The sequence below is a fragment of the Cyprinodon tularosa genome, unplaced genomic scaffold, assembly GCF_016077235.1.
Source record: "Cyprinodon tularosa strain WSP-4 unplaced genomic scaffold, ASM1607723v1 ctg108, whole genome shotgun sequence".
Classification (NCBI taxonomy): domain Eukaryota; kingdom Metazoa; phylum Chordata; class Actinopteri; order Cyprinodontiformes; family Cyprinodontidae; genus Cyprinodon; species Cyprinodon tularosa.
The window spans coordinates 12,474-156,652 of NW_024037871.1; the positions used below are offsets into that span (position 1 = coordinate 12,474).

At 37.6% G+C, this 144,179-nt stretch overlaps 6 protein-coding genes across 8 annotated transcripts in view; 5 read left to right on the forward strand and 1 right to left on the reverse strand.

Moving 5' to 3' along the window:
- The first annotated feature begins 11,429 nt into the window (after nucleotides 1-11,429).
- LOC119787056 (phospholipid-transporting ATPase ABCA1-like) lies at nucleotides 11,430-48,815 on the forward strand. Of its 2 annotated transcripts, none has more exons than XM_038290689.1 (49): nucleotides 11,430-11,632; nucleotides 15,128-15,236; nucleotides 17,464-17,557; nucleotides 18,489-18,630; nucleotides 18,772-18,890; nucleotides 22,175-22,296; nucleotides 24,135-24,326; nucleotides 25,418-25,507; nucleotides 32,528-32,771; nucleotides 32,877-33,016; nucleotides 33,100-33,216; nucleotides 33,891-34,085; nucleotides 35,816-36,024; nucleotides 36,115-36,291; nucleotides 36,378-36,600; nucleotides 36,750-36,971; nucleotides 37,146-37,350; nucleotides 37,430-37,543; nucleotides 37,635-37,809; nucleotides 37,940-38,071; nucleotides 38,158-38,297; nucleotides 38,390-38,527; nucleotides 38,663-38,892; nucleotides 39,135-39,207; nucleotides 39,316-39,518; nucleotides 39,655-39,706; nucleotides 39,854-39,958; nucleotides 40,170-40,318; nucleotides 40,799-40,923; nucleotides 41,223-41,321; nucleotides 41,430-41,619; nucleotides 41,726-41,820; nucleotides 41,903-41,935; nucleotides 42,039-42,144; nucleotides 42,240-42,314; nucleotides 42,991-43,160; nucleotides 43,252-43,429; nucleotides 43,800-43,915; nucleotides 44,012-44,156; nucleotides 44,254-44,377; nucleotides 44,484-44,613; nucleotides 44,741-44,924; nucleotides 45,019-45,125; nucleotides 45,223-45,364; nucleotides 45,493-45,627; nucleotides 45,741-45,844; nucleotides 45,963-46,055; nucleotides 46,362-46,605; nucleotides 46,800-48,815. In XM_038290689.1, the coding sequence occupies exons 2-49, from the start codon at nucleotides 15,171-15,173 to the stop codon at nucleotides 46,941-46,943; spliced, it is 6,807 nt and encodes a 2,268-aa protein (XP_038146617.1). In that variant the 5' UTR covers nucleotides 11,430-11,632; nucleotides 15,128-15,170; the 3' UTR covers nucleotides 46,944-48,815. The 2 variants fall into 2 exon arrangements, with proteins under 2 accessions (XP_038146617.1, XP_038146610.1); XM_038290682.1 differs by having other exon boundaries at nucleotides 11,431-11,632; nucleotides 39,854-39,967.
- Nucleotides 48,816-50,984: 2,169 nt separating this feature from the next.
- On the forward strand, nucleotides 50,985-52,244 carry spink4 (serine peptidase inhibitor, Kazal type 4). Its single transcript, XM_038290700.1, has 4 exons — nucleotides 50,985-51,129; nucleotides 51,483-51,514; nucleotides 51,593-51,705; nucleotides 52,116-52,244. The coding sequence occupies exons 1-4, from the start codon at nucleotides 51,078-51,080 to the stop codon at nucleotides 52,159-52,161; spliced, it is 243 nt and encodes an 80-aa protein (XP_038146628.1). The 5' UTR covers nucleotides 50,985-51,077; the 3' UTR covers nucleotides 52,162-52,244.
- A 5,271-nt stretch (nucleotides 52,245-57,515) lies between these two features.
- On the forward strand, nucleotides 57,516-69,411 carry stra6l (STRA6-like). The gene is made up of 18 exons (XM_038290711.1): nucleotides 57,516-57,767; nucleotides 58,063-58,144; nucleotides 59,745-59,845; nucleotides 59,998-60,128; nucleotides 60,216-60,336; nucleotides 60,450-60,495; nucleotides 60,653-60,778; nucleotides 62,787-62,860; nucleotides 64,638-64,746; nucleotides 64,872-65,025; nucleotides 65,135-65,210; nucleotides 65,352-65,433; nucleotides 66,074-66,122; nucleotides 66,364-66,481; nucleotides 66,563-66,682; nucleotides 67,661-67,824; nucleotides 68,612-68,755; nucleotides 68,832-69,411. Exons 1-18 carry the CDS (start codon nucleotides 57,742-57,744, stop codon nucleotides 69,056-69,058), a joined length of 1,950 nt encoding a protein of 649 aa, XP_038146639.1. The 5' UTR covers nucleotides 57,516-57,741; the 3' UTR covers nucleotides 69,059-69,411.
- Nucleotides 69,412-75,955: 6,544 nt separating this feature from the next.
- tdrd7a (tudor domain containing 7 a) lies at nucleotides 75,956-98,223 on the forward strand. The gene is made up of 22 exons (XM_038290721.1): nucleotides 75,956-75,983; nucleotides 78,874-79,088; nucleotides 79,277-79,421; nucleotides 80,351-80,456; nucleotides 80,629-80,721; nucleotides 83,887-83,930; nucleotides 86,828-86,877; nucleotides 87,222-87,398; nucleotides 88,582-89,229; nucleotides 90,886-91,073; nucleotides 92,038-92,230; nucleotides 93,068-93,179; nucleotides 93,294-93,505; nucleotides 93,625-93,759; nucleotides 93,881-93,964; nucleotides 94,068-94,202; nucleotides 94,738-94,848; nucleotides 95,294-95,459; nucleotides 95,532-95,680; nucleotides 97,246-97,439; nucleotides 97,537-97,697; nucleotides 97,819-98,223. The coding sequence occupies exons 2-22, from the start codon at nucleotides 78,885-78,887 to the stop codon at nucleotides 98,028-98,030; spliced, it is 3,519 nt and encodes a 1,172-aa protein (XP_038146649.1). The 5' UTR covers nucleotides 75,956-75,983; nucleotides 78,874-78,884; the 3' UTR covers nucleotides 98,031-98,223.
- An 894-nt stretch (nucleotides 98,224-99,117) lies between these two features.
- tmod1 (tropomodulin 1) lies at nucleotides 99,118-133,339 on the forward strand. 2 transcript variants are annotated; one of them, XM_038290733.1, is made up of 12 exons: nucleotides 99,118-99,435; nucleotides 112,431-112,506; nucleotides 112,868-113,004; nucleotides 120,342-120,498; nucleotides 121,224-121,340; nucleotides 124,528-124,617; nucleotides 124,991-125,121; nucleotides 127,301-127,408; nucleotides 127,509-127,652; nucleotides 127,985-128,129; nucleotides 128,758-128,857; nucleotides 131,933-133,339. In XM_038290733.1, exons 3-12 carry the CDS (start codon nucleotides 112,882-112,884, stop codon nucleotides 131,949-131,951), a joined length of 1,134 nt encoding a protein of 377 aa, XP_038146661.1. In that variant the 5' UTR covers nucleotides 99,118-99,435; nucleotides 112,431-112,506; nucleotides 112,868-112,881; the 3' UTR covers nucleotides 131,952-133,339. The 2 variants fall into 2 exon arrangements, with proteins under 2 accessions (XP_038146661.1, XP_038146669.1); XM_038290741.1 differs by lacking the exon at nucleotides 128,758-128,857 and having other exon boundaries at nucleotides 99,120-99,435.
- Nucleotides 133,340-138,089: 4,750 nt separating this feature from the next.
- cplx2l (complexin 2, like) overlaps nucleotides 138,090-144,179 on the reverse strand; it is a 24,885-nt gene continuing 18,795 nt past the window's right edge. Inside the window, exon 4 of the mRNA XM_038290754.1 lies at nucleotides 138,090-139,612. Within this exon, the coding sequence (XP_038146682.1) occupies nucleotides 139,421-139,612 (192 nt within the window). The 3' untranslated portion in view covers nucleotides 138,090-139,420. The remainder of the gene's footprint in view (nucleotides 139,613-144,179) is intronic.

Consider the following 144,179-nt stretch of genomic DNA (forward strand, 5'->3'; position numbering starts at 1 on the left):
ATCAAACATGTTAAGCTTGGGGATCTTAGTAAAAATAAATATTTCCTAAATGTCCTAAAGCTGAAATCCTTGTGGAGTGGCCTAAAGTTGGTTCCATAGTAATATTATCCCCAAATGAATTATTAATGAATTATTGCACAGTCAAAAACATAAACATACTACTCAATAACAATCAGGATATGAAAAATAAAATTGGCATTCACAAAGGTTTTCAGATGTTGCAGTTTTCTTAATATTATTCGAAATTCATCAAATCAAATTAAATTGAAATCCTTATATAATTATGCCCATGAGGGAGATAACCCACCACAATGTTCCTCTTTCAGAAACCACTTATGAGGCTTAAAGAATCAGCAGATATAAGGACAGCTCAGTGCAGGACACTGAGGTTTGAAATGAGGGGAGATACAACAGCCTAAATGTACAATATAGATAATCAGACACAGACACTCGGCTTGGCGGAAAATTCTGGAGCTCTTCCTCCTTTCAACATCCAAAGTTTGCTCTTAAAAAAACAATAAAACATCCACTCACTCTAACAGACAATTAAATTAAATGCAGCCTTTTCCGGTTTGAAATCCTCAAAAATGTGAATTCAACCACTGAAAGAAATTAATTTGAAGTGTTTATGTGCAGCAGTGCAGCCTAATGTCGAATGGATCAGATTAAAGTCAGCTCCTCCAAGTCTGAGGCCATGGCTGTCAGATGGAAAAAGGTGTAATTATCTCCTGAGGAAGACGATCAGACTATCTTGGTGTCGTGTTTACAACTGATGCTTGGGATGGTTTGGATGGCTTGGGATGCAGAGGAATATTATGTGGAAAAACCCTTAATTTATCGAGTAAATTAAGGGTATATTCCAACCTTTAACTCCAGTCATGAGATTTCATGATTGAATATATGAGCATCTTTTATGAGCTGGACTCAATCTTGGGAAAAGAATATACTAATGGGGAAACTGTCTCTTGGAATAAATTTGAAATACAGCCGCTGCTCCTCCGCATCCAAACAAGAAAGTAGTTATATTTTAGACCTTTGAGCAGAGCTTCCAACTTCACACGTTTTCCAGGCACATTCCAATTGAATTTAACCCTGTAGCAGACCCAGAGTTCAGTTTATATCCTCCATAGTCATGGGGTACGTAAGTGAGTAGATATGTAACTGTGTAGCATATTTCAGCTGCAAGGCAATTCATAGTGCTTTACATAAAAAAAAAACTCAGAACAAGTGTGCTGTAAATTCATTAACAACAAAAAAAAGGTATACAGCACACTATCAAAAATTTATAATTATTACACAAAATTAAAAAAAATAATAACCAGATACACATGATAATCATTTAAAAGATGGTCAATGTGTAATTAGATATTTTGCTTAGAGTAACTGGATTTGTTTGCGGGCTACTAATCAAATGCAGCTCTAAACAGGTGGGTCTACAGCCTTAATCTAAGCTAATTTTGAATTGATTTTGGTTGTTTGTTCCTGATTGGAGCATTAGAGTTAGTGCATAAGAACTGAAAGCTCTCTCTCCATGATTGATTGTGGTTCTGGGGATACAACGTTTACCAGTGTTCTGAAAGGTTGATAAGATGATAGTAAGTCTTTAATGTAATGTGGTGCTAAACTGCATTTTTATTTCACATTCTTTCTTAAATCTCATTTTGGTATGTATTTAATGAAAAAATACATTCCTTCTGTAGCTAAAACTTGCTTTGAACTTGGGTGATATTTCAATACCTATGCCAGTAATCGGTGGGTAAAGGGGAGCACCCTGTATAGGCTGCCAGTCCATGACAGGGCAATAGAAGGAAACGCAGATTAAACAGAGATGTTTATACTGACCTGAGAGGAGTTTAGAGTCTTCTACAGGTGCTGTTCATAAAATTAGAATATCATGAAAAAGTAGATTGATTTCAGTAATTCCATTTAAAAAGTGAAACTTGTATATTATATTCATAGATTACATACAAACTCATATATTTCAGATGTTTATTTTGTTTAATTTTGATGATTACAAATGACAACAAATGAAAATCTCAAATTCATCATATCAGAAAATTAGAATATTGTGAAAAGGTTCAAAATTGATGGCCCCTGGTGCCACACTCTAATCAGCTAATTAACTCAAACCACATGCAAAAGCCTTTAAATGGTCTTTCAGTCTAGTTCTATAGGCTACACAATCATGGGGAAGACTAGTGACTTGACAGTTGTCCAAAAGACGACCATCGACACCTTGCACAAGGAGGGCAAGACACAAAAGGTCATCGCTAAAGAGGCTGGCTGTTCACAGAGCTCAGTGTCCAAGCACATTAATAGAGAGGCGAAGGGAAGGAAAAGATGTGGTCGAAAAAAGTGTACAAGCAAGAGAGATAACCGCACCCTGGAGAGGATTGTGAAACAAAACCCATTCAAAAATGTGGGGGAGATTCACAAAGAGTGGACTGCAGCTGGAGTGAGTGCTTCAAGAACCACCACACACAGACGTATGAAAGACATGGGTTTCTGCTGTCGCATTCCTTGTGTCAAGCCACTCTTGAACCACAGACAGCGTCAGAAGCGTCTTGCCTGGGCTAAAGAGAAACAGGACTGGACTGCTGGTGAGTGGTCCAAAGTCATGTTCTCTGATGAAAGTAAATTTTGCATTTCCTTTGGAAGTCAAGGTCCCAGAGTCTGGAGGAAAAGAAGAGAGGCACTTCATCCACGTTGCTTGAAGTCCAGTGTAAAGTTTCCACAGTCAGTGATGGTTTGGGGTGCCATGTCATCTGCTGGTGTTGGTCCATTGTGTTTTCTGAGGTCCAGGGTCAACGCAGCCACATACCAGGAAGTTTTAGAGCACTTCATGCTTCCTGCAGCTGACCAACTTTTTGGAGATGCAGATTTCATTTTCCAACAGGACTTGGCACCTGCACACAGTGCCAAAGCTACCAGTACCTGGTTGAAGGACCATGGTATCCCTGTTCTTAATTGGCCAGCAAACTCTCCTGACCTTAACCCCATAGAAAATCTATGGGGTATTGTGAAGAAGAAGATGCAATACACCAGACCCAACAATTCAGAAGAGCTAAAAGCCACTATTAGAGCAACCTGGGCTATCATAACACCTGAGCAGTGCCACAGACTGATCGACTCCATGCCACGCCGCATTGCTGCAGTAATACAGGCCAAAGGAGGCCCAACTAAATACTGAGTGCTGTACATGCTCATACTTTTCATGTTCATACTTTTCAGTTGGCCAACATTTCTATAAATCCTTTGTTTTTATTGGTCTTCAGTAATATTCTAATTTTCTGATATGATGAATTTGGGATTTTCATTTGTTGTCATTTGTAATCATCAAAATTAAACAAAATAAACATCTGAAATATATGAGTTTGTATGTAATGTATGCATATAATATACAAGTTTCACTTTTTAAATGGAATTACTGAAATCAATCTACTTTTTCATGATATTCTAATTTTATGACCAGCACCTGTACCTGTCAGATGGAAAAAGCATACACTTCTACACATAGAGAATATTTCATTACTTTCAGAGCTGCAAGCGAATCCAAGTCTTTTAACATCCTGTAAGCAGCGGCATAGGAAGCGGGGGGGACAGGGGGGACATGTCCCCCCCAATATAAAAGCCAGGTGGATATGTCCCCCCCAAAAATTGTACCGCAAAATATTAGATTTTGACAATTTTTTAACTGTCGTGCTTTTATTTTGAAGGCGCAGCATAGCGTTACGTCACTGTACTCCCCCTCCCCTCTGTGAACTGTTGAGTGTTTGAGCACTCAGAGGGAAACAGCGATACAGAAAGTCAGAAACTTGTGAATGAGGTAAAATGGTCTGTCGGGAATGCTGCTATGAATATTGCTTATTTATAACGTCTTGTTGTCAGTTCACTTTCATATATAGAAACTGAATCTTTTTGGTTTAGGCATCTTAGTCTTGTAGGAAGAGGATTAGGGCCACTGAAAAAAGTTAACTGATTTTTAATTTTTTTTAGTTTAACATGGGGGGAAAAGTCAGAATTCTGACTTTTCTCAGAATTCTGACTTTTCTCAGAATTCTGACTTTAATCTCAGAATTCTGACTTTTTTCTCAGATTTCTGACTTTAATCTCAGAATTCTGACTTTTTTCTCAGAAATCTGACAGATGATTAATGTTTCTAATCAATTTACAGTTTTTTTTGGTGGTGGTGGGGGGTACTATACAGATATATAAAAACAAGAAAGTCTCACTAAAAAATAACCAGAATATATGTTTAGAGTAAAGATTGACTAGTGTTTACACAAGCACACAATTTTAAATCTGCTGAGCTTGCTGTGCAAGAAAATGTAAAATATACGTATAAAGAAATATAACAGGAAGTACTGCTAAAACAAACTAAATGTTAAATAATGTAGATATTGGTTTAAAAAATTCTTCAGATTTGGAAATTTGGAAGGAATACATAATTCTGAAATTAATCAACAAATCTGGTAAAAAAAAAAAATAATAAATAAAAAATAAAAGTTGCACTTTTTTACTTGAGGAATTTGTTGAATAACTTCATAATTATGAGTTTAACTAGTTGGAGGTAATGCTACACTTCTCTGCTTCCTGTCCTGCTCATAAAAGGTAAACATTATAAACCCACCATTAATTTTCTACACTATTTGGAAAACACAACACAAATGTAATATAACAAAAGTATGTTTAACAACAAACATGTTAGCATCAAGCCATAGCCATGTCTGTTTTAGAGCCTAGCTCTCTTGTTTAATGACCTTCTGCTCCTCCATTAATGAGGGGACCCCTCGGGCACGTAAAAAGTTGCCTAATTCTGTCATTTTCCACCAATGTGTCACTGGCTCTCTCAAACAACTCACATCTTTGTCAGTGAAGCTGAGTGCTCCACATCTCTGCCGTTATGGTGCCCATCTACATTAAGATCCAAAATTCTGAGAAAAAAAGTCAGAATTCTGAGAAAAAAAAGTCTTAATTCTGAAAATAAAAGTCAGGATTCTGACTTTTTTCCCGTATTAAACTGAAACAAAATGTAAAAATCACTTAACTTTTTTTTTTTTCCAGCGGCCCTAATCCTCTTCCGTAGTCTTGGGCTGATCACTCATCCAATATTTAACTGCTAACTTTCTCTAGACGTTTGCCACGCTAGCCAAAATGTTTTTTTTATATATTTTTTTTTATATCTCATTTCAGTACAATGCCACCACCAACTAAAAGGCTGAAACAGCAGTAGGACTTACTCAGATTTTTTTAAAAGAGAAACGTCAGTGTGAGTAACAGTCACCTAACACAACTTGTGTTGAAATTAGCCCGGTCTGGGCGTGCGTTTTACGAGGATTTTTTATTTTTTGCATGGTTTTGATTCGCCGAAATGGACAGATGTTATACCTGCCGCGCTCCTGATCGTTAGTTAACCACAGGGAGAATTAATTCTAATTCTTAGCAGCGGCGGCCGCATTGGTCGTGCAGCGGACTGCTGCACAACCACTAATTAACCAACTAATTAACTTCTGCATCTTTATTTCCTCAAATAAACTGCTGGCTCCTCTTTTTAAACTATAAACAGATTAACACAACATTGACAACTCTGTAGTTTTCTCTGTTCTGTACTGCAAATTGGAATTAAAGACGCCATTTCTACCAAAGGTCTGGACAGACTGGCCACCTGTCTAGGGTGGACCCCGCACCAGCACCTCCCGACCCCACTAAGGGACAGGGTGTACAGAAAATGGAAGGATGGATGGATTTCTACCAAAGGTTGATAATGCGTTTTTGAACCAGATGCTTCAAAGCGCCCTGTCCATAATTCTACAACACACTGTCAGCTCCCTCTGTCAGTCAACCTATATAAATTCATTTTTGACCATTATTGCAAGTTTGACAAAATAAAACATATCAAACTTTGCACTTGTGTGGCCTACTGAATTGTTTTGATTTTCTAGTGCGTATGCGGACACTAAATATGCCAAGGGCTGAAGCCCTTGAAAGACATCTCCCTTTGCTTAATAAAAGACTCCAGTTATTTTGTTTGGTGATATGCTCACATCTTATGAACAAATGCATTATGTTAATTTTAAATGCATTATTTTTACAAACACATTTATAAAGGAATAAAGTAAAAGATTAAATAGCCTTTTTTTTTAAGTAGCGTACTTAAGATATGTTTCTGTTGAATATTTACGAATCTCAGATTTCCGACATGTGTCCCCCCCAATTGTAAACATATTCCTACGCCCTTGCCTGTAAGGTATTAATCTTCTGATCCCATTATCTCTAAATGTGTTTAGGCTTGCTCATGCTGTTTCAGCCATAGCTTACTATTGTTCTCCAGCCTGTTGGAATAATGGCTCCTGACAAATCACTGCAGAAAAAAACAATGAATGTCTTGATCTTTTGAACCACTATAATAGACCGAATGGCTTTAACATATCTCACACCACCAACAATTATAAATACTGTATCATACCTACATCTTACTGTATATTTTAGTAAAGCTCTGACAATTAATTGATTTCCTAGCTGTAACTGAGCAACCCTCCTTAGCTACAATGATTATATTGTTATGATATTTGTGCCACTATCACAGTGGTGATTGTCCAAATAATAAAACAGACATATTACCAGAAGAAGCATGCTGTCAAGAATCCAAAATATAAATGTAAAATGGACTATTTTAAACAAACGTTCAAGAAAAGTGATTTGCATTTTGTTGAGTTACTGCAAAACGTTTGATGCGTAAAACAATAGTTTCGTTTTAGTAAACATACATAACATTAACATGACTGGAAATGAGGAAATGCAATAGATCTTAGAAATCTTATAATTTTAAGATGTCGGATATTTGAAAATAAGGTAGAAAATGGTGGAAGATTTTGTGAAATTCAACCAAAATTTTCTATTTTGTTCAATTGAGTTTATCTCTATAGTTCCAACTCATGACATTTCATCTCGAGGTATTTATAGATTCAGTTCAGTCAATCTAATGTGTTCATTCTCTTCATATATGAATAGATAGAGAGAACAGCAGTGGTCCCCATTTCAAACGGTGCTGTTCAGGTTGATGAGGGGAGGTATTATACAGGGAGGTATTACCATCATCTGCACATTCTTTAAGGGGTTAAGCTCCAGGTGGTTCTTAGAGCCAGTGGATCAGCCTGTATGCAGACTGTTCGGCCTTCTTGATCAGACCAATGACTGTGGTGTGGATGATGTTTGGTTGATGTTGTTTAAGTCTGATCTGAGTTCCAAAAACAGTATGGTGGTCAAAGTGATGCATGATGAAATCATAGAAATAAAGTTATCAAGATTACAATAGGTTCCAAGGATAAGGCCATCCTGTTATGTGTTGTGTCTTAGGGCTACCTCTGGCTTTAGACAGATTTTGTTTGGTTAATAAAATAGTTTTAATGTGTTGCCAATAATATAATGAGAATGTAACTTTTACATGCTGAAAAGTAGCGTTGCGCCGATGCCATTTTTTGGTCCCGATACCCGATACCTGGCTGTGCAGTATCGGCCGATACCGATACCATAATAATGTAAAAATAATTGCCGTCATGGCTTTGTCAACCTGCTGCCTACCTTTGTGAAGCAGGAAAAAATCTAATACAAAGTGAATCCAGTAGAACTTTTTATTGTCTACCAGGAGTGGGTGACAGTAGTTGAATAAACTTATGGCTCTCAAAATGGTATCGGTACCCTATTTGTTGGTACTCGCCGATACCGATACCACCATTTTAGGGCAGTATCGGGGCCCCGTCCGATACTGGTATCGGTGCAACACTACTGAAAAGAAAGAAATAAGCAACAACGTGCAGTTTTCATCTCTAAGTAAAGCAATACTTTATAACCCTTCAGATAATCTTTTTTTGGCTTGTATTCCTAATAAAAGCTTTATATTCGAACAAATCTTAAAAGGCAAATTTTTGTATGTCGCTATTTGGTTTCTAAACTGTTTAAAGGAAACACAATGAGGGGTTTTAACATTTGTTCATGTCAGGGATTCATCTTTATTATTGATTGATGTAGGCAGATCTGGGGTCTTTGATGGATTAAACGACTAATCTGTCTGATTGGGGATTGTGTTTTAATTAAGCCTCATGCTGGGAGAACTTACTGTACCACATCCACAGGGAAGAAAAGAACATTTCCAAATGAACAGTACTAATTTTGCAGTATGCTCTGTTTTATCTTTCTTCAGCTGTCAGTACCTAACATACACAAGTGCACTGATAGTTTGATAAGGTTTTTACTTTTCTTGTCTTCCAAAATACAGTTGTATTACGCAGACTAAAACATAATATTATGCAATATTGGCAAGTAGAAATTAATGTTTTTATAAACCTGACTATATTTAGTGAATTGTTTAAAATAATAATAAAATTTAACCTTCATGAAAAATAAAACAAAACAGCAGTGAGATATGTAATTCCACTCTACTGGAATATGTGCAGAGGTTACTGAACAACACTTTATTATTTATATAAAGATATCACAGTTAAAAACGACTATTTAAATGCTACTATTGAGTGGCACTAATTGTCTTTGCGTGAAAATCTGAGTTTATGACAAAATATGTAAAACATGTTTTCATAAAATTTTTAAATCTGTAATAAAATTGTATTTGATAGAGTAACCCAAATCACTTCCAGTGTGTACTTGTTGGTCTGTTAGATCTCTGATAAAGATGCTTTGATCATTTTCATGTATGTTTATGTATAAGACAATGAAATCTAACTGGAAGCCATTTAGACCCTATGTTAGTGTGTTCTGGGTACTGTTTTCTGCTTGGAAAAATTCTCTAGATGCACAGATCTTTTTAAAAATATTTTTGTTCACATATCAATCACATATATCAATGAAGAAGGAAATAAAAGGATCAGTTTTTTCAATATTTGACAAAGACTGGCCTTCTTTCATGTTGAACCATCCTGAGACAAGTCCAAGTCATTTCAGGTACTGATCCACCACGACATGAAGATTTAGAGATTGAAAATTTTGTATTTTCTTCTTTGAAAAACAACTCAAGTTAAGTCAGATTAAATTGTAAAACATCTCTAAACAGAAATGTATAAGAATTTCTGTATATGTATTATTTCATTTAGCATTTGATTCGTACAGGTCCATTCCTTTTTTGATTCATGAAAGATTTTAAGTTGACCTATTAGATTATACATTGGTAAAATGTGATAAAATACACATACTGTATATCTGTGGTTTTAATGTGACAAAATGCAGGAGAAAAAAGCTTTGAGGGTGTGAATACTTTTGTAATGCACATTACATTCTTATATGGCAGTTTTTGCTGGCACCATCCTCCTTTTAAACTACAACCTTAACTTATCCTAATCTGGAGGAAGAACCTATGATACATTTAGACCAAAGCGTACACTGTAAAGGATCCAGATACTGATATCTAGGGACATTGAGTGTTGACAGCCGCTTCTGTACACAGTTTTTACTGGACATTTGTGTCGTTCAGTTAAACAGTATAGTAAGTGTTTGTCAATATTTAACTATTACCTCTAAAGGATTTGGGACAGACTTAGTGATAAAGTAACAGCACAGTAGAGGACAGAGTGCATTTTAGGGACAGCAGGATTCAAAACAGGATAGGTGACTTATTGGAACACCATTTTTATTATTTTTAAAATGCATTAGAGAGATGAGACAGAATCGAAACATATTCCTTAAGCAGAACCTACTGCAAAAAGTTAAAGATGAAAATGAAGGGTTAGTTTCAACTGTAATACTGATAACAGTTTTTGCAGAATGGTGGAATGCTGGACTCTAAATAACAGCAGAAAATTGAGAATAAATATCCTCATATTTGTAAATAGTTTAATTATAATAATGACCTAGTTATGTGGTGTTTTGCAGAGCAGGCTGAAAAACTACTTTTGTTTTATATTTCACACACAGAATATCCCAAACTGCAAAGGTTGCAAAAAAAAAAAAAAAAATGCTGCTTGTCAGCAAAAAGCTCCTGAACTCATATTTTCTTGGTATGTCATTTCTAATCCTACCTTGTGTGCTGAGACGCAAAGTAGGATTTTGATTTCCCTTGGCTAAAGATTTTTTCAGATGATTCTACTTAAGAATCAGGTTTAAAATTTGGGGTATCATGTTTAATTATTTACTACGTGGATTTACAGTAACTTTAACCTTTACATGTTTATATGTAGTCGCGTTCCAGGTTAAGTATGAATGTCTTGACAATGAAATTATTTACTATAACATTGAGAGCAAACAAATACTAGTAAAATGCATCTTTATATCCACTCCCTTTTATTGAAATACAACAGTACTTCATACTGCAGTAAAATAAGGGAGATTTTTTTCTTCTCCTCATTAATAAAGGTTAAAAAAATGAATAGGGTATTCATTACTTATCTTCATATATCTGTAGGGATGTATAGTGTTTCTAAGAACAAAAGGATTATGTTTCTCATATGTCGGATGTAAATATTTACCGTAAACAGTACGTTGCAAAACAGGAAAATTGGAGAAAATTGTCATATGTAAATTTTTAAATTATCAAATGATAAAATGAAGTGCTTACTCCTAAGATCACCGTTTTATGTGTCTTTTCTTACATCTATACTATTTGAGAAGTACAATGCTGATACGGGTGTTGCCACAAATGCTTTACATGATCCTTTGGTTTGGGGCGACAGATTTCACACATGTACAGATAAAATAATTATTGATAATTTAAAAGAGAAATGAAATGTCACTTTAAGACATCAAGAAACTAATATTACACAATCTGAGAGTGTGTTACAGATGAAAATTAAAGTATAAACAATAGTTACAGAACAAAACTAATAATGAGTATACAAGTCATCCACATACTTAAAAAAAGAAATACTTAATCTAAAAGTATTCAAATTGGTCAAAGAAGACAGCGTTCAATAATGCAGGACAGAAAAACCTGCACCACCATCAGAACTGGAGGGATGGTTGCCTGATGGTTAGAGCAAGGCAGTGTGCTTCAGGAAAAGTCTCTGGTTCAAATCCCACAGTCTGCCACCCCAGGTTCAATTGCAAAACACCAGAATACTGCATTATGGAAGCTCACTGCTTACCAGTGGTAGAGGCTCAGTCATATTTGGTGCTGATGAGAGATTATTATTTTTCCATTAATTAGGATGCATTGATTCATAAGAACATACAAAAAATGAAAAACTAATTGATGAAAATAAAATAGAAATGCACTTATTTTTATATGATTGGCGTAATATTGTCTAATAAAGTGATTCTAAAACCATTTAAATGATTTGTAAGGCGTACTTACTTGGAGTAATTAAATCTTTGCTCCTCTGTAATTGAAAAGAAGTGTGCCTGGCCCTTTAAGAGATGTTTTGCCTCCGCACGTGCTTGCCTTATATGGGAGCAGCAACAAACTGTGACCGTTAGTTACCTCTGCTGTTCATCTGCGCTCCGCATCGAGCTGAGCTATAAAAGGCTGCCCGAGGAGAAAAAACAGTTTTCCTAGACACCCTGACAAAGAACAACAAAGAGTAGCGCGGCGTCAGGGGGACGCTGTCCGTAACCCGCTTTTCTCTTCTGTTTGGGAAAGGATTTTCAATTAATGACAATCACAACAACAAATAAGCAAAACAAGATTAAGGTGGGTGACTTTTTAAGCTTACATTACTTTTAGGTTAGCGCAAAGATTTAGAATTTTTTCCATACCGCATGTTTTTAAGCAGCCTTTGTCTTTTTTTTAACATGGTGTCCATTGTTTGTCTAAAAGTGGCGTAAATAAGTTAAAAAAACAACAACAAAAAATGTTTTTTTATGATGCAGAGGAAACAATCAGCTGTAACTGCAGTGATGCTTTAATCTGCAAAGTTTCTTTATTTTAAACCCAAACCATTTTTAATATATATTTTTTATATATATATTTATATATTACATTAATGATTTAAATCAACATTTTCTGATTTTTTTTCTTATTTCACCATTCTGTCGGACTCGACCGTCGATTAAGGATAATAAGAAAATATATCCACGTAGCATCCGGTAATAGACTATAAAAATAAAAGACTTTCTAAATACAAATCCCAGTTTATTGCCTCATAAACGAGCATAACTTGGTGGCCTATTTTCCTACATCTCACTATATTTAGACATTTAGTAAAAAGCGGCCCAATGTGTAATATAGGTTAAGAAATATATTCTAGGGCAAACTTGACGTGTATTATTTTGAAAGGTCTCGTCGTTCTTGTTGCGCTAGTTTTGTCAGACTTGATGCTGTTGGTCAACTGGATGACCGACAGTAACCTCAGCTGAACAGAACAAAAGGATGAAGGACAGAAGTCGATCTGGAGGAGGATGTTTGACCGTCTTACACAAAAATAGATGCACCTATTAAAACATGTAGAGGGACTTTAATTTATCTGTTTTCATTGGTTTAATTTTTTGACTTTTTTTTCTCCCTATAAAAATATCAGAAGAAAAAAACGTCAATGTGCTTGTTGTTGTTTTGCTTGTGTGTTTTTCCCTTTATTTAACATTTTGTCTTGACAATATCTGCTAACTGCCATATATGGTGAAATGCATGTTTTTATACCTAAAAGCAAATAAGGAGTCTATTTATATAAACCTTTTGTTTTTGCCCTAAAACCTGAAAAATCAATCATTTCTGTTGAACGAATGTCATATTTTTGGTCACTAAAACGGCTGCGGCGTTGAAGAGTGAAAAAAAAAACATCCTGTCTTTTGTGATGTAACACATGAGGAGCGATGGTAAACAAGTAAAAAAAAAAAAGATGATATTTTTCTCTGTTTTATGCCACTAGAGGCACCCTCGCTCTGCACCAATAATTGGGCTAAAGAATCCCAATTTGTCTCGATGCAACAGGAAGAATTTGAGCCTGTGTTGGCTTCATGCAAATGGATTATGCAGCCGAAAACCACTCAATGCATCAGATAGGAGTGTAATATTACAGCTAAAATGTTTAGGAGATTAGACGCTCTGCTTCATTCTCAGCAGATCCACCATTACATTCAAGCAGAAGCAAAACAACAAAGTGATGAGTTTTATCAAGAAAGGAGGAGGGATTGTTGAACATAACAAAATGTTTTTTGGCTTGCTTTGTTATTCTGTTCTTGACACAGTAGCCCTAAAACAAAGCAAAGCATATATGCATTTATAGATTATTTCTGCTGTGATTGATCGATTTAGTTTAAAAATATAGAGAATTTAGATTTATTTGTCCTCTTGCTGTGTTTGCTTCGTGTTGCTGCTGTTGGCATCAAATCAAGTGACTCACTTAGCAAAAATGATGCTCCCTGTGCCAGAGATAATGTTCTTGGGTCGCTTTGTTTGTTAGTTGATCCTTAACTTCCTGTTTGTTTTTTTATTATGACATTTTAAATAGTCCAGCAGATTCAATCAGACTTCATGGATATTTAGATTAGATTAAATTAGAATATTGTCCCAAAGGAAATTTGATTTAGGTACAGACTCTGCCTGCATTCACACATAAAAACACTGCTATAGAAATTCCATTATAAGACAATAAATAAATATATAAGGAAGCATGTAAATAAAATACATGCAAATACATAGACTTCTTGTTCTAGGGCAAATATTGATGGACATGCATTTCATATTCTATTCATGTTTACCATCAACATGTTGATATCTAAATTAGAGAGATAGTTACTAATGGATAAAAGCAATGCTTGGATATTTCTGCTTAGTAAATATTTATAAAGGCAAGATAAATGTATTTAAGAAAATTTCTTACAGATATTTTGGAATCATCACCCATAAGTTGTAGGACTAATTTCTGCTTGAAGTATACATTATTGCTGATCAATTAATCTGTAGAGTATGTTAGGTTTGAGCATCGCTCTGTCCTTGAATGTGGTCTGACTGTCCAGAGCAGCCAATCAGCTTTATTCTGTATAAAGAACATTTTGCATAACTGAGCCAGTGAACATGACATTTTATTGTTTGACTAATAATGTGCTTTAAAAAGATTTTTAATATTCTGAATGAATTTTAGTCTAGCTTGGTAAGCTTTCTTTGTAGATCTATACACATGTAATCTGTAGGAGGCATTATTTTACTGATCTAGGTGAAAGGTCAACCAATTGTTAGTGCAGATTTCTGATTCTAAGTCACAATACAATTTCATATTGAGTTTGTATTTTATAGGGAAATATTTTTGATAACTTTTATTGTTTAAAAAGGATAAAAACAGGTTTGACGAAGAATGTAATAAAAAAAGGGGAGGGAAAGATTACATAACATCAATAAATAAATCAAAGCACAAGTATTTGACTATAGCAGTTTAGTCATTTATTCTGCCAAGAATAAAAAAGGAGCAAGTAATGAACTATTGTGCTCTAGATTAGATTATCTATACTGTTGGTCTTTGAGGTGTTGACTGACTAAAACCAATGAGGTAGACAGAATCTCTTCAAATATTTCATGTGCTGAGCACCCCCCCCAACCCCCACCCCCACCCCTCCACCCACTCATCCTCCCAGATGAAGTTCTTGAACTTTGGATGGATGAGTTTACATTAAGTAGAGCTGGATTTGCAGGAGTCGGCAGCTTGTATTCCAATCAGCAGATTGGCCACATTTTGCTGAGCCCCGTTGGTATTTTGGCAGGTCTGCTTTTCAGGTCAGGAGGGTTTTGTTCAACAGGTGAATGTAATGGCTTTGTTTTCCTCTACCTGGCTCTAAAAAAAAAATCTAGGATTAATTAACCTTCCAGGGACTTCTTGGTACGTTCCACTTTGAGCCTTTTACTACCGTTCTTTCTCAACCCCTTGCCTTGCCTGTTTTTTCTCTTCTTGTTCATGACAAGCTCAAACGTTACATCGACATTTGGTTCAGTTGCGAGTCTTTGATTGGCTTCTGTTTGTGCAATTACTTTCTGTTCTGTTTTCAAATCCATTTTTCTACGTCAAAGGATCCATTTATGACCACAGATTTTTTTTAACAAGAACACAGCTATAGAGAACAGGCCTGACATATGTCTACATTTGATGAGCTATTTCTCAACAGTAAAAATGTAATGTTTATTTGCTGTCTTTGCATCTTAGTGTTTAAAGTTCCTTGTTTTTTAAAACGGTCTTTTTTGTGTGTGGCTGTTTTACAGTGAGGAGCTGGAGTCGGCTTCGTGAGGAAAGGAAGACGGCAACATGGCAGTCTCCACTCAGCTGGGTTTACTGCTATGGAAGAACTTCACCTTCAGACGAAGACAAACTGTAAGTGGTTTACTTTGGGGTATTTGAGTCTATTGAATAGTCACAAATAATGTCTATTTGATAGTTGTAATATAATAATAATATTTAGGAATTTATCAGACAGTAAAAGCATATATAAGAATCTTAGTAAATTACAACAAAATGATTGCTTATCAGAACCATATATATGACATTTCCATACACATTATTCTACATTATATTAAACATATATGACAGTTATAAAGTTTAAAGTACCTTGTTAAATATTTTTACATTTCATTACTGCCTGACAATTTGCAGGACAACTAATGTTAATTTGACAGATTTCCATGCTAAAAATATAAAATGCATGTCTTCCAACGTTCTCTTAAACACCTTAATTAAAAAGGTCAGGTTGAATTGCTGCAGAGTCTTTACCTGTTTAAAAATCAAGTTTTTATTTTTGTCTTAGTTTTGCCCATGTTAATGTTCTCTTTAAAATCAGTTTACAGGAAGTAAAGTTTGTATGATTGAGACTTTGTTCAATATTAAATGTTTCCATATAAAAAACGAAAAACAGCAAATACAATTTGGCAGCAAATCTAGCTGGCATTTTAAAATTAGTAAAAACATAAACCTATTTGTAATGGTCCAAGTTATTATATGTTTTTAATACCACTGTTTATTGGATGCCATTTAAAGATAAGTATTTAAAGACCACATAATTTTCTTCTAAATACAGTCACTTTACATACACAATCCCCTTATATAATATATAAGTTCATATATGTAAACTCAAAATATAAGAATGATAAAAAAAAACATATATTTATGTATAATTTACTTATACACCACATATATAATTCTTATTTTGTCATTGTGAAATTGTTTTATGTTGTCAGATCAAATACAAATGTGGTCACTTTCAAGTGTAAATCATAAAAGTCTTATATGAAAGAAAATATAATATATAATAATGTTTACCAATAATAATAATAATATAATATAAAACAAACTGAAAATAATTGAATGCTTATTTTTTTTTATCTTAATTCTGTTTTCTATTTTTTTCTATGTGGAAACACATAACCTGCAGATTCTTTGTAAAAAAAAAAAAAAAATTAATAAAGTAAAACAATCATACTAATTTCAGCTTATTAAACCAAGATTGTGTATTATGATGATTTTTTTTTATGTTTAATTGAAAATTAGGGACAAATGTTTTCATACACATATTGGTTTTATGTGGTACTTCCTTTATTTTCAAAAGGAACATTGCGCGATGGTGTCAAAACTAGATTTATTAAAACAACCTTACAAAAAAGACGTAAATCTTTATTAGCCCATAATAATTCTCATTGATGCATTTATAATATTATTTTATTTCTTTAATTTAATCAAGGATACAAAAACGAAGAACATCTGTTTTATTGAATATCCTTTATATTTTTGGGCAGCTGACTTGACATTTAAAATGTTTTTCTTACCAAAATGACATTATGTGCTGCTGACTCATACATTGTTCTGAAGTGACTAGCTCATATCAGTGGGAATGATGCTCTTGTCCTTTCAGAAATTCAGTAGGAAAAACGTCTGGAGATTGAGTCAGAGAAAGATTGGAGGATGACATCATCAGCTAGATCTTTTTCTCTGTTTACTATCCTGTGTCGGTTGATGCCCACATGCTCAAAGCTATGCAAATGAAATTCTGTCTGACACATTGATATAATTGCTCCTTTATATGGAGAGGAGAGCTTGAGTGCACACGATTAGGCCACTTGTCCATCAGGCAGGAGCAGCTCCTCAAAGAGGCAGCTGTGACCGCGTGACTTTCCGAACACTCTCCTTCAACAGAAGGGATACAGTTCATATTGTTGAGACAGTGGCTCTGTTCTTTATCCCTCACTGCATGTCTGCCCTGCTGTTTCAAGCCGGCAGCTGAAACTCAAAGGCCATATGGTGCAGATGGAAAAACCCATACAGATCTCCCTGTCTGCTTTGCTTAGTAACTAATACGCTTTACACACACTCTTAGTGGGATTTGTTTTTTGCTAAATAAAACGTACAAAAATAAAGTTTTTTAACACCAACAAACGCTGAAAAAAATTTGTTTTTTTTATTTGTTAAACTCTAGAAATGAAACTGAAGAATTTACAAAGTTCAAAGCACAAAAGACATGAAACAAGCAGAAGCTTATTAATTAATAAGTTGCAATCGTTTTTAACCAGGGATGTTTAAATAACACATTTCCTCATCCTTTGTTTCCTAGATCCAGCTGTTGATTGAGATTATTTGGCCGTTGTTTATCTTCTTCATCCTGATATCAGTCCGGATGTATTATCCACCCTATGAGCAACATGAATGTAAGTAATACATATTTCTCTGAAAAATGAAGGAGTATCGCTAATACCTTTAAAGATTCATCCTTATACGGATTACCTTAGGCTGTTAAGGCAGCTGTATATGTGATCTGATGTCATGTTTCCTTTTAACAGAGTGTACTATCTTTAACTATGTTAAAAATAACAATAAATATTACGGATACATTTTTGTCCATGCTTTAATGGAGGTTATTTACATTTGAAACCATTTCCTTGAATCTGTACTTAGAGGCTATTTCAAAAATTTTCTGAAAAATATAAAACTTGTGTTATCCAACATTAGTAGATCTTTTTACATGAAATATGCCTCATGATATTAAAAAAATTAAGATTGAAGGTGAGTCAGATTAAATTGTATTTGAGTTTATAAATTGCTGTATTAATAAGAAAGCATTTCATCTGAGTAAAGCATGTTAAAGCTTGGTTCTTGGAAAGATCCACTAAACATACATCTGAGTTCCTTTTTATTGATGCAAAGGGTCTATCTGCTAGGTCAACATTTGTTCACCCTATCTAGTTTTGTAACTATACCATCAGCTGCAGGAAAAGGGCAGCTGCTTTCTCAACTTTCTGCCAGGTAACAGTTCAGTGGCTGAAAGCATCCAAAATGTTTGAAATGGTTAATGAATAGCTTCTACTTTTAGGAATTAAAGCACCAGATTGCATAATTAAGCTAAATTAGTTTTCTGTAAACACTGCGTAACCTCCTTGACGCCTCCTTTGCTCATTTTTTTTTTACAGAATTTAATATGTTAATTTTGATAAACTGTTATCAAGAAAAAAAAAAACTGAGCAATGAGACGATTTGCAAGACAGAGTTGTTAACCTTTTATCTCACAGTTATTGCTTATATTTAAAGTTTTACAAGTTCTGGAATTGAGCTTAATATAACAAATGTTTGCTTGTGTTTCAGGTCACTTCCCTAACAAGGCCATGCCCTCAGCAGGCACCCTGCCCTGGGTACAGGGCATTATCTGTAACGCCAACAATCCCTGCTTTCGAAATCCGACCCCTGGGGAGAGTCCAGGGATAGTAGGAAATTTTAATGACTCCATGTAAGTAAAGTGGATAAGAGATTTTTCCTTTGTGTTGTTTGGTTTCATCAATATTTTTTTTAAATATATATTTAGAAGAGATCTTTGTGCCTTTTTGAAGAAATGTGTGTAATTGTCTTTTCCTCCTGCTTTTGTGAACAGAATCTCCCGTCTGTTTAATGACGCCAAGAAGATCCTGCTGTACACTCAGAACGATAAGAGCTATGAAGGCTACAAAGGAATGCTGAGGGCCCTTAGAAAGCTCCAAAAGAACCCTGCTCGTAAGGACTCAATCTTTAACTAGTTGCTGATTTTACCCTTTCATTATGCACCACATGTCTACTGATTTCAAATAAGTACTTTTTTACCAATGCAACCTTTACTTTTGGTAATAATTCACACAAAGCCTAAGCAATTTCGATTACTATAAATGAATTGTAAAGACTAGTGGTGATTAAAAGAAGGACTAAGTCTGGAGTTCAGCAGCAGATGTCTGAGTAAACATCACCACACTGTCAACACTGGTGGCCTGATGTTGCAGCATAAGACCAGGGGGTTGAAAGGAGGGGTGCCTCCCTTGTATGTGCTGTAAGTAAATTCAGTACGGGAAATATATTAAATGATATCCTCCACCCTGGCAGACAATGTGTAATCAAAGCATGGTTCGGATAGTTTGTTTACTAAAAAGTCCCTGTTTCCTGTTCCGGTTACACACGGTCTGGAGCGATAAGGTAAACGCCTATTCCTAGTAATCAGGTTTTTACTGGAACAAATAAGATCTGTGAGGAACTTTGCTGCACATCTAAAGCCACCTTTTTACAATTTTTAGACGTGTAAATTGATGTAAAAAAAAAAAAAAGCAAAGTCGTAACAATAAGAAAAATAAGATAAAATGATTGAATAAAGGAAAATGTGTAACAAAAAAGAAAAAGCGAATCCAAAGTCCAAAATGGATACATCTCCATTCCGTTTTTCCATTCCTGATTTTAAAATACCACAACATTATTTGTACTACAGCCTTATGGCCCTCTGTACATATCCTCTTTCCAAATGTGAATACATAAACTTTATCACATAAAACCCTAATTAGATATTTTACTGATCATATTCTGCCTTCTTTTGGAGATTTGCAGCCAAGCCTCCTTTTTTTGCTGCTGCTTTGGGCAAGAGTATGGCTTATTATAGTCACTTGTTGAAATGATTTTTTTTTTATGTTTTAAATTAGAAGTTATGTAAAAAGTAAATATGTAAAAGGTAAAAAAAAATTTAATCTCCTTTTGCTATTTTAGTGTTATACCCTGCTTCAGACAAAAAAAAGATCCCAGTTTTAGGTTTCTTCACTTTTGTAAAGTTTTTGGCTCAAAAACACTTAAAAAAAAAACAAACAGTGCCATTTCCTAATGTGCTCCAAACTCAGACACCTACCCCCTATTGTAAATTGTTATGCTCTAGTTCTTCTAAACTTTCATTCTATTGTTTTGATTTGATCATGATATTTTGGCTACCAATACTCAACAACTTAATAATGATGCAGAGATGCCAGCATCGATTATTACATCCATAAACAGTGGGGCGCTTTGCGGCGCCTCCGATCTCCATCCGCACATGCGGGTCCATTTGGAAGTGGTGAACTGTTCAGACTATGTCTGATGGTGGATATATATATATATATATATATATATATATATATATATATATATATATATATATATATATATATTCCTATGCGAGGAAAAAAAACAGTGGATTCCAAAAAATGGATATTAACTTCAAGACATTATGTTTGAATGTATTGAGTATAGAAATAAACAGCCCCATCCAAATGTACTGGCAGCCCTAAAAAAATATGTTTTAATCTCTTATTGCAATAAATTTATCTTGCACTATTTTTTACCAAATATTTTAATTGTAGATTATTAAAGCGCAGATAAGAAAATCCCACATCATTATTGCCACAGACTGTGGCTCTTCAATCAATACCTCTACAAGTTAGTATCACATTTTCTTAGGTTTATACAAATGTATAAACATTGTGCCATTATTCCTTTTTTTTCTCAGACCCTACTTTTCAAAGCTGGAGAAACAAGAGAAGTTGCAGTAAAATATAGGGGTGATTTTAACTTTTATCTATGTTAAACAAGGCTGGATGAGGATGGAGGTTTTTCAGTTGCTGAGCAATGTGTGGAGGATGGAGATGGAGTTCAAAACCCACTGCAAACATTTTTAGTGTTAAATTCTGCTGTAGCCATAAAATATTCCAATCCAGTTAAACAAGTTAACTGGGGTTGGCAGCTGGTATGGAGAGATAATAAAAAGTTTTCAATTTGAGCAAAATAACAGAGGTATGATCTCCTGGGTGTTCAGTCTAAGTTCTTTGGGAGTTGTAGCCTCCCAGATGGATGATGATTACGCTCCATTACCGCTCCCTGATTGTTAACCGCTTTGAGATTAAATCATTAACACAGGCACAGAGCTAGCACAGACTCAAAGGGATGTGTGCATCCGCTATATCTGGAGAGGAGGTACCAAAAATGTAGAATTTGCTAATTTCCCAGACACTTCAGGCCATATTGTGGGTATGTGTGTGTAGGGTTGTGTGTGTGTGTGTGTGTCTTGAACGGTCCGAAACACTCTGTTCTCTTTCACTTCCTCCATTGGGGTTTCAGTCAAAGTCAAGTGTTTCCTGTGGCTGTTTGTGTAAATGTCATTTGATCTGTATAAAAAACACACAAGCATTTATGAATATAAAAACACAGGAGTTATTGCTGAGTTACATGTTTTTATGCAAAATCTGGCACTTGGCTTTATGAAATAGCAAGTTTTGTTAGAAAAAGAAGTCTGACTGTTGGAGAAAGGATTATTTTCTACGAAAAACTCTTATGAAAGAATGAACTTATACAAAAGTAGTTGCAGTTTGTCTGCTGACCTCTTCCTCTTCAAACGGTCCTCAGAATGCTACGAAAATCAAATGTAGAAACAGCTTGAACAAGACATGCTAAATGTGAAAGCTGGTGAGGGAGCAATTTTTAGACTGAAGGGACAGAGTATTTGGTCTGAAACTGGGTGCTCTGTGACTATTCGAGTCAGAAATGTGTTAAATTGAGAACACTCTGTGTTTTTCTTGTTTTCTTGTGCATCTATGTGAGTTTCTGCAGCAGCGCAGCTGACCCAGACTGCTTTTAGAAAGAGTTTTGACTTCTCTGGAATGCAGTAATGTACAAAAAGCTTTCAGATGGAAGATGAATTGTAGACTCCTCGGTATTCAAATGTTTGAAATGAATTGTTGTCATGAGTTAAATTCATCTGTTTTATGGACTGACTCATAATTGATGTAATACTCCATGTTTCATTTTGCAACCCTGACCTCTATCCCCCAAATACTTGGATGAACACTGTGTATAGTTGAACGTGCCAACTCCCTTTCATGATATCTTAATAATATTTTATTGAGTTGATTGCTTTGCAGCCTGAGAACATTTCCAGCACGCTCCTGTCCTCCTTTCTGTTGCTTTCCACAGAATAAAGGTTAACTCAATGTGATTTCTTTTTTTTTTCTTCCCCTCAGGATTCAAGCTGAAAGACTTTTTAAGAGACAACGAGACTCTTTCTCACTTTCTGCACCACAACGCATCGCTTTCTCATCACATGCTGAAGCAAATTTTGGAGGCTGATGTAAATTTGGAGAAGGTAAAATGAATTATAAAATCCTATAAGAAAATCGTATCATCACCGAGTTAGAAATTCCAATTTTTCACATATGAAGCAGTGATAATCCCCCCAAAGCAGTGGTGCATAAATCTAATGACCTTGGCCTTACCACATCTGTTGGTCCACAGGATTCAGCTGGAGCACAGCTAAGCCTTTAATACCCAGGGGAGGGATCACATTGGGGCTATAGTCCCTCTCCCATTTATTTTTCTGTCTATTATGATTTTTTTCATACAACAAATTTTCTGTTATCATTTCTTTAGCTGAAAGGATAAGATATTTATCATGCAGCTGCTCTTGTTACTTCAAATCTACCATCTTTTATTCACATAAGATGCTATTTTTTTAGTGTAAACCCTATTCTCTGACCGATGTGCTTCTGGCCCAGAACAAAGTATCCTCCTCTGCTCTGCAGCTGCAGTCACATGACTGTTTCGTCTTCAAACCCTCCCACAGATTCCCCTCACATGCAGAGACACAGAGGCTTTAAGACAAAAACACGCTTCGCCATCTGACTTGGCATAAACCCCCCCCCCTGCCACCCATTCTCCCAGACACTGATCACAGACTCGGACGTCCCTCAGACCACGTAGCTCACCAAGAACAGGAACATTGCTGTACTTGTTGAAATTGAACGTCATTCAGAATAACACTCTTTTAAAACAAAATTATAAAATCAAGCAGGCTGATGTTACATAAACGTGGCTTCTCAAAGGAAAACATGTTTTGAGTGCTGTCGGTCCATCAATATCATTTCCAATCCTTTTACAAAACTGCTTTTAAGCTTGAGGTTTTCCCAGTAAACAGATTATCAGCTGCGTATGGTTTGGTGCATTTGAATGTGTAGTATGTTTCCTAGTAGTTGAGATGAAGAAGCACAGAGCGGTCAAGGACGTTTCCAGAGAAGTGGGGGCAATCTTCTCTCAAAAACATCTTGGCCCTGCTGCAAAACAAAGAGCTTCTTACTAAACCCTGTGGGCTTTCAAGTTTCAGAAAAGGACATCTTATGCTGTCTTTCTGGGCGTTTCAGTGATCTCTTGTCTACACTGCAAAAAATGGAAATCTAAATGAGTCATTTTTGCTTAAATTAAGTGCATTTTTTCTTGAATTGAGGAGGTAATTGAGATACTTTGCCAACGGAACAAGACAATTTACATTTAAAATAAGAAAAAAAAATAGCTTTGCCTTATTTCAAGTGCATATTATCTAATTATCTTGTTTTAGGAGTAAAAATTGGCAAATTATCTTATTTATCTACTTAAATTAAGGGCAAGTACACTCAATTTACTTATTTTTTACTTAATTCTAGATGGTTTTTGCAGTGTAAAAAACACATCACTTGTTTTAACAGGGGAGTTGGGGGATAAACAGCTCTTATGTTGAAATTAGATTCTTGGAAATGTGAGTCCATTATTGGCCAGTTTTTTATATCCTTACCTCATTGTTATTTTCTGCTGTAATCATATTTTTGCTTCATGTGTCCAGTCTAAAGATTTCAGGAAGGAAGTTTTAATGCTGAATGAGCTAAAAAAAATTGCTTGTTGAAACAAAAGCTTTTCCTATCGCATTTTCATACACAAAAGTATGTGATACAATGTTGTATTGCATGAGAAATACAAGAAGTGACTAGTTGATAACTGTACCTTTATAAACAATTTCGAGTCGTTTCAAGGCCTAATTCGAAGCTACAAGTGAGTTCTTTCTTTAAAAGTAACAAAAGTCACTCAGGACATATTTTTTCACTTTTCACAGAGTACCTTAAAGCTGCTACATATTTCTAACATTTTCTTTCGATTTCTTTTTTGTTTGGTTTTCAGGTGCTTACAAAAGGATTTGGATTCCATCTCAGAGATCTTTGCAACACGACTCCTTTGGAGGAGTTTGTCCACATTGAAGACCCCAGTGTGTCCAATATGACTCAAGAAATCATCTGCAAATCATCTCATGACTGGCTGAACAAGGCGCAGAACCACTTCCTGTCCAATTTGGACTTTCTGAAACCGATTCGGGTTAGTCTGATTAACTTTAGTTTATGGTTCCTATCAATCTGATTTTTAAAATCATAATAACACCTTTTTTTGTATTAACAACTAAAATGGTCCCATTAATAACTAACATTATTTCATGCTTAACCTATTTAAAAAGGAAAAAATAAACCTTTTTTATGTTTTTCATTGTGGCGAAATATTTGATCCTTATAAGGGATTAACTAAATATTAAGAGATTAAGACTCTTAAGACTAATAAGATTTTTTTATTCTCTAAAACATTATTTAGAGAGGCATTTCCTCCCTCTCCTTTCTTCCCACATAGTTTCCCCCTCCCCTTAAAGATTTGACCCGAATGTGAAACAGTGCCAGGAAGAACGGCATGAGGTGAACAAGACGTCCTGCTTTGCTTATCTTAAAAGCACCAAAGGAAACTCTACTCAAACATACCGATGTCTGATAAGCTTGGTCCTTATATTTGTAATTATTTTGTCAGTCCAGAGTATAAAAACTGCTGCCTTGTTGATCGATTTTACTCCCACCAGAATAGTTAATGGCTTGATTAAGAGATGATTCCCAGAAAACAGACTTTGTCCTCAAACTTGTCCAAACTTTGCGCAATCTTTATGCAATAGTGGAAATCCCAACTGTACGGTTAAGAACTATTGCAAAACACAGTTTTCTCCCATCTTTGCCCTGATTGGGAACATGTGTAATAGCTGGGGGGCGATAAATCAACAAAAGTAAGGATGTTAGGGAGGAAAAGTAAACCGATCGTTCTTATTTCCTAGAAGGCTTTTTCTTTTCAGTGACACCACTGCTTTATCAAATGTGTGACAGTTCAGAGCCTCACAGCTTGAAGTGATAGATGATAACACTCAAACATGCGCACAATCACCTGTGTGCCCAAACTGCAGCATGACACAGAAAAGAATGAGCTCAGATCTTATTAAACTTTTTTTTCTTAGCTTTTCTTTCATCAATCAATTTTCACTATCATGTCTATCTTGTCACCTCTCTTAGTTTATCTTACAGTCATTACAGTTTTTATCTCATGTAAGCAAACAAACAAGGTAAACATTTTCAACCAACAAAATCTATCCTCTTTCACAGAAGGACGTGAGGTCAGACCCTAAAGTCGTCCAAGAAGTTTCAGCTGCAACCGACAATCTTCTGGAGAGTCTTGGAGCGCTGGGCGTCGAGGTAAATAAACCAGATGCCGCTTGAGAACCACCCACACATTAACACATAAAACAGGACATCTGAATTATTTGAATCCAAAGTTCAGCCATCATGTTTGTGAATGAAATCAATCCCTACTCACACTGATCATCAGATTTAATTCAAACGAAGGTAATGGTGTAACAATTCCGAAACACTTAATTTTAGATAGATTTTATAAAAACTTCCAGGTTTATCAGCTTATAGGTTTCCTTTTAGCATGTTTTATTTCATTACATTTTCTTTTGGTAGGCTACTATAATGACATTGTAGCAACAGAAGGACAAAAACCATCCTTAAGTCCTTATCTTTTTGTCAATTTGTCTTTGTTTCCTAGAAATTATATTACTGTTAAAAGAGGCTTTAAAGATGTAATTGTCTGTGCAAATCCTCAGTCATCCAGTTCATTATGACCACAAAACAGGCTTAGATCCAAGGAAACCTGAGAAAGGTCCTCTTGCCTCTTATTTAAGGCAAGTGAAATAATTTTCAAATATTTCTCTTAAAGAGAGAAAGGAATTAGCTTGTTTCTACAGACGTTCCAAATGTTTTTTAAACTGAATTGTTTATTGTTAATCTAATCCAGCTAAAATATACCAACATTACTGCCTCATCTCTGTGAGAGGAATAAGAAAAGCAGAATTGGACTAAAGCAACATTTTTTGGTTAAATTCAACCACACTGTTTGGTTAGATTTTTTTATTAAGTTTTTAAAAATGATGAAATTTTAGCCTTATAGTAAATTACATCTGTTTCACAATCTCGTGCTTCAGCAACATTCATGAAAAGCTGCAGGTTTTTTTCCACCTGGTCAGTGGATCCAGTGAGGTTTTTGTTTCTCCTTAAAAATGCAGCACAATACATAGCAAGCAAGCTAAAAGATGCCAATTCAAAAAGAAAATACATATTATAATTTTTTATAGTGCAGTAAAAGTGCTTATATTTAAATCATGGTTCCAGTTGTGTCCGTCATGGTCTCTCCAAACCAAGCTTCCTGTGCTTCTCTATTAAATTAGGCATTATCTATTAGGCACTTTTATCAATCGACCACCTGTTACACTCCGTGCTGCGGTTTCACTTTGTTATCTTTTATTAAGAGCTAACTTCCCTTTCAAAAAACCTTGCTGTTAACAGATAACAGTTGGCCCCCCAATAATAAAGCAATATGTTTCTTAATCTTAAATAAAAGTAAGCAATCAGCGAAAGGGACCTGACTCAGTGAAATAGCGCGTGTGCCATCCTTAATATTACACTCTCACAGGAACAGAAAATGACATGCACGCACACATTCCTGACCTAAGCTAATGTAACTGAGTCTGTGCTGTTGGAGTGAACTGAGGAAACAGGAGACACAGCAATTGGTTGTGCATGCTAACCAAACGCAAAGCAACCCCCTTTTCTCCCAGGCTCAACCTCTGCTGATTTGGCAAAACTTAAAGGCCCAGCTGTCTGTGTGACTGTGTGTGTTGGGGTTTTTCTGTCTAAGCAGCAGAAAAGTCCTCAAAGAGCTGCTCCTTTCTTCTCTTTTCAATGAAAATGTTGAAACAATAAGCCATCGTTTCCTTTTCACCCTTTGCACAATATTAATTTCCTCTTTTTGCGTGGAACTGTGTGAAAGGGCAACTCCCGAAAAAACAGTTGGAATAATCAGAAAAGTAAAATCTACCATCGGTGGAGTATTTTATATGCTAAAACTGTGTCATTATAGTAAAAATGAGCATCCATAAGCAGCTGGCATGCTTTGAAATATAATCTTGTTAACAAAACGCAGCAATAAAAAATGGCTGAATGGACCCCTGTGACCTTTGTTGTGTATTTCAGTCCAAGGTTTTTAATCTCTAGTATGAAGGACCAACTCTGCCATATTTAAAAATAAATACAGAAATAAATAAATGCTCAATAAATGTATAAGCATACAATTAATTGCCAACAAAAAAGTGAGACATAAATGTATATAACTCTTAATTAGCTTCTTTATTTATTTGCCTTTGTAATATTTACCTTATTTATTTTTCTGTCCTTTATAATCTTCAACTTTATTTTTTAATTACTTATATTTTTAAGTATTTATTTATGTGCATGTTATTATATTTTTGTCTGTTTTATTCTTCCTTTGTATTTTTTTACCTTAGTCATTTCTTCGCCGCTGTTTATTTCTCTCTGCCCTTTTTACATTTTTCTATGCATTTCTATGTCATTATGCAAATGAGGAGGGGGTGTGTCCTAGAGAGTCAACTTCTGCTCATTGGTTGGCTTGGCGGTCCATCTTCTTAACTCACAGAGCTCAGAGTACTAAGTTAAATGTTCTCTTTTCTGTTGCTGTTGTTCAATAAAAGTACGTTTTAAGATCATTTGAGGCGAGAACCTTATACTTTTAAGCATCACCATATGGCCCATTCACAGATTTAATGCGTAATTTAAAAGAAAATGTGACGAACTTGAGAGGACCGTGGCAACCAGCGGAGCTCCGAAGCTGACGGCAGCAATAGTTTAACTCCTATCAAAAAGGGAATTTGCTGAGAGAGAACCAGTGCTTTGTTTTTTCTGCTGACTATTATTTTGCTTTCCTCTCTGCACCTTTTTATCAAAATAAAAACTGGCCTCAGATAGCCTTATCTGTCATTCTGACTGCAAAAAATAGGAATTTCCTCCACAGCCCAGCCTCAAGCACTGTTTTAATTTTATGCATAAACAATAAAGAAGAATCCAACCAGATGTATATTCTACATAGAATTTCTAAAAAGTTATCCAAATATACAAGTATTTTTTTTTGTGTGTGTTCAAAATGTTTTCCTTATCAGCCTAAGTGCTGCCGTGGTTTAAAAAGCTGTGTGCTTGAGAGGAAACTTGAACTCTAATAACCCTACAGAGGCTCCGCTGTGAGTTTACTCCAGGACAAGCCTGTTCTTCTCCCTGCCCGCCTTCTTCTCTGAATCCCTGTTTTATTTATATCTAATATGCTGGGATTTAGTTGGTTTTATTTCCCTGCCACCTTGTCAGTTTAGCATGGGCGAGAGCATTTGGGGCAATGACACATTTTTGTCACATGAAAACACTCATTCACAGCGTGAATCTACCAATATGGTTTTGGTTTCAAAGTCAGCTGCATGAACATAGTGTTGTAAAGCGACATCATTTAGGTTGCTCTTTGGTTGTGTGGGAAATATTTTAACAAACAGGATGTTGGTACTCTTAAGTTAAAAAAAGGAAACAAAACATCTACACTTGATAAGACCTTTTGGATGCACCGCCAACCACTACAGAAAACCATTTCTACAGAAAACCTCAGCTGCAACAAATATAACAGGCTGTGTTTAAACACACATGTAAACACTCCCACAAGCCCAAAAGCCTCTTGCAGCATATCATTCACATCTATGCAGATGAAAAAGCAGGAAGCCATGTTCAGCTGATGCAGCTGCAGACTCAGTTGCACGTTAACCATGTTTAAAAAGTTAATTAGCAAAGAAAAGTCTCACTTCTCTTTGTTTTATAGTTATTGACAAAAATAGATTAATGAATTATGTTACCTATTGAAAAAACTGGATGATTGTGTTTGTCTGACTAAATGTCATTGTGTTAGAGTGTGGAAGGGCTCATAACTTTAAGAAAAACACTGTTCTCCTTCTGGAGCCTGCCGGGAAATGACCGATAGTAACCTCTCTTTGTTCTCACACCTTCCTGTGTTTTAACCACTCGGTTCAGTTTCTTTCTTTCTTTCTTTCTTTCTTTCTTTCTTTCTTTCTTTCTTTCTTTCTTTCTTTCTTTCTTTCTTTCTTTCTTTCTTTCTTTCTTTCTTTCTTTCTTTCTTTCTTTCTTTCTTTCTTTCTTTCTTTCTTTCTTTCTTTCTTTCTTTCTTTCTTTCTTTCTTTCTTTCTTTCTTTCTTTCTTTCTTTCTTTCTTTCTTTCTTTCTTTGTCTTGTTATCAGTTCTGACTCTTCATCCTTCATCCCCGCATGCCATACTTACTGTAAACCCAAGCACCCTCCTCCTCCTCTTCACTAAGGAAACAAAAGCTTAACTTCCATTTCATCCTTTGTTTGTTTTCCCTCAGTAAAAATCATAAACCTCCTCCTTTCATTCCTTGTCACGGGTTGTTGCCCTAATTGCTCACCTAGTTTAACAGTTTGGAAACCTTGTTAAACCTGTGCAGACTTGTGATTTGACCTATAATAACCTTACCGTGCATTGAACCCTATGATGTCAGGCTGCATATGACTGCTGACAGTATAAAAAAGAACACTTCTCCTTTCTCAAATTCAAGAACTCCAGTGTAACAAAAACTCCGATTGTTTATGATTAGAAAGAAACACAGCTAGAGGGTTCAGCCAGTTTAAGACAAAGACTGCAATTCAAGCAGATGTTCTGGTCGAGTGTTAATAAAATATTCCTGAACAAAGAGGCGGGTTGTATGGGTTTTGTTTTTGTTCTGAACATCAAAATTCTGTCCTGTTTTGATCATGCATATTTGTCACATTGTGTCGGCCTACGTTTACTGACAGATGTTGATTTTTCTCCAGAGTAACAATATTCCGTCTGCAGGGTAAACACTAATAACGATGCCTGTTTTTGATGAAGGACACTGTGTTGTCTCATTGCGTGTTATCTAACCCCCCCTCCTAAAAGCATCACAGACCCTCTCACACACGCACATGCTGAGGACTGGGAACAGCAGTTAAATTTATCTCAGTCGGGCAGACGGTCAAGTGTTAAGTGTCTCCACCTCTCAGAGCACCACTTCTCTGCACATGTACCGAATGCCACTCACTATGCACACTGTTTTTTGTAGACTTGGGAAAAAATAGAAAGATGTTCTATTTTTATGCTCAAGGGAAATACACTATATTGCCAAAAGTATTTGCTCACCCATCCAAATTATTGGAATCAGGTGTTCCAATCACTTCCATGGCCACAGGTGTATAAATTCAAGCACCTAGGCATGCAGACTGTTTTTACAAACATTTGTGAAAGAATGGGTCGCTCTCAGGAGCTCAGTGAATTCCAGCGTGGAACTGTGATAGGATGCCACCTGTGCAACAAATCCAGTCGTGAAATTTCCTCGCTCCTAAATATTCCACAGTCAACTGTCAGCTGTATTATAAGAAAATGGAAGTGTTTGGGAACGACAGCAACTCAGCCACGAAGTGGTAGGCCACGTAAACTGACGGAGCGGGGTCAGCGGATGCTGACGCGCATAGTGCGAAGAGGTCGCCAACTTTCTGCAGAGTCAATCACTACAGACCTCCAAACTTCATGTGGCCTTCAGATTAGCTCAAGAACAGTGCGCAGAGAGCTTCATGGAATGGGTTTCCATGGTCGAGCAGCTGCATCCAAGCCATACATCACCAAGTGCAATGCAAAGCGTCGGATGCGGTGGTGTAAAGCACGCCGCCACTGGACTCTAGAGCAGTGGAGACGCGTTCTCTGGAGTGACGAATCGCGCTTCTCCATCTGGCAATCTGATGGACGGGTCTGGGTTTGGCGGTTGCCAGGAGAACGGTACTTGTCTGACTGCATTGTGCCAAGTGTAAAGTTTGGTGGAGGGGGGATTATGGTGTGGGGTTGTTTTTCAGGAGCTGGGCTTGGCCCCTTAGTTCCAGTGAAAGGAACTCTGAATGCTTCAGCATACCAAGACATTTTGGACAATTCCATGCTCCCAACTTTGTGGGAACAGTTTGGAGCTGGCCCCTTCCTCTTCCAACATGACTGTGCACCAGTGCACAAAGCAAGGTCCATAAAGACATGGATGACAGAGTCTGGTGTGGATGAACTTGACTGGCCTGCACAGAGTCCTGACCTCAACCCGATAGAACACCTTTGGGATGAATTAGAGCGGAGACTGAGAGCCAGGCCTTCTCGTCCAACATCAGTGTGCGACCTCACAAATGCGCTTCTGGAAGAATGGTCAAAAATTCCCATAAACACACTCCTAAACCTTGTGGACAGCCTTCCCAGAAGAGTTGAAGCTGTTCTAGCTGCAAAGGGTGGACCGACGTCATATTGAACCCTATGGATTAGGAACGGGATGTCACTTAAGCTCATATGTGAGTCAAGGCAGGTGAGCAAATACTTTTGGCAATATAGTGTAGATTATATATTTTTTTATTTTATTATAATTTCTGACTTGGATAGATTATCTGTTATCATCTATAAAGAAGTGAAACTTAAACAAAACAAGATGGTATCCATGCATCAAAAGAACATTTACTATGTTTTTGGTGAAAATAGATATCATGATTTGGTGGTAGATTTTTAAACCCTTAGTTTTTGGAAAGTTTAAATTGTTTAGACTAATTCTAACTTATCACATTTTCCTTTAATAACTTAAGTTTCAAAACCTTTTTGGAGTTCCTGTTGTGGGTGATCAGTAAAAAGGGCAGCTTCCAAAACTATGGCTGAGAAATAAGGTGCTGCTGAATATTTATTTTCTTATCATTTAAACTGAAACATAATATTGCATCATTGACCTTCAAATGCTTAAAATACCATTACCTTCTTAGCAGAAGTAAAATGGCGGTCTCTGGTTCAATTCCCCACAGAACATAGATCGTTGCTTTAACACTGGTCTCTAAAAGCCATCGCTCTCCTCTGAATTACAGACATGTATTGCTGCTTAAATATAAAGCTATATTTAGTTACATATTTAAAGACCTCTCTGATTCTGAAAACAGCTACCTTTGAGTCTTTTATCATTTTAACAGTTTTCACACATATTGGTGGTGATATCAGTGTGACTGTTTAGGGCTTATGTAAACTGATCAGGATAAAAAAATCTTATTTTTTTTAAATTTTCCCACAAGGTCGGTCACCAATTAGTGCAAAAAAAAAAAATGCTGCACATGAGGTACTTACGGTCACCAGCTGATTTTTGGTGCATTTCCAGTGAAAAACTACGACTAAACTACAATATTTGAAGTGAATCCGTCAGGTGTAAATTTTGGACTTTGTTGTGTTCCACCTCTTCTGATCAAGCTGTTAATGTTCACATCTCTTTCTCAACAGCTTGCCAGTATGAAGAGCTGGAAGGATATGAGAAAGGAGATCCTGTATCTGACCGCTAACTCCACAGGATCTCCGAAGCAGGTGTACCAGGCTGTTTCACGGATTGTTTGTGGACATCCAGAGGGAGGCGGACTAAAAATCAAGTCCCTCAACTGGTATGAAGACAACAACTACAAGGCTCTGTTTGGACACCATGGCAACGACAGCGACAGTGAGCCCGTCTCCACTTATGACAACACTTCCAGTAAGCATCCAAAGCCTTAAACACAAATTTTTCCAGGCAGAACAAGTCATTTGTTCCCATTTTCTCTCTGTTCAATACTCTAAATGGTTTTACCTTTAATCTTAGCTCCTTATTGTAACAACCTAATGAAGAACCTTGAGTCCAGCCCCATTTCCAGGATGATCTGGAGAGCCTTAAAACCTCTTCTCATGGGGAAGATCCTCTACACCCCAGATACTCCAGCAACACAAAGGATCATCCATGAAGTATGACTGACCCCTTAAAGATACATTTCATCTGAATTATTTGCACAAGTGCTCAAGTTAACCTACATCCCTGAATGTTGCAGGTTAATAAGACCTTCCAGGAGCTGGGCGTGCTCAGAGACCTGGGTGGCATGTGGGAGGAAATGAAGCCTACATTTTGGAACTTCTTGGAAAACAGCGAGGAGATGGACTTAGTCAGGGTGAGCATGTTTGCTGACATAATTTCAATCGAAATGTTTATCTTGAAATTCAAGCAACGCGGGAGAGTCTGTGTAATTATCCTATGTAAGCATGACAGGGTTACATCCTCTTTTAGGTTCATTTCACGCAATAAAAAGTTCTAAAGCTATGAAGAAAGAGCATTTGCACGTTTCAGATAAATGTGATAATAATAATGATAAATAAAGCCAATCATAAAGTCATGTTACCAATACAAATAATGACCAAAACCATACATCAAAACAAAACCATGTATTCTGTGACCATGTTAGAACATAGCAGAGTAGATCATGCAAAGTGTCTCTCTGCAGATGAGCAGTTTTTCCAGGGAATATGGTTCATTTCATGGTTGTTTATTGATGGGAACTTTTACCCAGTTTTCAACCTTTCTTCTTTCTGTAGTAAAGCACCAACTCCACCTAGTGGTAAATGGTGGAAATTATCTACACCAAGATAAGCTTCTTGTATCTTAGCTTGTCATTTTCTTCTAGATTTTATATATAACTTAACAACAAACAGTAATATTTATCAGGAAAACTTAAAATAAACTTAGCCTCCACAGAAAATTAAAAACTAAGAATAATAGATGTTGCAACTAATATAAAAAATGTTTGTTTTTAGACTGTTTTGCATAAATAATTTGTTTTTTCTTCAGTCCCTGCTCCAAAGCAACACCAGCGCAGCGTTCCTGGACGCTCAGCTCAGTGAGACTGAGTGGAGTGTGTCTGATGTGGCGGCGTTCCTCACAAAAGCCTCAGAGGACCAGAGACCTGCTGGGTCTGCGTACACATGGAGAGAAGCCTTCAACGAAACCGACCAGGCCATAAAGACCATTTCACAGTTTATGGAGGTTAGTATGTCACCGGTTTTTTTCCAGCCAACAACACACACAAATCTAGAGCATGTAATTTTTTTTTTCTGATAGGAAGATATGTGAAATTGTAATAATGTTAGGATCTGTCCAGTAAACCGCTGCATGGCGGTTCTTAAGTTGTCTTTGAAAATGTTTTGTCTGTAGATAAAACAGAAAAACAGCTACAGATAACCTTTATAGGTAATTTACCCATAAAATTTTAATGCATTTTCCAGGGATTTGACCTCAGATCGTTGGACGCTATTATTACAAACCTTGAAATTCAATGTTCTTTTGCTTCTCAGGCCTCATAAACTGAATAAAGACCATGAGATGCGTATAAATTGATATTTTCAATGTTAATTTGATTAAAATAGAACAAGGTCAGCCATGAATCCCTCCCACAATTAGTTAATGTTGTTTCTTTGTACTTATGTTTGTCTGGAGGGAAAATTCTTTATGAATCACCTTCCAACTTTTATTATATATACCTTTATAGGGCAATAGGTGAAATACTTTGAAAATCATATTATAACATAACATATATATATATAACATGTCAAAATTATAAGCTAAGAGTTTTATTGGAGGACAGGACATATAGTTTAATGTCACAAATTAAGGTCAATGTAATAACAAGAAACAATCATTTGCTCTAGTATGTTAAAAAAAATAAAGGTGCTTTGATAAGAAATTAATGAAAAACACACAGAGTGAAAGAAACACTTTTTATTTTCTAGAACATGACCTTAGATCATTAATGCTGATGCAGGCACTTACATTTTTCACATTTAGCTTAGCTTATTGACTGAAATTTGTAACTTTTCAAATAGGTTTTCATTTTTTCACATAGCTTTTGAACTAAACTTGTTAATTTACAGTAGTTAACATATCATGCAAGGGCTCATCTAATTGCTCAATGCCAAAATTACATGTTCAGCCACGTAGCAGTATCTTTGCTGAATGGCTGGATTTAGGTCTTGTACTTCTAGACCTCACTGATAGATGGAGGGGGGTCTCCGTTTGTCATCAAAAAGGGTAACTTTCACTATAAACGGATATTATATAATATTATATAATTGATAATCTACGTCCCATTCAATCGTCTGTACTCAATACACATTCTATATTTAAATAAAGGAATATTAGCTATGTATATATTTCAAAACAATATTCTAAAATGTTTACAAAGTCCTCCATAAAACATCCAGATAATATTTCACTCCAGACAGCCCAGTGACCCACTGATCATATAAGCTGTTACACAGTTGTTTGTTTCTCCCATTAAAGTCAGTACTACAGCTTTAAATAACCATCAAAGAGTGTACTGTCTGCTACATTATTCTGCTTTATTTGATTAGACTTTGCTCTTTTGAATCATTGATATTTATCAAAGTAATGTTGAAGGAATGAGGTAAAAAATCAGCTTATGTAAGATAAACATGTGAAAGGTTTATCTGTGGGAGGCTAAACAGATCAGATAAACAACCTCAGCGGTTACTCTGTATTACTAAGCAGCATGAACCTTGTATACGGGTAAAAGTTCATAAACTGTTTTTCCCCTTTTTCATTTAGATAGGTGGAATCAAAACAATCTTCCTTAGTTTCCCACCAATTATTATAACCCATTCTAGTTTTATTGGTACATCAATAATGACCTAAAATTCTGAAACCATACATTAAGGTTTTACTTCTTCCTTCTCTTCCTCCAACCTCCTGTCCTTTAGTGCGTGAACTTAGACAAACTGGAGCCGGTTGCTAATGAGGAACGCTTGGTCAACAAGTCCATGGGTCTTCTGGATAACCAAAAGTTCTGGGCAGGAATCGTTTTTCCTGACATCGCTTACAACAACAGCACAGATCTGCCGCCTAACGTCAACTACAAAATCCGCATGGACATTGATAACGTGGAGAGGACTAACAAGATTAAAGACGGGTAAGTGGCTGCGGTAAAGACTCCTTGTTCAGCAGTAAATGTTTTGCAAGTTTAGAAGATTTTAAATATATTTTATTTCTTACTTTACAGATACTGGGATCCTGGTCCCAGAGCAGACCCCTTTGAGGACCTTCGGTATATCTGGGGGGGATTTTCCTACCTGCAGGACATCATCGAACAGGGAATTGTCCGAGCCATCACTGGCACCAAGGAGAAGACGGGCATCTACATTCAGCAGATGCCTTACCCTTGCTATGTTGACGACATGTAAGTAAATACCTTATAAAAAACTAAACAAAACAATAAAAACATGGCATCATGTAGATTAAATATTTGACTCTTTTTTTTTTAAGATTCCTGCGAGTCATGAGCCGGTCGATGCCTCTTTTCATGACTCTGGCGTGGATGTACTCGGTGGCCATCATCATTAAAGGGGTGGTGTACGAGAAGGAGGCGCGGCTAAAGGAGACCATGAGGATCATGGGACTAAATAACGGCACCCTGTGGCTGAGCTGGTTCATCAGCAGTTTAATCCCTCTGCTGATCAGCGCAGGCTTGCTTGTGATGCTGCTGAAGGTGTGTGTGAATGAAGTTAAGCACCTGTATGGACTAACCATCTCCATAACAATGATTGCTGCTATTTACATCAGTTTTACAGGATATTAAACTCTAGAAAACACATTAAATGATTCTGTTTTCTCCTCTTTTTTCAACTTTCCTCTCAGATGGGCAACCTGTTGCCATATAGCGACTCAGGCGTGGTGTTTATTTTCCTGGGGTCCTTCGGCGTCGTAACCATCATGCAGTGCTTTCTAATCAGCACTCTGTTTTCTCGTGCCAACCTGGCGGCTGCCTGCGGAGGAATAATATACTTTACCCTCTACCTACCTTACGTTCTGTGTGTTGCCTGGCAGGACTATGTGGGATATGGAGCAAAGCTTGTAGTGGTGAGTGAGAGATCACAAAGTAAACACATGCACAGTTATTGATAAGCCTGATCAAGATGTGTCAAAAGTCTTGAATTCATGCTTTCTCATTGGACTGAACATCCACACCTTAAACCAACAGGGATCCCAATTATTAGTAATATGTTAACAGTGGATATTACGTTTCTCTTGCAGAGTCTTCTGTCTCCTGTGGCTTTTGGTTTTGGCTGTGAATACTTTGCCCTGTTTGAAGAACAAGGCGTTGGAATCCAGTGGTCAAACCTTCTTGCAAGCCCACTGGAGGAGGACAGCTACAACCTGACCACCTCTATATGCCTCATGCTGTTTGATGCCATGTTGTACGGAATAATGACCTGGTATATTGAAGCAGTTTTTCCTGGTAAGACACAAGAGAATCTCACAATTTATGAGTAGTAGATTAGCAATTCAAGTTTTTAAAAGAAATATTTCCACCACAGGTCAGTACGGTATCCCCAGGCCTTGGTATTTCCCTTTCACTAGGACATATTGGTGTGGAGAGAAGGAGAATAAAAATATAAACACCCCTCTGTCAAAGAAGAGCAACGCTGACGGTACAGTTCATAAAAATCATCAGTATGGTAAAAATGCAAGAGAAACTCATGCTGACTGCTAACATGCTTTTGTTTTCCATTATAATTACAGCCGTGTGCACCGAGGAGGACCCCAGCCATATTGAACCGGGCGTTTATATTGAAAATCTGGTGAAGATCTACAGCCATGGAAACAAACTGGCCGTGGATGGTCTGACCCTTAAATTCTATGAAGGGCAGATCACCTCTTTCCTTGGTCACAATGGTGCTGGCAAGACTACAACTATGTAAGTCAACATGTTGTTTACAATTAAGTCAGTCTATATAACCACAAGCTAAAATGTATATCGGTTATTTAAAGTCAGAAAATGATGGGCATATTCTGTTTGTTTGTTTTTTTTACGTGGTTTCTGATAGGTCAATCCTGACCGGATTGTTCCCACCCACTTCTGGTACTGCCTACATCCTCGGCAAGGACATCCGCTCTGAGCTCAGCACCATCAGGCAGAACCTGGGGGTCTGCCCCCAGCACAATGTGCTTTTCAGCATGTATGTGTGCAATTTAACGAGAGGATATTTGTCCAAACTTTCTCCCCTTTAGTATTTTAAGCATTTGTTGGTTTGCCTTGAATCAGGTTGACGGTCGAGGAGCACATCTGGTTCTATGCTCGCCTGAAGGGGCTTTCCGAAGACAAGGTCAAGACAGAAATGGAACAAATTGTAAACGATGTTGGACTGCCACACAAGCGAAAGTCTCGCACAAGCACCCTGTCAGGTCCGTTCGTATAAAATGCTCATCTGTTTTACACATATGCATTGAAATTTAGAGTGCCTGTTTCTGACTTAATCTTGTCTTTATTTGTGCAGGTGGGATGCAGAGGAAGTTGTCAGTCGCACTTGCATTTGTTGGAGGTTCTAAGGTTGTTATTCTGGACGAACCCACTGCTGGTGTTGATCCGTATGCACGCAGGGGGATTTGGGATCTGCTCCTCAAATACAGACAGGGTAAATTAAAATGAGGCTAGCTGATAAGGCAGAGTTTCATTTGATCTCATATTTTTTAATTAGGCTTAAGTATCTAGTTACTGCATCAGAAATGGTATATTATGGTGCATGAAGTGAACTTTATGCTCTTTTTAGGCCGCACCATCATCCTCTCCACTCATCACATGGATGAAGCTGACATCCTGGGTGACCGTATTGCCATCATTTCCCACGGCAAGCTGTGCTGCGTCGGGTCGTCTCTCTTCCTGAAGACTCACCTTGGAACGGGCTACTACCTGACCCTGGTCAAGAGAGACTACGATCTTTCTCTACAGTCCTGTAGGAACTCTGCCAGCACAGTCTCCTACATGAAGAAGACAGAGAAGGTAAACATAAAGTGAAAATATATTCATATGCTGGTGAAGATTCTCAGTCATCCAGGTCACAGTCATTCCAAAAAAGTGAAAAAAAAAAAAAAATTCCACTGGACTTTGTATCCAGGTTTGAAGCAAAACGTCTTCAAACTTGGAAACAATGTCCAGTGGATTGTTGTTTAACATTTTTTGGAATATATTCATACGTTTCCCAACTTTAAGAAGTGTAAAGATGTATGTATTTTTTTTTTCAGGAGGACAGTGTATCAGAGAGCAGTTCGGATGCTGGTCTGGGAAGCGAACCAGAAAGTGAGACCACCACTATTGGTATGAGCTGTGAGCTTATAGCTTTTTCTGTAAAGCTTCAGAAATGGCCTCCATGACGAATGATGTTCACTCGCCTTTCTCTTGTTCTGTTCGTGTGTTTTTCATTAGATGTCTCCCTCATCTCCAAAGTGATTTTCAAGCATGTCCCGGAGGCCCGTCTGGTGGAAGATCTCGGCCATGAGCTCACCTACGTCTTACCACACCAGTCAGCTAAAGATGGCGCCTTCGTTGAGCTCTTCCACGAGCTTGATGACCGACTTACTGACTTGGGGATTTCAAGTTATGGAATTTCTGACACCACCCTCGAAGAGGTAAAGGCTTCTTAAGTTAAACATGGTCTGACTCAGAATTAAATCTTTCCTTTAAAACAAATGTTTGTTAGTTTGTGGGTAATATCAAGTGAATCTGAAGTGAACCTCCACCTTAATCTTTCTTTTTCCACGGCAGATTTTCCTAAAAGTGGCAGAGGATAGCGGAGTTGATGCTGTTGAGCTGTCAGGTAAGGTTTGTTTTGTCTTACATGCAATAATTGCTCACTTATATTTCTTTGATAAAAGCAGACTGTAACTCTGCAGAACAAAAAAGGAAAAACAAAAACAAGCCTCGTATTGAAAGAGTAAAGAAGTTTTCTTTGCTGTGGTTGTAGATGGAGTTGTACCAACCAGGACCCGGAGGCGCCATGCTTTTGGAGACCACCAGAGCTGCCTGAAGCCCTTCACTGAGGACGACTTTGATTTCAACGACTCTGAAGGTGACCCAGGTAGAATTTTATCACCCAGCATGCAAAGCAATGTTAGAACTAAGGCTTGTTATCATACAGAAAATCCAACAACCTGAGGCTCATGTGACTGTTCCTGTTACAAAATGCAACAACTGCAGACTTCTAGTCATGACTAATCAGATAATATGCTTGTCGTTTTTTTTCACATTTGCTAACAATGTAATTTTTTTTATCTGGGCAGAATCTCGTGAGACCGACTGGCTCGGTGGGACAAATGGCAAAGGTTCCTATCAGGTCAAAGGGTGGAGTCTGAAGAGACAGCAGTTTGTCGCGCTCCTCTGGAAACGATTCCTCTACGCTCGCCGCTCCAGAAAAGGCTTCTTTGCTCAGGTGTGTTATGGTTAAATTAATCTTTAAGGACTGAAAGTAAACTTGTGGCCAGTGCTTGGCCGTGCTTATCAATAAACTCAGACATTATCAACCTCACAATTTCTGACCTAGTGGTTGGTTACAAATATCCTTATATCTAAAACTCAGCCATGCTCTAAAGAATATCTATTTTAATTCAATTCAATTCAGTTTATTTATATAGCGCCAAATTCACAACACATGTCATCTCAAGGCACTTTACAGTTCAACCAGATCATACAGTCAAATTGATACAAAGTTTTCTATCTAAGGAAAACCAGTTGATTGCATTGACTCATTGACTCAAATACAATCCCCCACACTAAGCATGCTTGTAGCGACAGTGGAGAGGAAAAACTCCCTTTTAACAGGAAGAAACCTCCAGCAGATTTTAACATTTTAACAATTTGAAGTTTTCTCATTATTTAATGAAACTGCATTATTATGGTTTGTCTTTTTCAGATTGTGCTGCCTGCCGTGTTTGTGTGCATCGCACTGGTGTTCAGCCTCATTGTTCCTCCGTTTGGGAAGTACCCAAAACTGGCTCTGCATCCCGGCATGTATGGAGAGCAGTTTACCTTCATCAGGTAGGGAATCATTCCCTTCTTATTGTCTTCTGTCCTGATATCTGACCTTTCTACCCTCTTTTTGTAATTCTAGATATTATTTAGTCATTTCTTAAACTTTCTTAGAAAAAAAGAGAACAGAACGAATGAGTAAAATAGTGATTTCAGTTAGAGCAAGACTGTGACAATGATTCATCATTAAACAAGTGCTAATAAATGGTTTAGAGGATTTAATTGTTGATGTACTTCAGTGTGTTATCTCTTGTGAGATATATTAAAGAAATACCATTACTTGAAGCAGTCTCTGTCTGGGTTTGCAGTAATGACATACCTGAAGACCCCCACAACAGCAAACTTTTGGGAGCTCTGATGGAAAAACCTGGATTCGGAACGCGCTGCATGGAAGGAGACCCCATACCGTAAGTGGGCAAATGTTTTTTGTGCAGATTATTTATCTGGAAAATATTAGTTTTAATGCCAAATTTTTGAGAAGTCAAGTAAAATGTTGATCCCTCTGTGCATTCCAGGGAGTATCCCTGCACAGCGGTAGAGGGTGATTGGTCACTCCCTGAGGTCTCTCAAAGTGTAAGAGATATATTCGACAAAGGAAACTGGACCATGGAGAATCCATCTCCTCTGTGTGAGTGCAGCTGTGAGGGCCGTAAGAGGATGCTACCAGAGTGTCCTGCTGGAGCCGGGGGACTTCCACCACCACAGGTTAGTAGGAACAACAGAATCTAGACTTGGAATCATTTGTGGTATCAGATTTAGTCTCACACCACAAACAAACCAAATAAGCGTTTCTTTTGGTTTCTGTATTCAGATGATGATCAGTGACAAAGGCACCCTGCAGAATTTGACTGGTAGAAACCTGTCGGATTATCTGGTTAAAACTTATGCTCAAATCATTGGCAAGAGGTAAGACTCTGTCTTTTTCTCCAGACAATTATAACTAACTTAGAAGTTCTATCATTTCATTATATTTATTCATCTTTTACAGCTTAAACAACAAGATCTGGGTCAACGAGTTCAGGTACATTATGGGACATTGTGTGTCTTTAAGTAAACCTAATGTTGGTCTGAATGCATATCTAATGTGAGCAACACTGATGGAAAATGTCCGCTCTGCACTTTAGATATGGGGGATTTTCTCTTGGTGCACGAAGTTCCCAGGTGTTGGCCCACACAGATGAAGTTGATTATGCCATTTTGCAACTGAGGAAACGCTTCGAACTGGAAAGGGTAGGAAGTGTAGACTTCTAATGCGTCAGTGTGAAGACTGTCTGTTTCCACACCAGCTAAAGAAGTCTCTTCCACTCTTCCTCCCCATCCTTTAGGGAACGGCGGCCGATCGGTTCTTCGCCAGTCTCTCTGGTTTCATCCAAGGACTGGACTCCGAGAATAACGTCAAGGTAAGCATGAAAACACACATTCAGCAGCAGAGTGCTTTCAAACAACCTTTTTTTTCCTTTTAAACTCTTCATACAGATTATTTTCAGTTTCTGTTTTTTATTTTCAAACTTCAAAACTGAGTTTAGAAAAACTACAGAGGCACTCTACTTTTCTTCCTCTCATATTTATAGCAAAGCTGATGATTATTTGCACAAGAAATGGGGGTTAGAAGTGGTGCGTCAGCAAGTGTCTTCCTGTGTGAAACAATGACTGAGAACTAATTGTGTAAATCACTTAAGATTGTATAGATCAGAAATACTTAATTCAAGTTTAAATAAATACATTTGTTGATTTCTTTCCTTGTCTTACTTTTTTTATTGTGTAGTTATTCTAAATGGAACATGTTCTGTTTTCAATGAGATCAGTGATGGTGCCTCCTGTCTCCTCTTTCTGACTTTTCTGTAACAAAAGCCTTCCAGTTTAAAGTTCAGAAAATAGCCTATTCAATAAGTACATTGAGGTTTTTGAGGGTAGTTATATGTTAACTCCACACAAAATACTAAAAATGTAAAGAATAAAGTCCTGTTAACTGAAATGGTGTCCAATTAGAGGACAGGCAGTAGATCCCTGACCCGGCAGTTGAAACCATACAGGCTTTGCGGTGTTATATTTCACATTATCCTTACTTCCATCTAGATTTGGTTTAACAACAAAGGCTGGCACAGCATTAGCTCCTTCCTCAATGTGATGAACAACGCCATTCTGCGATCAAGTCTGCCTCCTGGTAAAGACCCCGCCAAATTTGGCATCACAGCTTACAACCATCCCCTGAATCTCACCAAGGAGCAACTTTCACAAGTTGCACTGTAAGTGTTGCAGTCTGTCTGACATATATGAGCACATTTTCCCAAAATATCCTTGCATATGTTATATACAATTCTCATTTTTACCTTTTAGGATGACAACATCGGTGGATGTTCTGGTGTCCATTTGTGTTATCTTCGCCATGTCCTTCGTCCCTGCCAGTTTCGTGGTCTTTCTTATCCAGGAGAGGGTGACCAAAGCCAAACATATGCAGTTCATCAGTGGAGTGCAACCTCTCCTCTACTGGCTGGCCAACTTTGTATGGGATATGGTGAGTCATTACAGAATCAGAATGCTGGAAAAATTATCCAAACATATTCAAAAATTCCTTCAATTAAGTCTACTTTCTCTTAATTTAAGCAGATGAATACAATGATATGGAAATGGAAGGAGTATTTTGGCCTTAGACTAAGATTAGTAGATATTATTCAGTTGAATTAAGATTTTAAAAGGTATTTTTTCTTATTTTATGTGTGAATGATTTTACTGATCTGCTCAAATCAATGGAAAATACATTTATTTCAAGGAAAATTAACTTAATTAGCTTTCGGGTTTTTCAGTGCATCACTCAAGTGGAGAAGAAATCCAACTTTCTTTATAGAAACGTGACAAGATTCTCTCCTTTCTTCCATCTCTTGCAGTGTAACTACATCGTTCCAGCCACGCTAGTGATCATCATATTTGTCTGTTTCCAACAAGACGCCTATGTTTCTTCCACCAATCTGCCAGTGCTAGCCCTGCTGCTCCTACTCTATGGGTAAATGGAATCAAAATGCAGGACTGACTCCTCATTTTAACCGTATTCAACAATATCATGTAAATTTATATTTGGCTTTTTACTTTTTTTTTTCAGGTGGTCAATCACCCCACTGATGTACCCAGCCTCCTTCTTTTTTAAGATCCCCAGCACTGCCTATGTGGTTCTAACTAGTGTCAACATACTGATCGGAATCAATGGCAGCGTCTCCACGTTTGTCTTGGAGTTGTTTGGAAGTAATGTAAGTAAATGTTAAAAGTGTTAGATCATATTTTTAGAGCTTTCCCCCCTAAAAATATAAGAACGGTAATTCTGAATTTATTATACTCCTCTTTCAGGATATCGGCGGTGTTAATGACATCTTAAAGAACGTCTTCCTCATCTTCCCACACTTCTGCCTGGGTAGGGGACTGATTGATATGGTGAAGAATCAAGCCATGGCTGATGCTTTGGAGAGATTTGGTAAGTACGCCAAGACTACATTTAACAAATTTTTATATTAATGTTCGGCTAAAACTAGAAAAGTCTGATAAGGGTCGACGTTAAATACGTAAAATGTCTGCTGCAGGTGAAAATCGGTTTCGCTCTCCTTTGGCATGGGACATGGTGGGAAAGAACCTGTTTGCCATGGCCATAGAGGGCGTTATATTCTTCTGCATCACCGTCCTCATTCAGTATCGCTTCTGCTTCAAAGCTAGGTTAGTGAAGAAAAAAAAACACACACCCAAAACTCATTACTGAAAACATAAGTTGGACATTTATATTTAAGACCATTAAGGTCAAGTATGTCTGTAATTTAAATTCTCCTCTTTTAAAACTCCTCAGGTCCTCCACCAGTCATCTGAAACCTATTGGAGAAGAAGATGAAGATGTTGCCAGAGAGCGTCAGAGGATCCTGAGCGGTGGTGGACATTTGGACATTCTGGAGCTGAGGGAGCTCACCAAGATTTACAAGCGGAAACAGAAGCCGGCCGTGGACCGGCTGTGTGTTGGCATTCCTCCAGGAGAGGTATGTCACAGCTTACAGAAAACATAAAAAAAAATATACAAGATGCTTCCTATTTTTTTATACTGATAGTTGACATATTTTTTTTTTCTTGTAGTGTTTTGGTTTGCTTGGGGTTAATGGGGCAGGGAAGACCAGCACCTTCAAAATGTTGACAGGAGACTCGGATGTCACTAGCGGTGAAGCCTACTTAGCTGGCAAGAGGTATAACACTAGACAAGCTAAACCTTTTATTTTGAAGTGAAAATAATATGTGAAAATCCTTAAGGGTAATGTTCTTTGATGTTTTTTCTCCTTCCAGTGTGACCACAGAGATCAATGAGGTGCACCAGAACATGGGCTACTGTCCTCAGTTTGATGCTATCAATGATCTTTTGACTGGGAGAGAGCACCTGGAGTTCTACGCTATCCTGAGAGGAGTACCTGAGAAGGAAGTCTGTGAGGTCAGCAATAAAAAAACATTCATCTTTCATATCTGATTATAGTCATTACATCTTTGTCAAACAAAGAACAAATTAAACTGGCTGCAAAGTTGGTCTATAAAGATGGCAATACTCTATATTTCCACTAGGTGGCAGAATGGGGTATCCGAAAACTGGGTTTGGTCAAATATGTGGACAAATCAGCTGGAAGCTACAGTGGAGGAAACATGAGGAAACTCTCCACTGCCATTGCACTAATAGGAGGACCGCCTGTTGTGTTTCTGGTCAGTGAGCTTACAGATATATTCATATAAAGATAACTAGTATCACTAGACCCCAGACGGATGTGTTACAGTGTATATTTTAGCTAATTGTATTTTTATCACTTTTTTAACAGGATGAACCAACAACAGGAATGGACCCCAAGGCCCGACGAGCCCTCTGGAACGCCATCCTGAGTATAATAAAGGAGGGGCGATCCGTGGTCCTCACCTCTCACAGGTTAGCCAGAGCATCTCTTTGAACCACTGCTAACATTTAATGGTTTCAATTGATGAATGGAACCATTTATTTATGTTCCTGTGTTAAATATCTTTTTTTCTCTCATGGGATACTACAGTATGGAGGAGTGTGAGGCACTCTGCACCAGAATGGCCATCATGGTGAACGGCAGGTTCCGCTGTCTGGGCAGTGTGCAGCACCTTAAAAACAGGTAGGGGGGCGCTGAAAACCTTTCATTACATTCTAGCAGAATAGAAGCTAAATTGGGAAGATTTAGTAAAATTGACCTAATATTAAACTGAAAACTAACTTTTTTGAGGTGCTTAGATCAATCTTGCAACAATTTAATTTTAAAATATATCGTTTAGAGTCTTATGTGTGTCTGTTGTGTTTTTTTTATAAACTTTAATTTTGCTTATCAATTACGAAATATAGTCTGGAAACTCATAAAAAATACCAGGTTCTGAAAATGATCCACCACTGACAGATCTATCAAAATGTCTGTGTGTTCCATCAGGTTCGGAGATGGCTACACCATCATCTTGCGAGTGGCGGGGCCGGATCCAGAGCTGCGGCCCGTTATGGAGTTCATAGAGCGGGAGCTCCCGGGGAGCACGTTAAAAGAGAAACACCGCAACATGCTGCAGTACCAGCTCCCATCTTCCCTCACCTCCCTCGCACGAATCTTCTCCCTCCTCACAAAGAACAAGGAGGAACTCAGCATAGAAGACTACTCTGTCTCTCAGACTACTTTAGACCAAGTAAGCAAGAATTCGACAAATCAATCCAATCAAATTGGAAAACATAATCAAAATTTCTGATATTAGATCAATATGTTCCAAAGGAATAAGCGTAAAAGCAATAGAAAACTTGGTTATAATCACCCTGTCTAAGATGTAGGACTGATCCTGAGTAATATTTATTTGTTTTCTTTTTTTTTTCTCCTCTCACTCAGGTGTTTGTTAACTTCGCCAAGGACCAAAGTGACGAGGACCACTTAAAAGATGTCCACCTGAGCAAGCGGGATGCGGTTGTGGTAGACCTTTCCCAATTAAACTCTTTCCTCATGGACAGCAAGACAAAAGAGAGCTGCGTCTAAGCTGTGCTTCACCCGGCCTCCCAACAAAACGCGGACCACAAACTTCAGTGGGAGAGGAACTATGGTCATTTTTTTTATTTCTATTTTTTAGTCTGTTTTTAATTGTCATCATTCTCAGTGGACCTGCAGCTCATCGCACAGCCTCTGATGGAGGCAATGACAGCAGGTTTCATGACAGACACTGAATCGATGAAAACTCAATGCAAATCAATGCAAGTAATACGAATATATTTAAGATTAGAAGATAGCTGTGTAAAGGTTGGAGACTGGAGCTTCTCCTCTTCATGACTTGGACTGGAAGAAAAGACACTTGAAACGTCGGGATCTTGATTCTCCTCTCGACTGGAAAGTCTGGGTTACTGACTTGATGGACAAAACACTTCAGGGGATTAAACAAGGCGAAACCCGTAGGTTTTTAACCCCGCCCCTTGGAGCAGAGAGCAGCAGTCTGCTGGACTGCCTGTAAGTGACTGCAGAGTTTATGACGTTGTAAAACAAAGTCATTCAAATCATTCACTGCCAGCTGTTGAAAGATGGACTGACTTATTTTTATTCAGGGTCAAACCTTTCTCAATTTCTATTCGTTACCAAGCGCAGTTTTTTTTCTATATATATAATGCAAGAAATGGATAAAAAAAACGGAAATCCCATTTCAGTCTCAAATGTGCAATCGTCTGTTCATTTTGATAATCTGAAAAACAATTCCTTTCAATTAAGCATGTTAAAGTTGTTTCTCACGGTTGTATAATACGGCGAAACAATCAGATTTTTCTTTCTATTTTATGTATTTGGTGTTCTTGATGTCCTTAACATTGTCCAGCACAGTGCCTATTCTGGAGGAGCGTTAAAGTCGAGCACTCCATTAAAAACAACAATGTATGTAGGCTGCCAAGGATTGTATGAGGCAAGAACCAACATGCAGCAAAGCACATGGAAAATAGTTTTATTTTACAATATTGTTGAATAACATCATGTTTTTTTTGTTTGTTTTTTTACTGTCCTTCATTGTTAGAATTAAAAAACAAAAAAAATAGTGTTTCCCTTATGTCGGGTTAAGATGTACATTCTGCTCTTCTGGCTTTATTCATCCGGCCCTCTGTAAAAAGGCCACAGTGTGTAATATCAGCAGCTCTGGTTGATCCTTCAATCTGTTTGCATTGAGAAGTCTGAGCTGAAATATGGGAATGTTTTGGCTATGGCCTTTGAGAGGACACAGTGGGAGCACTTCAGATCTGAGCCAGCACTGCATGAACAATATGTAAAGTTGCAATTTTGTGATGTTAACACTGGAGTGAACTAAATATTTGTGTGCCAAACAAAGCTGAAGTTGTATCGTTGACCAACCAGCAAAAGGAGATGAGTGTTTTATCAGGATCATCCATCAGCTCAGTTAGAAATTTCCACCTCTTACTGTTATCAGCTGGAATTGTTATAAAAGGTGTGATCTCTCTTTCTCTCTCTCTGTTATGACTCGATTTTAAGTTTCTTTCATTGTGTGGAGAAATTGCCAAAGTCTGTCCACATCTAATAACAGCAATGTAAAATGAGACATTTTTTTAACACCAAAACAATAAGTCAGACTTAGGGAGGACCATTTTAATACTGCTTTTAATAATTTACTGTCCCAAAAATGAATCGTCCATGATTGAAACTGATGGCAGATTGTCATTACAGGTGCTCTTTGTTGTGCAAAAACTTGGAAGGGGTTCCAATTATCTCGGGGATTTGCTAACAATAAACTGAGGACTTTATCATCTTCCTTATAACCCCTCGTTTTAAAAAAAAAAAATCTGAGCACTTTATGGGCTGAACTGCCCTTTGTTTCCATTTCGTAGAAGTAGAGATGTAAAGACAAATCTCTGCACTGGAAAACAGACACGACAAAACAAAACCACACCACTGAAGTGAAATATTTGCTAGAAACTTGAAGTAGAGAACAAAGGCTTGTTTATCTAGAAGAAATGTGATTAAAATAAGTGAAGAGGGAGAAAAGTGGAAATAGTTGTGAGAAAGAGAGAAATACAGGACAGAATGAGGGTGGTAAATTTTTCTCTTTTCATTCTCAATATTATTCTTTGTTTACATTTTAAAGTATTACAGCTGTTTGTCTGTTACCCATTGTGAGTAGTTATTCTTTACATTAATAAAAAATGTTGACAAAAAACAAATGGCTCTTCATTTTATTGTTTTTGCTCTCATTAAATTTGGTTTCATGTACAGCTGGTTGAATAAGCATTGCACATGCTGATTGTTTTTCATGTAAACGTGTTTCAAAATTGGTAACTAATAGACTATATCTATGTAAAAAAAACACATTAATGAAAAATATAAACTAATGAACGAGTCTATAAAAATGTTATATAAGGTGAAATAACACATGGATGTTTTGAATGCTTAAAGGTAGAAAACCTTTCTTTGGTTATTCTGTACCTCAAGACCCTTTCTTTATGGAAAATAGTGCTTGGCAAAAAAAAAATTACAATAATTTATCAAAAGAGAAAATATTGATAACAATGATAAAGGTAAGCTGTTAAAGATCAGTGATTCATGTGATACTATAGCTACTATAGATGACTGACACACTATATATCAGGAAACCATTAAAAAAATTTATAAAATAGAGTCAAGATTTTAGACAACAAAGAACTTCATCTACATCATTTTTTTAGTTAGATATTAACATATTACCCTTTAGCATTTACAGTCATCAATATTTGGTAAGATAATAATTTAATGATAATAAACAATCCATTAAATCCTCTAATTCTGAAGGCAAGTAAATGCAAGGGAAGTTTATATAAATGACACAGTTGTGTTAAATACATAATTCTGAGCTCTTGTCATAAATAAAATAAGAAAAATTGCAGATCAGGTGATTGCTACACTGTGGAGCAATGGGTAGCTCTGCTGCCTTGCAGCAAGAAGGTTCTGGGTTTGATACCCAGCCCGGGGTCTTTCTGCATGGTGTCTTCATGTTCTCCGCTGCTTGCATGGGTTATCTCTGCGCAGAACTCGGGCTTCCTACCAAAAAAATTACTTTTAGGTTAGTTGTCCTTAGGTGTGGGTGAATAGATGTTTATCCTGTTCGTTGTCTCTGTGTTGCCCTGCGATCGACTGGCAACCTGTCCAGGGTGTACCTCACATCTCGCCTGTAGACAGCTGGTGATAGGCACCAGCACCCCTCTAAAATGGTACAAAAAGCTAAAACTGACCAAAAACGTTAAAAAAAAGACCACTCTGAAGAAATCCGTTTTTTAATCTTGATTTAAAGCATCTTAGGATTTCAACCCTTTAAGTTATTTTTAATACTGTAATACTTTTAATTTTATGTTTGCATTGAAACAAATATTATATGAGACGAATTTTAATAAAAAAATAGAAAAAAGTATATTATTATTATTTTGTCCATATTACCCATATTAATCAGGAGTGATCCCCAATCCCCCCCACCCCCCACCCCCCCTCGTTCCTGAATCCGATTGGGTGATACTAACATCTTCATGTTCTTTCTCCAAAACAAACTTACGTTCCTTGGATGTGTCTTTAGCATCACTGTCTGGCTGAAAATGTCACTTTTATTTTTCCTTCTCCATCTTAGGAGTCAGCATTTGATAGCATCCTTGTACTTTATTCCAGCGCTCCGTTCTTCTTTCATATGAAAACTGCTGGTATGACATGCTGAGAAACAGTCCCCACTGCAATAATCGTTCCTTCAAACTTCACTGCCAGAATAACGTTTCAGTGCTGATGTGCAGCACCTTTTCATCTCCTGGTATTGAGTGTTGATGGTGCAAAGCAGTGCTGAGATTCAGTGGATTTATATACCATAGATTATATCAATCTTTCTATCAACATATGAAAAAAATATGCATAGATATACAGAAAGAAATTGACCATATATCTATATACTTTATATTTTATTTCTGCAGAATTATCACATGTTGGTTGGTACCTGCAGTTTTATTATCAAAGTTCATAATGTGTGATGATGACTAAGTCATGAGGGTGTGCAAACAGCTGCCAAACTCCCACACATAAACACACAGAAAAACACACTGATATGCACACACACATTTAGAAAAGCAGTAAAGGCAGCTGTTTCTGTTCGCTCTCAGTTATTCATCTACCAACACCATGAAAGGGAGATTTGTTGTGCTGGGACTTCTGCTTTTCTGTGTCGCAGCAGGTAAAACTAAGTATTATTTAGTAAAAATGTGTATTTTAACTGTGTTTTTTTTTTAAAGTTTTTATATGAAAACTAGTTTCAATGATTTCAGCTCTGTTAATAACTAAGCCTACTTCGAATACGCTTATTTGATGGTAAAAACTACATTAAAGTCGACTGCTTAAAAAAGGAAGCATATGAAATCAATCGAAATTAACTTAATAAAAGATGCTTTAAGGTTTAAGTCTTGCTGGCTTAATGTATATAGATATCCAACACCTTATTTTGATATAAACTGTGATGTCAACAAAAATTTTCTGTAAGTTTGTTTTATAGAAAGATAGATATATATATTTTACTGATTTTTTTTAAAGATGCTGCAGTGAAGTCTGGACTCATGAAAAAGGTAAAATGAATTTTAGAAATAAACAGTTTTTTGTGCTCCAACTACAAGTTATATTAAACTCTATCTAATATTTGACAGCCTACTTGTCGGAACGCGGACGAGAATAGGGCATGCCCAATGAACTTTGCACCTGTGTGCGGCAGTGATGGAAACACCTATGCCAACGAATGTGCGCTCTGTGTGCAGAGACAGTGAGTCCACACAGCTGCTTCACACTTCATCCATCCACACACTGATTTTAAGTCACTTCATATGATTTTATTGAAAAATTAATACTTTAGTTACCCCCTGGATGCAAACTAGGATACATCCAGAAAGTTTTCATGCTTAAAGAATCGCTCCTTTTTCTTTTTTTTTTAAATATAGGTAAAAAATCAATCATTATGAGTGATGAAGATAATAAAAAAAAAATAATTAAACCAAATAGAAAAAAACAACAAATTCCTATGTTACCTTGACACAAATATACATACCTAACACATAATGTTAGCTTTAAGAAAAGTAATTCCTCTTCTCTCATGAGTTGATGGTTTTCTTTGTTGAGCTACATTGCTAGAAAGAATGAATCATCTGCTGTCTGATGTCACGATTCTCTCCTCAGAGTAACCAAAACGGACATCATGATCGCCAAGGATGGAAGCTGTTAACCGGTGGTTATTAAGGCCATGTGAGGAGGCACAACAGAAAAATTACATCCACTGGCTGCAATAAAGTCAAAGTTTCAACCATCTGTTTGCTTCTGATTTATTCCTTAATATTGTGCAACAAGGTATGCCGTATAATGGGTACATAAGGCAGGTTAAAGAGATCAGTAATGCTGAGTATGCAATACGTACTGCCTTGCAAAAGTATTCATATCAGTTAAACATTTACATATTTTGCTGAGCTACAATCATTCATTGAACACAGTGCATCACATGAGCATGAAGCAGAAGGAAATAATAAACAGCTTACAGTTTATTATGGATTAGAAAACCTAAAAGGTGTGGATCCAGACCCCACATGATTTAAAACATTTATAAATGTTGAGTCCGATGGCAGTGTCTAATTTCACTTGTGCAGCTTCTCCTAGTTGTATGACAAAGCCCTCCAGAGTGTCTGGGACCAGGCTACACATGATATAAATTAGCCAATGAGCTGCTGTCAGTCTGGGTTGCTGCTTCTAGCTACTTTTACACTGTGTGTAGTATTTCGACCACATCATTCTTTTCATACATATTGTCCTACTCCAAGCTGTATGGGCTTGAAAGCCAGCTACCAATTAAATAAATCAGGTGGTGTGCATCTCTATAATGAGAAGGGGTGTGGCCTATTGACATCAACACCCCAAGAAGCGTGTTGAAAAAAGACGACGCAAAATAACTCCCCATGAATTGAGAAGGATCAAGCATGAAGCTGCCAGGAAGCCATTAGCCACCAGATGGGCCATATTTCAGAGCTGCAAATTGTCTGGAGTGACAAGAAGCACAAGGCAATATTCAATACTCAGGGACCTGGCCAAGGTAAGGAAAGCCAAAAAAAGGCCACCTTTGAACAAAACACACAAGACACGACGTCAAGATTGCCCAAAAAATATCTGTAGATTGAGTTCTCCAAGGTGTTTTGGTCTGATGAAATTAGAGTGAGTCTTGATGGGCCAGATGAATGGGCACCAGGCTGGATCAGTAAAGGGCAGCAAGTTTCTTATCGTTTCAGATGCCAGCAAGGTGGAGGTGGGTTACTGGTATGGGCTGGTATCATCAAAGATGAGCTTGTGGGACCCTTTCGGGTTGATGATGGAGTCAAGATCAACTCCCAGACCTACTGCCAGTTTCTGGAAAACACCTTCCTCAAACAGTGGTACAAGAATACGCATCAGAATACACCACAGCGTGGCTGGCCAGAAAAAGTCTAAAAGGAGAAAAAATAATGATATGCCCCCCTTGTTCACCTGATCTGAACCCATGGAGAACCTGTGGTTCTTCATGAAATGTGAGATCTACAGGGAGGGAAACGGTCCACCTCTCTGAACAGTATCTGTGAGGCTGTGGTGGCTGCTGCATGCAATGTAGATCACAAACAGATCAAGACACTGACAGAATCTATGGATGGAAGGCTTTGGAGCATCATGGTGAAGAGAGGTGGCTATATTGGTCACTGTTTTTTTTTTTTTTTTTTTTTTTTTGAATGTCGCAAATGTTTATTTCTGAATTTTGAGTTGTTATATTGGTTTACCTGGTGAAAATAAACAAGTGAGATGGGTATACATTTGTTTTTTATTATGTTGCCTAATAATTCTGCATAGTAATGTTTACCTGCACACACAGACATCCTCATGAAACGGCCAAATCTAAAAAAAAAAAAAACAGATTAACTTCCAAAAAATACGAAACGTTGATATTGAGGAGTCTTTTGGGTTGATTAAGAACACAATTGTGGCCCAATAATAAAAATATTCCTTAAAAATACAACTGGCCTAATAATTCTGCATAAAAAAGAAAAACGGTAAGTTCGGGTGTTTTATAAAATTTGTGAATCAGGAAATTGTCTATACACCAAACTGAAGGAGTGTTGTTCTCTACTCAAAAAAACACTTTAGATTTTAAAATGAAAGAATTTTCTATTTTCTTTTTATTTAAAAAGGGAATGTATATATATATATATATATATATATATATATATATATATATATATATATATATATATATATATATATATATATATATATATATATATATATATATATATATATATATATATATAGTTGTTTCATCTATTTTATTTTCCCTTATTACTGCATTTATGAAGCTTAGTCTGATAATAATGGTAAAGTTTGATTTTACCTCTAACCCAGTCTAATCTTCCTTAGCCTCCATGTGGTTTACTTAAGCATTAACCCATGTTTTGCATCACCCATTAGAATTGGCTACCATTTCCATTTTTAAAGAAAAACACACCATATCATGATGCTGCCACCGCTATGCTTCATGTTGAGTCTTTTTAAAGTAATGTGCAGTGTGCTTTTATTTGGTAACACATAACCCTTAGCCCATAGCTCTTCTGTACCATAATGGTTGGTGAGTCTATGAAATTAATAACTGGGGATGTCTCAGTCTGAAATCTTGTGTGTTTGGGTTGTTATAGATACTGCAACATCCATCCATCCATCCATCCATCCATCCATCCATCCATCCATCCATCTTCTTCCGCTTATCCAGGGTCGGGTCGGGGGGGTAGTAGCTTCTATAGGGAGGCCCAGATGTCCCTCTCCTGTGCCACTTGGGCCAGCTTTTCCTGGGGAACCCCAAGGCCTTCCCAGGCCAGCTGAAAAACAGTCCTTCCTATGTGTCCTGGGTCTCCCTCTGGGTCCAGATCACCTCACCAGGGAGAAGCTAGGAGGCCAGACCAGATGCCCGAGCCACCTCAACTGGCTCCTCACAACATAAAGGAGCAGCGGTTCTACTCTGAGTCCTCCCCGGATGACTGAGCTCTTCACCCTATCTCTAAGGGAGAGCCCAGACACACTATGGAGAAAACCAATTTCAGTCGCTTGTATCCAGGATTTCGTTCTATCAGTCATGACCCACAGTTCTTGACTATAGATGAGGGTAGAAATGTAGATCACCTGTAAATCAAGAACTTGGCCTTCTGGCTCAGATCTCTCTTCACCTCTTTTTCTTAGCTGAGCTAAGTTACTAAGAACCACCTGATAATCAGAAAGTAACAACAAATAGTAGGTCTTAATCTTTGTATTTTATGCATCCAACTTGGTGAGGTTTGGAATCACAGAACAACAGATAAATACTGAAATAGCTCACTTTTGTTCTAATACAGCAAACACAACACCTATATAGATATGAAATACAAACAACTCATCTCTAAAATACAGGGGCAGCATTAAATAAATACATTCAGAGTGTTAAAATAATGAAAAGTGCATGCAAATTTATTTACGTATTAAAAAACTACAGTTATTTTTTTATGTAATAATCTAAAAGGTATATATCATTACTTAATGGCATATTTTATAATTTAATGGAACATTTGTGTTTTGTTTTTTTTTACAATTCATTATTACGTCTATTAACGGCAGAATAAACTTACAGCTGTTTGTTTCTTTCCGTATTTCATTTTGTTCCCTTTAACTTTTTATATTGAGAATGAGGCCATCAATAATGTGAATGATAATAAGTCACTGTATCTAAAAAGAATCGTGCAAGGCACCCAATGTCCCTTTAGAAAGTTAAAGAGTAAAAAGGCAAAAAATTGTTTAAAGAAATTTAAAAAAGTTCTAGAAAATGAAGAACAAAATGTTTTAAAAAATATAGGAACATTCTGGTTGATAAGGATAAAATAAAAAGCTTGTTGGAACAGAAGTTTTTTTGGAGCAGGTGTTGAGAATGAAGAAAGTAATAATGTATGGGAGGTTAGGGGGAGGCTATACTAAGAGGAGCAGGTCAGCCAATGTGGTCAAATATGTTGAGTGAGGGTAGGCAGACCAAGGAGACCAGGAGGGATTGTTAGTGAGAAGAAGAGAGGAAGGAATGAGGTGATGGATGACTTTAAAAGAACAAAGCAAGACTTTGAATTCCAGTTGGCATCTGATTGGAAGCCATTGTTGAAGTAGGTCTGCAGGTATAATGTGCCTGTGGGTTGGTATTCATTAGGGGACAGCAGCGTTCTGGACCAGTTGGAGCCCAGGAATGCATTTATAGGTGATAACAAACAGGAGGGAGTTATAGTATTCAAGACGGGGTGTGGATAGACAACATGTGACAAATACTGTTTTATAAGCTAACAGGAAACAACAGCTGCTGTGTTCAAACCACCAGTTCAAAAGCCAAACCTAGATCACACACTGATTAAACGGAGTAGCAGAACACAAAGAGGGGTTATAAACAGTTAGGAATTCATAATAATATGATAATCATTGTAATAATTATTATTATGTCGATAATAATCATCCTAATAATAGTCCGGATGTGTTCATAACCATTGCCAACGCTTGTCTTTGTAAATATTCTAGCCTCCAGTGAAGGTCAGATGTCAGAAATGCACGTATTAGTTATCCTGTTTCCAGATATAGTTGCTCCTCTGGTTAGCACTGTCTTTGCTTTGACTGTCATTGTATGTAGATAACCACGCTTTGTTGTTTGTATTTGTCCCACAGTCTTTCCATTTTAGTACGTAGACTGAACAGTGGTCTCTGAGATATTCATAGCTTTGGATATAGCATGTTGTGGGGAGTGATTGTCTAGTGGTTAGAGCAGTTCGCTTGTGCTCTGAGAAGGTTGCAAGTACCAGGTTCGATCCCCCCAGCCTCCACTCTGGGTCCCTGAACAAAACCCTTAACCCCACACTGCTCCCCGGGCGCCACACAGCTCCCCACTTGGAATTTCTCCATTGTGGGACAATAAAGGGATTTACATTACATTTCAGTAGCCTAACGGTGCTTTAAACTTCTCCTAAATCTTAATCCATCTTATGTTCCTTAGTCTTTGTGTTCACTTGTGTTTTTGAACAAACCTCTAAGCTTTTCTGACCACTATTTTTAAACATTACTGGGGTGAATCTGAATTTTTATTGGATTTCATTTAAAGATAATAAAATTTATACGTGCAACATTTTTCAGGTTTTACTTGTAAGTAAATCGTGAATTTGCTTCCTTCCACTTAACAATACTGCTCTATGTCAGTCCATCACATAAAATACCAAATAAAGTAGTTTTATGTTTGTGGTTTTATTGGGACCAGTAAAAAAATATGTATGGCTAGCTTTAAAAGCCCCAGTATTAAGTAAAGTCTGGTTTGATAATTTAGCCTAAACATAAATTCATTCCATGAATTTATGACCCAAAACGCCTCTGTAATGAACATGTATTGGTCTTTGTAGAGAGAAAGCAGCTGGTGGATGATTTGCTGCTTATCTCAGTGGCTGAGCTCACTGTTTACATTCCTCATACTCAGTAACACCGCGGTCAATATCACTTGTGTGTTTGTCAGAGGAGAGAGATATGCGGCTAGAATGGGGAAGTGTGGGAAAGGCTTTGCAAACAGTTTGGCGAGTGGTACTGGACACAGGATATAGAACAAAAAGAAAATGGCTGAATCCGGGGGTCAAAGGTCAAATATGTCACATGGCGAGCACCAGGAAATTGAGATGTGCTTTCAATTCCCGGTCACTTCCCTTCTCTTTAGAGTTGAACAGAAACAAGGATTTCTTGACTTCATTGGGCAGCCTTATCAAGGATGATAAGAAACTCAGAGGAACATGTGTGAGTACAGACATCTACAAAGCATTTAATGAGGGTGTTTTTCCACCTTTCACACTCAGTTCTTTAAGTATGGTATTTATAAATCGCAAAAGTGGAGCCGTGTTTGTTGACAGGCTCATCGCTTTAAACAATGATAACGTGCATTATGTAAAAAAGTAATTGTGTTGTCTCCTCAACCTTTGATCTACCATGAACATTTCAATGCAGTAATCTCGTCACCTATTCTGTCCAATATGCTCATTTACTGCCAAACTTTATATTAGTCTTATGTTGCTTCATGTCCGTGTTCCTACAGACTCCCCAGTGTTTCTGCAATTGAAGAATGTAAAAATAAAATCTCAATGGACCTTTTCCTCCACCTTTCTATCATCCCAGCAGTAAGTTATCGGTTTCTGTCTGTTTACAGTAGATAGAATATACCCCATTCCCCCTTAAATTTAAGAAGATTGCATGATTTTCGATGGATTTGGGAAAAAAAGGTACTTTTTTTTCAATCTTTCAATCAAACACAACATGTCCAATATGTAAACATAATATATAAAAACAGCAAATCAAACAACAAACCTTAACATCCCAGCACAAGTTCATTAATAATATTTAATCTAATTTTATACAGCTGTTTTGTTTTTTCTTGGGGGGGAGGGTTATAACTGCTATGGTGCTCTGCCTATACAACTTGCGTTTGGTTATTCAAAACTTTACACTTTGATAATTTATTTATGTTTGCTGTATTTTTCGCTTTCTGTGAAACCTCATCACCAAAAGAAATTCCTTGTATGTATAAAATACTACTTGGAAATAAAAGGCATTTTCTGATTCTGATCTCAAAAATTTATATAATTTTTTTGAGTTAATGTTTTTTTATGATTAAAAACTGAAATTAAAATAAAATCTCCTGCATCTTTTTTTTTTCATTTAAGCAATATATCTGCTTTCATAATATACAGCAAATGAGACAAAACCAAAAAAATCTTTATTTTCAAATGGTTTCATGTTTACACCTTAATATGTTTTCTTTAATAAAACATAAACAGCTTTGATGAATATTCTTCATCAGTACAGTCAATGTTTTTTTTTTCTTTAAATAATTAGGACTAGATTTAGTTTAGGTATCATACAGTTTTTACTTAATTTTCTGTATCATACTGTTTTTACTTAATTCATATTGCATATATAACATGTGGGAGAAGCCTGCAGTGAAACATTACAGTAAATCATTTAACTGGTTCATCCTATCAAGTTAATGATTTCAATAAACAACCAACTTGAACATAAAAAAACTTGAATAGGTAGCCTCCTTGGCACATTTTCCTCTTTCATGAAATTACCTGTAGATCATTTTGATCATAACATTTCTTTGGGCTCTCTAACAGTCACATGGAGATGACACGTATAGTTGTGTGTTTGTTCATGGAAGCTTAGCTTCATCAGATCAATTTGCCTGTGCTACTTAGAAAATAATCATAAAAACCTAAAATCCACCCAGGCTGTAGCTTGCCTAAACTCAGAGGGAGTGTTCCAACCTCAGGGATTAGGATTGGATGTTAGTCAGGTGCTTCAATTCTGGTCATTAAAAAAATACTGGATTTATGTGTATTAGGAATATGTGCAATATATATGAGGTATGTTATTACCCGATAGCAGCTTCTTTATTTGTGCAGCTTGGAGTCCAAGACAGTTTTCCCAAGAGCGACAATAAAGTGCATCGTATCGTAACCCGATCTCACATTTTAGGCACATCCTCGCTTCCCCATCTGAAACAACTAAAAAGGATGTGTGGAGTGTATTCAAAAAGAAATACAGCAAGCACTACATATTTCTGAAACTGTTAGCAAGTCAAAGAAATGTCTAACTTGACAATATGTTAGCTAAATTCCATGATAACAGCATTTTTTTAATTATATTAATTTATTTCCATTAAGTAAGAATAATTTGTGAGGCTGGTTAAATGATAGGAGCTTTTATCTTGTCCACCAGGTCCTGATTACAGGGGTCCTGTCATTTCTTCAGAGACGAGCTAAGAGACTGGGCATTGACCACAGACTGCCTTTTCTAAATGGACGTTTTGGTATTGTAGTGTAAGTCAAAAACCTCTAACATTATTTAAGAAAAAAATCAGACTTTTGTAACTTGGTTTTATCTGTCATTTAGTTCTGTTTCTCTGTGACCCAAATTACTATTACATTCATTGTTATTTTGTATTAACATCTTTTTACCAACTTTCCTGCAGGCCTTTGGACACAATAGGCAGCCTTAGTAACCGCTGGTCCTATGGCTTTGCATTTGGTGCAGTGTCAAGCAGCGTTTTGCTGCTCTTCTCTGAGCGTTATGTACCCTTTACAGTCCCACCATGGGCCAGAGGTACTCTGTGTTTCTATTTTATGTCAGTATCCTATAAAAGATAAATGCACTTAAGTCTCTGACTCTTTGTTTTCTTCCTACCCTCAGCAATAGTGTACCTCATCGGAGCTTTAGAAGTGGGTCTGGTGTATTTCCCATTTTTTGCCTGTCTGTCCACACCATTCAGAATGGCCGGGGCGATCCTGGGAATACTCTACTCAGCAGCCTGGTATGCCTTCATGTATATGTTCTGTACCGTAGGATTTTTAGTACCTTGCTTAAAGAAATAGTGAAATACAAAAAATACAATTGTATATTTAGTATCCTTGTTGCTCTTTGTAGGATCTTGGTAACAGTTTGGGATACAGCTACATGTCCTGGTGGAGAGGTTGGTAGCTAAAAAAAAGGATTTCTGTCATACAGTTTCTAATAAAAATAAGTTTTCTACTAAATTTCATTTCAATTGTCTGCAAAACATGACATTTGTTTAAATTTATTTTACATTTCATGAGAAATTGTTTCATCAAATCTGTGTGATTTTGAAGGTTTTAGGTAAATACCAGAAGGTAATTTCACAGTGGCCCTGCATCCTCTCACTTCTCTTCCTCCTGGGACGATTTGTCTACATATTTGTCAAAGATGTCCGCATACGTCTTCAACTGGAAACAGAGGTTAGCAAAGGAGAATTAGTCCTTTAAACAGTGTTTGTTTGTTTATTTTAGAGTAAAGACAACCATATGAGATTCCACATCAGACGATATATGATAAGGTTACAGTGCATATTTATTTCTGCTCTTTGTTATTTCTTTATCAGGATAAATTGATACCTCCACTTGCCAATGCTTTTTACTAATATTGAACAATATGTGCATTCAATCGCCTATTCATAAGTGCATTTAGTAGCTATGTCTTGAGATCATGTAAGAAACATCAATTGCAGCTTTCTATCTGTTGCTTATACATAGCTCAAAAAAGGGAACGCATAAACAACAGGATATAACATCAATGAAATCACATTTCTGTGAAATCAAACTGTCCACTTAGGAAGCAACACTCATTGACACTCATTGTTGTGCAAATGGAATAGACAGGTGGAAACAAGTAGAAAATTTTTTGGCAATTAGCAAGACACACTGAAAAATTGAGTGGTTCTGCAGGTAAAGACAATAGACCACTTCTCAGTACCTATGCTTTCTGGCTGACGTTTTGGTCCCTTTTGAATGTTGGTGGTGCTTTCACACTTGTGGTAGCATGAGACTGATTCTACAACTCACACAAGTGGCTCAGATGGTGCAGCTCATCCAGGGTGGCACATCAATTCGAGCTGTGGAAAGAAAGGTTGCTGTGTCTGTCAGCATAGTGTCCAGAGGCTGGAGGTGCTACCAGTAGATAGGCCAGTAAACCAAGAGACATGCAGGAGCCTGTGGCAGGGCAACAACCCAGGAGCAGGACTGTTACCTCCGCTTTTGCCCAAGGAGTAACACTGCCAGAGCCCTGCAAAATGACCTCCAGCATCCCACAAACAGAAGCTGACTCCATGAGGATGGTATGAGGGTCTGACATCCATAGATGGGGGTTGTGCTCACAGCCCAAACAACGTAGAGGACGCTTGGCATTTGCCATATAACACCAGGATTGACAAATTCCCCACTGGCGTCCTGTGCTCTTCACCGATAAAAGTAGGTTCACACTGAGCACATGTGACAGACATGTCAGAGTCTGGAGACACCATGAAGGGCAATCTGCTGCCTGCAACATCTTTCAGCATGACTGGTTTGGAAGTGGGTCAGTAATAGTGTGGGCTGGCATTTCTTTGGATGGCCACACAGCCCTACATGTGCTCACCAGAGGTAGTATGACTGCCACTAGGTACTGAGATGAGATCCTCAGACCCCTTGTGAGACCATATGCGACGTTTTTTGTTGTGGGTTTATCCTCATGCAGGACAATGCTAAACCCCATGTGGCAGCAGTTCCTGCAATATGAAGACATTGAAGCTATGGACTGGCCCACCTGTTCCCAAGACCTGAATCCGACTGAGGACATCTGGGACATCATGTTTCCATCCAACCACCAACGTTACTTTGCACCACAGACTGTCAAGTAGTTGGCAGATGCTTTGGACAAGGTCTGAAAGGAGACCATCCGCCACCGCATCAGGGGTGTCCCCAGCTTTTGTATGGAGGTCACACAGGCATGTGGAGGCCACACACAATACTCAGGCCTGTTTTTAAGGATTTTGCATCAAAGTTGGATCAAGCTTTAGTGTGTTTTATCCACTTTTATTTAGTGTTTGACTCCAAATCCCTGTCTCCATCGGTTAATATACATTTAATTTCCATTGATAATTTTTGTGTGATTTTGTTGTCAGAACATTCAACTTTATACAGAACAAAGTATTCAATGAGAATATTTCCATTATTCAGATCCAGGATGTGCTATTTGAGTGATCCCTTTTTTAAACAGAGTATTTTATTTAATTTGTCCGTAAAGGTTTCCTTTTTTTAATAATTGAAACTTGCAAGGTATTTGTTATCATTATGTTATCTTTATCATGTTGAGGGAGGAAGAGAAATCAATATTATTGGCCCCAAAGGACATATTGAGGACAACTATAATATAACTATATATTGACCAGTTATCTAACAAGAAATTTTAACGTCCTGAATCTGTTGCCAGAATCTTGAGGAGCTGGTTGGTCTACACCAAGCGAAGCATGTTAAGCGGCTACTGAGTAGAACACCTGAACACAGGTAAATCCCACACGTCAATATTAACTTTGATTTTGGCATTCATCTACACACAATCCAAAAAAAAAAAAAAAAAAAAAAAACAGGAACATGTTAGAACTCGTTAGGACTTTTTACAAAGTCCATCTAATTTCTTCACATTTTGAGAAATTTAAACTGTGTTGTATACACTAACAATAAAAAAATTGTAATGCCAATGTGGTCCAAATCTGATGCAGCGCAAATAACGAGCTTCCAGCATTAAAACATGAGACTCTTTGTTCTCAGGGGGCATTAGCATCTCTGTTTAATGAATGTTGGTCCCAGATGACAAAAGGGAAAAAACTTTACTCCTCTGACCTCACATATTAAAATGATAACACAATGATATTGTATGGCTCCACAAAGAGCTTGTGATACATTTTGATCTCTGTTGCATTAAATCTGGGTTCAGTCAGGTAGAAGTATGTAACTCAAAAGTTGTAGGTGGACTTTGCTCAGATATTACGTTAAAGTAAAAAAAAAGCAAACTACAGGCTTTGATTCAAAATGTGTGCAAAAGTTTATAATTATCAGTCAACGCATGGTCTGAGGCTTATCTTTTGTTTTATGACAAATGAAAAATTCTGATACTTGGCCACGCCTACATGCTTTGATGTTGAAAAATTATTTTGATAACTCTTTATCCCAAATACCTAAGGTCATTAAAGAGTGAATTTGTTGTCTAAATTAAAAAGACTTGAGGAGGAGTTCGCTCAGATATGACATGATTAACTGAGTGAAAATGGCACCTTTGATCCAAAATGGCCACCTTCCAATAGGGTTTGGACTATGACGCTATGAGACTATTTTGTAGATCCTGAAGGTATACACATGTGTGTAAAGTTTTGTAATCCTCAGTATACGCATGGCTTGGAGCTGGATTTTTTAGTATTTCTAAGGGGCGCTGTAGAGATATTAAATTGGATTCCTGTGTGGGGTTGGAATAGGATCCATTATAATGATTTTGTTCCAGATTCAAAGCTCTATGTGCATTTGACAGCCAAAAGTATGGTCATGGTGATACTCCTAACTTCACCATACCACCATGGCAATGCTGTTGAAGATTCCTTCTGCCTTAAACAAAGTTACATCAACATATAATCTTTCTTCTGATCTGGTTTCAAGTTAATAGGGTTACAAATGACAGAAAGGGAACCCCTCAAATATAAAAAGTGACTTTCTTCTCTCAGGGGGATTCTTTTTGTAAAAGTTACTGCATTTCAAATTGCTTGAAAAGTAAAGCCACCCCCCATCAACATATTCAAAAACCCATGATCACTTTAAATCTCATATGCCTTATCTGACTGAGAACCTTCACCAGCTTATCTGCATACTGACCAAGTGGTGGCTTAAAATCCGTAGGAGGAGTTTGTAAAAGTTTGACATGAACAAAAACAAAAAATTGACATATGAAACAAAATGGCCATCTTCATCATCTTTAGGGAGATCAACCTATGTTCTATCAAAATATGTACATTTTATAAAGGGGAATTTTTCCTGTGAAGTTTAGTGAGCTGTAGAATATGTTAAAGCCGCCAAATAATTATTAATAGTTAATAATAATTTAATTCAGGAGAAAAATACTAAACATTCAAATTAAAATAGGGCTTTGCTTTTTTTTGCATGGGCCTGAAAATAGCGCAACAATATCTAAGAAACCAAATTAATCAGATTAAAAAAGCTGTCCATTTCTCACATAACATTTTAATGGAATAAACTTGCAGGTCATTTGCTAACTGACTCGCTCTTTATTTTTCAGTGAATCCCTCAACTGGTTGGAAAGACGAGTGTATGAGTGGGACCCTTACTTCAAGTTTCCAAACCGGATCATTGGCACCGCCATTATATCCCTTATAGGCCTATATACGGTGCAGAAAAATTACCAATAAAACTTATATAAACAATCTATAAACAATTTATTGAGTTGATCTTGTAATAATTTTCACCAACAAGTGAATTCCACTTTTTTGTGTCCTCTCTAATATTCTTCTAGATGACACTAGCAGACTATAGCCTCAGTGATGCTGCCTTTGACAGAATGGAAGACTGGAAGAACAATCTGAAAGAGGTCGTTACCTCTTGTAACCAAACACAAGCTTTGGGATACATGATACCGCAGCTTGAAGAGTTCATTGACGTGGCCAGGAGTGAGTTCCCCCATTATACCAAAAAAAAAAGCAAAAAAACTTTTGTGATTATTCTGATTTAACAATTCTTTACACTCTCTTAAGTGTTAATCATTTTGGTTTGCTTAAGAGTCTTGGCTTGCCACCACCATCTTTGCCAGTCTTAACTCTGTTGCATACACTTTCCATATCTTGGCCTGTTACAGGTAAGATAAGAAAATCTATGTAAGGACTCGTAGAATCTTAATATCTAGAATTTCTTTTTGGAGAAAAAAAGCAGTTTTAAAAATATTTGTAATGGGCGCATTTCAAAAGTCTGCGCTGATAATATTACCCTTCTACTTCAGGAAACACATAAAGAGACTGTGGAAGGGTCAGAAAGGGTTCCTTCCAGAGAGGTTCCATGATCCCAAGCCTGCTGTTAGTGTTGTGAGTAAAAGACACATTAACACAAGCATCAGATGTGGGTGCCATTGAGTTTGTTCCCGTTTATATGTTTTGTTAACATTAAAACTGCTTGAACTTTGAAGATATATGGATATATAGACATTTTGAAACTGAGCCCAACCAGATTTGAATAAACTGTACTAATAAAATTAGGAGTATGGCATTTTTGGTGTAATTTCAATTTAATTCAAAGGACAATGCATATTAACATCCCAGTACAACAGTACAATTGGCCAGAGTTACACAAAGCTAGTTTTCATCTATAGTCCTTTGTGAAAAATGCACACTGAAATGGTTTATAGCAAATTAATGCATTGCAAGAAAATTCAATGCATAGATTAACCAGTTTTTGCTGCAGAAACAGGAAGGCAATAATAAGAACAAACAAGAAATAAAAATTTAATGCAAAGTAGCAGATGTTGTAGAATACATTCAGGAGCAGGTAAGAGGTTAAAATTATTCTTTAAAAAACTCATTAAAACATCAGTTATCTTAATGAAGAGACTAAAATCATTAAAGCAGACTTATTGAAAAATTGGTATTATACGGTTGTAAATAAGCATTTAAATTCATAAGTTAAGAGAACGTACATTTATTACAATGCCAAACCTTAACTTCACAGGCTTCCATTGCAAGATACTCTGGATGGCAAATAGCTTTCACTTTATGGGGTAAGCCTTTTTAAATAAATGTATAAAAACAAACAACTGTTATTTCGATTTTAGAGTTCATGCAGGCAAAGCATTTTAACGTTTTTGATCAACATCAAATTTGTTTACTTGCTTTTATTCCTCAGGACCATTTGCTGTGTTGTATACTTACATTGGAGTCAATGATTAGAAAGAAAATAACTAGGTACATTACTTTCTGAAATCCTTTTTTTAAAGTGTATCTCTGTCATTTTTCCTTTAGGCTACCTGATTGTTCATTTTGTCCACTTCTTGTTTGTGCTGCTGTTTGTCTACTTGCTGGTTCTTCCCATACAGAATGGAAAAGTACTGGCCATGCTGTCAAACCTGGGACTCATTCTGTAAGACCACTTGATCTATGATTGCTCGTTTCTACTGATGGTCCCTGTCACTGAACTTGACCTTTCTGGTTTGTCTCTCAGTTTGACCATTGGAATAGTGGTCGCCTTGGTAATCCTCCAGGTAGTTCTGGTTCAAATCTTCTTTCTTCAAGACAAAATGTCCCCCACGGATAAGCAGAAACCTCTGGCTCTCAACAACAGGTTGGTATCTTTGAAATGTAAAGTTAACAGTTAAAACATAATACTTTATCCAAGTGTAGCTAATGACCCAGAGGACTGGGGGTGGGTATTGACAAAGGGTAAAACACTGATTAAATAAACACCTATGAGTCTAAAGCTATAAAGCACTTCCCCATTTTCATCCCCAGGTTTAGGTAAATACTTAACAGGCTCAATTACATTTGGAATTAAAATTAAATGGTCCAAAATGTATTATTCAGGATAACCAAGTTTGGAAAGAATTTCTCTTAATGGCCTTAGTGACAATTGGCAATCATTTACTATGGTAGTAATCTGCTAGCTGATCGGGTTTAAATTATACAATATTATTGGTTTGTGTCAATGATGATACTATTATGGACAAAATCCCAAATCCATTAAATTTATTTTACAAGTAGGTGACAGATATGATGCAGATGAAGATTCTCAGTCATCCAGTTCATAGTCATTCCGTAAAGGTTCAAAAAAATCCACTGGACTTGGTTTCCAAGATTTGAAGACGTTTCGCCACCCCTCCAGGAAGCTCTCTCAATTCAAATGTCTGGATCCACAGTGAGTTTGAGTCTTATATAGACAAGGCCTTTTATTGCTTGGAAACATGCAAATGGAAACCGATGAATGGGTCACTCAAGGTGGGACTGATATGATGCAGTATCCTTCACATATATACTACTGTTTTTTAAAACGATATCTCACAAAAAATATATTTCTTTAGGTCCCACAGATTAATAGATCACCTGTTCACTATAGTCCTGGCCTTTTGAATAAATAAAGGCGTAACTTAAAGATGATTATGTGGATCCATGTTTTAATTTTTCATCAATGTAATTGGATTGTGGGCCATTTAATCAACGTGGTTTAATGTTGTTTTAGTAGTATGCCCGAGAACAAAAAAACAAAAACAAAAACAAGGCTGTAATAGCTGTAAAACCTACACATTTGTGTGTTTGCATATTGCAGGAAAGCCTTCCACTGCTTCAACTACTTCTTTTTTTACTACAATGTGGTGATGGGGATCAGCACCTGCATAATACGCCTCCTGCTAAGCATGGTGGTTGGAACATGGCTGGTGTCCCGTATTGACCGAACAATAATGCAGAGGGGATATGAAAACCTAGACGCTGGTGAGATTAACTTAAACAACAACAAGGTTAAGGAAACATACAATAAAGCTTCAGGTTCACGTTTTCTTTTTTTAGTTTGGTTTATAGATTGTTTTGATACATTTAAAAAAGCAAATTTACTTTTTTTTTCCTAATTAAATCACTTGATTGCATTTAGTTTCTTACCCTATATATGATTTGTTGTTTTCTTAATAAATTGAGCATTCATATTAATGAGATTTATCAGTTTCATGTCTCATCTGCCTTTAAGTACAGAAAGTACTTAAAAGAGATTTTTATAAGCTAAAATTATTTTTGCTTACATTTTTATTGGCTGTAAAGAGGAGGGGAAGAGGATAACAAAGAAGACAAACAACTTTACCTGTTAGCATCTTGATCCTGCACAAGAGGGCAGTGTTTCAATATATGCCAACAAAGAAATGATGCTGATGTTTGGGTCAGCTTGGCTTGTTTGAAAGGGAAATGCTGTGACTCTTGCATTCATCTTTTTTTGTTTTATTTTTCCTTTTTAATCAATCAAAAAACAACAAGTTTGTCAAGCAAAAAAATAAATAAATAAATAAATCTGTTGGTAGCAAAAGATTGAATGATAAACCCCCCATTTATTTTTCTATTAAAGCAAATGAATCCAAAATAAAATGGGGATAGCAATATAGTTTAGAAACTTTATTTATTGAAATATGTATATATTTCTCTTTAGCCTAGAAAATATACACTGCTTCGCTATATAGTATAAATATTTAATCTTTAATTCATTTATTTGATGTGTATCTAACTTTTCTCCTAGGCTACAGCACATGGATAGGGATGATCTTTGCCGACCATTATCACAACAACCCAGTCATGGTGTGTTTCTGCCAGCTTCTGGTTTCAGGCACAATAGAAAAAAACATTCCAACTACATACTCCTCATTTGACAACACTCAACCAGGTTAGAAAAACATATTTAGGGATATTTATAATACTAGCATTTTGTATCTAAACTTTTTTGCATGTTTACATTTAAGCTTCTCCAGTCAACAGTCGAGCCAGAAGACGCTGGGCTTTGCTTTACACCTTGCTAAAGAACCCTCCTCTGATCCTGTGTAGAAAACACAATCTCTCCTCCATATCATCACCCACCTACACAGCCACAGAGGTTCGGGCTTGGGTCATGGCATCACAAACTCAGAACCAGCAAATGGCACCAAAAGCAATACCAGAAATCATAGTTACAGGAGAGGAAGACTGTTAAAAAAAAGAAAATAAAACAGTGGCTCAAAGGAAATATAAGCTGTTGAATAAGTTGAATTCTGTAACTTTCATTTGTGGAAAATTCACAGCTGTTTCCAGTCATTTTATTTCATTTGTTGTTGTTTTTTTTTCCCTTTTTTCATCTTCTATGGTGGCAGTAAAAACACAAACTAGTTCTAGTACAGAAGACGACTTGGTCGAGTCAGCCTACTAATTAGTTTTTTATCATTATTAACTTAGGAGATGCAGTCATATAGATTTTATGCATTTTGTTTTCTAGAATGTATATGTTTACATTCATGTTGTTAAAAATATGTCTCTGCATTGACATTGGACAATAAAGTGTTTGTGCAATAAGAGGTTGGGTTTTATGTACTGCTTCAGACTATCACTCTTGGTCCCTGAGCAAGACCCTTAACCCCACACTGCTCCCCGGGCTCCGAACAATGGCAGCCCACTGCTCCCCAAGGGGATGGGTTAAATGCATAGAGTCAATTTCATTGCTCTGTACCTGTGACATAGTAATGACAATAAAACAAACGCTGGAAAAAAATAGGTTTGCAAGATTAAAATCTTGCTAATTGAGTAGAAGGTTGATTAGTCAAATTCTATCAATGACATAGAGGCTGAGATGGTAAGTATTAGCATGAGAGAAGCTAGGCCAATCTTATGCTTAAGGTAAACCTGTTTTGAATAACTCAGGGCTGTCAACTCTCACCCACTGGGTGTGAGACTCATGCATCTCAGTGTCTTCACCCCAGACAACAACACCCCAGATCCTCAATTATCACACAAAAAAATGACGGACAATAAAACTCAACTCCATTCCACTTGTTTATATATAAAAATACAATGCTGAGAAAAATCCAGTCTGTGTTTACAACACAACCTTAGTGCTAACACACAAGGACATGTCAGGTTCATATCCAGTCTGCATTTTCGCACCAGCCCACCTATTCACCTCACCAGATATTGACAAATGACCAGGATTTCTGAGCAGTTATTATGAGGTTTGTCATTTTAATTTCTACCTTATCTTTATCTTATCTCTAACCTAATAAGATAATAAGGACAAAGATAATTCACTTTGTAAATTAAATATTTTAAGCAAACTAGCACTTGAGTAAATATGAATAAAGTATACAGCTGATAGCTTAAATTATCAATGTGGCGACTGAGTGGAGGATCACATCAAAATGACATCAAATGGTTTGTTTTCTCTATACCTAATGCTTATGTGCTTTTTTTTTTAGTGAGCTTTACTCCTTTTTTGCTCTAGTTTTTCCACCTAAATTAGTCCCTGTTTTAGTCCTTTTTTGGCTCACAGGTTAAATACTTATTGCTCAGTCTTGTTGAATAATGTCCCGTTGGAATTTAGGACTAATTAAATCAACACAACTATCAAAATTCTTGAAGCATTGAGGTTTGCCTCACAAACCCATAGGAGGTCCACAAAATAGAAAAAGCACCATTGCATTTTCTTTTTGAAAAGATCAGCCAACCAAGAAAAGACCAACCATATACAGAAGGAAGATATGCAGAACAACTAATTTATCCAGGATAGAGGCGAAACCACAAGCATGTTCTCAGTTTATTATTACTTATCTTATTCATTTATCCTTATTTTGGTCCATTGAATAGTTTCCATCATATTTACCAAAATGAAACATCCACAGAAGTGCTGTCTTGTGTCTTGCGTTTTTAGAGAATCTACAGTCTCCTAGAAAGTCTGAAGGGTTTAGCTGTTTTGTCAGTTGTATAAAAATTAATAACATAATGATTGAAGCTTTTTAATCCTTAGCTAAATACCAACTATTCATACACAGTGTCGTTTACACAGGGTTCAATTGAACTAGTTCCTGTATCAGAGTCAGTAATCCAGTGACAACTTATTAGTTAGCTAACTGCATAGAATAATTATTAAACACAGTTGTGAAATTCTTAGTTTACAGTTTATTTAAGATGTAAGTATTTTAGTGGGGCGCATTCTGCTTTTCTTCAATTTTCAAAAAATCACCAGAATATAGAACATAAAGTATATTGTGTGAAACATTTTCCACATAACTACATATAATTTACTGACACATTCAGTAACATTTGCTTTGCTACAAAAATTCCCCATGTTGCCACTTTGTTTCAGTTACATCCTCTGAAAACCTAAAACCTTTAGCTGCACCTATTTTCATAGCCTTTCAATCTTACCCTGACAAGGGTTGCCTGTCCAAACTCTTTCAAAGGGCAGATTAGACTTCTGCAACAGCACATATCAAATGTTGCTTGCGTCTGGTTGCCAACCAGTTTTGCTGGTGTGGTTCTGAACCTTCGGTCTGGAATTTCTAGGGACGCACAGCGGTTTCCCACCAAAGAGCGAGGGGGAGCCTATTCAAGAACTTGTGAGAATTTCGGTGGATGGTCACGAGAATTTTGGCGGCGCCAGCGGGAGTGTCTATCTTCCAAAACAATAATGGTGCATCTGCAAGATATCACGGTCACGGAGATGGACCGTGATTAACCGTGACAGATTAAACTTTCATTGTAGTTGTCGATTGTAGATGTTTCTCGGTTTTTAAAAATGGCTCGCCCGGGCACCGATTTGAGAAGGACGACCACGCAGACAGCCGGAAATGCATACAAAGGACCAATCACAGCTGCTTTCCTCCCAGGGTGGCTTGAGGACAAAGCAACTGTCTCAGGCCTATCTCTTCCTTTCTGTCTATGAAACTTGCAGGTTCACATCGGAGACACCCCTATGGCCCACACTGGAAAAACGATCTAGAAATAAGTAGAATTTTCTTAGAGTAAGTTTATTTACCCTTAATTTGAGTAAGTAAATGAGGTAGTTTGCCAATGGAATCAGTATTTTTACTCTTAAAATAAGATAATTAGATCAAATGCACTTGAAATAAGACAATGTAGTTGTGTGTTCCTATTTTATGGGTAAATTGTCTTGTTCCAATGGCAAAATGTCACTTTTAACTCCTCAATCCAAGAACAAATGCATTTATTTCAAGAAAAAATGACTTATCTAGATCTGGATTTTTTCCAGTGCATGCCCAGGGTCCAGATCTCAAGACTAACCAAGGCTAAATGAACGAAATTGCTGTAAATTTCAGGGAAGTTTATAGCTAAATAATTTGTTTCTTTGATGATTTTGGATAATTTCATGTGTTTACCATTGAGTAAAAGCGACAAGGTGGACCAAATGGTACTCTATGCTAACATGTCTGAGCTGTTGTTTGAAGCTAAAACAAGCTTTATTACGCTAAGGTTTTAAACACTTATATAATGTTGACGCTTATGTGTATGCTCATAATATTTCAATTACAAAATCATGACCAAAAGTGATTTTAATGGGAATCCTTTTGTCTGCTAGCTAACTCCAAGAAGATAGAGAATCAATTAACTAAACATTGGTGGTTACTGATTAAGCAAATCTTTTGATAAAACATTATTTGCCCAAATAATATTTTATTCACTGCTTGGATTTGCATTGTGAATTGTTTAGAAAATATTCCAGTTGCTTCATATTAAAAGCTAATTTGATCACATCTCAAATTCCTCAAGATAGACTTTGGTTCTCAAACATAAAATTCATGCTGAACAGTGATATTGCAGCATCATCTCTTTGATTATGGTTTTCGACCATGTTTTCTTTCTTTGTACATAGTAGCTTAGTTTAGTTTACCCAGTTTAATACATAGCCATTAGGACATGGTTCACAAACAATATATAACAGTCTGAATAATATCTGATTGAATAATATATTTACCACCCCTACTGGGTTGGGCAATAAATATATTACAGTTGAACAACAGGGCTTACCCATGGTGGGCCTGGCTTTCTGTATATAGACTGCTGGATACAGGTATCAATGCCCCCATGACCTTTAGGGATAAGGGTTAATTACAGACACAATCAGGAAGCCAATGATAAGGTTGGTGGAGCTGCAGAGAGGTTAGACCAGGGGTCGGCGACCGGTATCTCTCTAAAAAAAAAACCTTGCGGCTCCCTGGAGCTTTTTTCAATCAGAATCATTGCCTGCATTTTTGTTTTATAATGAGAGGTTGTAAAAATTAAAAGAAAAATTTCCAAGGAAGGCTAAATATGCAGCCGATCACAAAGTTGGGAGTGAGAGACAAAGTACGATTGCAAAACTTCTGGATAAATTAGAGGAGTGCAAAGATAGATTTAAGAAGTGGATTGCATCTCCAAACTCCACTACTGCTGCTAACTTTGTTGCAAGGCTGGAAAATCATCCAAAGATCAAACAGGTAGAGCTCTGTATGCAGGGATGTGAACTTCCATTTTTCTCCAAATCCTAAAAACATAAATCACACCAAGGAACGATGGTGACGGAGGATGTGGGATTTCAGAGCTCTGCTATGATGAATGTCAGTTTCTGCTTGGTTCCTCCTGACTCAATCACCTCCTCCCAACAGAAACACATCCACCATAGAAAGATTTCTTTCTAGTGTTTCTATAATTTCATCAATGCAACAAAACCTAAACCGTGCGGTGAAGGATGGTGAAGCAGCGTGCGGCAACAGCGTTCAGTGCTCCTACCTTACCTCCTGCTACTGGGATAATACAGTTAGAGCCTGTATATGAGCCATATGAGGCATATATAAGACTTTTACATTTTTGCGGCTCCAGACAGATTTATTTTTTTCTTTTTTGGTCCAATATGGTTCTTTGAGTTTGGGTTGCTAATCCCTGGCCTAACCTCAGACTTCTACGTCACCTTTGTAGAACAACTGGACTCATTCCTCCGCCGGCTTTTTGCAGAGTGCATCGATAACCAAACTCTTCCAACCACTCTGTGTCAAGGCCTTCTGAGTTTAATTCCCAAACCTAAAAAAGAGCCCCTTCTGATTGATAACTGCCGTGTGTTCTGCCTTCTTAACATCAACTATAAAATACTTGAACTTTTGCAATGAGGATGAAAAGTGTTCTTAACCTTATAATGATGAAACTCAAAATGGTTTCATTACTCAAAGACATAAAGCCAGTGGTGTCAAACGTTCACACATTTGTTACTTAAGTAGAAGTATAGATACTGCAGTTTAAAAACACTCTGGTCAAATTTGAAGTATCAGCTTGACCTCTTTACTCAAGTAAAAGTGAAAAAGTATGTGCTCCAAAAACTACTTAAAGTATAAAAGTATAAAGTAACCTTTAAAAAAAACAGGCAGATGCCACTATATGAATTAAAAGCTAAATTTTTGAAAAAAATTCTTTGGGATAGGGCCAAGGATGAGGGAGGTCTTGTTTGTCTCCGTCTTCATCTCCAGATACTCTCTTGCCTGTGTCCGACCTTTCAGACATTTCAACATCTTTTTCTGAATCCAACATTGTAGCATGGTATAGACAATTCACGTTTGCAGTTTGAAGAAAACCTGTTTGATTCTGATGATTTTCTTTAGCTAACCAATGAGTGTTTGCCTTATATGACTCATCCATTTAAAGTAGTTTTCACTAGATGTGGATGGCGCCAATGATCTGCATTGGATGGCGCACATGATGAAAAATAAATATCTATAAACATTAAACCGAACCCAAGAGTAACGAGTAACGTTTATTTTAAAAATGTAAGGAATAGAAAGTACAGATACTTGTGTGAAAATGTAATGAGTAGAAGTCAGAAGTAGGAAGAAAAATAAGTAATGGAGTAAAATATAGATACCTAAAATATGTACTTAAGTACAGTAACAAAGTATTTTTACTTTGTTACTTGACACCTCTGCATATAGCTAACAACATCAGGCTAGCGTTGGATCTGATTGACTATGCAGATTTGTGTCATGATACCGGCCTCATAATATTTTTAGATTTCCATGAAGCTTTTGACATCATTTAATATAATTTTATTTTTAAACATTAGAGAAAATTGGTTTTGGCTCTTATTTTTGTGCCGCAATCAAAACCATGTATACAAATGCTAATTGTTCAATCAAGCTTCATACTGGTACCTATCCCAGATTTGTCCTAAAGCGAGGAGTTAGACAAGGTTGCCCGGTGTCCCCAATCCTCCTTTTGATCTGCTCTCAATTGCTTTCAGATTTATTTAAACTCAATCATGAATGAAATTTGGATTTCAGAACTTCAGAGTGTTTGATCATCCAATCACAGGCCCGATTCAGTCTAAACTCAGAGAAGCCGGCTTCAGCTAGAGCTGCGTTTTTCTGCTTGGTCCTAGAGCTCGACGAATGTCTGTGTACTGTAGTGTAAAATTGTTTTTGGACACTAAAACGCGCAGGGGACCAAAATGGACATTTGAAAATGTGCAGGGGACATGTGTTATAAATAAGATCAAAGAAATGTCTCTTAAGATGATCAATCATTTTTGTCCCTGCAAGTTTTTCCTTCAACGATACAAAAAAGACATTGACACTAAGTGTTTATTCTGCCGACTCTATGAAGAAGATCTCATTTATTCTGGTCAAGCTGTTTCTTGTGCACTTTTTTGCAAGATTTTCTTTTTTATATATTTATAGAATAGAAAATCCCTTTATTGTCCCACAATGGCAAAAATTCTGGTGTTTACAGCAGCAAAAAGAGTAAAGAAAAAAATGGTCACACAAATGTGGACCTTAGAAAAATGTACAAGAATAACATAATAGTGAAGAGTTTAAAGATAAACAATAAAATACTGTACTACAAAGTGTGCACTCTGGATTCTCATGAGTTTAATCTTTGTTCACTTGAAAATACAAAAAAAGAAAGAAAACAAAATTAAAAAGAAATAGTTTTGAAAAGTTCCATATTCTTTCTGAAGACTGACACCTGTCAGATCATGAATCATTGATTTGATTGGTTGTCAGCTCTTAAACCGGCCGCTGATTGGCTATGAGGAGAGCGGAGGCAGAGGGCTGACCGTTAATCGCGCCTCCATTCGGCCATTTCAGTTTCGCTCAGCTTCGCTCAAGGTAGGTTGTGATTTTTCTTCTACTTAATTAACTGTATTTTTTTTAAGTTTGGTTATTATACTGAGTAACATTATACGTTAGAAAATGATGGACTGACTTTTTACTGTTGAAAGCATGCATGTGGTGTCATTATTTGGGATTTTATATTGTGTTTCTGTCGTTTCGATAGTTGCTAGGTTGTTGGGTTGCTGTTAGCTTACGATGCTAATATTAGTTTTATTACACTTACGAGATGAAAGAGCGACTACCATCTAAAATTACTTCCTTTAGTCTATTTAATATACACACGATGTTTTATAATATTTATTTTTTTAGTGACTATGATTTTCGTCGATGTTGATGTGTCTTGTGTACATCTTGGAAATGTTGCTAGCCACCTGCTACTCAGTCATGGTAGCCTAAGAGCCGAGCCCTGACCAGATATTGTGTGTGCCCCGCCCCCTGAAAATTTCCTAAGAACATTTCAGGTGCTGGTTTTTAACTCTGGGGGCGTAAACCTCTCTTTCCGCTGTTACATCCAGCCGCGTTCTTCCATAAGATACGTAAAAGCCCTTTGTGCTCTAGTCACAGCGCCACTAGGGAAAGCGTGGACGATCAGTGGTTAAGAGAGAGATGCAGGAGGAACGTATCTCATGGGGGACAGGTCTGCTGGACACAGTTTATTAACTTTGCAGTGGTTTGAACTGATGAAGCTACTGAAATCCGAGGTTTCCAACGTAAACCTGTGAACTAGGGGTGAAGGAGCCTTCTAGCCAGTGCGTGACAAGCTGTTTGCTGAATGCAATCATGTCTGGTCCGGTGTTATGCCCAAAAATGCATGCCTGCCGAGATATGCGTCTCCAGTCGCGGGAGCGCGCATCGCTCTGTTCAACTGCATATCGACGAGTAAAACGGATTAAAATATGACCAATGGAGCTTAGGTTCTTATATTAATGATATCAAAAGTTTAATTAAATATACCTCTCGTGGGAAATAAATGTGATTATTTGACAGATTCATTAACAAAAGTACGGATTTTTTGAACAACATTAAATCCAAAGATTTTGACCGAGGTACGGCTGATTTATTTGTTGTGGACTCTTGTTATTCACTCACAACAATAAACCGTGATAGCCGACGTGAGTTTTGAAATTGCAAAGCTTTCTCTTAAGCGTAAAATCAAACGCGCATCTACACAGCACAGGTTCACAGACCAGTGTGATGCATTGGTCAGCGTCAGATAGCTATGGTGCATTCAGGAGCATGGGACATTTCAAACTTACAAGGAAAGAGGGATAAAATGAAACCGAACTTAACTCATACAATAATGTATTTATCAATTTGTCCTGATGGATATACAGGAATACGGTCATACAAGTGTCAACTCCTCTGAGATAGCATGGGATGCAATTTTTGGCAAGGACCTGCCACAAAAAGCATCCCCCTTGTTTTTAACCTAAGAATTGTCCCACACGCATGAAATTAACACTGGTAGCTCATTACACAAGTGGAAGCATGTAGAAATTGTTACATCAGCTCCAACTGTATATTTCTGTAAAAATGCAGGGGATGCAATTTTTGGCAAGGACCTGCCACAAATAAATGTTCTCATTCCATTGAAAACTGTTGTTAAACATATACTTGTAATAAAATGTAAAATGAAATAGAATGTTTACGTGTAATCATTAAAATCTATATCCAGTAGGAAAATTACCTTTTCCTATGTGAAATTCAGTACTTAAATATATATTTGTGTTTTATATTAACTAATTAATCCAATTCAAACATGATGGATTTTATTTCATCCCATATTGCCAGAAATGGTATCCCCATCAACTCTACACATCCAACATAGGAATATACACTTTCTTAAGATTATGATTAGACACTAGGCTTGAACTACATCAACCATAGTGTTGGCTGTATCAGGCTGTCTGTCCCTGCCTTAATTTGTCCCCCCGTGTCTAAATTGGACACAAAAAGACCCAGCTTTTTTATTTTTGGCTTACAAACATGTTTTATGATGACAAATCACTCCTGAAACTTTGGAGGCGATAGTCCTTTTTTTGTAAAGTTACAAGGGGGAACAGATTAAAGCAGCCTGTCTTTCTCTGCTGTATGTTCCTCCTGTCTAAATTGGCCACAATGGGTCCCAGCTTTTTCGTTTTTGGCTTACAAACATGTTTTATGATGACAAATCAATCCTGAAACTTTGGAGGTGATAGACCTTTGATTTGTAAAGTTACAAGGGGGGACAGATTAACACTTATAGAAGGCCGAGAGTGTCTTGATTTGCATCTGATTATCAAGTTAGGATTGAAATTCACTCGCTAAAAGCTCCTGTTTTTCTGAAATGCTGCTTTTTCGCCGTCTTTTACCAACAAGCGCTGCTTTTTATGTCTGCCTTGATGGTACCGCAAGACTCGTATAGTGACATGTCAAAATGCACATTCCTAACTCGTGTCATTACCAAGACAACAGGTGTCATAGACGTGTGTTTTCCTGATATGATTTCCTGACTGGACCGGACATAACAGTGGCTAGCTTACAGCCATGACGTCCTGCACGAGCATTGGGGGGGCGATTCGTTCATGTGTCAGGGTACGCGCACAGGGGGGAGGGACAAGCAGACGACCATGATTGACATGTCAGGGAACCAATCGTGTACGGATCGTCTTTTGTGATTGGTTGAGATTATTCATTGATTTCTCACTGTAGCGGGGACCATTTATTTTTGTTTCACTTCCAGACCTTCTATTTCACTGCTTGCTAAGCGGCTGTGGGGAGATCTTTAAGCCACGTGGTAAAAAATGCATCAGAAAAGATCTCCTACTGAACTTTTAAAATGTAAACTGTTTCACTAAGTATAGCATACAATATATAAGACTTTTTTTGTTATTGTTTATTTCAGAATTTGTCAAGATGTCGGACACTGAATCTATTAAAAAGATATTGAGGGCTGTCCTCCAGTCTTCCAAGACCGGTGTGCCTCTTAGTCGCCTGCAGTCAGACTATCGCTCCTTAAGTGGGGAGTTCATCCCTCTGGGAAAGCTGGGCTTCTCAAAGCTGGAAGACTTCCTCCGAAGCATTCCCTCTGTGGTGAGGCTTGAGAACTCCATGGGACAGGTAAGAGCAGGTTTTACTTTTAACACTGCTTCTTGTTTCTCAGCTGCTTGTATATGTAGATTAAATCACTGCATTGTTTTCCTTTGTCCTAGTTAAAGTTATTAATGTAATAAAATATGTTATGGTTAAAACATTTCTAAATGCATTGGCTGTTATTGGTTAACCTTTTCATGACATCGGTTCTGTAGTTGAGATGCTTTGCTGTTGTGTGCGATGACACGGCTGGCATTGCTCAGCTGGTTGCCAGACAGAGGAGCTCAAAGAAATCGGGGAGCTCCCAGGTCGTCAACTGCAAGATGAGATACAAACCCTTCAATCCCTACATGGTTAATGGTATGAGACCTTTGTTTAGTAGCAGCAGGTTGGGCTCATTTTTCTCATGCTCTCCATCAGATTTGAGTCTCTTCCATATGTGGTATTAAACCATATAAATCCCAGATAGTTTTTAAAGTGTCAGCAGTCTAAGGTTATGTTCACACTGCAGGCCTTGATGCTCAATTCCGATTTTTTTGTAAAATCTGATTTTGTTTGCGTTCCCTTTTATATTTCCAAATATATGTGAATTCTATGTGATCTCCTGTGTGAACTGCAGTCATACAACGCAAGTGTCCCGCATGCGCAGGAGAGGACGCAATGACGTCACAGGACAGCATGCTCTGTGTTTACGGAAGTTAATATGGATAGTAGTGCTGGCCCGCATGTAGCGGTCTTTTCCAACCCCAAAAAACTCATTCTTTTCAATATGGTTAAACATTCATACTGCTATCCGCATCATCATCTGTCATGCTTGTTGTTTTTCTTGCCGCTTCTGCGTAGCAAGATGCATAATATTGACCTTTGTCTGGTATTAATGACGTTCAGGTCAAATGAATCCGACCTGGCCGTTCAGACACAGGTCGCATTTGAAAAGATCAGATTTGTATCGGATTCAGGACCACATAGCCAAGCGGCCTGGGTCTGATTGGAAAAAAAATCGGATCTGAGTTGTTCAGACAGACATGAAAAGATAAGATCCAGGTCGCATATGGGCAAAATAATCAGATTTGGGTCACTTCAGGCTGCAGTGTGAACATAGCCTAATTTAGGATGTACAGTTTCAGGTTCTCTTCAAGATCCGATCTGCAGATTTCAGTCGATTCAGGATTCTATCAAAGCACTAAAACCCACACAAACTCATTTGGTTTTGAGCCAGTCAGTGCAGAATTGATTTGTTTTTGTCACCAGCCATTTTATCAGAACTTATTCTTTCTTTTATCTTTTAGTCACTCCAAGATCTTCTCTCCGCCAGCCATCTGCTGGAAAATATTCTAATTGGACAGCAGACCGCTCGGCGCCCCGCAGTGGCTGCAGTGCCTCTGGAGACTATAGGTAGGCAATATTTGTTTCAATAAACATGCATGCTTCATTAAAAAAAAATATACATGGGAGCATTTGAAGAGTGGTTCTGTGTTTGAAAAGGTAATTTTTTATCAGCGGTACTTATTTGCAGTGATCAGTAATGTCTTGGAAATAAAGCTATATTTGTGTCTTAATACACCAGGCTGTTGGACAGAAACTTGAGCTTGATCACCCCTGTTGAACATAGAGCACCATCTCTACCACCTGCTGCAAAGAAGGACTTCTCAACTAACAGGTGAACATGTTTAAACTGGATCATATCTTTATTCGTTCTCTATGGGGAAAAAAGGAAAACGGGGATCGTATATGTATACAGTAAATCCATAATAGAGGCAGAAACGATTCATTCAGAGAAGGGATGAACACATGTGTCCCAGGTTAATATTGCAGACAAACAACCATTATCCTGCTTTGCATCATTATTACTGTCATATGACCAAGCAAACTCGGCAAGAACAAGCTCTGCCCCTGAAGCAAAAACTAGATGGACATAAACATTAGTTGTCAATATTGGCCTTGTTATAATTATAAAAAATTTACTTTATTGATCTCACATTGGAGTAATTTACCTCTGCATTTAACTAGTGTTGCACCGATACCAGTATCGGGCCGGGCCACGATCCAGCACTAAAATGGTGGTATCTGTATCGGGGAGTACTGACAAATAGGTCACCGATACCATTTTGAGAGCCAAAAGTTTATTCAACTATTGTCATCCATTCCAGGTAGGCAATAAAAAGTTCTACTGGATTCACTTATTAGTCTTTTTCCTGCTTCACAAAGGTAGGCAGCAGCTTGACAAATCCATGATGGCAATTATTTTACATCCAAGTAGTATGCTGTACTTATATACACACACACACATCAATTTCAAACAGATGGTATTGGTATCGGCCGATACTGCACAGCCAGTTATCGATATTGAGGCCAAAAAATGGCATCAGTGCAACACTAAATTTAACCCATCTCCTTGGGAAGCAGTGGCCTGCCATCGTGCGGCGGCTGTGGAGCAGTGGGGAGTTAAAGCTACATTTAAACCACAGGCAACAGAAGCAGAAAAAACACACGTTTTGCTTCATTTTTTATTCTTGTGCAAGTTTAGTTCTGGCACGCGGATGAAGCATCTTTGCTGCTCTAGCTGCGTGTGTCAAAGTGGCTCGGATGCGCGATGGGAGGAGCTACACTATCCTTTCTTTTTCTGGAACAATGGCAGCTATATTTGCTGTAATCAGTGGGTTATAAGTAGTTTTAAGTTTTTTGTTTTTGTTTTTGTTTTTTTTTTGTGAGAAAGTCCACCTGAAAACTTCATCTGTGCAGTTAGTTAATTCAGCTTACCATCCTGCCTTCAAATATTATTTCGCTGTCAGAGCCACTCAGACCCCCGTACACCGGCGGTGCTCTGTCACTGGGAATTTGCAACAGCAGCCTCCAGCCCGGTTGCCTCTTTGTGGTTTTCCGCTACTGTTCGTGGCAGCTGAAAGGCATTTTTCACGTATGCAATCCAAACTGCAGGCACCAGAATAATAAAAGCAAACTTATTTTGTCGGCAGGTTTTGACATTTTAATTTAATTTAGGCATCAATAAACTGTTTGAAAGCAGTGATTATAGTAATCTGCATTAGCAGTGGTGTGTCCGTCTCCCTCTCAGCTCCCAGTTCAGTTTATCTGAATGGTTGATGTGGTGCGTCGAGCAGCAAAAATGAAATTTTTCCAACTCTTCTGAAGCGCGTCTCCTGCTCATGAGGCGATGCTTCAGCTACTCAGACGCCCTGCTCCTGCTGCTCCAAATGCGCTGCAGGACCTTTTGCGCCTCAAGCATTGATTTTGCATGTAAACAAGCATACGGGTTTTGCTCAGGAACCCTGAATGGAGGCTGTGGGGATCGAACTGGGTACTTGCAACCCTCTCAGAGCACAAGTGCACCGCTCTAACCACTAGGCAAACAGTTACACCTATCAGACCGATATGTTTAAAATAACCAACATCTGTTGATACAGATGTTAGTGTTGATTTAAGACACATTTACCACTCTGTGTTCATCAAACTGTAACAGGGTTTCCACCGTCATTAAAAGTCAATAAATTATTATTTTTTAAATTAAGGCCTTAATTGGCATTAAAATTAATTAAATGTGATTATAGTGGCATTTAAAATGCTTTATAAAAATAAATTTTATAAAAACAATTTCTTCAGATATATCAGATATAACTGGTTCCTTGTGTTTGTACGGAACTGCTTCCGGTTGATCGTAAAGCCGTGTCTTTGGAAAAGAAGGTCGAGGCGGGGAGAAAAAGCTAGAGAATGTGGAAAATGCAAATTTCAACGGAAGTGGCTGGAAAACAAGGAATACGGGACATGGCTGCAGCCATGTGTATATATGTATATGTGTGTGTGTATATATTAGGGTTGGAACGGTTTATGAAAACCGTCCGAACCGTTCGGTTCGACTGTCTCGGTTCGATTCGCGTGTGTTTCGTTCGGTTCATGCGCTGCTCTATTTTCTCTAGGCGAAGCGTTTACACTCCAGAGCAGAAGGTGGCGGTACTGCGACCAAAGCCAACCACAAGTAGTAAACAAGAAGAAGAAGAAGAAGCGAAGCAGCGTAGCTGGGTGTAGCAGAAAAAAATCAGTTGTTGTGGAGAATTGTGTGGGTATGGCGAGTGGGAAAGAACAGGAGTTGGAAGACGTGCCAGCAGCACTTTATAGGTCTGCTGTATGAGACCACTTTGCATTTAGAGTGACCTACGATGACGGCGGAAAGAAAGTTGTGGATAAAAGTGCAACAGTGTGCAAGCATTGTGCAACACGTTTTGTTTATGCTAACAGCAACATGACCAACATGTCATGCTAACCCCCGAAATCCCAGATACTCCGTCAGCGCTCCGCTCCAGACCGCCTGCACAAAGTAAAGCCTAACCCCGAAATCCCACATACTCAGCGCTCCGCCCTGCTTCGCTCCAGACTGCCTGGGTAAAGCAAAGCCTACAGCCGCCGCTGTGGCTCCCGTCCGCTCCGCTCTGAGTTCCTTGGAGATCGTAGAGGGCATTCGCGAGATGATTAAATTCAAAGCAGCAAAACATGCGGAAATGATCCATGGTTTCCGCGAATCATTAACAATAATTACAGTTCATTAAGTTTTTGGGATTTTTTCATTAATTTCATAAAAAAAAAAAAAAATCATAAATTTTTATAATTTTTATTAATTTTTTTATTTTTCGGTGTAACAATAAACATAAACCGAACCGAAAACCGTGACCACGAAACCGTGAACCGAACCGTGGATCTTGTGAACCGTTCCACCCCTAATAAATATATATATATATATGAGTCATGGGTATTAGGCTGAATATAATTCAGAGTATTTAACTAAAAGCTTTTATTCAAATTCATGTTTTGACAGGGGAGGAAATTCTGCTGTGAACCCTGTAAACAAGATTCCCAGAGGTGAGATTGTATTTGTTTTTGTTTTGTTTTTTCCTCCACATTAATGCTGCCAAGTTTTTCTTTCTTTCATATTGATGCTACTTTTGGTCAGACTGTGCTGCTGCTTTATTATTATTATTTCCATATAGCTTTATACTGGTGTCCTTCAGGTGGCGGTATTATGTTTATATCCTTTTCTTTTGCATGTAGCTTAGCTTGCTACTTAACTTTTACTCTGTAATGCTGCTCTTAGCTTTCTCTGAACCTTGACATGTTTATAATGCGGTTTGGGAAGGACTCTTTATTTGAAAGCGATGTGTTTAAATTAATGCAGTGGGGAGATCATTAAGTGAGGTAATTTATTATTAAAGATGGAACATCTTGGTGACAAAAACCAGGTTCTTATTTAAGCACCAAGGTAGAAAATGTTCATGCAGGCTGGTGTGTATTTCTCTGAAAGATCAGAAGAATAGAAGATGTTTATTAAAAAGTTGGTTGACAATGTGTTGGTGATATCTGTTTAAAAAAATGAAAATAAGAGGTGGTTCAGTAAAACCATCATTTTTTTAATGAAAAACACTCACAATGGTAAACTCGCAGGTCATTGATGAAGGAACGTTTAAGAGAATGCAGATGCATTATTAAATAGTTGATGAGGCAATATCACAAATGACCATTATTGAGAAAGTGTCAGAATTTGGATATCTCTTATACTGTGGTATTGAGCATATTTATTGCCCACCAAGAATTCTGTGGGTGATAATTATGATTTCATTTAATAATTATGTTACCTTGGACTTGATAAAAAAAAAAGTTGTTTAGATGGGTACTTAGTAAGTTAGCATTAACTAGGTCTGGAGTGGTCAGCCCAATTTCTGGACCATATTCTTATTTAAATTCTGTGTGGTGTCCTAAAAATATTCCATCTAACAGAGAACTAAGTTTCCGTCGCATTGTCCTGTGCTGGAAAGCTACACACATGATCCAAGGATGTTAAGGGCTGGTTATACTCTCCTCAGCAGTGTGACGCTGTTAGGGCTGGGTACCGAACTTCGGTTCTTTTATGGTACCGACCGAAATGCTTCGGTTCTACAGAGTATCGAAACATGCCTCGTCTTTCGGTACCAAGTTTTGGTGATTGGCTGTAACACTTAACGTGATTGCGTCATTCAGGAAAAATACACAGGTGGTCACGCCTACAGCCAGGATTCATGTGTATCTGTTGTGAACTGGTTGTGAGCGTCGTGGAACCCCTTTAAAATGCCCCCCAGGTCAAAAGTGCGGCTTCACTTTATTAAGACTCATGCCGTGCGCAACGCAATACATTGTGCACGGAAACAATTTAAGAGCAGAAAGTTTCCCGGTGTTTAACTGCAAGAAGAGCGGACCGCAGCCAGCGCAACTATCCTCCTCTCAGCAGCCCGTGGGCAGAGCAAAGCCAGAGCGGAGTGAATCATGCGAGACACTCTTGGAGAATGCTGCTTTCAAACTGGATGCAGCAGGAGCAGCAAAATCACGTCTGCTGCTTCCTTTTTGCTGCTTGTACCAGCTTCTGACGCGCGGCTGAAGAAGCTTTGCTGCTCTGGCTGCGCGGTCGAAAAGTGGCTCTGACGTGCGTTAGGCGGAGCTACTCTATCCTTTCTTTGCCTTTCAGCTATATTTGCTGTGATCAGTGGGAATAAAGTAGTTTTATTATATTTTAAGTGGGAAAATCCACCTGAAAACTTAATCAGTGCAGTCAGTTCATCCTGCCTTCCAATATTATTTGTGTCGGAGCCGCTCAGACCCCCCCATACCAGCGGTGCGCTGTCAATAGGATCCCATTCAACGGGCTTGTTTGTCAGACATGGTAATTTTTCTAAAGGAAAACTGCTGAGTAAAAAGGTCCTCACAATGTAACAGTGAATATTAGACAGTGATTTTTTTTTTTTTTTTTATGTAAGAGGAAAAATGTAAATGGAAAATCAGAGCTTAAAATAAAACTCAAGATTTGTACTTTTTTATGTTGTGTAATTTACTTTTTCTTCGAATTGATATTATAAAACTGGTATCGAAAAAAGTATCGATCAGGAACCGGTATCGAAGTGAAGGTATCGGTATTGGTACCGGAATCGAAAATTTTTGAACAATACCCAGCCCTAGTCGCTGTGAGCTTGACGCAGACATTTTTGATTTATACTAAATTTTGAAGTGTGGTATGTGCTATGTTATATTCCACACAACACCACAAGGGGGACATTCTCGAACTAGTTGTGGGCCTAGATACTGCTGAGGCGGTGAGGAAGTGGGGGCAAGTTTGTCCGACAACGGAGGGACATGAGGACGAAAAAGAGCTGGAATCCAGGTGGAAAAAGGGTCCCAGTGTTCTTGCGCACCTCGCTCTTCTTGCTGGTCCAGCTTCACGAGTTGTTTTTTGCAATTGCGGTCATACAAACAAAACAAGCGAATGTAGATTTGACCTATGAGGTGCCTCCTGTCTGCGGCACTGTCTGCAGTCACCTACACTTTGGGTGAGGTGCAGTCTGTGGAAGGGGCGGGGACGTCTTTGCATTCACTGCAACACCTATGCAGATGACCTAGTTTCGAAGTATAAATCAGCCTTTAAGCTGCACAGATCAATGATTTCTGAGGTTTTTTTTTTGTTTTTTGTATTTTCATGGTTGCGCAACTCTCTGACAGCCTGCCATTTGTAGACACACCATAATCTTAAACAGAGTGACTACCAATCTGTTTAAACTTTTAAATGTATTTTTGGTTTTAATAGACTTATATTCTTGATGCATTCTACATCTGCAGAAATGTCTCCTTAAAAGTTTTTTCTTTTAATTTTCTCTAAACTCAACTTCAGTATTTTTTACGTTTAAAAACCAACTAATGATAGAAGTTGATGACTTTATCTCCTTTTTTTCGATTGTTAGCAGATCCTCCAACGGAAGAAACAGTTCCTCTATCTTCCCAGGACACTGAGGTAATAATGGTTTTAGTGGTCACTTATAGAAACCATTTTCACCTTTAGTATCACATCGTGTTACAAGTTCATCACTGATATGCAGAAAATTCTGATGCTTAACTAATCCAGCTAGCAAAATTGTTAATTTCTCTGTCTCATCTGTATGAACGCTGTGTGATCAGGAAAAGGCATCCTTATCACAAAGGGACCATCTTAGCACCTTTTTTACTCATTCAGTCTCCTCCAATGAAGTTAATAGTCTCACTGACCAATGGATTTCAATAACCTGCTAACAATTTATTTTAAAATTCTTCATCACTGTGTGTGTATTAGATTGATTTTGATGTGTTTTTGTGTTTCAGGTTGCTCTGGATCCATATGATGTGGAAATGGTGCAGAGCAGGGTGAAACAGCTGTTGGAGAGCTGCCCTTACGGGGTGTGGATGTCCAAGCTGCCAAGTAAATACAATGAGATGTTCTGTCAGAAGCTTCATCCTCAGGCTCTGGTTGATTTGGAGAGGTGGCCACATGTCTGTATGGTGAGTCTGGAGCAAATACTGTTATGACTGTTAAAGCTCTCCTTTTGGTTCTAAGGTTCATGTAGCTCCTAGCTTCTCTCTCCATCCACCTCCATCGCATCTCCTCCCTCACTCCCTGACTATTCTTAGTCTCACTTACCCTTCGACTTATTCCCCCTCCAATGCAAATTTCAGACAGAGCTTGGATCAGTTAACCTTGCCCAGCTTGATTCCTTACAACCGTTTACACATCACGCTAGCAAAGTTCCTCTCCTCCTAGTGACTATCTACAGTACTATTGCTCTCTAGAGGTAAACAAGCAAATCAACATGTCGGCGCCCGTAACATTCAGGAAATTTGGTTATAAGTGTGATATTTCATTGTTTGCGGAGAGTCAGTTAAAGAAGGCAGCCTTTGGTGAATTTAATTGAGACAGTCGGCTTAAGGGAAGTGGATACGACAAACAATAGTCTAATCAGGGTTTACAGATGCAGGAAACGACAGACGTTGAGGTTCATCTCACTACTAAAGTAGGGAAGCTTGTATTTTTATGAATGTCTGAAATTTCCTGATTACGGAGGCAACTGTAAGGAGATGACGCGGTCTGTGCATGCGCTCTTTGTTATCTGAGAACTGAGCCGGAACTGAAGCGCGCTGAGCCCTACTGATGAACTAGTGCTAGTTTAGCTCGGTTCAGTTGTTTCTGTACTGCCCGGTTCAGTTTTGTGTGCCATTTACACTCAACATTTATCTCGGTTACCGTGCTTGAACCAATCTCTGCACGGCTTCAAAAGAGTAGTGTAAATGGAGCTAATGAATCAATGCAATGAGCTGGTTTTCATTAGATAGAAAAATGTTGACCAATATGACTATTACCTTAATAAATAAATTGAATTGAACAAAATGTTTCTGATAGAGATGTATACAACTTCAATGTCATGATTTCAGTTTGTCATTTTTATTACTTTTGTCAATTTCAATGTATTTTACTGGCAGCTAATTTAATTTTTTTTGTCTTTAATGGAAGAAACATTTTAGTGTTTTTTATTTATATATTTAACTTCTGTGAACTGTTCAATTTCTCCAATAATTAAGCAACATTTCTTTACTAAATGTAAAATATTTATTCATTGCCCTGTACTATTTTAACATTTATGTTTTTAAAGGTTTCAGCCGATACTGACATTTTTTTGTCTAATTTCAGGTGGAGAAAGCTTGTATAACTAACCACAGTGACCGACTCATCTACCCCCCCCTGCCTTCCAAATCCCCTACCAGCCCTGCTAACTGCACCAGCTCCTCTTCAGGATCCTCATCCTCCAATCAGCATAGTGGAATGTTGCCCCCTTTAACTGCTAAAGCTCCTGCAGGCAAAGTTCTGCCGTCAGTGACGTTACGCAGCCCCGCCCCAAACCCTGCTCTGCCCTCCCGACTTCCTCATTGCACAGTCTCTGCAAAGGATAACTGTGAAAGGAGCATTTTGCCCACAGACACTCCTTGTAGAAAGACACGCTCCTTAGCCCCTACCTGGCCTGCCAGCACTTCCTCTGCCTCTTCTTTACTGCAGGCTGACCAGGACGTTTTACCGCTCTTGAAAGCCACGTTCAGTTCACCTTCCACCTCTGCTCCTACTTCTCCTTTGAAACCTTGTCCTGTCGCGCTCTCCGATGAGGTGCGTCAAAAATTAAAGGACCTTCTTTCAAAGTGCAGTCAAGGTCTGTGGGCTGATGCATTGCCCAAATGTTTTATGGACGTGTACAAGATGCCGTTCCCTGAAGAGATTCTGGATAACCTGTCAGTTTTGTGTGGTGTCTGTACGGTCGAGTACCCCTTCCCACAAAACAAGAAGAAGGTAAGAGACGTCGTGGTGTTTAGTTGGTATCAAAAAACATTGAAGCCTTAAAGTGTCTGATCAGGTGTTACACAGTTGGATTGTAAATTTTACAGCATCTTAACTAGGGCTGCAACAACGAATCGATAAAATCGATAAAAATCGACTTTTAAAAGCGTTGGCAACGAATTTTATCATCGATTAGTTGTGTCGCCGATTAATGCGTCATCCGCGTCCGCCGTCATCACATCCACTTGACTGAAACGGGGGCAGAAAAACAAAATACGGCAGAGCGAGTCAGCGCCGCAGGTGCAGTGTTGCCAACTCAGCGACTTTTCAGACCCCTCCAGCGACTATTTTTCAAAATGTCACTGGCGGCTTTTGGAGACTCTTAGGTGAAAGCATGCATCGTTCCTACTCTGCCGTGGGGCGCCTCCCCCACCCCAACCCCGTTCTCCCGCAGGAGTCCCTCTCAGCGCTGCAGTCAGAGCCGCAGGATGTTTACCCTCAGCGTCCAGACTGCAAATGAAGCGCGCATGCGCCGGGATTGACGGCGCAAATTGATCACAATAATTAAAATAGCCTGCGCTTTGTAAAGTGAAAAAAGTCGTAACATGCAACTTTTGTCAAAACAAATTAACATGGCACGGAAGCACCATGTTTGTTTCGTTTTAAAGTGGGGAAACGTAACGTTAGTTTCTCAGGTAGCTCATCTGATGCTTTCCTTACCGTGTTAGTAGGTTACAGACAGTGATAAGGTTGGCTACTTATTTTACTTTTAATTTCATTTGAATTAGCTTAAGCAGCGTTTACATTTACTTTATAAATAAATTAACTTGCAAATTATGAGGGCAAGGCTTTTAAAGTTTAAATCTTCTGGCAAAGATAAAGTAAAGAAGATCCTGCAATTTATGGAAGTAAAGCAGAATAAAATCCAGCAAGATCAGTAATATGTCAATTAATTATATGCCACATTTCCATGTAAATATCTGTCTTTGGAGCATGTGTTTTTTAGCACCCCTAGTTCTCTCATTTTTATTCCAAATACAATTTATAATTTGAATCACAGGGCTATTTTTATCTCTATGGTTCAGTATTTTCTCAAGTAGCAACTTTAACTGCTATACTTTCCTGTCTTAAAAGGCAGAACTCTTCTAGTCTTAAAAAAAACTCATTTGATGAAATGGGGGGCCTATTGTTTGAACCCCTGAGGGGCTTTTAAAAACAGAAATGTCTTTTTTTTGTGCTTTATGAAACAAAGTACCCTATATTTTGTGGATGTACAGCTACATTTCTCATGTAAGTTTGCGTAGTTTTAACGCAAACATTTATTTTTCATATTGCACCAGTACAGTTAATGGGCAACCTGTACTTGTGTGCTTGTTTGTTCTGTCTAAAATGTTTATTTTGGAATAAAGAGGTTAATATAAAAAATATTTTTTGTCCGATTCATCGATTAATCGAAAAAATAATCTGCCGATTCATCGATTTTTAAAATAATCGTTACTTGCAGCCCTAATCTTAACCGACTTTATTTCAGCTGAAAACTCAGAATTAACAAATACTCAACTGCTCTATATGTTTACACTTCCTGCTGTTATCTTAATTACTTTTGTTTTTTTAATTTAATGCTGCGTTTGTTTTGCTCTTTCTTTCTGGTCCCTGGATCTTTTCAAGGCCATTCTGTATAACTTCTGCCAAGATGACATGAGCGTTACTAACAGCCAGCAGACCAGAAACAACCCACTACCCTCTGGATTGGAGACACTGGGCCCTGTGGTTCCTCCACCTCTGACCCATCCCACTGAACACTGTCCTTCAGTGTTGGTCACCGAGGCCAATAACACCACAGCTATCACCATCCGGTGCGGCACAGTTTCCCTCTCATTACTGTTGTAGACTTCACTGAATAATAATTGAACCTTATATTGCAGGTTTTTGTAGATTTACATTTTATAGTTTTATTTTATTGCTATCTGGGTCCTTTGGATTGACTTTCCTTCATTTTTTAGATCTGTCAGTTAATTGATCAAATGATTGCTTTGCCTGCTTAGCATGAATAAAAATGTAAGCTTTGGGAGAAAGTATCAGTTTTAACAAGCCATAAAACTTTTACCATTTAGCTTTTATGTAAGTGAAAGCATTGTAAGCATAGCTAGGCAGATGGGACTATATGTTAGTATGGATGGAGAAGAGCTAAGCAAGCTCTGTCCATTTACTGTTTCACTTTAGTGTAGGTATTTGCTATACTGCTGTATTTGTTTATTTTAAAGCAATTAGAGGGCAGGAAATAAGATAGAAGTGCTTGACAATTGGTTTTCAAACCCCTTCATTCTCATTTTTGTGTTGCTGAATGAAATAAAAAATTAAAGAGTGTAAACCATATGAATGCAGAAATAAATTGTAATGTTTAAATGTAATCCTTTCATCACCTCATCATAATGGCTGTGCTGATACTTCCTAGTCTTGCCATTATACACCCTATAAAAAGTTGCATTTAAGGTGGGCTTCCTCTTTACCTACAATTCAAGATTGATGCTATAGAAAATAAGTTCTGTGTTTTACAAAGGGATTTTATTCAGCAGCCATTTTAAAGCAGTGGAAGAACCCTGTTGCTCCTAACATTACTTCTTCTCATTTAGATCCTGTAACTATTTGTGACAGATTGCTGCGTACATCTCAAGCTCTCGCTTGTGGTGTTTACTTAAAACCGTTGCTCTGCCCGTGTCCTGCAAGCATGAATGTTCAGCTTGAATTGTTTTGAAACAGGAGTCGCAGCAATCCTAAAAATGTTTGGTGTCTATGTCTGAGACCTCTGTCCCTCTTCAGGTATGTTGGTGACAACTACTCAAATGCTCAGAAAACCATGGAGGATATGATGCAAACCTTCTACAGCCAAAACTCCAGGAGACATCCTGTCTCTAACCCAGAGGTTGGTCAGCTGGTGGCAGTAAAAGTGGAAGACGGAGACGAGATGGCCAGAGCACAGGTGATGGAGGTCATGACCTCCAACATGGTGAAGGTAACATGATTTGTTTTTTCAAAGGTCCTTGTTAGTTTTTGACCTATTCTCTTCTCTGCTGACTCTCTTCAAGCATCTTAACCCTTTTATAGGGCACTCAGTGAAATAGTAAAAATCCAAATTTCAAGACAATAGTGTTGGAATCCAGCACAAGACCTTATTATCACCTTTGTAACCTTCAAAAAATATATGAATAATCTGATGGAGAAAATGTATGTCAATCTAATAACTAGAAATGCCAAGTTGCCTGAATATATTAAGAAAAATTACAAAAATTTTATATAATTCATGAAAAACAGAAGAGTGAAAGAAACGCATTTTTTTGGTCCAACATAACCTTAGAAGCATTAATGCCGATACGGGCCTGTACATTTTTTTATTTTTTTTTTATTTATAAACATAAATATAATTTTTAACTAGGTTTATTCCCTTTTTAATTTTTGAATTAGCTTTTTACCTTTTTCCCTAACTTTTTTTTCGAACATAATTTACAGTAGGTAATATATCATTCAAGGTCTAATCTAATTGGTCAAATACCAAAATAAGATGTACAGCCATGTAGTAGTATCTTTGCTGAATGGCTGGATATAGATCTTGTGCTTTTAGACCTCACTGAGGGAGGGAGGGGGGGGATTCCATTTTCTTAGCGGTATTCAAGTGATCAAAAACAGTAAGTTGCTCTATAAAGGGTTAAAGGATAGCAACTAATGAAAATGCTCCATCGTAATGGTTTCATTGTCATAGTAGGATAGTGAAATTTTTTTCAAATTGCCTGTTATACAAATATTACTCAATGCTCTGTCAATTGTATATGTATGTTTTCTTTTTGTGTCACAGGTGTTTTATACGGACTATGGCTTCTCTGTAGAGACCAGTAGGGATACTCTGTTGCAGCTTCATCGGGACTTTCTGTCTCTGCCCTTCCAGGCTACAAATGTCAGCCTTGCAGGTGCATACATAATGGGTGACAGAACTAAATGTCAAAACATGCATTTCAGGTCACTAGCAGTCTGTCATAACTTTGAATTTATATAGCATAACTTCTTTGTGTTCCTCCTCCTAGGATTGGAAGCTGTCAGCTCCCATCCAAAGGTGCTCTCCACTTTGGGTTCAGTGGCAATTGAAAAGATTCTGCGGATGGAAACCTTAAGGCCGTGTCAACAGAACGAGATGCCCACAGTGGTTCTTTATGATACCTCACAAGATGAGGATGTGAACATCAACTCCATGTGCCTGAAGGTTCTACAGGATGATACAATGAACAATCCTCTGAGGGTGTGTAAGCCAGCCAGGATCATGCTGGCTGGGTTTGAGCTTCTGGTTTAATTTGAAAGCAGCAAAAACTCTGAAGACTGTTTCACACAGATTTTCTAATCCATCTTTGTTTCTTACAGGAGAATGTTGTTTATAAGGATGTGCAGGTGTCAAGCGTGTGTGCAGATGGGAGCATTTTCTGCCAGCTGCCCTCTAGAGGAACAGTCAGGTTAACAAAGTTACTGGAAGGCATGGAAGCATTTTTTGCATCCCAGGTAGATGATATTTTTAGCATATGCAATTTTTTCTATTAAAGTAACTGTTGGAAGTTTTGGCTAAATGACCTGCATTGATGTCAACCTGCTAATAATTACTCTACATCTACGTTCTTAAAAGATCACATCAGAGTCCCTGGTTTTCAGACCCTTCAGCGGCATGTTCTGTGTGGCCAGTTACAAAGGTCAATGGGCCAGAGCTGAGGTAAGAGCTGGAAGGTGAAATGCTTTCACAGGCAAATCTGAACTCTGCATTGGTAATGATAGATAGCTAGATGGATGAATGAATAATGTTTTTCTTTTTTCAGATTACATATGTGCGCGATAACAGAGTGTTGGATATTCTCTTCATTGACTTGGGGATCCCAGCAACTGTTATATTCATGGATGTGCGTGGGGTCCCTCGACACTTTTTGAAGGATTTTGTCATCATCCCACCACAGGTCAGATGTTTGTGTTTACGGATCATATTTCCAACTCAGTAATCATGTCTCTTGTGTTTTTTTTTTTTTATTAATTTTTATTTAATCTTTTATCTGGAGAGGCAAGTTACAATTACTTCGTAAAGACCAGCTAGATGGAAGTATGAGCAGGAATAACATCAGCCAATCCAAGATTTTTGTATAATAACGGAGCATTCATAACAGAAGAGATGGTTCTAGTCTGATTTTTCTTATATTAGGGGAAAAACACAATCAGAAACAACATTTTGCAATCTCCCTGAGCCAGAGTGCAAGACACAGCACAACAGAATTTACATGTGAAAGACATATTTAGTCCAAAGAGATTTCTGATTTTACATAGTTTGTCCATTTAGAACAGAAAAACATTCTCCAGAATGTAAATGTCCCTTACAAGATTGACCCAGTCCTTAACTGCAGGAGCTTCAGGCTTTCATGTTTCTTGTTTTGTGAACAATTTTAGTTGTCATGAATCTTTTTTAACTGGCCTATCGACTTCCTTTTTGTTTTCTTGTAGGCTATTAAATGTCGACTGGCTGACCTCCCTATTCCAGAAGAAGGCTGGAGTCATGAAGACCTTTTGTTGTTGAAGGAGACTGTTGTTGGAGCAAAGGAGCTCAAAATGAAGGTAGGATTGGTTATGGCATTAAAGAACTGTGGAGCTACGACATAGCAGTATAAAATGGAAATGAACCAGCAGGTGAAATTATCAACAACATCGTGCCCCCAAAGTCCCTAGACCAAACCAGCTTTAGATACATCCTGCAAGCTTTTTGGTTAGATAGGGGGTCCCATCCAGGGAAGAAACAGTGAAACTGACCGTTTACCACAAACCTGCTCTAAGAATATGAGCGTTTGAAGCCAGCCCCCATGGTGGCTTTGTCTGGTCAAACTTATCAGTTTAACCAGCTAAAAAACTGGCAAGTTTGTGCTTTTAACCAACAGTAGATAGATAAATGATAATAGAAAGTAAATACTTAAACGCCAAAACTTTGTGCTGGTCTAGCTGCTGTGAAAATGTCTTTTTTTTTGGGGGGTCTTTTAACTCTGTTGTCGTTATACTTTTGTTTCAGATATCAAAAGTAGAAGAGTACAAAGGAGAAAAGGTGATCTTCATGCATCTCTTTGATGGTCACAGTCAGGAGTTACACCAAAGCCTCAACCATCAGCTCAGGGAGAAAGTTTTATCAAGGGACAAAAACGCAATCCCTGCCTCTGACGGCAACGCTGTGGACACGGGTAATACGGCACACCTTCCCATTTAATCCAACTTTACTTTGTACTGCCTTTGAAGTTTTTATGTTCTGTTAGATCTCACTGCTCTAATGGAGAGGTTGAACCTAAGCAGCCCGGTCCTTAATCCCATCATCAATGCCTTGCCTGTACTACAAGGTGAAGGTGTTGCCATGGCACCTGGAGTGCAGCCACTAATGTTACCCCCTCCACTGGACCTTCCCCAGGTGTGTAACAGAGCCTCTGTTAACATGTGAGGATATTTAATACAAGCATGAATGTAAACTTGAATAATTTGTTTCGATTGGCATCTAAACCTGATTTGGCTGGAAAGAAAAAATTAGATATAATTTCACTCAACTATGAGGAAGTGATGGTTAAAAACTATTCAGACAGCTTTACATCCAAGTAGCTGAATGCTGTAGCACTTCAGTTAATTAAAACCTGCTTTAAGTGGGGAAGTATTACTTTAATAGTTTTATTTATAATATATGGGATCAATAACTGTTGAATGAAAAGTTGCTAACAGTTAAAGTTGGGTGTCGGGTAGGTTTGCAAACGCATTAACTGTTTGCACCATTCTCATTGGCTTTGGAACCTCGCATTAGTCTTGAGTTCTTTTTAACCATGTTTTAACCATTAAGGGTAGGTTGCTCTCTTTTTGTGTGTTTTCTTTAAATCTACACATCTGAGGTCTGATTGGGAAAAAGTAAAAAAAAAACAAAATATATTAGAATTTTTTTCTGTATTTGTATCCCACCCTGGTGTTTTGATACCTACTTTCCTCTTCGACCTGCATAAACCACCTGCTTGTTCTTATCAGAGTATCACTAAGACTGGTTTTATTTCAATTTTGGTGGTTTAAATTGGATATTTTATGAGAAAACTTTGTAATATAAAAGTCGGTATTGAAAGTGTTTTGATTGGCTACCTTTTTCAATGAGTCCATCGCTAAATGTTTTGTACAACAGTGGTTCTTTCATCGGGTCCAGCAACACCCTTCATTCCTTGTTTTTATGCAGGTTAATATTAAGTCAATCCGCTGCAAAAAATTTTCTATAAATTGATAGCCTGATAAACCAGACTAAATGTGAGATTAGATGTGTAATTTAGTCTGGCCCCGATGAATGAGACATCGGAAGATTGTTGAGAACAACCCGTTGTTTTTCAAACCGCTGTCTGTGCCTATTGGCCAACGCTCTGACCAATGAGCGCAACTGACTGTGACGTAGTAAGTGCAACAGAAAGCTGGTGGGGGAGCGTAAACAAACAGTCTGTCGGTAAAACGGCGAATGCATCCTTTAAAATGAACGAGCGTAGAGCCTCTTCCTGCACACGTTTCAACGAAAAACCCAAGTCTAATCCTTCCAAAACTTATTCCAAAGCTGAGTCAAACGAGAACTGGTTAATAGTTGTTGCCATCTTCTTTGTGCTTTCTCCAGCGTCGCGCAGCTTTGTCGCCACGCCCTCAAACCCCGTCCGCTTAGCATCGAGAAATTCAAAACACATCTCTGCGTTGTGATTGGCCCGCCAGTTCTAGGGACTGGCGCATTGATCGAGGCTAGACCACTCGCAGGAAAAATGATTTTGGTCGCTGGTGGGTGGGGCTAGTTTTCTAGGCTAATAAATTGACATAATCAGAACCGACCTATTCTTGGGATGGAACCAGTTCAGGTCCTGGTGGTAGAGGATCCTTTGCGTTAGAAAAAAGGAATCAAATCGAAGCCGGATACTTTAGTTTTTCTTAACTTTCAAATCCATGCCACATAATGTATTTTTTCTTTCATTTCAGCCTGGTCAAAACATGGATGTCTTTGTACCAGTTGCTTGCCACCCAGGTTACTTTGTGGTACAGCCTTGGCAAGACCTCCATAAGTTGGTGGTGTTGATGGGAGAAATGGCCCTTTACTACAACCAGAGCAGAAGTATAAGCAAGATGCCGCCCATCCAGAAAGGACACGTCTATGCTGCCAAATTTGACAAGAAGTAAGTCAATCTGAACCATAGATGGAGAAAAGGAGGGATTTTATAAAAGAAAAAAAACCCACTGATGATGGCTAAATGTTTTGTTGATGTCGTTTAGTTGGCACCGTGTTCAGGTGAAAGGAATTTTGACCAATGGGTTGGTTTCAATCTATGACTTGGACTACGGTAAACACGAGCTTGTCCCCCGCACTCTAATCCAGCCTCTGATAGAGGAATTCAGACAGCTGCCCTTCCAGGCTATTACTGCCCAACTAGCAGGTGAGTGATCTTTTTTAGTTAAAAAAATCTCATTAGTTAAGCCATTTTTTATTTTTAGGTACTTTAAACAAAGGAAGGATCTAGTGCTTGTATTGAAAGTGTGTTCTCTCTAATCATACAGGTGTGACGCAGCGTCAGTGGTCAGAGGAGGCCGCTGTGATGTTCAGGAGTCATGTAGAGAAACGAGCGCTGGTAGCACAGGTGGAGAGTGTGCAGGACGTGTCGGAGGCTGAAAGCGAGCTGTCAGAGCGCAGGCTGACACTTTACCTGGTGGACACTTCATTTGAGGAGGATGTGTGGATTCACAACCTCATGACTTACATTTCAGGATAAGATCTCCTGTGCTTTGTTTACTCTTAACTGTGTGATACTGTTTATACAATGTTAAAATTGTTTGCTTTCCTTGTAGCCTTGTTTTCACCAAATGTGAACTGCTGTTTCTTTCCAAAAAAAAAAAAAAAAGTTCAATAAAGTCTTGGCTAGTGTATTTCTGCCACAGCTACTCGCAGATGCTGCTCCGGGACTGCTTTACCTGCCTTAGAGGGCTTTAAATGCTCAATCTGGTCTGTTGGCAAAATCATGCCGAAAGTATCTGAAGTTGGTGTCAAAGGTAATCATGTTTTTTACCGGAGTAAAAGTAGAGATTTGTTTTTGTTTAAAAAAAAAAAAGTACAGGCTCTTAACTGTACTTGAGTACAAAAGTTTTGTGCCTCTAATGATAAAAAAAATCACTTCTAAAAACTATCCCTTAAAAAAATAATGCCTCGTTAATTATTACTGTTTCGCTCACTGTGTTGGTAGAGACAACATAAAAACCCAAATTTAAGACGGAATAAAAAAGATTGAACTGAAGTCCTGCCTAAGCAGTTGAATACTCTTTAGAGTTCTGGTATTCAAGACACAGAGTTGCAAACAGAAGGTAAAATAATCAAAATATAGTTAAACATAAACATGGTGAGTGAATGGAGAATCATCTTCATCCATGTCTCTATCAGTGTTTTTCTTTTATCAAACAGGACTGATCCTCTTTTCTCCTTATGTTCTGTTTTGTTGCATGAATAGAAAAAAATGGGGAAAAATTAAGGAGAAGAAAGTACAGATATTTGTGTTCCAATACAGGGATTAAAAGTAGAAAGTCCTCAGAAAAAAAAAGTAGATACTGAAAAAAAGCTGCAAAAATACGTTGAAATATATGTTTACTACTTGAAATCTATGGTCACTGCCTTTTATTATTTTAAAGTAGATATTAGGCTTCGACTGATTCTCAGCTTAAAATATTTGGGATTTATGCAACTAGGTTTTTAGTATAAAAGTAATTTTGTGCATGAGCAGGCAGTAGATTAGGTGACGCAAAGCAAAGCCCTGTCCGATAATGGAAGCAGCGCCTCTGTGACATCACTAGAGTGACAGGGCAGGCGCGTGTTGGGGGAGGAAGAGGAGGAGGATCATCTCTCCCTTGAGTTGACTTTGCCGTTTTAGGGAGATTAGATCCAGTTTTCCGCAAACCCACCAAGACCAGAGCAAAGACTGGAGAGGAGACGCCAGGAGCTGAAATCTGTACCATCAGTCGGCGGCTCATGGCCGGTTCCTTGTAGCGGAGCGGCTTTTTCTTATTTCGGGTTTGTGCGCTTGGCACCGTGCGCAGCTTTCTGTGACTCCAAAGGGAAACCATATCTGGTCAAAGTATTCGTAGCTGTCATCCAGCAGAGCCGACCGGCTATTAATAGCGGCGGAGGAGGTACGTAAATTAATGCAAAAGTTTCTGTCTGCTGGCGGTGAAGCAGTCAGATAAGAAAAGATGCTTTTCTAAAGGAATGGGGCTGATTTTGCATGTTGGACATGATTAAAGTAGCAGGTCTTCAAGAGAGCTGCTTGGAAATTAGTGGTAAAAGTAGGATAGTTATTTTTCGATTGAGAGGTTTGTTTTATATAGGAATAAACTTTATCTCTCCACAACAAATTGAATGAGCAGCCATGGTTTCCCTTTTTAATTTCTTTAATAGACTACAGAGGAAAATAAGTAACCTTTTACTTCCGACTCCTCTCATGTTGAGTTTTTTTTTATCTAAAGAATAATCATACTATTTGTATTTGAAAAGGAAACTAAGCACAGACACAGTGAAGTAAGGTAACCTTGATCATACTATGACCCTTTGGCCCCTGGGGAAAGCATTCAAGTCCATGGAGGCTCTAAGAGCTCATGACTGTCCCCAAAATGGACAAAACTTGTCAGAAAAAAAGTAGTTTATTTCTTTTGGTTTCATACAAAAGTTATGTGCTGATTTCTATTCCTTTTTAATGCCAGGTTTGTGTCTGAAGTGGATGCCTCAATGCAAAAGTTACAAAAGTTGTGTATCTAATGCATTTGTTATGACATGTGGCTGAAAAAAGCAGACCAGTTGTCCCTCAGCTGTTTTCTACAGAGTCATTTCAGAAATCTGTACTATTCAACAGCTGAAGTCATGGCTGTGCTTGCATATATAAAGTTGCTCCTTAATTATGTTAAATGAACATTTTGGTTGGTGAACTCTAGTTGTCCAGAACATTTAATGGTCTTTTTATATATATATATATATATATATATATATATATATATATATATATATATATATATATATATATATATATATATATATATATATATATATATATATTATTTTTTTTTTTTTTTTTTTTTTTTTTTCATCAGAAGGGATTGACATGAATCTCAGGATGTACTGAGCAAGTAAAAGTCTGTAATACTTTAATGTCTGACTGAGCAAAACAGTTCTTGAATCTTACTTATGGAATTGAACTGTTCTTTTCTGCTATTTAAAGATGATATAACAAAATTGGTTTATAACACTGTGTGTTACAGTCTGAATTTAATGGTGATCTTTTCTAAATAACAATAGAAAAAAATTATACGAATACAGTAGTTCTTTATTAATTAAACCTTCCTTAATATTTGCTCAAATGTGCCATTAAGTTGCAGAGAATCTGCACACATGTTAAATGTTTACTACAGAAACGCTTGATTCAAATTCAAGCAGATTTAGCAAATTTTCAGAATGGTTTTGGTCAGATACATTCTAGAAGCTGAAAGTCGTCATGCAAAACCATATATCCTTTGCTTTGGATCATTATTGCTTTGAAATACCCAAGGTTCAGCCAGCTGATATGTCACCTTCAAATTAAATGTAATTAGTTATAGGAAGAGAAGCTTCCCAGACTCTAGTCTGATGTCAGCTGGAAACTTCTCAAACATTTTAGTTCCGCAAAATATCTACTTTTAAATAAGCATGCACCGAGAGCTTCAAGAAGAGCTTCTGCTGTAAAATAAACACATTCAAGCTTAACTCAAATGCTTATGTAGACGCTCTGAAGACTTCTTGGAGCAACGCTTTGCCTAATGCAACAGCTACTTCTACAAAAAAAGAAATACAGAAATTATGTCTGGCAAAGTAAAAATTAGGCTTTCAGGCCTAAGAAATCATACTTTGTCGAGCACGATGCTAATATAAATCTCAGGGTTAGTGCATTTCACAAAGTGGGTTGATTTAAAGAACTGTTGTATCAAAAAAAATAGTTATTCAAATCTACAACTGCTTGGCTGAAATCTAAGTCCCTAATCCACCAAAAGTCCTATAATAACTGCAGCGCCGACCCAAGCCTACAGGGGCCTTAAATAAAATTTTATTTTGGGGCCCTTTATGTGTACTAATAATGTCCGTTACTGCAAACAACAGTCAGATGATCAGATCACTCACACACCTTCTATAAACCCATTGCAGCCTTGTATGCTTTACTGAGTTTGATCAAGATGTCATGTCATGTGGTTTATACTTTTTTTTAAAACTGCAATGTGTAAAATAACATGTAGTGCAAGAACATCAAATAACATCGCTTTGATTACTTAAAATAATTAAGAACCGTCATGTTCTTAAATAATTGAAAGAAAGTAAACTAAATAGAAGATGAAATAAAATGTAAAATTAAATGATTGGCTCTTAAACATACAAATATTTAAATAATAATATGAATCAAATGTCATTGATCGCACACTGAAGAAATTTGCCTCTGCATTTAACCCATCCATTTGGGGAGCAGTGGGCTGCCGTTGTGCGGCGCCCATGGAGCAGTGTGGGGTCAGGGGTCACTGCTCAGGAACCCAGAGTGGAGGCTGTGGGGATCAAACCGTGTACTTGCAACCTTCTCAGAGCACAAACACTCTGATCTAACCCCCTAGGCCACAGGTGTCAAAGTTGTACTAGTAAGGGCCGTGTGGCTGCAGGTTTTCCAACCAAACAATAAAACACCAGACTTAATTCATATCATCAAGTCACCATGTGCAGATTGGATTCCCTTGATGACATGACTAGAGTCTGGTGTGCTATTGCTTAGTTGAAAAGAAAACCTGCAGCCACACGGCCCTTTCTGGAACAGGTTTGAACAGAAACCAACTACTTTTACCCATATGAATTTGTTACATCTCACTATTCTTTGTCGATACAATATTCCTTATCTAAAGCCTGTTTGGAAAGTCACTGAAAGCATCACTGTAAGAAGTCTGACAGACAACTTTATTTATATAAATGACTGCCAGCCCACACAGCCATTTTCTTTCATGAGAGTGTTCAGATTGTTCTTAATTAATTTGAGTTTGAAAAAAACTCGGCAGATCCGGCAGTCTCAGGGAGGGTGCAGGCCATCCTCGGAGCTACGCAAAGATTTGGGTAGAACTGAGATCTCATTTTGAGGGAGGTAAGTGACTAAATTAGGTCATCCGTGCTTTAGGATCTATTCAAGGTTTCCATCTCTGAAGCCAATGTGCTCTCACCACTACCAGACTGTTCTCCAGATAAAAGCTTGCCTTTGGGAACTTTACACTTCCTCATCTGTGCGTCAATCTGGCCCTAAAACCTGTATATTTTCTTTTTTTTTTCATGTGTAAAAATTTTTTTCCCATATGTGTGTAAAAAAAGGCATATATTCATTGTTAAAGTTGGTTTTCTTTGCTATATTTGTAAGGAAATTCTTGCAAACTAACAAACAAACAAAAAATAAAAAACAAAACAAAACCCAAGAGGTGCTGTTAGGGACCCCTAATTGCCCTTGGGCCCTTAACTAGCCTATGCCCTGTCGCAGCTGATTGAAAATGTCAGGGATTATGTCTCCCAGTAATATTGATGCTTTCTGTTTCCATTGCTCTAAAGCAGGGGTTTCCATTTACTTTAATCTGTGACCCCAAACTAACTATGCAGCAAACTGTATGCTCTAAAATTACATAGAATAATTTTTTCCACATTTACATATAAAAATCTAAGTAATTCTATTAACTTGCAAATACCATTTTTAAAGCTACATTTCCTTATTTAATACATTTTAAATGTATTCTTTAATAATCTGATGGAAATGGTGCACTTTAAAATGTATTAGTATAATTATAAATAAAATAAATTAGTCAAATTCTAAATACGTATTAGTTAAATGTTACATCTACTTATTTCATCTTGCAACCGCCATTGCTGTCCCAACTCCTGCTTTGGGAAGCCCTGCACTGAAACGCAGTGGAAATGTGTATTAAAATAGGCGTACGTTCTATCAATAAGCTGCTCGACACCTCCTGTCCATCAGGTGGCTGTATGGAGGAACCAAAGTCGTAACCAGCTGCTTTGCCCCTCTGTGGTGCAGTGGTGCCTCCAGAAATGTTTCATAGGGGGGGCCAGACGGGGCCACTAAAAATCTTGGAGTGGCACACTGAACCTAAAAGTCATAATTTCAGGGTTTGAATCTACTATTGTGGTAAACCTGCCTGTAGAAAACATAAAGACTTAAGTAAACACCTACCGTACTCATATTTTGGTGTATTGTGTGATTTTTTATGTTACGTCACTGGCTGTGCATAATGGGATGAAATGATAAACTGATCCTACTACAGTTTACACTGGCCAGTGGGGTGGCCAGGGCATTGCCCAGGGTGGCCTTTGCCACTGCATTGGCGATGCACCGCTGTGGTGCAAACCACAACTGTAAAGCTTTGCTCCATTTAGTTTTTGTTAGCTTGATCCTTAAGGGACATGAGAGGCACTTGTTAAAGAGAAGTGAATTATTATTTTCCTCGTGCACGCTCTGTTTAAAAGTTGCTGTTCCCATAGCTCATACACGCTAACTGTGCCCGAACATCTGCCCTAACTCCTAAATCCCTCAATCACTTTATAGAGCAGTGACTATATAGTGGACTTTATAGTGAACTCAGTTAACTGACTATTCAGACAGATGATCACTTCCTCGTTGGTCCATTGTGTTGTTCCTGCGCCATCGTTGTAATTAGTTGCTGCTGTTGGGTCCCATAATGAAGTCCCATAATGCTTTGCGAGGAGAGATCTCTGTTCAAAGCATTCTGGGATATATCTGCCTCTTCTAACACTTTTCTTATCATACACTTCGTAGACCGTGGTGAAAAAGGTGAGCTTCAATAACTGTCTGAAACCGTAGCTCACCTTAGATATACGCCTGAAACAGTGCATGCACTGAAAAAATAGCCCAACAGGAAGTGCACGTAGGACAGCCTTAGTAAACACATCACCAGAATGATTGACAATTAGGACCACTTATTTAGTAGCCTGGGTGCCAGTCCGAACTTAGTCCCGCCCACAAGGTTTGAGTTCGGGGAAGTTCGGTCTGGCTCTGCTCCATAGTAGCGCGAGTATTAAAGCCCACTGTCAGGCGATCCAATCAAATTGTCAGGGCGGGCTTTATACGATGATGGACAGATGATCAAGAGTAACGTTATCAACCACGTGACCAATGCGCGCTTGGGTGACAACAATAATGGCTGCCGCTAGAGAGTTTGGGTGAGTAGATTCTGCTATTAGGTCTGTTCTAGAAGATATCGACAGCAAATTCATTTTAAAAGAGGAACAGAGAAACGCGATCAAGTCTCATCTTCTTATTCTAGGCGTGAAACTGCACGCTTTGATTTTTGTGGACAACAACTATGCCTCGCTTAAGATACGTCACGCACTCCGTTGCTCTTATTGGTTGTAGGTCTATCCAATTGAGTGCAGAGGCATTTTTTTTCCTGGTTCGTTCAAAACACGCCCCATAATCACAGCTCTATGGAGCAGTATCAGACTCATATTCTGACTAGAATTGAGTAGGACTACCTCAGGCTACTTATTTAGATGATCCACCCGGAAATAAAATATCGTCCTCTATACCTTTAAGTGCTTGTCTCCATTTAATCACCGGGCTGCACTGAGGACTGATGCCTAAGTTGCAAAAAACATTTAGAATTAATTTGTCAGCTAACTGATCTCGTTTCATTGTTTTCTCCTTTTCATTTTTATTTGAATTTAACGTTTTCTAACACTGAAGGTTTTTTATTTATTTTTTTTGTAAGCAGTCTTAAATAAATATGTGAATTTTTTTTTCCTGCTAAAAGTTGAGCAAAATATTTTTCTCTCTTGCCTTGCAGTTTTATTGAAACATCTGGATTTCAAGAAAAGAAAAAAAATAACGTGCCATTAAACAGGCTAAATTTAAAGAAGTTATTGTTTCAGATTTATCAGTCTATTTCAGTTTAAAATCTTCATGGTACCTATTTATGTTTTTAGCTTCTGTGATGGTGTTTTTTGAAGCTGGAGCTTGTAGAGCCTCAGACAAGGGGTCTGTTTGATGTCACCAGAGCAGGCCAGTGTCTTCCAAAAGACTTGCAGGCTCTTAGTTGGATTTCAGCCCAGTTCTTGATCTTGTGTTTTGGTAACATGTCCTGTCACTGTTCTCAGAGAGAGAAGAACATATTAAAGCTGCATTTGACCATTCTTCTGCTAAGCATGGAAAAACACCCGCTGACAAACATAATAGCAGATTTGGGTCTAACTGATTTATTTCATCTATATGTTGTGATGGAGATATTTGGCAATGGTAACTAAGTTAGACCTATTTCATTGAGTGTGTTATCTCTTTCTAGTTAAAAGAAGTAGTAGTCAAGTTAACCACTATTTATTGCAAGTTCAGATTAGTTGGTATGAGGTGCCCCCAGGGACATAAATCAGAATTAACTTGCATATACACATATTAAATTACACTCTTCCATATAATATACACTATATTGCCAAAAGTATTTGCTCACCTGCCTTGACTCACATATGAGCTTAAGTGACATCCCGTTCCTAATCCATAGGGTTCAATATGACGTCGGTCCACCCTTTGCAGCTAGAACAGCTTCAACTCTTCTGGGAAGGCTGTCCACAAGGTTTAGGAGTGTGTTTATGGGAATTTTTGACCATTCTTCCAGAAGCGCATTTGTGAGGTCGCACACTGATGTTGGACGAGAAGGCCTGGCTCTCAGTCTCCGCTCTAATTCATCCCAAAGGTGTTCTATCGGGTTGAGGTCAGGACTCTGTGCAGGCCAGTCAAGTTCATCCACACCAGACTCTGTCATCCATGTCTTTATGGACCTTGCTTTGTGCACTGGTGCACAGTCATGTTGGAAGAGGAAGGGGCCAGCTCCAAACTGTTCCCACAAAGTTGGGAGCATGGAATTGTCCAAAATGTCTTGGTATGCTGAAGCATTCAGAGTTCCTTTCACTGGAACTAAGGGGCCAAGCCCAGCTCCTGAAAAACAACCCCACACCATAATCCCCCCTCCACCAAACTTTACACTTGGCACAATGCAGTCAGACAAGTACCGTTCTCCTGGCAACCGCCAAACCCAGACCCGTCCATCAGATTGCCAGATGGAGAAGCGCGATTCGTCACTCCAGAGAACGCGTCTCCACTGCTCTAGAGTCCAGTGGCGGCGTGCTTTACACCACCGCATCCGACGCTTTGCATTGCACTTGGTGATGTATGGCTTGGATGCAGCTGCTCGACCATGGAAACCCATTCCATGAAGCTCTCTGCGCACTGTTCTTGAGCTAATCTGAAGGCCACATGAAGTTTGGAGGTCTGTAGTGATTGACTCTGCAGAAAGTTGGCGACCTCTTCGCACTATGCGCGTCAGCATCCGCTGACCCCGCTCCGTCAGTTTACGTGGCCTACCACTTCGTGGCTGAGTTGCTGTCGTTCCCAAACACTTCCATTTTCTTATAATACAGCTGACAGTTGACTGTGGAATATTTAGGAGCGAGGAAATTTCACGACTGGATTTGTTGCACAGGTGGCATCCTATCACAGTTCCACGCTGGAATTCACTGAGCTCCTGAGAGCGACCCATTCTTTCACAAATGTTTGTAAAAACAGTCTGCATGCCTAGGTGCTTGAATTTATACACCTGTGGCCATGGAAGTGATTGGAACACCTGATTCCAATAATTTGGATGGGTGAGCAAATACTTTTGGCAATATAGTGTACCTCACACAAACACTAGTAAAAAGCTCTCACATAAACTAGTGAAAACATTGACCTCTTATATAATCTACTCAAAAGCTCTCATACAAAGTAGTGAGAACTGTTCATATAAACTGGTGAAAAGCTTTACCTTTCATACACACTACTAGAAAGCTTTCATATACACTATTAAAAAGCTCTCATATACACTACTAGAACGCTCTCATATACACTATTAGAAAGCTCTCATATACACTATTAGAAAGCTCTCATATACACTATTAGAACGCTCTCATATACACTACTAGAACGCTCTCATATACACTATAAGAAAGCTCTCATATACACTATTAGAACGCTCTCATATACACTACTAGAACGCTCTCATATACACTATTAGAATGCTCTCATAAACACTATTAGAATGCTCTCATATACACTATTAGAACGCTCTCATATACACTATTAGAACGCTCTCATAAACACTATTAGAACGCTCTCATATACACTATTAGAATGCTCTCATAAACACTATTAGAACGCTCTCATATACACTATTAGAAAGCTCTCATAAACACTATTAGAATGCTCTCATATACACTATTAGAAAGCTCTCATAAACACTATTAGAACGCTCTCATATACACTATTAGAAAGCTCTCATATACACTACTAGAACGCTCTCATAAACACTATTAGAACGCTCTCATACACGCTACTAGAAAGCTCTCATACACACTACTGAAAAGCTATTAGCGGATTTCAGTTGAAACGGAAGGTGTTTCAGTTGAAACGGAAGGCGTTTCAGTGAAACAGGAAGGACCGTCATTACACCGGAAGTTGTTTTAAACGGAGGTCATTCTGGCTAGCTCCGTACATTTTGTGCTATCTCCGGCCGAAATTGTATCAAATAAAATTATTGATTCATGCTCAGCTATCCGCTAAACAACTCACAGAAGCATGGGCATTACTCGACTTTATTTTTTATGTTTTTGCTTCAACAGAGATCCTTTTCCGGTGTTGTGCGAAATTCTGTTCCCATGTGAAAATCTGTTCCACCTGTGTCGGGAGCGCGCCGCGCATTGCAGCCACATAAGCGGATCTGATCATTTCCCAGGCCTTTCGGATCATTTCTTGGTTAAATAAAAAGTCGTAAAATTATACAAGGTAGAGACATTTAGTTTAATCAGCCGCTGTTGTTTACAAAATTGTAAAATAAAAAAAATAAATGCGGTTTTCTTATGCTGTTTTGTGTTGTTATTTTAAACGCCAAGAGAATCAGTCTCTTTCCAAGTTTTTTCACTTCAGCCTGACAGAAATAAAAGTCAAGTCACCAAATACCAAATTGGTATTTATAATTTTTTATTACTGATATAAGATGATGGGAAGTGCCTGATAGCAGTTCCATAATATAGAAACAAATTAATTTAGCTGCAAATCTTAAACTGTGTAATTATTTAATATTAATTAAAGGAGGGGGACCATATATTTTAGCTTTCTAATAGTGTGTATGAGAGTGTTCTAATAGTGTATATGAGAGCTTTCTAGTAGTGTATATGAGAGCTTTCTAATAGTGTATATGAGAGCGTTCTAATAGTGTATATGAGAGCTTTCTAATAGTGTATATGAGAGTGTTCTAATAGTGTATATGAGAGCTTTCTAATAGTGTATATGAGAGCTTTCTAATAGTGTTTATGAGAGCATTCTAATAGTGTATATGAGAGCGTTCTAATAGTGTTTGAGAGCGTTCTAATAGTGTATATGAGAGCGTTCTAATAGTGTATATGAGAGTGTTCTAATAGTGTATATGAGAGCTTTCTAATAGTGTATATGAGAGTGTTCTAATAGTGTATATGAGAGCGTTCTAATAGTGTATATGAGAGCATTCTAATAGTGTTTATGAGAGCATTCTAATAGTGTATATGAGAGCGTTCTAATAGTGTTTGAGAGCGTTCTAATAGTGTATATGAGAGCGTTCTAATAGTGTATATGAGAGCATTCTAATAGTGTTTATGAGAGCATTCTAATAGTGTATATGAGAGCGTTCTAGTAGTGTATATGAGAGCGTTCTAATAGTGTATATGAGAGCTTTCTAATAGTGTATATGAGAGCGTTCTAGTAGTGTATATGAGAGCGTTCTAATAGTGTATATGAGAGCTTTCTAATAGTGTATATGAGAGCGTTCTAATAGTGTATATGAGAGCGTTCTAATAGTGTATATGAGAGCGTTCTAATAGTGTATATGAGAGCATTCTAATAGTGTTTATGAGAGCATTCTAATAGTGTATATGAGAGCGTTCTAGTAGTGTATATGAGAGCGTTCTAATAGTGTATATGAGAGCTTTCTAATAGTGTATATGAGAGCTTTCTAATAGTGTATATGAGAGCTTTCTAATAGTGTATATGAGAGCGTTCTAGTAGTGTATATGAGAGCTTTTTAATAGTGTATATGAAAGCTTTCTAGTAGTGTGTATGAAAGGTAAAGCTTTTCACCAGTTTATATGAACAGTTCTCACTACTTTGTATGAGAGCTTTTGAGTAGATTATATAAGAGGTCAATGTTTTCACTAGTTTATGTGAGAGCTTTTTACTAGTGTTTGTGTGAGGTTTTCAGTATATTATATGGAAGAGTGTAATTTAATATGTGTATATGCAAGTTAATTCTGATTTATGTCCCTGGGGGCACCTCATAAGTTGGGCCTGGAGGTTGGAGATGATTGCTTGTGGAAAGTAGCAATTGTCAAATTAAACTTTTGACTTCTGTATGTGTCTTAGTCGTTCCCTAAACACTTATAAACTGTTCATCATTTTCACCTTTAACACTCATGTCCAGAGAGGTCAATGGTTATTTAAACATTAAATGGAGGGAGGAGGCACTGTGATCATTTAAATGTTCATTTCAGCAATGAACATTCCAGCATTTTCAGTCACTTTCTGATAGAAACCTTAAATCGGTCTTAAGCATCTGTTTAATATTAAATATAAATAAATATTTATTAAACTAAAATGCCCAAAGGTTCAGTTGTCAGTTTGTTTTTCAAATGGAAAGCTTGCTGAGGTCAATAAGATAAGTAATGAGGCAATGCAGATGTGAAACCATTGAAAGGTTTTTAAAACATGGATCTGTTTTCACTATGATCCAAATTTTCTCCGTCAGTCCAGCTGAAATAAATGTTAACAGCCCCAAATGTAATCTGATATAATTCAAAAAGACAGCTTCTGGTTCCTTTTTTTTTTAGCAATGTGTAATCAACATTTTGTTCCTTTTTAAAGAACCAACAATGGATTTTTTTTTTTCACTCCTATCTCTCTTTTTCTCTTGCCTTCATTCTTATCCCCTCTACCTTTCTCACCTCCTTCTCTGTGTCTGATTCCATTGCATATGATTTTATTCTCTAAATCCTTTGCAATAAAGTTTAATAAATCATTACAAAGAAAACCCCTATGGGAACAAGCAATTCAATTCAGTTGATTTATTTAGTGCTAATTCACATCTGAAGGCACTTTACAGTTCACTAGATCATACAGTCCAATTGATACAAAGTTTTCTATCTAAGGAAAACAAGTTGATTGCATCGACTCATTGACTCAAATGCAATCCCTCACACTAAGCATGCTTGTAGCGATAGTGGAGAGGAAAAACTCCCTATTAACAGGAAGAAACCATCAGCAGAACCAGGCTCAGGGTGAGCGGCCATCTTCAGAGGCCGACTGGGTTTTAAGGAGACAGAAGCAGAGACACAAAAAACAACTGTAAAACGTGGCCCCATCCAGGAAACACACAGCCAGGCAGACAAGCTCTGAGCCAGCTCCCATGTCAGAGGATGAAGAGAGCACATCCAGATAGTCACAGTCAGAGAAACAGGACTACACCGTAAAACAGGCCAATCTCAAACATCTCTCTAGGATGGAGTCACAGCCAAACAGGAACAGACGAGGCAAAGCTACTATGAGAAAAAGCAGAGAGAGCATAATGTTAGAGTTTGAACTACAGGTAACAGTTTCTGCAGAGTAAGAGAATAGAGATAGAATGAAGCAGAATGATGAAATGGGGGTCCCTATGTCCTCCAGAAGTCTAAACCTATAGCAGCATAACTATAGAGATAGCTCAGGATAACCTGAGCCACTCTAACGGTAAGCTTTATCAAAAAGGAAAGTTTTAAGCCTAGCCTTAAAAGTAGACTGGGTGTCTGCCTCACGGACTAAAACTGGTAGTTGGTTCCGCAGGAGAGGAGCCTGATAACTAAAAGATCTGCCTCCCTTTTTACTTTTAGAACTTCTAGGAACCACTAGTAAACCTGCAGATTGAGAGCAAAGTGCTCTGTTAGGAACATAAGGAACAAATATGTCTCTGATATAAGATGGAGCTTGGCCATTTAAGGCTTTATATGTGAGAAGGAGGATTTTAAATTCTGTTCTGGATTTAGCATAAAGCCAATCAAGACAAGCTAGGATAGGAGATAGTACTATCAGATTCCTGATAGTAAAGAATTACAATAGTCCAGCCTTAAAGTAGTAAATGCATGGACTAGTTTCTCAGCATCACCCCTGGACAGGATATCTCTAATTTTTGTAATATTTCACAGATGAAAGAAGGAAATTCTAGAAACCTCTTTGATATGGGATTTAAATGACAGGTTCTGATCAAAAACAACACCAAGACCATAATGGTGTCCTTCTGAATGCAGATCTATTGGGCTATTTTCTAGCTCTGGGACATCAATCCCCCTATATTGGCAAAAAAGAGCCAACACCTGAAACAATACAACTAATAGAGAATAGAAGCATTTTGCTGCTGCTTTGTTGATGTTGATATTTGTGGTAAATAAAGTTAAAAGAGCATAGTGTATAACCCTATGGAAAAAATCTAGAAATTAAATGTAAGAATTTACTTTAAAAAACAGAATTTGCTTTAATGTCTGTAACATTAGGTGATTCTTTATCACAATTGACCCAATGTATATAGAGCCACTGTGGGAGAGCCAAAGAGTCCCATAGGGCTCCACAGCCACAGGTTGCAGACCCAGGGTCTAAACCAATATAAGTTTTAAAATTCAAGTAGTTGTGCAGCTATAGCAGTCTTTGTTGGACTTTTTCAGCCTCCAAAACCAACTAAACTAGAGCTACATGTAAAGAGGAATCCCAGATTAATCTGTTGCTGATCAGATATCAAACGTTTATAAGGTTTTAACCAGTTAAAAAGTAGGAAACTATCACTTTATAAGTGAAAACTAAATGTATATGAAAACTATTAGTTTTGATGAATGCAGCATTGGCTACTCCATTGATTCTATTCTGCATAAATAATTTTTGTTTATGAATTTTAAAAATAAAAAGGGAGAAATCCACTAAATCCAAGCAGCTGTCTAACTCTGAGAACGTTAAATCTTTCCTCACTCATGTTTCTCTCTGTTTCAGCTGCGTTGGAATCCCTGAGAAAACTTGAACAGTTGGCTGCCATTATCATTGTACCTCTGAATTGGGGATCATCAAGGTGATATAATCAGTAACATTAACACCTATTGTTGCTAATTCAATATATTAATTATCTCTTTGCTAGAGTATTGCATCCTGCTGTGCAATTATGGCTTTTCTCTAATCTTTCAGAGGGCCCAGTATTTCTTTTTTGTTTTTTTTTTGTCTCTGATCTCTTTGCTATTTTTTTAAATCATTTTAGATATCTTGAAATGGAATCAAGATTCTCCAGGTTAATTGCATTGGATGCAGGGTTAATGTGCTTTTTCAAATATATTATTAGTTACTTTTTAGATAAATATGTCCAAAATTTTCCATTGTTTAAACCTGTTTTCTATTGATTGGATTTTCACACAAGGGATTTTTTTTTTTTTTTTCAGGGTTGCAGTTCATCATGTCGTTGTTAAAGAAGGAGATGGACAAGTACAGGGACATAGACGAGGATGAACTGCTACAAAAGCTCTCGGAAGAGGAGCTGCAGCGGTTAGAGGACGAATTAGACGAGCTGGATCCTGATGTAAGTTTATAGCATTTAGGTCGATAAGGAGGAGAGTCAGGCTGATATCATTTATTGCACTAAAATAAACTTGGTTGTTTTTTGTTTTTTTTTATTCGACTACCATAAGTAGGTTATTTTCTTTTCCATCAGACAAAGTCTGTTAAAGTCTGAACAAGCATGCAATTTTGATGTAGGAATATTCAGTTTTAAATAAAAAAGTGAATATAGTTGTATTTTCAGGCTTCAGTGTCTTCCAATAATACTTTCTTGTTTCCTTCCTGTATTCCCTGCCTCCACCCTACCTCTCATTCTTTATTTCCATTTGCAGTTCATTTGTTCCTTCCTTCCTTTCTTGCTATTTTTTTTTTTTTTTTTTACTTACAAAATGAATAAAAAGACTGGGAATTTTAGAAAATAATGTGTTCCATTGAAAAAAAGGGAATAATCTCAACCAAAGGTCACATAAAATAGCCTTTAAACCAAAATAAATAAATAATACCTCTAGATAAAATCCAGTGTATCCAGTTTGCTTTTGGATGTTTGTTAGAGAGCACTGAGACCAATATTACTAACCTTTCTGTATTGATGGATTAAATAATTTGCATTTAGATATATAGTGGTTGAGGTGTAAAGCCACTGAGAAACAGTTCAAGATGTATGAATACTTTGGGCAGAAACTTTAACATAAAAACTTTCTAAAAAGGCAGCTATAATGTGAAATAAATCTGAATCTGTCTTTTAGATCTAAACAACTGTAAAAATAGAATAAATGGTGCAAAAAGTTTGTGAGGGTCTGAGCTGGAGGTCAAATGAAGAGACTAACTCAAGGCAAAAAATATCAAGGTTAACCATAAAAAAAATAATTTTTTAATGGTTTTTTAATGGTTTCGGCCTCAATACGTAAATGAGGCCAAAATGCATACAGAAACGTAAAAACGACAGGCAGAAATAAATAGCATTGAAGAAAAATATAGAGTAAAAAATAAAAGAAGAATAAAACAGATAAAAATATTATATCATGCACATAAATAAATACTTAAAAAAAAGATAATAAATAAATAGAGTTGAAGATTATAAGGGACAATAAATAGATAAGTTAATTATTACAAAGGCAAATAAATAAAGAAGCTAATTAAAAGAGATTCATACATTTATGTCTCACTGTATAATTAAATTTCTACCTACATTTATTAGTTTATTGTATTTTTGGGGCAATTAATTGTATACTTATTTATTTACTGAGCATTTATTTATTTCTGTATTTATTTTTAAATATGGCAGAGTTGGCCCTCCATAACAAACTGACCGCACAAACAAATTGACAAGACACACAGCAAACAAAAGGGACTTTAATACTGGCTGATTAGACCAGACCAACACACTGAGGAAGAAGGAAAGAGAACATCTATACAAATGTAACAAAAATAACTGAAAGGTTAGCTTAAGGATTAAACTTAAAGTAATATTAACTAAATAAAATTAACAAAATGAGCAAATAACAAAAGCAAATAAATGAAAATATTATGCAGCATATTTAAATTTGAACTCCCTGGTCTTCCCCCATAGTGGAACTCCAGATGGTACATCCCAATTTATCAATCATTCAATCTGGGATTGAGTGTACCAGCGACAGTCCTTTGGCTTCAAACAGGTGAAGGTACTCTCCACAACAGAGTTGGCAAAATAAAATATAAAAAAAGTTAACCAAATGTGTTTGCTAATGTCTTTCAATATTTTCAAAATAAAAATAAACAAACCAATATATTTATGCTGCTGTGTGTGAAAACTTCACGAGTTACACACTGTACAGAGTTACAGTATGGAAAACTCAACAGCAGAAGAATGGTTAAAAAATAGGGATTATTATTAATGTTGTGTGTAGAGCTGCCTAAAAAGGCAATGTATCATGGGTAATTGTGTTGGCTTTGTGCTAATCCCATTTGTGCTATCACTGACAGAATGCTGTTACTTACCATGAGCTATGGTTGTGATGGGAGCTATATTAGCTTTCAGATGGATGTCTTTCTGCTTATAAAGAGACAGGAGTCCCCCTCAATGCCAAGGGGATGACTGGAAGGGTTAAACATGGAGAACTATTTGTTAGTGAGACTGATGCCAGCAGTGAGCAACTGCAGGGGCTTCCATGACGTAAACAGAAGACACAGTGTGGACGTGCAGCCTTGGATTGTGCCCATTCTGACTCAAGGCTTACACAACAGTGTTAGCCTGTTTGATGTAGTATAGAGAAATCTCCTGCATCATTTCTAGTAAACCCTCTGAAAAAGTCCCACGCTGGCCAAGCCCCCCCCCCCCAAAAAAAAACACTCCTGCCAGCTGTGCTTTGACTGAACAATAACACCAATACAGTCATCAGGAGAACATTAGGTACACACGTTGTCTCGCTGTTGGACTCTACACTGCAAAGAAGTGAAACGACATTATGGGAAAAGATACTGAAAACAACTGCAATGATCTGTCCATGCAGAAAAATAATTTCACTAGACAAGATCTCTTGAATTAAAATGATATTGTACTAGTTTGATGCTTAAAATAAGAAATTAACTCTTAAGACAAGATACGTTAGTTGGCATTTCTAAATATATATATATATATTTAGTCTTGGTCAGAACCAATTATTTGCTGTGGACTTTCCTGTGTTCACATTTACTGAAACATGTTGGTTTCCTCACTGCAGCTGATACCTGGTGCTCTTATCTGCAGTCTAATGCTAATCCAAAGTCCTTTTATATGCTAGCATATAAGATTAGTTAACAGTCATTTTCTTCTGATAACCTCTAGGCTAAACCTACAATTTATCCTGAATGGCTGAATCTGAAGCAAAACTAGGTCTCAAACAATTAATCGGATTAATCGTGATTAATTGATTATTGAAATAATGGTCAACTAATTAACTAATTGATTAATTATTAACTGGAGTATAGAGACTCTAAAACTTGCCTTTAGCTGACAGAGCGACCCACTTATAGCAATAATTAGACTGAAATTGTAAAAAAACAAAAAACATTTTTGCTTAAAGCTACAGTGTGTAATTTTCAGCCACATCTAACGTCCAGACTGCAGATTGCAGCAACATGAACATCTCCCCCCCACCGCTTCTCCCCCCCAACAGTACGGCGAGCGTTACGGGACAAAATGTCTTCCACGACGTCCGCATCACCTACCTTCTCAAGTGATGAGGTTTGTTTACATAGATAATTTCATTAGTCTGTGTAGGGTATAGATTTCATGTAGAATTAAGATAATAAATATACCCGTTATTTTTTCTACATCGTTGTGACGTTTTGGTGAGCTGCTTTGCATGGTGATATAAACAGACGAAGTAATTGTAGTCATTAGTTTAACAGCGAGATTGTGTTCGCTGGAAGAATATATATTCCCCGTTTACAGAGTCCAAGTCATGTTTGTGGCACGGGGGTTACAAGGCGAGGAAGAGGGAGAGGAAGAGGGCAGAGAGGCCGGGGTGGGCGTGCAGCTAGGGCCAGGCGAGGGAGAGGTGCCTAGAGGGGTGACTAGAGGAGAGGAGGAAAGGCTTGAAGATCTCCAAAGGAGCCGGAGAGAAGTAACCGAGGTATATATCCGTAGCTCGCTAATATGCAGCTTCATATATCTTTCTCTCTCACACTCACACACGCCACTATCAGCTGTGGTAATTTTATGAAGCTGTGGCCTTATCTAGGTAATGCTACCTGACATCTTGACAATAGTTTGGTTGAAACGGGATGTGGGGGTGGGGTATTACGTGTATAAAAAGACAATTGTGTGTGTAGGATTAATTACCTGTCCAACAGAAAACTGGCAACTTGAGCGTCACTTTGAAAACCTTTTTCCTCCATCAGTGACTTCCATCGTGTAAATGCCGTGCCAATGTTGATCAGTGTTTTTTGTCGTTTCTTGTCGCGCTTGCGTTTATTCTCGTCGTGTTTCCGCTTCTTAGATGACGGGGGTTCGGTGTCCGCCGCTTTTCGTTGTGATACAGAGTAGGCATGATCCTCCATTCGTCTGATGTTTGGCCACACAGTGCCAAACAGTTTGCAAAGTCACTCACGCCTGCCGCCTTGTTCACCTTTCTTGTTACTGAAGCGCCGTATACCTGCTTCTTCTTCTTCTTTGGTTTCAGGCAGACTAAACGCTTCTCAGGCATAATACTGCCATCTACTGTTCAGTACCGTCTCAGTTAATCTCTCTCAACTTGCCGTAGTTACTTTCGAGCGTAATGGGCAATCTCGCAATCGCTAGTTTGTTGGCTTTGCGCTGCCGTAGTGCAAAGATGTCTGCCTCCATGGCTGCGAGACCCGCTCCTATGTAATTATAAATAACGAATTCTAAGGCAACGCAAATATTATGGTTAAAAGGCTGAGCTCATAGGTGATGATAAATAACATAGTTATGTATAATATATTCAATTTCTGACTTTATATCCCTGTAATTATTACACACTGTAGCTTTAAGATAAAAAAAAATGTTTTTGTCTGTTGATACGTTCAATCAAGACCTCCTCAAGTGGAAAGGTTTTTAGTTTTATCTGGTTTAATTTAAAAAATAATAAACCTGATTATTAATTGATTAATTGAAAAAAATATTACATTAATAGATTTACAAAATAATCCTTAGTTGCAGCCCTAGAGAAACCTGTCGAGATTTTTCTCAACTGCTAAATGAAGAAAAATGTTTAAATAGAGGGAATTTAATCAGATGAAAGTTCAAGTCCGTTTGAAAAAAAGCTAACTAATAAAAACTAAGAGCTTCTGACAGATAGGAAGTGAATGAGCAGAAACATTTTGCAGTAACATCTGCAGCAAAATGGTTAATATTTGTTCAGCTAAAAAAAAAAAAAAAAAACACCCTAATGGGAAAGTTGAGTATGGATTTTATGACTTATGATTTATGTTTGTTTAAAACTTGAAAAAATAAATTCAGATTAAGCCGTTTTAACTAACAACAATCTGTTCGTGCCTGCTTTCAAAATGCAACTTTGTTATTTATCATTGGTGTAAAGATATTGGTTTCTATTATATGTGAGGTGCAGTAAAAAATTTAAATATTTTATTATTATCTCTTAATTGTCCACTGGAGCTAAAATGTCTAAACTCTGAAAAAAACCAAATGCAGTTTTAGTCAAACCCCTCATTCCTTGGACTAGATGAAAAAGCAGAGTATGGTTCTAACTTTACTGTATAACAACAAGAAGTTTACTTTAAAACGGAATTCATAGCATGACATCATAGATTTTACTCAAACATAGAAACTACTAATGTTAAAATAGCAACTTACAAATAGTTTTCGGCTCCTTTTTTTTATTCACCACATGTTTCATAGAAATTCACTTCTATTTTCTCCCACCCATAATTCAGGAAAAAGTTCAACTGTCAGCTTACAACAGGTGGGGGAGGGGAAGCATTGTGCTACGGTGCGCCCCATAGAGACGTCATGCATGTTATTTGACAGAATCTCGCTGGTTGTGCTTAAACTGGTCTCTTTTTAATCATTGTTTAAACCTGATCCTGGAGACTGGCCTGTTCCTGTGGCTGAGCTTGGTGAGCCACTAAGCTGTGTAAGATGAGGGAAAGAGATTCTACAGTTGTTAAAAATAAGTTTCGTCTGACGCCTGTCATCTACAGCCCAAGAAAGCTGGGAATGGTGTGCCACTCACTACAATGAAAGGTTTTAAACATGTTTGCTGCTATGCTGTCGTTTTCCTTAAGCTAATGCTAGAATTAACACTTAGGGTACAACGACAGCTGAGTTGTTCAGAAAGAGAGGCAGACTAAGGAATATGGAGGCCTGTAAGTGCTGAGAGCCCTGATAAGATATGAAGCTATAAGTAGAGCTTTGGTTTTTACTGTTGATTCAGGTTGAAAATAACTTGTGTGCTGGATCGGTCTGGGAAACTCCTTCATACCTCCTCTGGAGCGGAGAAAAGATTAAGATTGATGAATAGGGTTATTTTTTAAATCTGTTTTAAATCTTACCTTTCTAGCAGTTGGATTTTATTTGTTTTTGTGGATAAGTCTGAACATAAAGAAGACGAAAAGTTTATTTTTCAAACCATGACCTTGACTCTGATGTCCTTATCTTGAGTTTGAAGCAGCATGTTAAGAGCATAACTAAAAGTAATAATCTCAATCTTATGGATAATAAATGTACCTTACATTGTCCTGCACTAGCTGACATTTATGCAGTTCAATGATCTGTGTTACCTGCTGGGATCAGGCTGGTGGATGGCATTCTCAGACCTCCTGAATCTTTATTTAAACAGAATTTAAAAATCAAGTGTCGACTCTGCAGTATTATTGTCAGTGCAACTTGGTAACACTCAACGCTTTGTTTTCATATCTCAGAACATGATCAAATGGTACCTTTGTCCAGCAGTCTTAAAGCTAGAACACAATGAATTTGATTTTTCCGACAGAAAATGATGTTGGACAAGGTCATGGCGTTTAGCACTCATTGAAAGAAAATAGGGGTGAACACACCCAACATGATTTTACGCAAGTAAAATGAGATAGGCCCTAGGTCTATTTTAGTTGGACATGCATCAATTCAACAGCAATTTTATGGGTCTGACAGGAAAATAAACAAGGTTACAAAGTAAAATACATCAGCTTTGGGGGTTAAATACAATATAAAATTTGTTAATCGGACAGGAAAAAGAGTCAGTTATGGAGCCGCACATCCTGTATGTAATAAGCGGGACAGACTCTTGCAAAAACAATGAATGAAACATAAAAAAACAATACTTCACCCATGATAAGAATTCAGGAGGACAGAAAATGGAAAAGTTAAAATAGTGATCCTATTAGCCTACATTTCTCTCTCACTTCCTCATGAAAAAAGGAAAGAAAAGCTTCGATAAACTTCCGAGATCTCTCTCTGAGAATCACCTTTATGCCTCAGCCAGCATATAACCTATCCCGCAGTGTTTATTGCTGTGTATTTCTTTTCTTTAGACATAGATCTCATTATGTTGTTAATATAAACATAATATAAAGATTCTCCACCTGTTCTGGTTTGAGATGCTGCACAGACTCATTAAGTTGGGCTGTGCTTTATAGAATACACCACTGTTTTTTATTTATTTAAATGCCTTTTCATAATCTGTCCAAGTCAAATGTGGGAAATTGCTTTCTTTTGTGTAAAGCACAGAGATGTGAAAATAATCTGCACAGATCTACCCACCCTGCCTAGTCAGAGCCTCTCTATATGCAGTCATCGTGACAACCGGTGTGTTCAGGCCTTTAGAGGCGGTGTACACCCAGGACAGGTCACCAGTACATCTAACTGAGTTTTGACAGATTGGGTTACATTTTAAAAACTACTTCTCTCACTTTGTCTAGAACGCCTTATTGCCGGCCGGTCTTCGACAGAAGGACCAGACTAAGAAAGCACCAACAGGAACGTTTCAGAGAGAAAACCTGCTGGCTCATCTGGAAAAACAGGCCACTGAGCATCCTGACAGGGAGGACCTGGTGCCGTTCACTGGCGAGAAGAGAGGTGGGATCCAGCATTTCCTCTAAAATCATTATTTTAGGAATATTCAAGGAAACATTAACATTATACTTGAATACATAGAAACAAAAACTGAGAGACTGGTTGATCATCTAGCTCTCACAGTATGTAATTAAATATTTGCTTTGGATATAATTTGGGTTCCTTTTGGTAGAAAATAAAGAGTGTTTTGCATCATTTTGCAGAAATAAAATCCTGGTAGTTTGACAAAAAAACATTTCTTACACTTGGCAGAGGATGATCAGCCCCATATAGTTTATTAAGTAGCGATACTGCTGAGAGCGAACTGTCATTGTGGAGCGCAAGTGCAGACTTGGAGCTAAGCTTGTGCAAATACAAATTTCTGCAAAAGCACAGCTAGAAGAGCAGAGTTGAGCACACAGGACAGGACCATTCCGGATTACTTTCACCCCTGCTGCTGCTGCCATGGTCCATCTGTGGTCATGCAGAATAATTTTCCCAAAAAAAAAATGCTTATTTCTAAAAGTTACAGTAAATTAGAATTTAAGGGTAAAACATCAGTGTTAAATTCTTCATGTTATGTTTAAGCATCATTAATTGTAAAACATCCCCATGACTGTGTAGCTCATTTCGAATCTGTACCATGCACGTATAAAAGGAAAGAGGAATGATCACTCAGTTTTTATCTCATAACCCTGATGTTCACTCATTGAACTGCTGTGTAATAAATCTTTTCCCAATGACCAAAGGGAAAGCTTTTGTTCCTAAAAAGAGGGTGGACCCCATCATAGAGAATGTGACACTAGAACCAGAGCTGGAGGAAGCCCTGGCCAGTGCCTCTGATGCAGAACTCTGTGATATCGCAGGTAAGGACATCTTCTTTAATATAATATTTGATTTGTGAGGTGTACCATTGAGTGTGTAAAAATGTACGCCACCTGCTGACTAAATAATATAAAGGTGTCTGTTCCCTTTCTAGCAGCTATTTTCCTTCATATTAACTCTTTATTTCTCCATTTCCTTTAGCATTCCCTTCATGTCTCTCCCCATTCATCTCTCCATTGGTTTCATCACTTTGTTCTCCTCACCCACTTCTGCTGGATCTCTTTATCCATTAACTGAGCAACATCCTGGGTATCTAATAACACCACACTGTGTTTGCATGGAAATTTAAAGATCCCTGCCATGCTGATTAAGTGTACAGAATTAATAAAACACTGAATTCTCATTAATTAATCACTGTAAATTTTGGCACTATTTCCAATAATATTTTTGATGCATGAGCAAAACATAAACATTGTACCTCTGGATCAGAATGCCCTTTCTCCAGTTCATTACTCTGTTTTTCTCAGCCTCTAACATTCCATTTCAATGTACATTGCATGTTTTGGTTTCAACTAATAGTTTTAGAAACATGTTTCTTCTGCTTGGAAGTAATTCTGATGTTTTGGAGTGACCAAGCCAGAGTCTGGACTTGAACACTAGAAAAGTAAAACAACTAAAAGTATATAAAAGTTTCTTGAAATAAGTGCATTTGCACCATATTTGAGTTGGTAAGTAAAAGGATCCGTACTAGTCAATTTATGCTTTATCCTGAACCGGGTCGTGGAGGAAGCAGTCTCAGCAGAGACTCCCAGTTTTCCCTCTCCCCAAACAGCTCCTCTAGCTCTACTAGAGGAAGCCTGAGGTGATCACAAGCCATTTGAAAACTATAGTCTGTCCAGCATGTCCTGGGTCGCCCCCTAGGCCTCCTCCCGGTGTGACACACCTCGAACAACATCCCGAGGGAGACGTCCAGGGGGAATCTATCAAAGACGTTCGTTCCACCTCAGCTGACTCGTCTTGATGTGGAGGGGAAGTGGTTCTTCTCCGAGCCTCTCCTGTATGACCTAGCTCCTCATTGTATCTCAAACGGAGTGCCCAGTCACCCTGAGAAGAAGGCCCATTTCAATTGCTTGTATCGAGGATCTGATTCTTTCGGTTGTGATCCAGATTTCATGACCGTAGGTGAGGGCAGAACGTAGACCGTGCAGTAAATTAAGAGCTGTCTTTTTTTGCTCAACTCTCTTTTCACAACAACAGATCAGTGTCTGTATTATAACACCGATCCGTCTTTCAATCTCCCGTTCCATTATACCCCACTCATGAACTGAACCCCGTGATATATGAACTCCTCCATTGAGGCAGAAACTCCTCCAACCTGAAGCAGACAAGCTACCTTTTTCCATTTGAGAACCATGGCCTTGGACTTGTAGCAGCTGATTCTCATCCTGGCCGCTTCACACTCTGTGAATTGCCCCAGCGCATGATTTAGGACTTTGCAGGAAGGATTTAACCACATCATCTGCAAAACGTAGGGACGAAAGCTACTTTTCCTCAAATCAGAACCACTCCAGCCCTTGGCTGTACCCAGAAATCCTGTCCACAAAGGTGATGAGCAGGACCAATGACAGAGGGCAATCCTGGTGTTGTCCATTATGCGCTGGGAACAAGCCCTGCTTAATGCCAAACTCTTGCTTTACTTGTACAGAGGCTTGGTGGCCCCTAGTAAAGAGCCCTCAACTCCGTACTCGTTGAGCACCCCCCCACAGCACCCCACAAGAGACATGGCCAAGTGCCTTCTCCAGTTCCACAAACACATGTGGACAGGTTGGACAAACTCTCGCGAACCCTTCAGAGAATGTAGAAGTGATCTAGAGAACCCTGGCCAGGATGAAAACCACACCCATTCTCTTGAAGCCAAACCTCAACAATTATTCTCTCCTCTCCTGATACAAGCTTTCCAGGGGAAGCTGAGAGGTGTGATCACCCTATAGATGGAACACACCCTCTAGTCCCACTTCATATGGAGGGAAACCACCAATCTAGTCAGCTGGTTCAGGGACACTGTCCCAGACCTCCATGCTGTGTTGAAGAGGCCTGTCAGTCACCACATCCTGACAACATCCAGAGATCTAAGGTTTTTTGAACCCTTGCCACCATAGATTTTTTTGAGCACCTTGGTGACTTCAGTCTGGGTGGTGAACAACTCCTGCCTCGAGCAGCCCGTCTCTTCTTCCTCAATGGAAGGAAGAGATGGTCAGGTTGAGGAGATACTCCAAGTTTTCCTTCCATCATCTGACAGTTTGCCAGAATCGCTTTGAGGTTGACCGAAAAAAAAAAAAAAAGATGTGTCAATAAAAAGTATGAAAACCCCTCTTATTTAAGATTTAGCATATCCCATTTTAGCGGCCAAAATGCTAATATTGCTGGTAGATAATTTTACTTGCCTGCTATAATGAAAGTAAAATACTCTTATTATAAGAAATGTATACCTATTTTTAGATCAGTTGTTGTAAATCTAATAGGAAGTAGCTAAAAATCTGGGTGAGGCCTCCTAATCCAGGGATTTGTAGTTCATCATAAGAGATAAATTGGAAACATGCAAAAAGCAGCTGCATATATGTTGTCCTGTCCTGCTATTTTTGTTTTGGCCAGGCTGTGGGCTCGGCAAATCTTGTTTTTGTCACAGCTATATTTCATGCCTTAAAACATATTACTGCAACGTCATTGGCTGACCTGTTTTAGGTCAGTTTCGGATGGTTGAAGTGGGAATGGGATGAATTATTGTGTGTTTTTGAAACACCTTAAGGATTCAACTTACAGGCAAGGTTAGCACAATGTTGTTATTTCATCTTGTCACCAGAGGGGGATAACTTTTGAAAAACTATGGAACTTGTATTATGCTCCTTTAAAAATGACTTCTAAACCTGTCAATTGTCATGTCCCATCTGCAGGACACATGATGCTTCCAATAAGTCTACTGTTAGTAGTTTCAATGGTTTTATATGCCAGGCTATCCCTCCTAATGGTTAACGGAGGGTCAGGCGTTTTTGGTGATTTCGATGAGGCCAGTTTTAACAGGTTAAGTTAACACATTAGAATAAGTTTTGTAATCTTGTTTAAACTGAAAATTATAAATGTTGTTTGATGCTATTAGTCCGTTTATGGGTCTAATGATGATTAAGCTCTGTCTTCATAGATAATTGATTTTGCTTTCCTTCGCTTTTTCAGCTATCCTGGGCATGCACACCCTAATGAGTAACCAGCAGTACTACGAAGCTCTGGCAAGCAGCACCATAGTCAACAAGCAAGGCCTCAATAGTATGTTAAACACACATTTGTTCTTGCTGTACATTGTCTATTAGGAGCAGTATTTAACAACACAAATGCATATTATTGGGTGTTTTGTAAATGCTTCAGTGGGCAGGAAAATGCTGGTGTAAACAGGATAGAGTTTAAATAAAACAGTCTTGTAAAAAGTGATTAATTAGTTGTTTTTTTTTACTTTGTTAAAGGCTACAAATTTCTATGTGTTTACTCCTGGAAAAAAATGCTGCTGAGTCATCTGATTACATTTAATTTTATAAACCATTGTAAAGATATTCTTCTGCTTTAGTTAGCAAAAGCTGCTTTTCTTCTTCAGTTAGAATAATTATTTTATGTCAACAACAGTAATACGTTTGATAATCCCCAGGTGTGATTCAGCCCACCCAGTATAAACATGTCCCTGATGAGGAGCCCAACTCCACTGATGTTGAGGAAACGCTGCTGAGGATACAGAAAAACGACCCTGACTTGGTGGAAGTTAATCTCAACAACATAAAGGTTAGAATGTTGTATCATTTTAATTAAAACTAAATACAATACATTTGGAAAAAAAAAACAACAACAACAAAAAAATAAGTGTATTATATTTAAAAACTGACTGATTGATAGTAGAAAAAGATTGTACTGTACATTCTGAAATAAAGAAACATGTAAGATGGGGGTAAAAGCCAATCAATCAGCCAGACGTTGCCAGAGAATGAAGATGTTATCATTAAGCTGGGATTTACTCCCCTCTTTGGTTTGTATCCTGGTCTGTTTATAATTTTCCAGTGGCAAATGTTCATTCAATCGAAACATAGACTTTACAGCTGTTTCGTTCCAGGCCCCACCTACAGTAGCAGCCATTCAAATTGGCTCTTCCCAGTCAAACGCCAGCTGAATGGCACTTCCCTGCAACTCCCAGCAGAATCCCCTCCAACTTCCAGCCACTGGAGTGACCCCCTCCTTCTCCTGGGCATGCATTTTTTTTTACTCTGACTCCACCCTTTCACTGAATTACAGGGTCTGAGGAGATGATGCTTCTCTTTTGATCTTAATGTCCACAAATCATGACAGAAAGAATATTTTGGTTCAAAGATTGATGTTTAAAAAGGAATTGCAGGGGACCAGCGAAGGGGCCATCAAGGCAAGTGGGGAAATTTTTAATGGCTACTACTGTACAGTTTGTTTACTCATGTCATTTGGTAACCTGACTCCGCCAGATGGATTTGCTCCGCATATCCCTCTGAAACCTTCCGTTGAAGTAATTTTGGGAAGGGGCGAAAATACTGGTTAGGTGAGTGGCCTATGTTGGTGATAGACGGGCCAAATAAATCAGATCAACGAAGCATATGACGTACTAACAGAGCGACGACGAAAACACAACCACAAGCCAGGCTAACTCTTGCCGAAACCAGTCGGGAGAAGAGCAGAAACTTCTTTTCCTCTGAGAAAAGCCTCCAGGGCAGTGTTTTGCTCTTTTTTCAGTGAAGAAATACTCTGTAATTCCGATAAAACTTGCTCGATAGCCACGCTAACGCTAGTTTCATGGCTGAAGCCGCCATGTTCTTTTGACTGAAGTGTCGCGCTTCTCGTTGCGTAACACACTTCAACCCACCTCAAAGCCAACGCTGATTCGACGTTCGTTTGGTGAACTGCTCCAAATTTTCTTTAACGGAAAGTAGCCAGACTGATCTGTGAGTGAAACCTTGAAAGCTCGCAAGATCAGGATGGTCTCATGAGGCTAGTCATTTGGTGCTGAAAAGTAATTTAAAATAATTAAAAGTAAAGTAAAGTAAAGTACTTTTTAAAGTAATTTAAAAAGTAAGGGGAGTGGTGAAATTTTAATTTTTTTTGGGACGCACACATAGCTTAAATAATATAGTCTATTAACCTAAAGCAATATGCATGGTATGGTTGTTACATGTCAGGTACGCCGGTCATATACCTTGACCAAGGCACCTTATCATTACCGCCCCTACATAGTTAGGAACTAATTTCCCACTGTAATCAGCTTCATAGTCATGGTAGGCCACTTCTTTGATTTTATTTATTTTGCTCAGGCTACCCATAAGCCCACAGCCCGCCAAATGTTGAACGGGCAATATTATTGCCATTATTGTTAAGATATAGTAAAATTTCACAAATTCAGTAATTAAATGTCACAGGGGATTGTATGGCGGGATGGTCATTTAAGAAGGGGAATGATTTTTAAGATTTTTTTAAGAAGGGGGATGCCAACCCCCCTCAATTCGAGTACTGGCTACATGTGCTCTACTTCTGATATAAAATGCGTCATTCTTTTGGCTGAAGGTCAGCCATATTTCTTGTATAGCAGAATTGTTATAGAAACTGAAAGTGCTTCTTAAGTGTAACATGTTGCTGTTAGAAAGGTTTTCTCCTGAGAAAACACTAGTTTGGTCATCGCTCTCTATGGTTTTAGATGACAGGTCATCATTCGTTTATGGTATGGATAAATTAAATTACCACTAAAATAGTACATTTCTATTTTAGAGGGGGTGAGACTCTGAAGTCAATTTATGTCAGAAATACTTGTTTCACAATGATCTGCTTTGAAAACCAATGAATAGGCCTGGTGTAAATCTATCATGTTTAAAACTTTTTCCAGTGTTTAGATCTTTCCTGCTCCAAAATACAACAAATTGCTCTTTAACTACTGTTTTTCCTCACTGCCCAGAATATCCCCATCCCAACACTGAAAGCTTATGCTGAAGCCCTGATGAAGAACACTGTGGTGGAGAGGTTCAGTATTGTTGGAACAAGGAGTAATAACCCCGTTGCATTTGTACGCCTCTAAGTATACCACCTTAATGGAGTTCAGTAACATTTCTTAATATAAAATTCTTAATTTCTGAGCTGGAATATCTTTTCCTGTTTCTCCTCAGGCACTGGCAGAGATGCTGAGGGTGAACACGACCCTGAAGAGTTTGAATGTTGAGTCAAACTTCATAACTGGGACTGGAATCCTGGCCCTCATTGAGTCACTGCAGAATAACACCACACTACTGGAGCTTAAAATCGACAACCAGGTACCAGTCGACTCTCACAAACCCTAGCTGTGTGCAGACTAACAATACGCAAGCCATCTATGCTTCTTTAGCCTTATGCCTTTTAGATTACAGTACATAGTGATGTCTCATACTGCATAGTTATTCATCAATGATTCACTTTTAATTGCTTTGTATTTGCACTCTCTCCATATGCATTATTTAAAGTTCTTTATAAGGATTGATGGAGATGAAAGTTACTCTTTGCAGCCATCAAGGCTTTTCAAGAAATTATTTAAAGAGGGCCTAACTAATTTATTAACTTCTTATCTGTCTTTGCATTGACCCCACCTCCTAACTCTGTCCAACTCCAGAGCCAGCCGCTGGGAAACAAAGTGGAGATGGAGATAGTCAGCATTCTTGAGAAAAATACCACCCTGTTAAAGTTTGGCTATCATTTTACCCAACAGGGCCCGCGTCTGCGAGGCTCCAACGCCATGATGAACAACAATGACTTGGGTGGGTTTTAAAAACATCCACACTTCTGCATGTAGGATACATCACTTCATTTTGCAAAATGCAATGGTGCAGTGCATGCTTAAAAATAAAACTTTTAAAGCATACTCTGCATCTGGAAAATGCTTAATGCCTTGGATTGTTTATGTAACGGTACAATCTCTCAGCGGTATTGTGTTTGGCAGTGTTAGCTGATGTGTATGTCAGTGCTGTTGACACCTTATCTTCACTCTATCGGCTGGAAACCAACTTCAATCACTGTCCAATAAGGGAACTGCAGTGATATCATCAGTTGGTAACTCAGGCTGAGCAGCCAATGAAAACACTAACTTCCTAAGTTGTGACATAAGAACTAAGAAAAGACATAGAAGAGAACATAATGTGAAAAAAAAACAATGAAGGGGTTTCCTGCTCTGCAGATGTTAAAATCGTTTCATGGCTAACTATATGTGATGAGTTTGAGTTGTACTTATCATATTAGTGAACAAAATCACTTGTTGGGTTTGTAGTTATGGTTCATTGAGTAGACTTTAAGGACATTGATTTTATAACCTGTTCATTTTGTGTTTAGAACATGCATTTATATCTGTCATCATTAACTATATTTTTCATTTATCACATCCTCGTAAAGCCCGGGCCGTCAGGTCAGAATCAGACGGCTCCATCACCTTCACTCTGTCGGTACCTGAGCTGGAAAGAGCCTTTGGAAAAAAGTTCAAGTCCAAGACTAAGTAAAACCAAAACCTCACCTGTCTGGTTGATCGTCTAGCTTTCACTTCCTTTGACAGCAACTCTTTGTCCTTGTCTATGCAGCCTGTTACTCTGCCAACTGCTGTCCTTCTTCTGGGCATTTCTGACTCTTTTCTGCAGCACCTTCCATAGATTCTATCATTTTAATTGAATCAATTGTTTCTGGCTTTCACAGCTGCAGAACATTTCCTCTTGATGATGCAGTACACTTCCTACCTTCTACATAACTTTTCTATAGCAAATTTGTTTTTCACTTACATCTCCTATGAAGTATCTCTTCTGATCTTGTTAAGAGTTTTCATTTCTTTCAGTTTGTCCAGTTCCATTTTATGCTTTAGCAATTTAAAAGCTACACTAAGTCTCCCAAAGCTGGAATTGCCTTCAGATATTTAAAGATATTGTATAGATTTCTCGCTGCTACATTAGCTCTAGAGGTGAGCGTCCTTCACTTACAGTATATGAAGCATCCCTCTCCTTGGGTGCAATCTCCAGATCCATTCCCATCTATCCAAATGAGTTTCCTGGCCAGAAGGGATGAATGTGGTCCCTTTTGCTTTAAAGGGTGGAATTTACAGGGCACTTTAAACCACAAACCACTTCTGACTTCCTCTTAGGTACAAAATCAGGTGCTCTGCTCAAAACTCATACCGGATGATGGAGTTTGTGCCCATCTCTAACAGTGAATCTAAAGTCACAGCATGGTCAGAAATTTTCTTGCAGGGCCCAGTCTATCCTTCCATTTCCCTGTTGTTTCCACCATGCAAGCTAAAAAAGACACCAAAAGGTACTTGAAGTTATTGGCTGTGGCAGTTTTTTTCTTGATTCAGAGGGAGCAAACCTCTATGTTTTAATCAAGAACCAAGACTCAGACCAGATGAGCTGACCATCAGCTAAATTACTTCTAACTCAGCTATGAATCCCTCCAGTGGATATAGTTCATGATTGAAGATGCCAACAGACCTCAAGGTGTCAAAATCAAACATTCTCCTCTCTGTAACCATGTCTAGAGATCATGTAGGACAGGTAGCATGCTGATGTACACTTAGACCCAAAGTTGACTTTGTGCTGAGGGTGCACACAGCTCTTTTGTTATACAAGGACTAGATGGCCCTTAAGCAACCTCTGTCCCCCATAATACCGTAATCCTTTAATTGTTCTCATTTTTAGAATCCCAACCTTGTTTTGGCACTTCACATACAGGGGTTATATTTTCCCCTGTCACTTCCAACACACTGACAGGTGATGAGCACCTCTCTCTTCACCCGAATGACAAAAAAAAACCAATAAAGGTCTGATGATAACATTTTTAAATCGAATGTCCAAGGTGCCTTTTTACCAAAAACACATATAAAACATACAGTGTATTAACATTAACTATACATGTTGTAATATGTATAGTTACCAGCTTCAGATGGAATCCATTGCTCTATGCCATCATTATACCACGTCAGGACTTTAAACTTCACCTTGCCACAAATGCACAAACAATAGAAATTACTTGCACTTGTTAGATTGCTTTACACAGCAGTAAACACATGAAGTCATCAGATTTGTTAAAAGCCCAAGTTTTTTAGCAGGAGAGTCTTTTGCCAGATCTGAAACCTCTTTCGATTCCTGTTTTGAAAGGCTGGGGTGTGTCAATGGTTGAAATGAGATTAGCACATCCAGGCGTTCTCTGTGGAGTCTCTGACTGAAAAGCCCAGCTGGGGCTAGTGTTCTTTAAATGCTCTATGATCCCAGTCTCTGCTACCTCTGATTTTTTTCCTTTGAACTCAGCGAGAAATAATGCAGTAAATATTTTGGAAGTCTTTGGAGTCAACATCTTTGGTTCTCTGTTTTGCTTTTGCCTTGTTCAGGTAGTCTTTTATTTCATTTAAGGGAACAATAAGCAAACTTTCATTAAAAAAATAGTTTTGTAATGAACTAAAGGTATAATTTCACATGGACTATGGAAATCACACACCATTTTTCTTTTTGTTCTCCAGTCTCTTGATTTCAGAGCCAGGCCGGTCGCGTGGCAGTGTATGTGTTTGCATGTGTATTTATGTGCATGTGAACAGCGACCACTCAGGACTTCCTCTCCATTAATGCCACCACCAGCATAGCATAGGAGCAAAATGGCAAACAGTGCAACCAAGAGACCAAAGTATTCTACAGAAGACAATCAGGATGCACTTTCCTTAAAAACACAAGTTGTCAGATAAGGAAAGGAAAACAAGAAGGATGAACATGGGCCTTGCATTTCTAAGATGAAGAGCAGAAGCAGCTCCAGTTGGACTCTGAGCTAGTTTTGTCCTCCTAGACTGGTTAAAGCATGAAGTCAAATGCTTGTTTTTGTTGTTTGCTTTGTAGAGCTGCGTTGCCTTGTTGATTCAGTTTAATGCAATGCTACAATTGTGGCAGGAGTTTCACCAGCAATGGACCCTTTATTACTGTTATATGAGGCGAGTGTCTGGTAGCCCAGCTAACTCGGTAGTTGTCTCGGCTTCGTGTATTCTATCTAGTTACCCTGAGTCCTTACACAGACAGCAACTTAAATGTGTTTTATCTTTTATCGCACATCAAATGTTGAGATTAAGGAAATAATAGATATCATATTGTAAATAAAAATAAAAATCTGGAGAAAGATCAGAGAGATGAGCCCTGTCAAGTATCTTTTCTTGCTCTACAGTGTTCAACACTGTAGAGTGACAGAATTTTGCTTATTGCTCCTTTAAGGACTTTGTTTTTCTGGTACTTCTGTGCTGTGAAGAAAAGAAAGTTTAAAATATAGGTGCTTTAAATCTACAATTTATCTTGATGCTTTTCCATGCTTTGTTTCTTGCTGAAAAACAATCATTCCTTTAGCATGATAATGCCACCACCAGTTTATTTGGGGTAAGATGCGCTGATCAGTTTCAACATTTTCTTGGAATGAACATTGACATTTGGTGTCATTGGATCAGAGCATCTTTTACATGTTTGCCCCTTGTGTGTGTCTTATTATGAGGTAAAATTCTTGTTCATCTTATGCTTGACTTGTCTTAGTAATTCTGAATTGTCATTTCGATCAACAGTAAGAAAGAGAAGGCTTGAGGGAGGACCCATCTTCCCAAAGTGTCGGACAAATGTGTAGAAACGAAGCCTACCTTCATCCTCTTTCCAATCATCCATGCGCTCCATTATCAGCCTCTTTGTTGGTTGGTAAATGTTGAGATTATACTTTTATTTTTCACATCTGGAATGTGCATTTCTACAAATTGGCAAAGACTTCAAAAACTGCAGCTGTTTGTACACAACAGCAAGGGGATGCATACTTTGTGTTATTATTAAGAGTCCTGTTTTGAATGCAGACCTAATGTATAAGTAATGGTCATATTTTGGCTCCTCCTGTTTGTGACATGAGTTCAATCTCTTTACTGATGCTGTTTTGTATGAGTTGTGTGACCATTAGTATTGTTCCGAGCAGTTTTGTTGTCAACATAGAATAGATTCCATAAAGGCAATGTTAAAGTTCAGACTCAAATGATAAAAATATCAGTGCATAGTTATGAAAATTTGAGGTAATACCAAATTTTTGTGCCAGAAACGCCATCATACATTTTTCTCTGATAAAAAGCTTGCAATTCTGAGATGTGTCCCTTCATATGACCCCATTTCTTTCTTCCCCTAATGATACAATTATGTTCTGCTAAAGAACAATGAACATTTTATTGAAGGGTGTGAATCTCGCTCTCTTTAAACTGTGTAAATCCTATTAAAATAATGACCCAAAACATTGTATCTAAATCGATATAAGCTAGTCTTCCATTTGATGATTGATTGTGGTTGTAATACTTCTTGCTGTGTTATTATACAGGTGTAGCTGTTTTATTACAATATATAGAACAACAAGAGAAAAAACTTTTTTTTTACCATTAACATTGGGGAGTCTACTGTATTTTGATCTTACCACGTTAAATCTACTAGATCATTTTAAATGATCAGGAATATGATTATTATTCCTGTGTCACTTTTAATACAAAGTAAAACTTATGCATATCTAACCAAATTTATGAAGTATTTTTAAAAACAGAGGAAGGATCCATGCATTTTCATTCATAAACAAACAAAGTCTTTAATTTATTGATAAAAACACATGGACTATTCTGTTGTTTTAAAAAGCGTTTCATCCTTTGGTGGTATTTGTTCTGGATGCAAACAGCTCTACCTGACAGATAAAGGGAGATATTTGAGTATAAAACTGAATTAGAGTCACTACTTTGTTACAATCCCTTAATTTTCTAGGGCGTCATTCAACAAATGTTAATTATGAATGTAAACAATGTAAAAAATATTTGTAACAAAGTGCCTCACTACCCTACTCCTTTGTCTTATGGGCAAATGTTTGTGTTTTAGTGCCTGTTTTGGGGTTTTCTAATGTAGAATGCACATTTTTAGTTAAAAGTGTTTGTTCATGAGTTTAATAAAGTTTGAAGCTTTTATTTTGGTTGTGTATTTATTAAATTTGGTTCAATGATTGACTTTCCAATGTAAACTGCTGTGGCCCGACATTGAAACTAGAGTGACATCTTGTGGCAGAATGGAGCACTTGCACCATCCTTCTGCTTTAAGTGTTTTATGATCTGATTAATCACTTAAAAGATTTGATCTACACAGTAATAAACGGATCAATCTGCAAAATAGAAAGTGGAGTAATTTTTAACAGCAAGGTTTATACATTTTTTGTTTATTTATTTTTTGTTTGTTTTTTTGGGCAAAGCTTTTCAACTATGTTGAAAGTGATTATTTCTGATTCATTTGCATTTCTTTGCAGTGTAATAAGGTGGTAAAACAATTCTACAGGTCTGTAGATAATCCAGAAGATCCAGTCTTATGCCTCAGTGTGGCAAAACTAAAACCTGCTCATTTCTTTTTTTTTTTATGAAAAGGTTTTCTTCTTGCAGATGCTCTAAATAGGTCAGATGTTTTTATTTAATTTCTTTTATTTATTTTGTGGGGTTTGTTGTTTTGCTTTCATTGTGTACAACTCCACTAATTTGACACAGCAACTGAGGATTCTATATTAGTATTTTTGCAGTTCTGAATCTAATCCTTAAAGTCGTAGGGAAAATCATAATTAAATGTCAAATCATTCTGGCTTAAACATGTATATCAATGTACTTTTTATCAGACGATATTGTCCCAACATTTAGAAAATTTCTATAAAAAAAAAAAAAAAAATTATTTATTTATTTATTTATTTTTTGTTATCTTATGCAGGCCAGTTAGTTACATGTCAGTTTGTACACCAAAATTCGGCCAATCAAATATCAACGGTCATCTGTCAATCAAGTCCATACTCCCAAGAATGCGAGTATGGACTTGTGTCCTCGCCAAGTATGTTCTTGAGATGAACACGGAAAAGTGTGGACTTGAGGAGAACAGGAGCACGCAGCATAAATATGAGTCAATTGGAACAGAAGCGTAGTCATGTCATCATCACACGCTCAGCTCGTCTGGGGCTGCATTTCACCTCCTGTTATTGATAGTCTCTAGATAATAATAATTTCTGACTTTTTTCATTTAATGGGGGAATAATAATGAAAACAGTCAGATAAACACAAATCAAATGAACATTTTGCCAAATAAAACAAAAATATTGCCATCATAGCCAACTGTCCACGGCTATACAGAGAGAGATCCGCTGCAGACGGGCTGGGATTAGACCTGGCTGCCGTTACCCTCTGAGCTCCGCTGGTTCCGGCGGCCCTCTCAACTTCGGAACATTTAAAAAAAATTGCGCATTCAATTGGTAAATGAGCCATATAGTGACGCTTAAAGGGGAACTTTGTTTTTTTCTACATCGGGCCCTTTTTTTTACGTTATTACATCATGTTCTACTCACCCATATTAGTTTTGTGTCATTTGGAGCTGTTCTGAAGATATTCCGTTAGGTTATATCCAAGTAATGTCTGCATTCATAAATTGTAGGCGAATCACTGTCCCCCAGACATCTGCGGTTATATTTTTTCATATTTCTATGTTTTAAAAACAAAGCAGAATGTGTATCACGTCATCCGCGCATGCGGACTGGAGTTGTAAAAGATAGCACGGGCCACAGGCGACTACGCTCTACCTCTTCTATTCATTCGGCTAGCTAATCTGAATCGTTCAATTCCATTTCGAGAGCGAGATCATCTGTGGTAGTAGCACTAGACATCTTCCAGGCATGTGAGTAAAACCAGCAACAGTTCAGCGAATTGGATGAAGGAATGGTAGCTGGCGCGCCTGGATGACATCATACACGCGCCGAAGTTCCCCTTTAAAAGTATGATGTTTTTGCCTCAAATGATCCTAAAACGTACTTTTATTGAACAACAGCAACAGAAAAGAGAACTTTTAACTTAACACTGTGAGCTCTGTGAGCGCTCCATTGAAAGGAGACTCATCCACGACCTCCGACACAAAACTCCTCCTCTTGCACGTTTACTCTGTTCATAGCGATCCTTGACAGTGTCGTTTCTAAGTCAGCAATTTAGTGCTACTTGTTCCGAATATAATTTGTTCGAATATAATAACCTACTAGCACTAAGTTGCTAACTGGTTAGCAAGATGCTACCGACAAACTGGCCACAATCAAACTTGCTTGCGAACCTTACGCCACAACAATCCCGCCCTCTTGATAAACAACTAATCGCATTCACTTTATTCAGTCGTGTAAAGTCGTGCACCACTCGGGAGAATTCGGAATTGCGACATTTGGAAGCAAAGCTTTTTTAGAATGTGGCTCTTTTTTTCTTCGGCTTTAAATCCCCTTGTGAAATCAGGCTTATGAAATGTTTGCCAATGTGTAAACTCATAATGGTACTCTTACTTGTGGAAAGCTTCAACCGGGTCATGGGGGGAGAAGTCTCAGTAGAGGGGACCAGACTTGCCTCTCCATAGACACCTCCTGGGCTGCACCTAGAAATCCTGTCCATAAAGGTTATGAACAGGATCAGAGAGAATGCAGCCCTGACGGAGTCCAACATGCACTGAGAACAGGTCTGACTTCATGCTGGCAATGCGGAAGAGGCTCATTCTCCAATTGTACAGACACTGGATGGCTTCTAGTAAAGAGCGCCCAACCACGTACTATTGAAGCGTCCACCCAAAATTTACCACAAGAGACCCAGTCAAATGCCTTCTCCATGTCCACAAAGCACATGTGACCTGGTTGGAAAAACTCCCATGAACCCTCAAGAACCCTGCAGAGGGTGTAGAGCTGTTCCACGGACAGGACAAAAAACACACTCCTCCTCCTGAAGCCATTGTTCGACTATCAGCTGGACTCTCCTCTCCAGCACCCTGGCATAGTACTTACCAAGGAGGCTGAAGTGTGTGATTATTCTATAAATGGAACGAGGCCTCCGGGTCCCTTTCTTATGCAGGGGAACCACCACACCAGTCTGCCTATCCAGGAGCACTGTCCCGGTCCTCCAAGAGATGTTGAAGAGGCATATTAGCCAAGACAGCCCAACAACATCCAGAGCTCTAAGGTACTCGGCATGGATGTTGTCCATCCCTGAAGCCTTGTCACAGTGGAGTTTTCTGACCATCTCAGTGGCTTCAGCCTGAGCGATGAACAAATCTGTCCCTAAGGACATTATTACTTCTTCCACCACAGAAGGTGTGTTAGCCGGATTGGTGCGACCCTCAAAGTATTCCTTCAACCGACCAAGGATTTGCTCTTTCAAGCTTAGCTGCTCCCCACTCCCAATGAAAACTGTGTTAGTAAAGCACTGCTTTCCCCTCTGGAGGCGCCAGATGGTTTGCCAGGATCGCTTTGAGCCTGTTGATAGTCTTTCTTGATTGCCTCTCCAAACTCATCTGAGGCCCCAGTTTTTGCCTCTGCAAGCACCTGGGTTGCATTACACTTGACCTCATAACTGCTTCCTGTCTCACGAGTCTCACGAGCCAACCAGGACCAATAGCAGTCCTTCTTCTGCTTGTTAGCATCCTTACTGCAGTTGTCCACCACCGAGCCAGCACGACACGGGGGCCTTCAGCGGAAATATTTGCCCAGAGTAACTTTAAAGAATTTAAACCAGAATTAAATTTTATCTTTAAATTTGCTAAGAAAGATGTGTCATTGTATTAAATTACTTGAAAAGATGGAAGACATTCTTAAGATCTGGTTTTAGACTCTATCTGCTATATAAAAAAAATCTTTATTATCAAACTAAGAAATCGAAAGAAAAAAATTAATTAGAAATTGTTATAAGTTTGTAAGAAAGTTCAATGAAGGTGTTGAAGGTACAGTTTTCAATTCTTTCAGTTTTAGAGAATGAATTGATCCAGGAAAAATAAGAAATGGTGAGTATGGTATCATTTAATATTTTTTCTGTCTCCCTTTAGTTAATGTAATAGTTTTAAATGTTTGTCCAGAGGGTTTAAACACTTCACTTCAAAACAGCAGTGACAAATACTGACAGCCCTTCAAAAATACATGGAATTTTCTTTATCTATATTTAATTTGATAAAAATAGACTGAAATGATTACATGTATTTTTGAATAATTTATAAATGTTTTTAAATGACAACTTATTCAAACCTTTGTATCTATAATTAATAATCTATTGGAGAGTAATACTTAATCAAGTATATGATTATTTACTACGTAATGTTTAAGATAAAGAATACATGAAACCTTTTTGAAGGGACACCCAATAATTAATTAATATTTATTGAACATTCTTATTTCATGATTTATCCATTTAATTCTGTACCTTTTGCCCCCCCATACACCTCAGGGGTAACATCATAATGATTATGAAACTCTCACTTTTAGTGTCATAAAACTTATATTTATATTTCATTTTTAATAATAGAGGGAAGTGATATCTTCCATTTTATTTCCATTAAAGGCTAATCTTTTTTCAAAACGATTAAAGTAGACAAAATTATGATCAAAAGCATTGCTCTGTGGAAATATCAGAACATTAAAAATAAAATAGATGAAAGACATGTCAAACTTTTTTCACCATCCCTACTTAAAATATTTTTGATTAATATGATACTTACCTTTATAGACATTTTTTAACAGCTGATCTAAGCTGCTAAAATGTCGGTTATATTTGAATTGTATTGATGTGGCCAAAAATCTACAAAAAACATATAAAAGAGAAAAAAATCCTGGTGCATCTTGTTTTCCTTCTGTCCTCTTGTAAATGTATTACCAGAAAAAAGAAACACACTTTTCATTTCTGTGAGGAGGATTTTAAGTTTTTATTGTATCTCAGGCAGAAACATACATTTAAACCTTTATTGCTCTTGTCATTCTGCATAAGCTCCATCCAAAACGGCAATTCTGAATCTCATAAAACACGTATTGATGTGATTTTCTGTGAAACAAAATTAGTAGGCTGGGATTGTGCATTAAAGGATAGTGGCAACTCTCCAACAAGTTACGGTCTCTTCGACATAATATTAATAAAAATAAATAAATAAATACATGTATCATTCAAAATATCCATCTCATAGATCCTGATTGAAGTAGTATAGATACTGTAACTTCTGGTGTTATGGCTGAAAGCTTAAGGTTTTGGCTGTTGTTCAAAACAGCCACAGCAGTCATTCTTCCTCAAAAACGACAAAAAAAAGAGACACCCAGCAAATCAAAATTATTGTCCTGAATACATCCATAACTATTTTTTTAAAAACTATTGATAATATTATAACTAACGATTATATCAACATGGAAGTAAACAAAGTCAAACTTAAGTTATTGCCTTGGTATTTTTTTTGCATGATAAGAAACGAGATTGACAAGAATCAGGTGGTTTGACTACATATTCACACGACAAACTGTCCAGACATATGGCATGCAAGACATAACACTGGGCAAGTAAGTAGAAAGATTTCTGCACACTGAACGACATGAACAACGTGTAACGTGTTTGAAGGAGTGCGCCTGAAAAGACAAAAAGGTTTTACATATTACGTGGAACACTGTGTGCAAAAAGTTTTACATATTAGACAGAACACATGGAACAGAAACTTCAGGAACACACATTAGTCTTTAAATTGTTCTTAAAATATGGCTTATTAGGATTTTTTTTCTTTCTTTTTTTCTTTTTTTTTTTTAGTAGCCACTGATATATTCTTTTAGATGTGATATCTATTATTGTTTGCCCACCTTGAGGGTATGCACTTATTTACAAACTGAGTGAAGGTGGCAGACAGTAATTTTTCCAAGCTGCAGCAAATGCAGAGGAGAAAAAAAAAAAGTTCAAAACCTCTCAGACTAGAAGGATAAACCATCTGAAGTGTGACTTTAGCCCTCCACTAGATTTTAGCTTTGAAATCCAACATGGCCGATGCTAATATCGCTCCAGTTAACATTCACCTGGCTGTTGAGTCAGTTTAGTCTGTTTGTTCACATTTGAGAAGTTACCCTACTACAAAGCTGTGATTTAACACCAAGAAACACTCCTCTAAATTCTATTTCAAATCTACATTGACAGTAAAAACCTGATTCAAGCCTTGTGAATGTAGCCTGTAAATTCAGTCAGATGTTAGCTTTAGTTAGCTGCTAGGCTAAGCTACTTCTTTAGCATGTCTTGCAGAGGGCCTGGCAGGTATTTCATCACTGTGTCCATGATGCTTTCCTCTTCCTCCTCATCACCACAGCCAGATGGCACGGCCTTTTTGGGTCGAGTCAAGCTGCCGGCTGCAGGCTCCTCTGCAGCAGCCGCTGCTTCAGCCTCCACCTCCTCTTTTTTCTTCAACCCATACTGGCATCGAAACACAAAACCAGAACATGGAGGAGAGCCATGTGAAAATAAAGAAGAAAACAAAACACACAGTAGATTCAAGTTCATTTGTGTCTCCAGTTCAATTATTACCTATTTGTCCACCCTTAGCAAGACGTAGTATACTGGAAGTAAATTCTACTAAGAATACTTAGATATAAGTATAAGGTTAAAAAGTATACCGAACAGTGTACTTGAAGTATTACTAAAGTAATACTAATTTGAACTAAATTGGGACATTTTTAAGTTTACTTAAAGTATACTTTAGTAAACAATAGTATAGTCAAGTACACTTGACTATACTATTGTTAAGTATATGAAATATAGTTTAGAATTAACTCTAAGTACACTGCCTGATTTTAAGCATGAAATTAGTGCACTTTTAGTATACTTGAATAACTACTTTTTGCTAAGGGATTCTATTTTATACAAGAAACCATTGTGTACCCATGTATTACACCTGCTGCTGCCTTTTTAATCCATTTCATGGTTTTAGACCAAGGGGGAAGAGGCGTAGCTAGAAATTATATATAAGGATGGCCAGGCAATAACCAATGCACACTGAGGGGGAGCCGAAAGTAAATAGGCACCAGAACCTCACGGTCAATCTACATTTCCAACAGGAAAATTAACAAGCAAAACATCCACATTTTCTAAATAAAGACAAACTATACTTTCCCATAGCCTTTGCTAACAAAAAGACAAATATATTCAAACATCTGTGCTTTGTAAATAAAAGGTATAGTGGATAAAATTCTTTCAGGTTTGAGTTTTGGGCGAACATCTTTTCCATTGTCATTACTTACCTAATTTTAACAGTAATCATTCTGCATAAAATTGATATTTATTGGTACTAATATTGACATAAATTGATTATTATAAAATACGTTTTTATTAAAATAGTTATTTATCTATGATTTCACTGAAGACTCCTATATGAATTGTGGAGACAAATGATTTTCTCTTTAACCCATAAAACACAAAATCTATTTCTGAAAAGAGCATGCATTCTTAAATGTCATCTTTAATGTTAGTATATTGATGGGCATAGTTAACCACAGTTTTTGTTGTTGTAAAGTAATAGTAATATATAAAAGTTATAAAGTAATAGTATAAAGTAATATATGAAAAATTAAAATGTTTTGAATATTCCACTTGAGAATTCTTGCCACCATCCGTACTAGAGGGAAATTAATGGTAGGGTTGGCCACGAGAGTGGCTAAGGGTTGCCATGGCCACCCCTGGCCCCCCATCTAGCTCCGCCCCTGCTGAGGGGTACCTAAAAACTTGTACTCAAGTAAAAGTAATACTATTTTATCATACTTTGACTCAAGTAAAAGTTAAAGTATTAATTCTAAAAATTATTCAAGAGTGAAAAAGTATTTAGAAAAAAACGCTAATCAATGTTACTTACTAAACATAAAAACTACCACTGATTAAATAAAATATATAGATTTATATAATAATTATGGTGTTTAAAAGAATGAGATAGACATACAGTTTGTTAAGTAATTGCACAATGACAACTTTCGGTGAAATAAATCCCCTTCAAAATAAATTTTTTGAGTTAGAAAACGTACAAAATCAACAGCTGCAGTATGTTAGCGCATAGATTAGACAGAAACTTTATTCAAGTAGATAAGGTGCTATAAATAGCACTTTTTTTTTCTTTTTAAGTGACACAAATAATTTAAATGATTTAAGGTAACTGCTTACTATCCACCTCTGTTTTTATATTCTTTTTCAACAAATTGTAAACATTTTTATGAGCTTTTCTGAAATGAAAAAATATAGTCCCTGAGGAGTCAGATGACTAATAGAGATGTTTAAAACAACTCAAACTGCAAATGTTCAGAGGAAAGCCAAACTATATTAGCAAACATTAATAGTCTACAATTCAAAGTACTCTGACATTTTGTGCTATATTCTCTGGTCTGTATTTACATGGAAGTTACGCTGGCATCCAAGACTTTATCTCCCTGTAAGTTTTACGTCTTATAAATGATTGGATTGACATTCTTTGTATTTGTCAAATAATCATATGAGAGGGATTGCTGCAGCATAACTTTGACTGATTTTATTCTCTAGGATCTTCTCAGTTTTAAAACAAGTTCAACACTGCAAAAAAATAGTCTTTTATTCTTAAAATAACAAAAAAATTTCTTGCGTTGAGGAGGTGAGACTCTTTGCCAATGGAGCAAGACAATTTGCATTTAAAATAAGGGAAAAAAATTGCATTGTCTTATTTCAAGTGCATATTTTGTCTAATTATCTTATTTAAGAGTAAAAATGCTCATTCCAATGGCAGATCCTGTTATTTACCTACTCAAATTTAGGGTAAATGCGCTTAATTTAAGACATTTTTATTTTTTTCTATATCGTCTGTGCAGTGAAGGTGTTATGACACCTTTTTATTCCGTAAAAGTTTAAAAAAAACAATCCACTGAACTTGGTTTCCAAGGTTTGAAGACCTGGATCTGCAGTGAGTTTGAGTCTTTATTATAAAGACTCAAACTCAATGCAGATCCAGACATTTGAATTGAGAAAGCTTCCTGCAGGGGAAGCAAAACGTCTTCAAAACTTGGAAACCAAGTCCAGTGGATTGCTTTTACGGAATGACTATGACCTGCATGACTAAGAATCTTCATCAGCATACAGACACCTTTTTAATATAGGAAATAGAGCTCTTATGGATAAAAGCTTAAAGCCTTTATTCACAAAACATTCCCAACTTAGCCGTCTAAAATCCTTATGCAAATTCCCCTTACCAACCTGTGACTTATGAGCAGATGAATTAGCCGTGTGTATCATCAAGACTCGGCTAATAAGTTACAGCTTGAGGGAAAGTGAATGTGACTCTTACCTATATTATCGTAATTAAAACCAGAATTTCTCACTCTTGAAAATGTAGACCGAAGCGTCAAAGTGTTGGATTATAATTGAATATTTAGGTATGTTAAGATATGTTTGGCATCCTTTAATAATAGTGCAGCTCATCGGTTGCTGTGCACTGCCAGTCAGTTTGCTGAATAAAAACATACTACACTTTTCTCTTTTTAAAGGAAAGCTTTCTAAAAGGGTTGGAGTGGAACAAAAATCCAGTCATGGTTTAAAACCTAACAAAGTGTTGTCCATTAATCTTCACTAAGTGTCACCTTTGTCAAGTCAAGCTATGTTAAATAAAAGAAATCTGTTAATCGGGTAAAAGTGAAAAACATTTTTTTATTTCCCTTTTCTGATTCATGATCTTCCACGGACGGGTTCGTGGTTGGATTGCTAACTTAAAGAGGGAGGATTTGCTATCAAATTTCTGGCCAGAGAAAAAACAAATAACATGTGTTAAGAAGAATGTTTTTAAGATGACTTGGATAATAGCGTGTTGTGAAAAACACCAGATAGAGCACTGGGACCTGATCAACAGCCGATACGGCAGCGTGACGTAGTATTTTTTCACAAACATGGAAGTAAAGCACATTAAAATGAAATTACTCCTAATTAAAAACACTTATCGTTTATTGAACAGTATGTAATTATTTCATATTCAAAGTGCTTTCAGAAGTTTGAATTCTAAATATGCACAAACTTTTCCTTTAAGCTTTAAAAACAGCGAAATGATAACTATACTCATAAGCATCTCCATAAACAGTTTGAATGACCCGAATGGAAAATTTGTGAAACTAAAAGGAACCCATTAAAAGACTAGTGCCTCCATATAATTTTCTAAAGACAATTTTCTGGCGAATTTGTCTCAGTATCACAATTCAAATGTTTGTACTTCTCCTAAAGCAATAGTCAATTTAAAATGTCAAACACATATTTCCAAACTGCAGAAGCTGCTGAGTATAAAGCAACTGCTTCCATTTGTTATATTGAGTCAATATTTTCCAATCGGTCTGTTAAATAAAACATGACCCGTAGTATAACTTTTGATTGTAAAATGTTTATTCCTTCTGTTTGTGAAGGAGAAAAAGGTCAAAACAAACCAATCTGACATTAAAACCCAAACTAACACTTTTGATTAAGGCCAATGCTGGTTCAGATAGAGAATGTTTCTGATGTAACATCCCGCTGTTTTCCATAGAACCTGTATTACTCATAGAATCATTTGGTTTAAGATATAATTCTACACCACTTCTCTTTCTAAACAAATATTTGTCAAAAAATCCCAGTTCTTTTAATGGTCCCTCTGTGCCTCTTTTTATGCACAACTTCCTGTCTCTCCTCGGATGTACTTTAAATACTGATCTGAAAATAGCACAGAGGCATAAGAATAAAAGAATCGTCCTAAAAATAGAAAGACGTTAGTAATGCAGGTCGGAATGTGAAGCCTTAAAAAGCAACTTCAAAAAGAGTTATACACACTTTTTGGATTATTAATTTTTGTAAAGTGATTTTTAGTCAAGTTATTTAAAATATTTGTTTTTGTCTAGATTTTCCTTTTGATTTAAATTTAAAGATTCTCTAGGAAATTATTTCAAATAGCCATTTTTGATTTTCTAATGATGAAGGCGGACTGTTGTTCTTTGCTTGGGATAATAGGTTCATCCAT

Bases quoted from the DNA above. Each gene is read 5' to 3' on its own strand.
- tmod1 (XM_038290733.1), top strand. From the start codon at position 112,882: ATGTCGTTGTTAAAGAAGGAGATGGACAAGTACAGGGACATAGACGAG. The intron at 113,005-120,341 runs GTAAGTTTATAG...CACTTTGTCTAG, and splicing joins TAGACGAGCTGGATCCTGAT to AACGCCTTATTGCCGGCCGG. The intron at 124,618-124,990 runs GTATGTTAAACA...GATAATCCCCAG, and splicing joins CAACAAGCAAGGCCTCAATA to GTGTGATTCAGCCCACCCAG.
- tdrd7a (XM_038290721.1), top strand. From the start codon at position 78,885: ATGTCGGACACTGAATCTATTAAAAAGATATTGAGGGCTGTCCTCCAG. The intron at 80,457-80,628 runs GTAGGCAATATT...TTAATACACCAG, and splicing joins AGTGCCTCTGGAGACTATAG to GCTGTTGGACAGAAACTTGA. The intron at 80,722-83,886 runs GTGAACATGTTT...ATGTTTTGACAG, and splicing joins AAGGACTTCTCAACTAACAG to GGGAGGAAATTCTGCTGTGA.
- LOC119787056 (XM_038290682.1), top strand. From the start codon at position 15,171: ATGGCAGTCTCCACTCAGCTGGGTTTACTGCTATGGAAGAACTTCACC. The intron at 22,297-24,134 runs GTAAAATGAATT...TTTGGTTTTCAG, and splicing joins CTGATGTAAATTTGGAGAAG to GTGCTTACAAAAGGATTTGG. The intron at 36,025-36,114 runs GTAAGTGGCTGC...CTTACTTTACAG, and splicing joins ACTAACAAGATTAAAGACGG to ATACTGGGATCCTGGTCCCA.
- spink4 (XM_038290700.1), top strand. From the start codon at position 51,078: ATGAAAGGGAGATTTGTTGTGCTGGGACTTCTGCTTTTCTGTGTCGCA. The intron at 51,130-51,482 runs GTAAAACTAAGT...TTTTTTTTAAAG, and splicing joins GCTTTTCTGTGTCGCAGCAG to ATGCTGCAGTGAAGTCTGGA. The intron at 51,706-52,115 runs GTGAGTCCACAC...TTCTCTCCTCAG, and splicing joins GCGCTCTGTGTGCAGAGACA to AGTAACCAAAACGGACATCA.
- stra6l (XM_038290711.1), top strand. From the start codon at position 57,742: ATGATAAGAAACTCAGAGGAACATGT. The intron at 59,846-59,997 runs GTAAGTCAAAAA...ACTTTCCTGCAG, and splicing joins GGACGTTTTGGTATTGTAGT to GCCTTTGGACACAATAGGCA. The intron at 66,482-66,562 runs GTAAGACCACTT...TTTGTCTCTCAG, and splicing joins TCAAACCTGGGACTCATTCT to TTTGACCATTGGAATAGTGG.